Source organism: Plectropomus leopardus, chromosome 7, assembly GCF_026936395.1.
Source record: "Plectropomus leopardus strain MGB_pleo_1.0 chromosome 7, ASM2693639v1, whole genome shotgun sequence".
NCBI lineage: Eukaryota > Metazoa > Chordata > Actinopteri > Perciformes > Serranidae > Plectropomus > Plectropomus leopardus.
In genome coordinates, this window is record NC_142182.1 from 5,278,339 (window position 1) to 5,422,517 (window position 144,179).

The 144,179-nt window shown below is 38.9% G+C and overlaps 1 protein-coding gene and 1 long non-coding RNA gene across 2 annotated transcripts; one reads left to right on the plus strand and one right to left on the minus strand.

Moving 5' to 3' along the window:
* The first annotated feature begins 36,358 nt into the window (after nt 1-36,358).
* Nucleotides 36,359-114,252, plus strand: LOC148189090 (uncharacterized). Its single transcript, XR_015776874.1, has 3 exons — nt 36,359-36,789; nt 95,291-95,343; nt 113,201-114,252. It is a non-coding gene; the product is annotated as an uncharacterized LOC148189090 (long non-coding RNA).
* cbln1 (cerebellin 1 precursor) lies at nt 44,884-76,191 on the minus strand. Its single transcript, XM_042496545.2, has 3 exons — nt 75,399-76,191; nt 73,834-73,953; nt 44,884-48,572 (listed from the first exon to the last, which is right to left on the minus strand). The coding sequence occupies exons 1-3, from the start codon at nt 75,654-75,656 to the stop codon at nt 48,375-48,377; spliced, it is 576 nt and encodes a 191-aa protein (XP_042352479.1). The 5' UTR covers nt 75,657-76,191; the 3' UTR covers nt 44,884-48,374.
* Nucleotides 114,253-144,179: the final 29,927 nt, after the last annotated feature.

A 144,179-nucleotide genomic window follows, 5' to 3' on the forward strand; every position in this document is an offset into this window, starting at 1 on the left:
TGCCTCAGCACAGACAGGCTGGAGGGCTCCAGCATCTCTCTGCATGTATGTGTGTGTGTATTTTTTCTCCAGTTTTTGTTCACATTGTTTTTGTAGATCTCTAGGAAACAAAGTGTTTTTGACACACACAAAAAGAAGCCCAGAGTCAGTTCTTTCAATTGGTCAGCAATGTTTGCCAACAGCCAAAAATCTCACCATGAAACCAGTGCTGACCTGAACCTTAACACTGCGGCCAGTACTCAAGTCAAGCAGGTTTAGAGGCTGAGTTTATAACATATCATCTTTCACTACAACTCCAGTGACTCTTCATGTTTTCTATGACTTTCCTTAAGACTTCTACTGTCAGACGTAACCCATTACTCTAATAATTTCACCTTAAGGTCACTCTTCAGGAAAAATTTGAATTACAATCAACTTTTGGAGTAACGCAACCCAACGTCATGCTGCCTAATCACTACAACGCCTGATTTAGTGTGAATGCAGCCTAGTGAATTCTTCCCTATATTGTTTGCTGTTTTTTGTTTTTTTGTTTTGTTTTGATTTATGTCTGATTATTTTGTGACTCCATTGCTACTCTGCCATTTAACATTTGTATTGCACTTTGTTGCACAAAAATGTCGAGCAAAACTTGAGCTAACACGATAACTAGGCAAAACTCTATCTGCTACTAAAAAAATGATTATGTGTCATTCTGAAAGGCTCCAGTACAGCTTCTAAAATATCCCAGCTGACCCAAAAAATATACTAAAGGCTGCCTTTAGTGTCAATATCAACTATACGTTTGGTTTTTTTTTTTTGTCCTCATGGGCAGCAGAAACATGGTGGAAAGACAACACTCGTCTTTAAAATAAAACTGATGACCTTCTTATCAAACAGTTGCTTATGTAATTCAATTTAATTTAACAATATGACACAAAACAAATAACAATTTTGTATGTTTATGAATCATCATTTATTTGGAGTCGTCTTTTTAGCCACCTGAGGATTCTAGGTCCAATATTCAGTCTTCTTTTAGCTCTATTTTTGGTCTCCACTGACCTCTGATAGGAATATCTGTCATTTTAGCTGCTAAGCGCTTCACTATGTGCATCAGCTAGCCACTAATGTTTTCAGTTGACTATTTGGTGCTAGCCAAATATGGTGAGGTAGATTCATCAGAGCTTTTTTGATGAAAACATCTGCTTGCTGTTGAAATTGTTGTACAAATAAAAGCCATGAGAGTTAACCAAATCAGTACAGTGGTGAACAGTTTAACCAAAACAATGAGCTAGAGACACAAAATGATAAAATAGACTAAATGTAAAAAGGCTTGCCAACAAATACACACTTAAAATGCATTGTTTGTGACAAAACCACATCCTAGGCAGACAATTAAAAATTAATGCACTTAAAATCTGTGCTCCAATCGCATGCCATTGCACCAGCAGGGCAGGCATTTTTGATCCCTAACCACATTCTGTAGCCTTCTTTTGTCCTGCAGCTCTTTCTCACGGGGACCAAAATCAGAACAGAGCAACAGAGTGACAACATCGTGTTATTTTAGCAATAATGCTACCAAGAGCTCTGTGCCTCTTTTAGCAACAGCCAAGGTAATCCAGTCTCATGTGAGGGGTCAGACTAATGACTCCTGTGATGGTTTCGAACAGATCTGAGGAAAACCAGGGCCACTCCCTCCAGCCAGGCCCAGGACGGCCGAGAGAATAATGGGCTGTTCACACACAAAAGGAGGACATATCATTTTGATGGCAAAAATAATTTGTCAAAGGTTACAAGAAAATTATCCAATATTTATAAGCAACTAAAAAAGGGTAAAAAGCAGAAACAAAACAAAAATAAACAAACAAACAAACTTTTTTACTTATAAAATGATGCCCCCACTGCTTATGTCCAGGTAATAACCTTGTCAACTTTTACTTATATTTTTCATTTTCTTTTTTTGTAATTTCATGCTGAGCTGCTCATTATCTTTTCTATCTTTTTGTTTGTTTGTTTGTTTGTTTGTTTTTTCAAAATGAAATTTGAAAAAAAAATCAGCAGCGTTTTTAAGATTCCAAAGTTTTAAATACTTATAAAATGTGTCTGAATGCAACACTGGAAAACTGATGTCAGTCCAGGTGTTAAAGGGTTAAAATAATTGAGATACATAATACTGATAACTGCTGTAATTTGGTTTGTGTCTTTCCTCATTTTATTTGCTTCTATGAGCCAAACAATAATAATGTAAAAATATGCGCAGAAAGGTTACAGAAGTTAACTGCATAAGGACACTGCATGTGTGTAAATCTTGGCAAATATATGGCATCTACACAGTAATAATGACAGTTTTAACCATTTTGTTATTTGCTCATTGCGTATGTGTTCACACATACGCACTTTTTCTTTGTGTGAGAGTGAGAGAGGCAACACAGGAATGAATAAGAATCCCTCACTCCTTCTATTAGGTGTCCCAGGGTGCAGCAAAGTGCCCAAGGAGAAAATGTGTGTGTGTGTGTGTGTGTGTGTGTGTGTGTGTGTGTGTCTGTGTAAGAGAGAGCGTGAGTGTGATAAGTAATATGGCAGTGTCATAGAGGAAGCCACTGTAACCTTTATACAGCTCTTTACTCTGTCACTTCCTATAAAAACACACCTCCATCACTTGGAGTGGAAGGAGGGAGAGAAACAAGGAGGGAAGCTAAGAGAGAGGAAGAAAGAGGGGAGGGAGGGAGGTGTGAGGGAGGAGAGTGATAGAGAGGAGCAGGCGAGGCATGGAAGAGACGAAAAAAGAGATGGGGAATATATAATATAATAAAGAGAAGATGGAGCAAAGACAGTACAGAGGTAAGGAGGAAGATGAAAAAGGGAAAGATGAACTGAGGACAAATGGCCGGACTTCTAGCACAAAAAGATGACAAAAGAAGAAACAATAGAAGGGAGAGGGAGGGAAGAGATGTAATGTGATAAAGGTGTCTCATGTTTTCACAAGGTCAAGTGTGGAAATGGGTCCGTGCGTCCTGTGCACTCTTCTGTCGCCACGTGCTGTCAGCTGGCCTGCTGCCCAAGAAAGATGAAATAAGGCGACAGTGGGTAGCACAGGGAGAAACAGGGACAGCAACAAGAAAGTAAAAATAAAATAAAATCAGCAATTAGCAAAGATAAAGTACACTGCAACCACGACTAGACGCCCCCTGCAGATTTTCAAATGCTTTTTCACCAGACCTTTGATTAAATCTTATATTTACCAGCATAACATTATACTGGAAAATATGTGCAAATAAAAAACACTAATAGATTTTGAAATTTAAATGTAATAAATTATGTCCAACAAAAATCTACTCCATGGAGGAAGGTAAGCTCTAGCATCACTGAATTACCAAAGAGGCTTACAAGGCAGTTTCCATGTACAGGTGTGAGACCAATTAAAAAATCACAGGAAAAACGAAAAAATAATGAATAATAATAACTGATAGGACTTATACACTTACACAAGTACTCAAAGATATTTAACATGAAATGCAACAACAACTACAAATACGAAATAAAGAATACAAAAAACTACCCTGTTCTCACCCCGAACTTGTCAAATATGTCCCCTCTGTCAGTGCTTGCGGCATACAAGCGTACAGAACGCGGCTGGAAAAAAAGACCTCATATTATGTTTGTCCAGCTGCTTCTCATCTCCAACTCCTAAAATACCTTCAGTATGACAGTGCTTTTGCCGTAAGATCGCAACGAGATGGACGATGAACACGCACTAGTTAATAATCTGTACTTCAAAATAGCTCTTGTGAAGTGTGAATGTGCACTACACTGTACTTAAACACGTGATACAGAAGATTAGAACCATATCCGCATGCAAAATATCTTTTACCATAATAATTACCATAATAGTTCTGGGACATGGAAGTGACAAGGCCAACATGTAAGAAGCATGACCTCTGCTGTGTGATGGCTTCATCTGTAATCAATCTTAATTTCCTTTCAGACAGACAGAGGATTGGATTTGAATTGACCTTTACCCCGCTGCACACGCTGACATTCACCATAATCAAACACATCAAAATTGGAGATCTGGGATATAGAAACGCTTCACATGGCTTTGTTATGGTATATAACTATAGGACTAATAATGATATGGACTACAGTTTGTTTTTGTGTTTGGAAGACAAGGAATGGAGAAGTGGTAAGCAAAAGGTCAAACAAGGCAATTCTAATGGACAAAATCCATAATCGTCTTTCTGTTGAAAACAAAAATCCTCATCAGAGCATGCCTCCACATACCGTTTTTCTATTTGTTTGTCCTTTGTTACATAAACTTGATAAAAAGTCATCCCATTTTTTAAGAGCATGCTCCTTCTGAACAATGTACAACTGCGGGAGCTGTTACAAGACACAGTTCTTAGGAATTTTGCTATTGAAAATCCCATTTTATGGCTGGATTTTTTTAGCCTCTGAATTGTGTTCCTTCTGCCCAGGCTCGGAGGACCAATAAGGCAATTCTGGCCATACAAGCCACCACCACCTGGAAAATACTAGAAATAAAATCATTGCGATAAAAGGACCAACCAACTGCGGTCGACTTGATACTGGGACAGCCCATCTGATTAGGATTTACATGGTCCCAAATCTGTCAATAGCCTACCAAAAATGTAAGGCAGGTGCAGTGGTACTGGCCATTACCCACTCCCCCAACTCCTTCAAGTGGATCGGTCCATCATGTGATGTCAGACAACAAGCAGGAAATAAAAATCAAGACAGAAAGAGCGGAGTAATTGGCATTTTAATAAAAATTAGATGGCTAAAGGAGCTAAAAATTAAAAGGTGGAGCAGAGACCGTGAGAAACAAAAAGAAAAAATTACTCGAGGCTGATGCTGCAACGTGTCAGCACCACATGAAAGGGAGGAGAGAGTAACATGGACAGATGATTCAGGAGAATATGTGTCATTAGTTCATGTACTGTGTTGGCGTTAATAGAGAATACCTGCATCATGCATTGTAAAAATCTTTGTCGATGCATTGTAAAACTTTTGTTGATGAGATACAAGTGGATTTTTCTTCTGTTTGTTGTGCTGTAGGCTTTGAGTTGTGGGCTGGTTCAGAGGAAAAATGCCCGGGCCAAATTTAGTTCTCGGTACCCGGTTCTGCCTTTCAATATATTACTGCTTTTATCCAAAACAATTGACAGTAAGCACACTTAAACTCAATAGAAACTGAAAGGGTGCTCAGAGAGTCCAGACCTCCTCTGAGGACAAATGCCCTATCTAGCATTGTTAAAAAAAAGTGAAAGATAATTCATGTATCTGGGTTCATTCTTTGATACGTGCTTCATCCTTCTATTAAAATTGGAAAGTAGTTTTTCCATAATTCTGCTGACAAACGGACAACCAATACAGAAAACATCTCCTTTGTACTTCTGTTCTATTGGAGTCTCTTTGCTACTAGACAGAAGAAAGAAACCTTTTACTTGGCTGCACTCTAAACAGATACACAAGCTACTTGCACATTTTTGAGAAAGTAGCATCTTAACCAACATGTTCTCATCCCAAGTCATTGTGGACTTCCCTGTCTTCATATTAAGCTAAATGTATCCCTCTGCATCTGCTATTGATGTTTTGGGACGCATGGTGGGATTACTCTTCATGTGTTTATGTTTAGGCAACAAAAGCAAGTCAAGTCAAGTCAATTCTATTTCTAAAGCCCATTATCACAAAACACAGTTTGCCTCAGAGGGCTTTACAGCATACGACATCCCTCTGCCCTTAGACACTCACATCGACTAAAGAAGAAAAACCTGTAACGGGGAAAAAAATGGAAGAAACCTCAGGAAGAGCGGCTGAGGATGGATCCCTCTTCCAGGGCGGACAGACGTGCAATAGATGTTGTAAATAAATTAAAAAACAATTAAACAAACAATTAAAGAATTAAATTACAATAATGACAAAAAAGAAAGAGAAAGAGAGAGGGGAAGAGAGAGGGAGAGAGGGGAGAGAGATACACAGCAGTAACGGTAACAATAGCGTGTCATATTATAATAGTGATAGGTGTAAAATTACTACACACTGCACACTATGATAGCATGTGATCTTACATGCAAATACTGTGTGTGTTGATAAAAGTCCTATGCGTATATTGATAGTGGAGGCATGATGCATAATAATGGCAGTAGAAGGTCGCGTCAAGCAAGATCATGGCATCAGCGCAACCAGGAACCACAACACAGGCGCAGCTTCAAACAGGACCACAGCGACAGAAAAACCAAGACCATGAGATCAGGACAGCCACAGCACAAGCACAACCAAAGGCAGGATCACAGCACCAGCACAGCCATCACCACAGTCAGGCGCAGCCAAGATTGCAGCCAAGATTGCAGCCAAGATCCGGGAAAACTAGGAAACAAAAGAGCACAAATGGTCCAGAGAGGCACCAGAGTTAGCCCATGAAAAGCACATGCTGGCTCAGATGGTTAAGTTTAGGTAAAAGAATGGTAAGATGTTGAAAAAAACATCATGTTCAGATGGCATGCAACCACCAGAGTCCAGCATGAAATTCCTAGGTTTGTTGGACCCATTCCTCCCAACTGTCCAATAGTGACCTTCATGCTCCTTATGTTTCTTTGCAGCGTTTCAACCTCACGCTGTCCAGCAGCGTATCTTACAGATGCAACAGGCTCCGTCCAGGTACCATCTGACACTGACCATCCAAGTATGACATTGCCACAGCATGTGCTGTCCAGCTGTCCGGGAACGTATAATAACACTGCGAACAATTTTGGCCAGCCACATTCTCAGCTAACAACGTCCAGCAAAATATAATGCAGATGGGGAAGGTAACTTTGTGGGGTCGGGATTTTACGCCAAAAGCAGTACAAAAACAGTGATATTTGACAACTTCAAAATGATGCATCTTAACATTAACCAGGCAGGATCCTTTCAAAATAAAACATGCAAAGGTGGAAGGGCACTGATGCTTCTCAGGTCAACAACATGTCAGTGTTCAAATAAGACTTTTTTAAAAAAGAGAAACAGAATCAAACATTTCTTTATGATCAAACAAATCCTTCGTAAGGTGCATGATTGGAACAATGCAGAGAGATACATTTTTGATCCAATAAAGTCACTGTTTCTCTCTTTCATTTTGCTTATAAGAAACTACAAATTTTGTTTTGACATTTCCCATACTTTAGGAACTTTTTTGATTCTCAGCCAAAGAGCCCTGACATGTTCCCACCAACAGCGCTGTAGAGCCTGTCTGGCTGTCGCTCTACCTGTCGTCAGGATGGAGAGACAGAGCAACATGAAATAACATCAGACGGAGCTCGGCTGTGTGATCATCGCTACAGCTGAATGATCAAAGCCCTGCCAGTACAGGAACACAGAAACGCTGTATGTACAAGGAATCTGTGAAATTCAGCACGTAATAAACTGGCACCCTCTGCACCCTGCTAATGCAATTTCCTCTCATGATCTATTAAAAGCCTAGCCAATTAAGAGCATTACAATAGCAGATACACTGACATTTTACATTAAAGCAATGTTGTCATTAAAACTGTAGTTGGTCACTTTTAGAAAAATAACTTTCTGTCATATTTACTGAAACTTTCACTTTGTTATCATTTTATTTAAGAGAGAGATATTTCTTAATTCATGTCAAGTAATGCCATTAAAAGCAATTCAAGAGGGCTAAGGAACTGAAAAAAAAAAAAAAAAACAGCAGACAGGACATTTTTTGCTTGACCACACTCCAAATAGACATTCAAGATACTTTTGCATTTTTGAAGGAGTAGCAGCTTAACCAACACGTTATCATTCATAGTCGACACATATTGCCACTTTGCAGTGGATTTCTGTGTCTGCTGTTGACATTTCGGGATGCCGCTACTGTGATGTCAACATAAACACATAGTGGGATGACACTTCACATGATTATATTTAGGCAATAAAAGCACATGGCAACCAATGGGGAGACGTCGAAAAAAGCACATGCATATCAAACGGACACAAAATGTGGCTTTTGGTTTCGTGATCATTAGCTGAAAACACTGCAAAAGTTTTGTTATTTGACCACTTTGGAATGAGAACAGGCATGACTATCTGTCTTATGCTTTGTGTATGTGTGACAGTTTCAGTAAATATGTCAAAATGTTAATTATGCAACCGCTTTTTGTGCCTTTATCCTCACTGGAAAAAGAGCCATGGGTCAATGATGAACACATTTGGGGTTTGAAAAACTGCTTGAACACAACAAAGATTGCTAAAAAGCATGCAGTTTTGTTATTCTTTTGTTAGTCTGGAACAGTGGTCTACAGTTTGGCAGGAATCTCGCTTACATGACACACCATCCACCATCCCCTCCAGCTGTTTATAACAAAGTCAGCTCAAACTACGTCACTTTAGAAATGTTGATATAATATGTAGTAAATGTGCAATGTATTTGTGGTTCAAGAAAGCATCACTTCACTGCACTTCAGCTTCAACTCTGTATGAGAAAGATCAGACATACCTCCATTCATTAACATTTGCTGACGTTAGGAAAATATCTTCTGCAAGCTTGTACACAGATTGTCGCTTTGTCCATTGTCTTTTCACTCTTATTTTCCTTCAGTTGACAAGTGTACAATAATGTTTCAAGAAGCCTCTCTCCACAGCATGACAGTAAATTTCCTTTCATCAATATTTGAGACAGAAAGAAAGGATTGGCTCTGAGGTGACCTTTACCCTGCCAGACAGTTTGACATTCTTCATGATCAACCACATGACAGCACATTTAGGATGGTGGGCTTTGAAAAGATTTAGCCTTTTTCCTATGATAACAAATTACTACACAAGTGGACATAAAAGGGCCGCCATTGACATATTGCCTTTCTCTATGAAGTGTTTACCCCAGAAAAATTTCCTCTCATGCTACTGTAAAATATCTCACAAATTAAAAGGGTTAATTAATGTTTTCCTTTTCTCTTGGGTATTTTAGAGCAGGAATACTTAACTTGCTTTGCTTGGGGGGCACTTTTGCAAAATGACAGTAACAACAGCCACATCAATACATGTTTCAAAGACTTCAGGACATTTCTAGGGTTTTAGGACATTATGGGCTTTAAGGACATTTCTTGGATTTCAGGACATTTCTGAGATTTCAGGACATTTTTAGGGTTTTGAGATGTTTCTACAGTTTTAGGATTTTTTTATGATTTTACAACATTTTAAGGATTTTCAGATGTTTCTAGGGTTTGAAGTCATTTCAAGGATTGTAAGGCACCTGTAGGATTTTAGGACATTTCTAGGATTTTAGGACATGGGGGGCTTAACTAGGTTCCCTGTCATCCACTGGAACTTTTTTTGAGAAACAAGCTCACTCAATCGGGGTCCAGATTTGGCCTGCAGGCCATAGGTTGAATATCAGTGTTTTAGATGTTAGATGCAATTTTGACCTGCTTGTGTTGCTCATGATATTAGGATTTGTCATCTGGGATCCATGAATTATATAAAGTTTCATTGCAATCTATTCAAGTTTTTGGGGCTTAGTAACTACAAACTGTGCAAACCTGTGAACATGCAAACACACACAGTTCCTGCTTTGATCAAGAAAAGCAGTGATTGCAAATGTTTTACTTTGGGATTTTTGTGTCCTGAGTTGTCTTAATGATTTTGTTTTTTGGACTGTCATCCTGACCAAATTACTTTTGAAAGTGACTACAAACAACAAAGAACGAATAAACTGTTGTTTTCATCTCTTATTGACAATACAGCTGCAGAGTGGGGCAGAGAAGTTAACAGGACAATCTAATAATAAAAGCTGAAGATTTATCCACATGGGATGTTGAGGAAAGTCGGCACCCGAATTGTTTCACCAAAATGAAATATTTCACCTGAGCTTCTGGTGAGGGAACCAACTGAATTTTGTGTCCGGCTTCTGTCACATGTATCTGTTAACACTGCCAATGGCTAATGTAGAATCATGTTTCCTAAAAATATGAAAATATATTGTTATTCCTTTTACATTTACATTTTGGATGGAGTGGTAGATTTGTGATACAAATGACCATTGATAATGGTCAGGGAAAAAAAGATCAGATTTAGCTAAAATCACACGAGTAATTGTCATACACATGCATTCATATATTCTATTGCAGTGAGACTCAATTAACGACCCCTGACAAGATGCTGGGTGGCCCACCAACCATTTTCTAATACACAATAAAAATAAAGTCATTCACACTGCAAATTGTTTTTGTACTTTTAGTATACATGAGGTGCCAGAGTGCATAAAACAGCATCAAAATAGAGCTTGTTTATCAAAAAAGTGCCAGTTGAGGATCCCCTACAACCACCAATGGAGGTTCTAGCTAAGCCCCTAATGTTCTAAAAACTAATAAATGTCCTAAAATCTGTGAAATGCCTTAAAATCCAAGATTTTTTTTAAAATCCTAAACATGTCCTGAAATCCCAGAAAGGTTCTAAAATCCTAGAAATGTCCTAAAAACCTCCAAACATCATAAAATCAGAGAAACATCCTAAAATCCCAGCAATGTCCAAGAAATGCTCTCAAATGTCCTGAAATCCTAGAAACATGTAAAGAGCTGCTGAGACTCGACCCTATTCTACTTCCATTTATCAAAAGTGGCCCCAAAGCAAAACAAGATAAGTGTCCCCGTTCTATTTGCCTTAAGCTGTAACCATGCATGCCACCAGCTCACATGAAATAGAAGCATATGTTTCATCTATCTAGCTAAGGGAACCATGGGTAACAGCAGATCCACTGTGTTAATCAACTTTATCATATTTATTGAATGAGCCTTTGAAAAGGAGGAGGTGTTCTGTCGCCTCCTCCCTGTTTAATATTGTACTGTATACTCTTACAAGGTGCAGTGTTTGCTGCAATGCAGGTGCAATGGAGGAAGAGGAGCGGGAACACTGTGATGCACACATATCTGCGCACACACATATGTACACACATGCACACATACACACACATGCACATGAAACTATAGCTACCTGTCAGTCTCTGCCCACAGGTGCCTCCCAAGTGTGCCAAGACTGCTGAGGGACTAAGTAGAGAGAGGAGGTGAAGGAGGGAGGGCAGCTTTGTCCTACTGAGTACTGAGATAAATCTCATACACACACACGCGCACACACACACACACATAGCATATGTGGATGTTTGTGCACGTGTGTTATACATGGTTTAAAGGAGCGATGAGAGACGGACAAATATGAACAGAAAAAAGTTATCTCTTTATTTTACATGCCTGTAATTTCCCTGAAAAGAGTCCTAAGAAGACATGCTCAATTCTGCTCCATTCAAGCCTAAATTAAGGTGCAGAAATAGCCAACACAAGTTACAGAGCAAGATGTGTCCACTGCTTTGCTTTAAGCCACTGCAATGACCCCTCCATTCCACCAGGGGTCCCTGCATCCTGGTACTGCTCTCTGACTGTGTGTTGCAGGTGTTGGATGGACAGTCATCATCAGGATGAGCTACACCTGGACCCATGTGCTCTGCTCATAATTGCGTCTCTTCTTTTGACCTCTCTTCCCTCTCTGGCGCAGCTGCTGTTGTTTTTGGTTTCAACAGACATTTTCACACACCCACACATGCATATACGACTGATTATTGACTTGCATGTTTATTCTTTTCTTTACCATTAATTTTGTATATAAATATAGTTCTAACTTTAGTGCGCTTTTCTGGTCTCATGACTTTGTTGCAGCCTTTGAGGCAGGATGTAAAAGCCACCAAAATTCAGCTACAGATTCAAAACATGTGGCACATAAGACTTACATTTCAAAAATCCATTCTCTGATATTTCAGATGGAATTTAAACATCACAAGAAACCAGCAAAAGAAAGAAAGAAAGGACACCTAGAGCGTAATATCTAGACGAGGAAGTCGACTGCAAAGCAGCAATATGTGACAACTGGGAATGAGAATGTGTCGGAAACTCTTTTGCATTACAATAGCGAATATAAAGTGTGAAAAAAATAAAGATGACATGAATTTATTTACTCTTCTGTTGCAATGTTCTTTCATCAATAACAAATGCATAATTCACTACATTTGTAGAATAATTATTTGCTGCAGGGGCACATATGATAAATCACTATCAGCATAAAAAGGTCAACTATGTTACCTGTATGAATAAACTACAAATCAGATAAAACTGAAATCTTTTTCTCCCAGGTTGGCAACCTCTTCAAACCACTGACTTAAACACAGCTGAAGGAAAAAATGTCTCCGAATCATGTCACTCAGAAATGAGTCACTGAGGTAGTTCACTGTGGCTGTTTTCTAATGTTACCTGCTTGTAATTAGAGAGAGCTTTATATTTTATTGGAAATTGTAAGATAACATAAAGCTTAAAGCCATAGTTTGACATTTTGGGAAAATGCCTCTTCTTCTGGTGGAGAGTTAGATAAGAAGATTGATAGAACTGACTTATTTGGTATGAGAGTGTTATCGATCTTCTCATCTAACTTTTGGCAAGAAAGCGAATACACATATATCCTAAAATGTTGAGTAATTACTTGAAATAACTCTCTTCCTTGAGAATATCCTCGGTAAAACCTGTTTCTGTGTAAAACTAATAATCCAGTATTACTCAAAAACTCATCTCATGAGTGAGTTTTTGATATCTTTTATTGGTCATTGCTTTGTGCTAATTTTATTAGACTTAAGCAAAATATTGCATATTAACGAGAGTAACATGGTAAAGCATGTTCAAGTTCAAGAAAAATTATAACCAACCTTTTAACCAACCAATGTAAAAATGAGTATAGGGCTAAAGATCAAACTGTCCAGCGTGTTTCCCTGATGATGAACGCAGCAATCACATAGAAGCTGTGCAGAAGACAGAGTTATAGCAGTTTAATAGATTCCCAGACAGAAGTCTTGTATTCCTGTTTTGCAAACACGAGCAAGATGCACAAGATCTAATTAAGGTACACACATGGAGTGAGGCATGCGGGATCACACTGCGCTTTGGAAATGTTCCTCAGCCTGCAGATACACCCTGTTGCTGTCCTGCTACATTCTGAAGTTTGAGACTGTGAATACCAGATACAATATGTACGCATTTCGTAAGGTCATCCTGAAATCAAACCCATTGCTGTAAACTGCAGAGTATTTAGTACATCCAGCTATTAAACCAATGACATACACAATTTGACAGAGACAGAATAGGACTTTTAGAAATATTCTATTTAACCTCTGCCTACAGTGATCCATTCAGGTTGTTAAGTTTTTCTGTGCCTTATCAGCAGGCACATGCTTGATTGCACCTGCTGATTATGTGATTGGGTTCAGCTGTGTGCTGGTTTTGGCAGTGTGCTCTACTGTGTTCTCTGCCTTTGCTCTGTGTCTTGTTTGCTGGGAGAGATAGATGCGTTTGGTAAGTTTACCATTTTGGGTTAATGTAAGAAACTGTTATAAAGCAAGTCTCTGTATAGCTCTGAGTGTTTGTGTCAGCGAGCTGTTTGCTGTAGATTTGTTTGTGGCACGGAGTTCTACTGGTCCAGTAGTCACCATTGCTTTGTCCCTTCTAGGTTGTGTGGCGTTTCCCCTTTGGGTTGCATCATTCTGTTTTCTGTAACATAATTATTATTATGATTATTATAAATGCAGTTTTTCACCACACTGTTTTTTTTCTTTTTTCCCCAGACATTTTTGCCCTAACTTTTTGAAATAATTTTCTGAATCTACTTATTTCTTGCAATTTGTGAAAAATTTCTGACTAAGTTGCTTATTGCCCTTCTTCCCCCATTTTTGCATTTCCATTGGTGGCTTGTTTATAAAAGTCAGAGGTCAGAGAAGACATATTATTGCTTCTGTGTGTCCAATGGGTGATTTACCAGTAAATTTGTATATCAACCTGTGACAGTGACAGAGCTTGTGACAACATGATGAGGGGGTTTCCAGCTGTGATGACAACAAGACTAATATGCGCATCAAAACTAACACTGAGGTTGTGTTTGGGAAGAAAAAAAAAAACTCCTGCATGAAAAGGTTAAGATAATTTTTTAAATTACTTACACGTGACAGGTGAGCAAAAGGCATAATGTGTAGACACACACACAAATGTGAAGACACATGGGTGCCAATGCAAAGTTACAAGAAATTAATTTTTAACCAGCATAATACGATACAATAATTCAGTGTGCGTGTGCGTGTGCGTGTGCGTGTGCGTGTGCATGTGCGTGTATGTGTGATGGGGTGGAGACCCAGGGGGACCGTGAGTACAGCAGATATGAAACGGGGCATTAATTGAGCTTCAAACTAAAGGGAATAGATGGAGCAGGGGGGAGATAGTCTCTCAGTGTGTGTGTGTGTGTGTGTGTGTGTGTGTGTGTGAGAGAGAGAGAGAGAGAGAGAGAGTGAGAGAGAGAGAGAGAGAGAGAGAGAGATGATGTGAGTAAGAAAAAGGGGTTAAGAGAGAGAGAAATGCAGACAGACAGATGCAGAGAGAGAGAGCATCATGCTGAAGGGAATAACAACGAGTGATGCTCATTAAAACTGATTATTAAAGCAGTAACACTGAAGAGCTGCATTCAGGCATAGCCACAACATCCCAAACGTGTTTGTGTGTTTATGTGTGTGTGTTGCATCTGTTGTTACTATAAACAGATAGCCACTGAAGTATTACATTGGTGGAGTGCACACAGTGAAAACATACAGCTGACTTTCATAAATTAAACATTTATGCTGTTCTCAGATTGTTTCGGCGCAATCACACTTCTTCCTGTTCCACTTCTTCTTCCTATCATGCATGAGTGAGTGATGCTGTTGTGTCCTCCCAACAAGTGCAGCCGAAGTGCCCTCGAGCAAGGCACTTCACGACAGGCACCCCCAATGCCTCACGGCTAAACATGGGAAAATCCAGCTGGGAATGTGTAACAGAATTTTGCTGTAAAAAAACCCAAAAAAACAAAAAAACAGTCATGTCTAATTAAGTCCATTTTAAATTAAGGTGAAACCTTTGAGGGAGCTTTAATACTATTTAATACATTTTAAGGGGTTATTAGACTTTAAAATGCCCCTTCAAACCATTGAAACTCTTGATAAGAAAGATAGGATCAAAGTTCAGTGAAAGACAGAGAAAAAGGCCTCTGAGAACTATTATAAACTACAAAGACAGTGTACCACATATTAGGTATGGTGGATGAGTGGTTTAAGTGTAAGACTTTTATGCTTTTATGCTATTTTAATTTTGTTGGCACTTCATACTTGCTAATCACTGCAAAGTTAGTAATTAAAAGTAGGTATGTGTAGTGGAGACAAAAAAGGTAAATTAAATCTATGCCAACACGTGTGCCTGCAGCAGCACTTGTACTTCATGCTACCCCTGCATAAGTCAATGCCCCACTTAGGCCACCCTGGTACATGCCACTGCTCCAGAGCTCAGATAAAGCAGATCAAACAGCTCAGATGTGAAAGCACCTTTGGTACTGGTGAGGTGTTAAAAAAAAGTCCTGTATAAGTATCAGATTAATGCATTTGAGTCCTTATCAGACAACAAAACTATCCACAATTGGTTGTAAATACCAGAGTTCGTTTCCTGTGTGGATGAGTTTAGTTTTTTTTTCTACATCTTGTGCCTCTTTTACCTAACCATTTGTGACTTTGTTGTCTAATCCTCATCATCCTGATAGTCGCAATGGTTGCCATGTGCTTATGTTGTGTAAACATAAGGTCCATGACATCATTCAGCCATGTGCATTTGTTAACATTGTTGTTAACAGCATCCTGGAGCATAAACAGCTGATGCAGAAGGATACAAAAAAAAGGCATAAGTAGACGCAGAAGCTCACTGACAGAGCAGCTCTTTGTGACGAGTTAGGATGAGAACATGTTGAATGTGCACATGTATGTGACGGACCAGTGCAGCACCTTGCTGGATGATGTTAATTTGCATTATGGCAAAAGTTGAGCCAGTAGAACTTGATTTACCAGAGCGCTCTGTGTCGGCATCCCTGCTGTGCCAAAGGATTGGCTCCATTGAAATGAAAGAGAGGGCTGTGTTTGATCATGCAGATTTTAAGTCGATCTGAAGGCAGCCTTAGGTCAACACTGGGGAAAATTTGATCATTTGTTCGCCCATAGTTAGCTTTAGACGATTACCACCACTCTTTTGTCTCTGCTAGAAAAATCAAGAGCTGGAGCTTTGAGGTACTTAGCCTAACTTAGAATGAGAAATGGAAGCAAATAGAGTACTGAAAGGATGATTTTTAGATTTTGTAATATCAGCTCATTATATTTCACATGCTCTTGTGATTTTTTTTTTTGTAAACTTTTATACCTTCCGTATACCGTTTATAAGTTTGTGTAACTTTACCACCGGTCCTTACACAATATGGATACATAACAGCTGAGTCTAACAGGAGCCACGTGTGGTATTACTTAAGCTTGTTTTTCACAGCTAAAACACTCTGTCTCTCTCTATATGTATATATTTATCTATATTTGCGGTGCAGTCTCTTGGTGAACTTATGTTGTGTCTAACCAATGTGTGGAAAAAAGCCTTAACTGAGATTGCCTTGTGGCTTGATTGACTGATTTCTTCTTCATTTGATCTAATGATGTCAAGCAATCTGTCAACAACACCATATCTCCAGCCGCTGTCATCACAAAAGTAGTCACCTCACAAAGCTTTACACTTAACCACAGAATAAGAGAGTTCAGCTCACTCTCATCCAAAGTCTTTGCTTTTGCACTGATTTCAGTGTAAGATCCTGACAGCTAAAGCCACATTTTGCGTCCACATGATACGCCGCTGGATGTCATCAGCTTAGAATGCAGCCATACAGAACCGTTTAGGGTGTTATGATATGCCGCTGGCTGGTCAGAAGCCGCCTGCTGTGGCAGCATGATATGCCGACAGTCAGCATCACTTGAGAAGGCAGATGGATGAAAACCTGTCGCGTTGGTTTGATATGCCACTAGACAGCGTGTGGTTGAAATGGCACCTGTAACAACATAGTCTAAGGAGTGTGAGGGCGTCTAGGGCAGGAGGAACTGTGGATGGACCCAACAAACCTTAGACTTTCATGAGTCTGGTGCTTTCTTCCCGTGTGAATGGGATGGTTTTTTCCACATGTTATCACATGCTTCTTTTGTCTAAACCTAACCCTCGTGCCCTTGTTGCATAATCCAAAGCATGTGCATTTGTTGACGTCCCAGCATTGGTTGCCATGTGCTTTTGTTGCCTAAAGATAACCATGTGCAGCGTCACACCACCATGTACTTTAGCTGATGTCCCAGAATATCAACAGCAGATACAGAAGGATACCTAGAGCGTAATATGTAGACGTGGATGTCCACTGCAAAGCAGCGGTATGTAACAATGTGGGACATGAACATGTTGAAGCTTCACACTTTTCCAGGGGATTAGACACTATCTCCATCTTTTCTCATTGCTGTGTTAGACAGTACAGTCAAATAAAAGGAATACACACCACTAATTCCAAACATCAAATCAGCATCTATGTTTTGGCAAATCCAACTTATAGGTGCTATATGTTACCCTGGAGAAAGATACCTGATTGTTAAGTTCACTTGGATGACATCACTTTTCCCTGTGCTGAATTCAGGTGCTTTTCACAAGCATTTAAACCTTTAAACCATGAGCAGATTGGTTTGATTTCTTTCTGAAACATGAACAAAAGGCAACAAGCAAGAGAATGACATGAAAAATTGTATTCAGAAAGAGAGGAGAGAGAAAAAAAATATATATGAGAAAACTATTTTTATAAAAAACAAACAGGAAAAAAATGTACAGAAACCTATATTTGTTGTTATTTGTAATTAGATATTTTTAAAACTTCAAACTGTTGTTTTTTTTTATGAAAGTGTATGGATTAAAATTAAAACATACAACTCATTCCCCAGTAAGTTTTGTGTATTTTTCTACATGGGAGAGAGCTCAACTAGTTATTTTGCCCTGCTTCCAGTCTTCATTCTGAGCTTGATTTATCCTCTTTTAGGCCTTTGGCTTTAAATTTAATGTACAAATATAAGAGTGGTATAAGTCTTTTCATATCACTTGAAAAGTTTTTTTTTGTGTGTGTGTGTGTGTGTGTGTTGGGGGGGGGATTAATATTTCAAATCTTGTGTAGAGGTGAATATATCAGACTGTACTGAGAACACATCAACTATTTTTACGATTTTTACTGTTGGTTTCAAAATTAGTTTATTGAAAAGCACTTTGCTTTTCTCATTTAAGTTCGAGGTTTTTCCTTTCCAAGTTGTGGACTAGCATTGCCGGTATGAGTCTGTTGTTTTACTGTGGAGGTACACAGGTGATGGCAGTACTCTACTTCAATCCCTGCAGTCCTCGATCATCAACCACACCATCCACCAAATTCACCAAAATGAGGCTCTCTGTCAGGCACTCTCAGTCAGACAACAAAATATTACTCTCACTGAACAGGAAAAAATAAAAGATGTTTCTCCAAGGAATCAGGCTATATTCAGTGCCCAGAATTTATTACTTTTATCAAATAAGGCTTTTTTTATTCTATTTTATTTTTTACTCCAGTTAATAAGACAGAATGTACCTTTTTGGCACTATAGCTCACACACAGAAATTAATTACTGTAGTTCAACATTGCAAACCCTCTTTTTTCATAATCTTTTTGCACACTGGGATAGAAAGGTGATGGTCTGAACCTGGTGTTAAACTCGAGGTTTTAAGAATCAACGGTAGCACCACCTGTATGTAGGGGGGACTTTGGGTCAGTACAGTATGTGCTCTATGTGTAAACAACGGACTCATGACAATTAGAAAACACAGTTTCAGGGGCAATGATATTCTGAAGGCTTTACAAATGGCTCTTGGTATTGTATGAGGATCTTTTCAAATAGATAAGTATCCTTGAGCTCAGAACGAACAACAAATAAGTTCATTGATGACGTGAAATGCTTTAAGTATATCGTAGAAATGTTAGAAATCCACACAAGCAGTTTGTGTGACAGAGTTAAACAGATTAATTTTTCAATGGCTGCCCTTGGGAAAGTTATTTCAACTTTATAACAGGCCTGTTCCTCAGTATCATACAGTTCTTGTGTTTGTGTGAGTGTTGAAGGTTGTTGTGTGAATGCAGAGAGCACTGAAAGGCTACTGTCATGTACTTTTTCAAGTTAAGTTGTTGAGACTATTCAACTTTACTTGACTTTTTAATTCTTTGCCTCAACAACTAACCTTTTATTACCCATCATCCTGAAAACCAGAGCACCCCAGGGCTGCGTTTTTAGCCCCCCTGTTTTGCAACATCCCGTTCTCATTCAGAAGTTATCAAATACCACTGCTTAAAACAGGGTTTTTGGTGTACGATCCTGACGCTAAAAGTCACCTTTCTGTCCACAATATTCGCCATACAATATAGCATCAGTTTACGATGCTGTCAGAGAAAACCATTCGTGGTGTTCTTATATGTCGGTGGATGGCGAGACAACATATGCCTAGCAGCATGATATGCAAATGGTAGGCATCAGTTTAGAAAGCGCCGGACTGAAACTATCGCTTCAACATGATTGGCCATAGAATGGCATCAGGTTGAAACGCTGCCGATAACAACGTAATGTAAGGAAGAGATCACATATAGGGAGGGTGAGAGGGAGGTGTGGCTGCTGCTCCGGAAATCACAGACTGTCATGAGTGTATCTATTGTTGGCTTTCCATCTGACTGTGAGATTTTCTTTTTTTTTTCCTTAAATTTAGATATGTGCACTTACTTGATAATATAGTTTAAGGATTTTTTCAAAAACAGTAAGACAAAATAGCAACAACACTCAAGTGACAAGATGGCTCGGACATGTGCAGAAAATATAAAAGTTTAAGTAAAAAACAAATAACAAGAACAGTAGTGATGAAAGGCTGCCAGTTGTATGGAGTACTTATTTAGAGTGCTGTACATTAGATCTCCAGCTAGGGACTTCAGAAATCAGCTTTGTGGGTGACTCATCCTCCCTCAACCTTGTCCAGACAAGCAAGAAATGGGTCCCAGATAGCAGAGATTTTTTTGATTGAGTTGGTTCCCATGAACCTGAGTCTTTCTATCTGTGTGATTGAAACCATGTCAGCCATCCATCTCTGTAAGGAAGGAGGAGAGGTAGATTTCTGTTCCTTTGGAATCAGTCTTTTGGTTAGAGCCATCCCTCAGCATAAAAGCCTGTTGCGTGGCTGTAGGAAAGTGCACAGTATCATGGTCTCTTTTTGCCTAAACCTAACCATTCGTGCCTTTGTTGCATAATTTTACAGTGCTAGTTGCCATGTGCTTTTGTTTCCTAAACCGCATACTTTTGTAGTAATTCCACCATATGCTTTTGTTGACATCCCAGGTTTGGTCATGCCATCCTGGAGCATCAACAGCAGACACAGTAGGACACATAGAGTGTAATATATAGACAAGGAAGACCACTGGTAAAGCTGGAAAAGGTGATGAATTGTAATGAGAACATTTTGGGATAATTGCCCTTCTCCCTGTTCAGAAAGAGCTTCTACTCTCAGCCCACTAGGATCATAAATTACACTCACACACATACATTATATTAATTATAACACCACTTATGCACAAATTAAAGGAACTAGCCGGACTAGGGCCAAGTTTAGATGAGAACGACCCTACTAAAAACGAAAAAGTATTTTCTTTGCATTTTAAAAAAATTCCACATTAATATGGTAACATTGTGAGAATGATCCTCGTGTACATGGATATGCATTAACAACCAGAAATGCTGTAGTATGCATGCCAGGCCAGTAGTTGGCAGTGTAAGTTTGTAATGACACCATAGAAGAGCACCACATGCATGCACAAAGTGCAGCCATGACCTCGTTTTCTCACAGGATCCACGCATTGCCAGTTTACACATCGACAGAAGGGCTGGCGTTTTCTATAGATAACACTCTGGAACCCGCTTTCAAAAGTTTGCATTTTCAGGCCCTCGCAATCACTGTTGTGTGAATGAAAGGCCAAACTGCAACAAAAGTTGAATGTTTCTTGCAAGCACGATTGTCATGTAAACAGACCCTAAATTTCACTGAAATTGTATCTGATATGATTTCATGTGACTGTAGCAGACTGTTGCAGACTGTAGCATAACCTCCTGACATTGTCATCAATCCATGTGACTAAAACTAGCAGGTGAAACATGGAATCACTTCTTTCTTAAGAGCATGTTGTATTCCCCATTCACTCTGTGTAAGCACATGTCCCCATTGGCTGTTTCCTGGCTCAGAGCTGGAGTGTGCTGGAATTCTCTGAATCACTGCGAATATGAGGCTGATTATTTGTGGCTTGCCATTGTTGGGGAGAATGAATAAAATGTGTTTTCTGTGGCCAACACAGGTGTGTGTTGGTATGTGTGTGTTTGTCAGCGACATGTTTCAGAAGAAAGCCAATATCGTCAGTACACACTGCTGCCACGAGCATCGCCTGGAGCGGAAAAACTGGATTACAGGTGTCTAACTGTCATGATGTTACTGTTGTACACCTGGGAAGTGTAATATTATTCCTAGACCTATTGCATAAACCATGCTCTTTGCAATGTCATTTCTATGTTTATGTAAGAAAGCTGTTGTATTAATGATGTTAATGACTGAATTAATGTGTTTACCAATGATGAATCCGTAAACAGTGTTCAGTAGCATGAAAGTATGAGATAAATCCAAATGACTGAGATGAGAGAGAGAAAGCCTTTCTTTTTCTGATACTACTTCTAGAGTACTGTAAGTTTATACTAAAATAACATTAGTTTATGGTTTGTCAGTATTGTTATGACATGGAGAGAACCAGAGACAGTTTCAGCAACATATTTACTACTTGTAACTTTCAGATACAAGGTTATGCAAAAGAAATAGAATGAAATTAATTTGAATAAAAGTTTAAATTTATCTCTGTAGCATTTGAAATTGTTGATGAAGCAGTTTGCATTAACATGTGGGGTCCTCTTTTCTTTTGACAGTCATTAAAAAAATAATCACATCACATCCTCCCAGGTTGGGAATCACTTAACTTTAACATGTATGATCTTCACATTATTTTGATTTTTGAACTCGAGACACAAGATACAATTTGACTTTGTTATTCCATTAAATAAGTAAAAGCAAGCAACGTGTGATAAACTTAGTAGATTTAAGGACATTTCTAGGATTTTACGGTGTTTCTAGGATATTTGGACATTTTAAGAATTGCAGGACATTTTTAGGTTTTCAGAACACTTCTAGGATTTGGGGAGGTTTTATAGGATTTCAGGACATTTCTTAGATTTTAGGACATTTCTTGAATTTTTGGGCATTTTAAAGTTTTAAGGATGTTTCTCGGATTTCAGAATGTTTTTAGGATTTTAGGACATTTCTCAGATTTTAGAGCATTTCTGGGATTTTAGGACGCTTTTTGGATTTCTGGACCTTTCTAGTATTTCAGCACATTGCTAAGATTTTAGGAAATTTTAAGATTTTCAGGAGGTTAGGCATTAATCTAGGACCTCTGTCAGCGGGTGTGGAGGATCCTTCACTGGAACTTTTTTTGATAGACAAGCTCTATTTGATGCTGTTTTATGCACTCTGGCATCTACAGTAATGTATACTAAAAGTACAAAAACAGTTCCCAGTGTGAATCACTTTATTTTTATCCTGAATTAGAAAGTGGTTTGGGGCCACTCGACACCCTATCAGGGGCCAGATTTGGCCCTGGAGCTGTATGTTGAGAGTCACTTGTGCACACTGAACTGTCTGTGTGTGCTTTCCTGTGTATTCCACAGGCTAGGTCACCTACAATAGCTTTTGATTGGTATGTGCTGTGTGCACTCCAGCATGCTCTGCTCATTTATTAACCACCCAAGATATCAGCACCATATCGTTATTCATCACCAAATCATATTAATCATCTTCCCTCGTGTGTACATAGACTCATCCCTCTGATGTCCTTTACTCTTCATCATCTATTTGCTCCCCTTCTCCTCTTATCTGCTCTCCACTCCAATTGACCCTTTGTTCATGTTTAAATCCCCAGTGATGATTGTTAACTTGGACAAGCCATTACAGCACCTGAGGAATTGATAGGAAGCTTATGGTATTTGCTGTTACGTTATTAGCTCAAACGGAGGAATGGCTGGTGTACAGTACTGTTTAGAAATAAATCCACTTGGAGAACCATCAGAGAATGAGGTGTATAACTTCCAGATGGCAGGGAAATAGAAATCACTCATATGCAGCTGAATTGAGTGATGCATCAAAGACTTTTCGTATCAAATGTTATGTATTCAACAACACTAGCAGCATTGGTCTGTGAATGGCAATATTGCTTCTCCACTTTAGGCAGGACTGAACTACACTGGCAACTGCTGAATGGAATGACATTGATTTTGTACAGACATCCATGATTTTCAAAAGATTAATCCTAATACCTTTTGTGATCTCTTGACTTTTCTTCCAGCACAACCATGAGATTCACATTTGTGGTTTTAGACAGTTTTTTTTTTTTTTTGTCAGCTGGATGGATTGCATTGTAATTTGGTGCAGACATTTTTGTCCTCAGGAAGATTTTTTATTACCTGTGGTGTTCCCGTAACTTTTCATTTACTGCCATCATCAGGCCAAAATAACAGACCCAAAGAGTGAAAAAAAAATGTGTGCAATGTGTTCATCTCCTGAACTTTTAGGATTTATTTGGTTCTTATTGGAGTTAGAAAGCCGTACAGAATGAAGAACTTAGAAAGGGCATCAAAACTTGACAAATTCAGCATAAACGAAATATTTTAGCTTCTCAGTAAACTAACTATAAATGTTCACCGTAAAACATAATGAAGCTGTTAAGAAGCAACTGCAGGGTATTTTATTCACATAAGAATCGCAACATCTAGTGTCTCCACACGTGCAGATTCAAAGTCAATTCAGCGAGCAAGTGATCAAGCAAGAGGAAGAGAGACTGAATCACGGTCATTTTTTGACATTAAAGATACATACAACCATAAAACTCTGATTGGCCTACTGCACACATATACAATACACTCTAAAAACAAAAGATGTGGATCAAAAAATTAATAAATAACACAATGGTTTGCATTAATCTTGTCTGAGTTATGACAATCATCTGCAATGAATGCACTACATTGAGTTAGGGTAATTGATAGCATGAATGCAAGTTTTAATGTTAGAAAATGTCCTTTATGTCACAGCTATTTGGCCCGCAGATCCCTAACACAATGTCTGAATTTGTCCAGACATGTTAAGTGATCAGACTTAAAATCCTGAATTGCAGGTGGAGAAAAGTAAAATTATCAAGCCAACTTCATAAGGTTACTATAAGCTTGAATTTTGTTTTAAATCATTTAAGGCAGAAATTTCACTTTAAATTATACACAGCATTAAGTTGATGCAATTATCAACGTTTTTATGTCAGCACAACTCATCAAAATAATGTTTGCAACTTAAAAGGTTTATCCAAACCAATAAATTAGAAATTTTTTCCTGCTTCAACACATTTCATTAGGTGGCGGTGATAGGTCCCCTGAATACACTTTAGTGTGTGACAGCCAACAGGCCAGGTTTTGCTTAGCTGTTGTTTCAGCACCATGGACAGAGTCACTGTTCATAGCAGGAGAGGAGGAGGAGAGATAATGAGAGAGGGAGAGGTAGAGAGAGACAGAGAGAGAGATATAGAAATAGCAAACACGAACAGCTGTTTCTGGCACAACAAGACAGTCCTGAAAATACTGAAAAGTTTTGAAATCCTTCAATAACAATGAATGTAAATTCAGCCAATTCCCGTGTATCCTGCGTAACCCTGCAATTTTCTGCAACTTTATGGCAAATTTAACTAAACGTATGAAATCTAATTTCATTCCTGGGCTGCTTGCAGCATATTGATTCACTCAGCCCCTCCTCGGTTCTCACAAACCCCAACCTTTTGTCAGCCTGCAAGGTTTGGACACCCAATGGAAATTAAATGAACTGCGTCACACTATGAGACTGTGAAAGCATCTTATGTGTGATCATTCTGCTGCACTGTAACAATTTTCTTGTTGCCAAATATCTTAGTGTTCTTATCACTTTGTTTCTTACAGTATACCATTATATTATTGGGCAGGAGATGGGAGCACATCTCTATGGAGATCGACAACAAAAATGTTCCTTGCACGATCTAATGTCTAATGTCTAATAATCTAATCTCTGCTTAATAAAACTCTTAAAGATTTTTTTTCACCTTAGGGGTCTCTTAGGGCTAAGACAATTTGTGAAGAAATTTTGTCTGTACCAGGATGTATTCTTAACTTTTAGTAGCTTTAGCTAGTTTTAGCAACTTTTAGTAATATATATATATGTATATATATACATTTGACAGAATCTCCTCCTTTTAGTGTTTTAGTGTTAAGTGACAAATACTGTGCATGTGCAAACATTAGCCAAATTTTTTTTCTTCCAATTATCAGCCAAAAATTGGGGGTCCCTCACACAAAGTGCAGAGATATTTTCCATCATTACTAATCAGTCATGACTAAACACCTCACACACACACACACACACACACACACACATAGAGTCTACCAAGAAAAAAGAAAAAAAATGAGGGCTTTGTGAGTATAAAAAAATCTGTATACTTTAAGCCTGAAAAAAGGCGCAGACGGCAACAAAAGCTCTTTGTGGAGAGCTGAACACAATATGATGGTGAAAGAAATAGAAAACAGGAATGCCATGTACACACCACCCCACCCCACCCCCACCCCGACTGCGTCCCTCTCTCTCATCTGTCCATCCCCTCTCCTCCTTTTCTCTTTCCCTCTTCCATCCCCATCTCTCTGCTCAAAAGGTTAGTAAATGTCAGATGGGAGTTGTCATCATCTTCAATGGCATCATCTTTCTTCATAGAAACACTGTCTATCCCAGTGTGTGTGTGTGTGTGTGTGTGTGTGTGTGTGTGTATGAAGAAGTTGAAGGGAATACAATTGAACAGAATGAAATAGAACAGGATATTGAAAATGGGAAATTACTGCTTGCATCAAAGGGCGGACACACACACACTCATACAGAAAGTCTTGAAATAGAGCCGAGGATGTACAGTATATACCTGATACTGCACAGCCCTGTCTCTGTCTTCCCCTTGCCTTTTGCCTTTTAGTTTCCCTCTCTGCGTTCATCATAAAGAAACCACAAAACTTCAGTGAACAACTTAGCATCAATGTTGCTGCCTGTTACTTATCCAATTCCCCCACACACACATTTTATCTCTTGCTGTCTTGCTGCTGCGTCTTCATCAAAGCCTGCATTTGCCTCTCTATATATTTTATGACTAATAGAAGAGCAGGCCTTTGTGGTGATGACAAATCCCCACACTCAGACAGTTTTACAGCCCCTAAAGAGCCCTTTGACAAATGACTGGGCTGTAAACCTAATATTCTAACGCTTCATGTTATTGTAATGGTGTATGTGTGCATGAACGAATATTTAGGAGATGTTAAGTATTGCTTATCCCCGCCAATTAGAAAAGTGCTCCACCACAAAAAATAACAAACGTCAGCACGGACACATACATACAAGCACACTCACAGGGCGGTTTAAAGGATATGTCTGTGCTAATATGCATACATGTTTAATACTACACATATGCTGACTGACATGTTACACATTTTGTGTATTTTTATTTATTCAGATACTGTTCCGCACTTTACACATGTATACATGTATGTATATACAGTCTCTTAGTTTTTTAGTTTTATTAAGCGTATTCCTTTATATTTTATTAATAATGTGTGCTCTTTATTCTCTTGTTGTTACTGCATGGCGCTGCTACACCCCAATTTCTCACTTTTGAGATCAATAAAGTATATCTATCTATCTATCTATCTATCTATCTATCTAATATGTGTGTTTACATTTATATATTTGTCTGAAACTGTCAGCTAGCATCTCCTGCATAAGGAGTTGTTTTGGATGTCTAAATTTCAAATGTTTGTATACCCGTGAGCCAAATCTGTGTGTTGCACAAAGTTTTGTGTATTGAACTCATTAAAAAGGCTGCATTCATGTATACTTTATGTGCACAATATTACCAATACTATAAATTAAGTTTAAGTTCACTGACCAACATGAGAGTTATTTGATGAGACATTAAGTACACTCTTTGACATGATTGCCTAAAAAAGGTGTCTACCGATGATTTGCTCATCAGTCGTGGAGGCATATTTTCTGCGTGGGGTGAGATGTGAATTGGCCCTGTCATGTTAAAGCTTGATAAATCATGAAGTCCGCCCGTATGTCGATAAGGCCTCGAGGCCCACGCACTCAATCCTCCGCTCAAACAGTCTTACACTGCATACGTCTCAACACCTTTTCTTCCTTTACTCGTCCACAATCCCCTAATGGCTACGCTCTGTTATTTCCCCTGAGGGCCAGTGAGCCGTGCGCCGCTGCGGGAATGCATTAAATTCAAGAGTTGTTGACGCACGCTCAACGGAAAGCAATAACCTGTGCAGGGTCATTTTTTTCCCCTCCTTTCCTTTCATTTTCTGAGGTCGAACAGAATTGCCTTTCAGTGCTAGTGTGATTATGTTCCGTTTAACATGGGAATTATGAGAATTACACACATAAGTGTAGTGCAGCATGCCTCGACAAGATTAAAAACAGCTGCACTGGGAGGGAAAAAGACACAAAGGACAAGGAGGAGGGAGGGAGGGAGACAGAGATACACAGAGCGAAGATAGACATGCAGCTTTACAGTTTTAATAATATCTAGCCTAAAACTTTTTGATCTTGAGTTTTTTTTTTTGATTGCAATCATCAATCCTGTTCGGATTTTCTGACTGTAGCCACAAACGCAATACAATGACCACTAGCTATTTAAAAAAGCAGAAAAAGTCCTAAAACCTCACCAGGAATGATGTTCTGATTTATTCTGAGAACATTTTGCCTCCAGTCTGTTGTTGGGAGCATATATTTTGTACTAACAAGATGCTAACCTCCTTTCCCCGGCCACCTGCTGCCACCTGCTAAACACTCCTGGCGTGTCACACATTGCATTAAGGGAAATAAGCTGTATTGTTTGTGTGTTACACGCTCAAAGGCCCACACAGGAATTTGGCAATTTGCAGCACCAATCTGCAACTTGCACTTTGTACCGGATCATCAATAAACATGGAAAAAAGATGGAAATTGCCCGCTTGTTACCATATTGTGAAGCCATGCCTGGAGGAAACCACTCAGTGAAAGACTGGAGGGCCAAACAGGCATCAGTGAGGGGGGGTTCCCGGTAACATCACCCTGAAAGGCATAAGCCATGTCCCCTCCGGGCCTCGACGGGGAGCAGCTAAATTAAATGGCTGGTTAAAAATGGCTGTAAAAACCTCACTCCCCTCGATCTGATTTGGACTAACTTAATTATCAGAATCAGAAGAGGAGCATTTTCCAGCCGCTGGCACAAGGCAGTTCATTAAAGACCCGCCAATGCTTCGTTACCCCAGCAACTCCCGGGGATCGATGCGTAATGCGCTTTTTGTTTATGGAGACAGAGGGAAAAGGGGAGGAGAGAGGACAAACTAATTGAGCTCTTCCAATTATTACCCAATAGCCTCGTGGCCTGCTTGATGGTGAGACGGCGCAGCAGTGAGATGCTACCTGTGAGCAATAATAGGTGCATTTTAAAATCGTCACATGGATAGTATCACATGTAATTGTTCCCAGTGGAAACACACAACTTTGTGACAGAGTGGTGTCACAAACCCCTCCGCTTTCTTGTCAGCAGAAAAATTGAAATGTCTTTCATTTGCCTCCCTTCACGTTCCCGCTAAAGACAGCCAATAGATTCTAAAGGCAGGTATAATTGAATTTCACAGTCTTCATACGCACACACACACACTCACAAATAGCCCTCTCGGCTGTTAGCGTCTGAGTCAAAATAAACAGCGCTAATATGATGTCTCACACACAGTAATTACAACCCAATCTGTTGTGTTTCTCCCGTTTTCCCTTTTAATTGCTCCCCTCTCTTTCTATCAATCCCTTCCTTATTCTCCTTCTTACTCCTCCTCCTCCTCCTCTGCCCTCCCTCCATCCCAGCCTGTCGCTCCTCACCATACTGCATTTGAAGAATTAGCCGCACTAACGCAGGCCCTAATTGGCTGTCACTGTGTGCTCGAAAATGTGAAGCCACTTCCTCGATATAATCATGTTTACACGCGAGCGCCGGGTGCCAGACTGCTGGGCTTGTCTCTATCGAGCTTGTTTAGGGAGTAATTTACTGTAAAATTGGCTATGATAGTCAGTCACAGAAAAAGAGAGAGAGAGAGAGAGAGAGAGGAACCAGCTCAGCGTAAAATAGCTGTTGTTGAGACACAATGACTTCCTCAGTGTGCAGGTTATTATTATTTTTTTCTGCTGTTGATTTGGAGGAGGGGTTCACACTCCGGTATCAACCTAGGTGAGCCTCATTATCACTGTGTTATCTTAATCAGTTTAATAAAAGTAAAACAGGTTTAACAGTGTAGTACAACTAACAAATCACATAAGATGGATTACAGGCCGTCCAGTTCTGGAAACAGGCAACATAATCATTTTGCCGGCACATTTGTTTACACGCGTTTTCTCTCCGCTGCTTCAATTTATCACACTAATTGGAGAAGATAAAACACAGTCATTTTGGAAAATAACAAATCAAGATGAGACTCTGAAAAAAGAAAAACACACAGGCCCATAATTCATCCGTCACTGCACTTCATTCGGCATGAAAGACCTCGATGGCAAAGCGATAAGATGAGTTACTTCAAACAGAACAGCCGCACCTTTTCTTTCAGCTCTAACAGTAAAGGCGCAGTTTTCCATGAGTGTCAAGAGTATTTCAGATTAAAAGCATCTTCATTTGGAAGCGCAGTGACCGGAGGGCAACTCTCCCAGGAACACATTCCTTATTTACCGGCCCTGTTAATTCCCATTCCCAGCACAGTGAGGGTTGGGGGGCCACTTGAGAAGTCTGCACACTGTGAAGTAGACCTGACATTTTTCTCCTCTAATTGCGTTTTCTTCTCCCTTTGCTGGATTGCAGTGTGTGTGTTTATTTGTTTCACTTTGTGTGCATGGCTGTGCAACAAAAACTGTATTTACAATATGTGTGTCTGGGCGTGCACGCGTGTGTGCGTGCACTCAGGCATACTTATTCATCTCTGTGTGTGTACAGCAACAGTGTGTATGTTTTTTGCCAATTAGGCACTCAATGACAGGACATGTGGTGAAGCAGCTAGCTGGGCTATTCATGGATCAGCAGTTATGGGAGGAAATTTCAAAATACCAACTGGATACACACACACACACACACACACACACACACACACACACACACACACACACACACACACACAGCCACAGAGCTCCAGTATTTTTGAATGCTCCGTGTATGAAGCTGATCTTAGTGGCTCAAACAGCGGGATGCTGTCTGTCAATGTATCATGTGTTGACACAGTTATCCTCCTCTTGTGTCAAATTCACCTGTTTCATGGGATTCACAGATTTTTAAAGTTTTGACAGTGGTGCCAAACAGAGTTTATATTTGTTATACATTGAATTAACATTTGAGGTTAAAGGGAAGGGCTGTCCTGTTCCTGCTGCTGATCACTGCTATAGACCAAATCACAGTGTTTATTTGAATGAATCACGGGTAGCATGTTACACGTATATATTATCAAATGGCGCTGAGCAAACTCTGCCTTAACTGCTTAGTTTCAAGCCACCTAAAAAAGGTCTACCTAAAAAAAATCAATATCAGTTTAAGTATTCGTATATTTAAAATATTTTCACTGCTTTACCTTGCTGTAAAACAGCCCTTACCAACGGAGATTTGAAGCCGTAATATTGAAAACAACACATTTCACTCCACCAAACGGCCAAATGGTTGCTTGTCTACCACTACCTTGCTCAGCTTTAATGTAAGGTAAAGAGGAGCTAATATTTACATATAATGTACACTTAATCTGATATAAATTTTTCATATGGCTAAAATATGTTTGGCTGCAGCCCTGTCCACAGCAGTCCATTGTTAGGAATCTGTGTCTGTAAAATTCTTATTTTTTTTAATCAAAGACAATAGTATAGCAACACATTTCATAAATAACAGAAATATCACATAAGTCGGACCACAGTGTTTAAATCTATATCTTCACATGTTACACTTATGACTGAAAATTACAAAAGAAATAGAAAAGTTTGCTGAATTTTCCTTTTATTTCTTTCTGCAATTTAAAACAGTAGCCTGTGACTTTTGTTGTTTGAGCAACATCTAAAAAACTGAAAAACTACCTTCAGTGTTGTAAATTAATTGTAAATGAAAGTTTTGCGTCCCTTATCTATATAAGTTACAGGCTGATATTATGTAGCCATAGCATTGATTTAGAGGGCTCAAATGTTTGAACTATGAGCAGGTGTCCATTATCAGTTTTTAATCTCTCCAACTGCTCATGCAGTGTACAATAAAGAGGTTATTCAAGAGTCTGCATGCAGTGTACAATAAAGAGGTTACTCAAGAGTCTGCATGCAGTGTACAATAAAGAGGTTACTCAAGAGTCTGCATGCAGTGTACAATAAAGAGGTTACTCAAGTGTCCGTGTGGCTAAGAAGAGTCTTGTAACTCGAGTGTGAAGACGATAAATGAAACACAAAAACTGCAATTCAAAACTGGGCTTTAGACCAAAGACACCATGATATAGGTGTAATTGCAGCCTCTGGGCAGTACATAAATAACTGTTCAGTGTCTGAGCTGGATCTAAGCTCCATTAATCATAACTAGGTCTTTTTATTGGAATTTTGTGACTGGACTTACCCTCTCTCATAGCGCTGACAGGCCTAATGTGATACACTGGTCAGCAAACCTACACAACTCACATTGTTAAAATATTTTCTCTGACTAGATCATGCTGGACATCATCATTCCTTGGATATTTGATGTACTTTAAAAAAATCTCGTGTAACCGCTTGGCCAAGGGATTACAGATGAAAAGAAGCCTTCCTGGATAATTCTGGCATTATTTTTATACCTTGTGTATTCATTAATTTGCACTGTTACATCTTAAATAAGTTAAATCTAAACCAGATACAGCCACATTAGTGTTCCTTGTTTGTGTAATACCAACACATTCTCAGTCCCAACTTCTCACATGGTGCAGCTCTGTCAGGACCTTCCACGTCAATCTATGACATTTTAGGTATCCTTGTGTGTCAGCTGTTTATGGGATGCCGTTATGATGATGTCAATAATTGTGGGATCACGTTTTGGTGGGATGACGCTGCCCAATAATCGTGATGTCAACAAATGCATGTGAGATGGAATGAAACCTCATGGTCCCGATGTTTACACAACAGTAGAGACTGTCATGATGGTTAGGATTAGGAACCAAAGTCACGGATGATGAGGTTAAGGCAAAAGGGGCACATGGTAAAGTGTAGAAATAAAAACACACACAGAAAACCACACCGAATGCGAATTCCAAACCCCTGCACAAAAGTTAGTTGTTTGTGTGGCCCATCCAAGTGCCACCGCTGGTGTGCGTTGCATGTGGACGCGTCTGCTGCCATATGATAACAACACCACTGGTTATGTCCAACTGCGTCGTCATGTGACATGTCTGTCTGTGTACATTGCGTGTGGATGTGGAAGGTGACTTTTTAAGTCACACTCGTACGCCAACAGCACTGACAGCGACGCTTTTGACAAGTTCGAGAGAGAACAGGTTAGTGACACTCGCAACTACGTCGCAACTAAGTCGCAACTAAGTCCTGTTCTAAATGATAAAGACAGGTTGATTTATGGCGATGGAATCCCAAGTTATGATTTTGTATTAAGGAGGCTGTAAACAGACTCCCTGCTGTGTCTGCCCAAAAATACAACAGAAAGTGAGAAAAGGTTGCAGCTCTTCTCTGCAATAAATGGTAAACTGATCAAAGCGCCTACTGGCCAGGGGACTGGTGAACGGCTTTAAATGTAGAAAAGAGAAAATAATGTGCAAAGAAATGAGAGAGTGGATACAGCAATTTAAGGATAATGTGATGAGCAGGAAACACAGAATGCAGACACACGTCGAGAGGGACGAAACAAGGAAAGGATGGAGTGGGTTGAGTAGAATAATGATCATTCCTCTTAAGTGTCAGCTCCTCGGGATTAAACAGAAGCCAATTTTGTTTCATGCTCAGCATTTTTCTCTTATTTATTTTGGATATGAAACAATCCATCCAGTCCTGAGTGGATACTGTGTTGTAATGGTCACCCAGTGGACTGAATGCTCACGAAGTCACCTCTTCCTCAATCAATCATCTCAGTCCTCATCTCCTGAAGCGATGCCATATGGCGTCTCTGCCTCTCTTCTCTCACTCTGTTTTTCTGTCCTGTGAAGTTTCTCACCTCCTTGTCTTCTCTCTCCCTTTTCCACTCTCCTCTCGCCTCTACCTCCTTTCTGCGTCTGCTTACTCCATCTCAATCCCTTTGTTTCAACTCTGGTCTTTTCTCTTTCCCCTCACTTGATCGAACAAACAGCTGTACTCACGCACAGCTTGCCCCCCTACCACCGATCTTTCAGTGCCAGATCTGTGCATGAGCGAGAGCATTACCAGTGGCCACGACATCTCTCCTTCTTTCACTCTCCCTCCTCTTCCCGCTCCCATGTCTCCCTCTGCCTCTCATTTCTTGTTCTCACCTGTCTCAGCTGTGATCTCTCTGCCTTATTGGGTCTTAGATCAATATAGAGGCAACAGAACCAGAGACTAGAAAAGAAAACCTCTTGGATGTGATTGTGTCTGTGTGGACTGTACTGGTCAATGAAGGACATGCATTACAAAGTTGACATATTATTGCACAGTGGTTGTATCTACATGCAGAGTAAAAGCAATATGGTTGAGAGGTTGAAGGATTTTTCTAAATGATACTCACAGTGTGTCTTATCATAGTACGACAGGAGTCTCCCAGAACAGTAATCCTAGGACTTACATCCATATTGGACGATTCTGTACCTGAAATTTTTTGTCTGGTGCCAACATTCAGAGCAGAAAGTACTGAGTCCATTGTGTTGTGAGGCAGAAGCAGCACAGATGTAGCTACCCATTCATTTCAATGAACATTCGTCACTGGGCGCATATGCCAAACCGGGCTTTCGGGCTTCTGTATTCTTTTGGGCCCATAGAGCATGTGCTCAAACTGCAATCAGAAAAAAAAACAAACAAAAAAACCTTGTTTTGTAATTATTCTGTATGGGGTAAAAATCGATTTTAGGCCAATTGGCGTCACATGATCAATAATTATACAATGCCAACGCAAAACCTTGTTGCATCAAGGTCCAGCACTGTTCCCAGGGGCTTGAGGAAGTAAGGATGTGGAGGTCAGGATAGTGGATGAGTGTGATTAAAGTTGTCAAATAACGGCACTCTCGAAGTGCTTTTGGCGTAACATCGCCAAAAGCCACCTTCTGCATCTGTGTAATACGCCGCTGGATGTAAGCAGCTGAGAATACGGCCTGAAAGACAATTTTGCAGTGTTATTATACGGCAGACGGCCGGATACCACATGTTGCAGCAACATGAATCACAAACAATCGGCATCAGTTGAGAATGCAGACAGACAGAACCTGTCATGTCCTCATGATTTGTCACTGGACGGCGTCAGGTCTCCAGTAACAACATAAGCAGCAGAAAGGTCCCTATAGGGTGGGTGAAGGAGTAGCGGATGGGTCCAACAAACCCCAGACTTTCATATGGGAGTCTGATGTACACTTATCATATAAAAGTGTTAGGGTTTAATTCTACACCTAACTGTGTGCTTCTTTTGCTTAATCCTACCCATCCATGCCAGCATGTGGGTTTTGGACATCCTGGAACATTAATAGCAGACGCAGAAGGATACCTAGGGTGTAATATGTAGAAGTCCATTGCAAAGTGGTGATATGTGATGACCTGGGATGAGAGTGTTGGTTTTTCACATGCAACAAAAGCACCTGGTTACACGTGGTTAGGTTAATAAAAAAACATGTTTTTTTCGCAGAATTCATACAGAAAGTAAACAGTGGGCTGCCAGGTGAGATCTATCATCCACAGCCCCTCCTGCTCGCCCTACCAAGACTTTCCAGCTCCTTATTTTAAGTCATTTCTGGCAGTGTTTTTAAACCCATACTGCCTGATGGCACATCCACAGTAAAGGAGCATCCAGCTGTCCGGCAGTGTATCATACCTCAGCCAAATGTGCTTTTCTGTATCGATGTCTGACACTGTTTTCACTGACCATACAGCGGTATTTGAAGAATTGGGAATGAGAACGGGCTAAATTTTGGTCACCTGACACCACAACCTAAATAAAAGTCTAACAACAAAGTGTCCAGCTGGGTTGTAAACAGCTTTCACATGAACATGCAGGTCATAATTATGATTTTTCTGAAGCTCTGATATTTACAACCTGGCACTTGAAAAAACTCTCATTCAAGTTGTGGATTGTTCCACAGTCACTTCACATTGTCTATGCAGACAATAAGCTCAAGTTGCTGCGAGTATTAAAAAGGGAAATACACAACATGACATGTATGAAAGCTCTCCTGTCATTAAATACACTTTATCACAAATAAAAATGGATGTAAACACAGACTCTGACTATCCATGTTTCTGTGTGCATGGAGCTGGTGTTTCTCTCTCTCTCTTTCTCTCTCTTCCAGAGTTGGCTGACCAGACCTGGAGTCTGTCCAAGCAACACACCTGCTGGATGCCACAAAACCCATTAGTCTGATGTGAGAGCCTCTCACTGCAGCCCTCTTCTCCACACTCCACTCTCCCCTCTCATTTCCTCTTTACTCCTCTCATCGTGTAACCTCTCCTGCTGTAGTTTTTCTCTGTTTTTTCTTGTACCCCTTCCTCGCTCCTGTTTTCCCCATGACTTTTGCACTTCAGTTCCGTCTCAATCTCAAGAGATTTTAGTCTATTATCCTCGACTCGTCTTGTTGATGTTTTGACTTGGACCTGTATTGTTCATTGGCTTTGTCCAGTGCAGTCTTTGGTTCTGATCGTATTGAGATGCCTTCTTGTTTTGCCATGGAGGAGCAAGAGTTTCTTATGTTTTAATTTAACTTCAAACCTTACAAATATTTATTTAGATTCATATTAGTGGACAGCTGGTCTTTGAGCTAGTGGACATGACTGGGGTTGTTCCTCTGTCTTGCAATGATCTCCACCACCTTATGAGCTTCAGATGACCTCGATAACAGCGTTTGCCATAATGTGTCAGAAGCAGCCCTATCTGATGTTTAAAACCCAGTATACAATACAAAAATAACCACAAGAATTAGAAACCACACCCATATATTTGAAGAAATTAGGGGAAAATTGATGATATAACAAGCAATATATCCCATGACTCTCTCTGTGTCTTTCTGTACGCTCATGGACACACACTTAGATGTCTTGACAGGCGTCAATCACCTGCACCTGCCCCGCCCCCAGCCCTCGCGCGGCAATGGCGGCCTGGCAGTCTGACAGCAAGTTTGTTCGTCTTCCGATAACAAACAAAAGCAAAACAATTAATATAAATGCGAGGACAAGAAAGTAGTTAACGTTATGACCTAAAGTTTGCGTGTCATTATCGTCGGATATTAGGAAACGGAGACAGTCTGGCTCGTTTATTCAGGAAGTAATGATGCTGCGTTTTGCTTTTGCTGTAAACTTTTTCTTTTGGAAGGAACAGAGAGGCAGTTCTTGTTAGAGACGGTTTTGAAGACTGGAAAATATCTCAAGCGTCTTCGTCGCCCCATGAAAAATCAGCTGAGTTTTCATGAATGGAGAGAGTTGGACATCAGTTTGGCCTCGCTGTGAACGCTCCGGAAAGGTAAGCTTTTTTTGTTTGCTGTCAGGTCGCTCTGTTGCAGGATACCTGTTTGATGCACAGTTGCAGTGGTATTAGTAGTTTGAAAAGCTGAAATTGTATTGTTTTTAAACATGTAACTGCGCTGTCATCACTCTGCTCAAAATATTATGAGGTTCTGTTTGGTGTGTATGCATGATGAGTCATGCATACTTTGATATTGTTGACACTTGGAGCACATGATCGTTGCATTGACTGTTGGCATAATGTGAAAGTCGTATTCGCGTTTTTGTTACTGTTGTGTGCTTTGTGTGTGGAGCATGTTGGCCTTTGTGATTGCTGGCATGGTAGGGGAGACTGGGGATGGTTGCGACACTTTTGCATTTCTCTTAGTAATTCAGAGACTATTTGGACCACACCAACCAAAGTTTTATATATTTAACCTACATCTATTTGCTAACATATTATTTAAACATGATTAAATATGACACACCGTCCACAACATGTATTTAAATGAAAGAAGTTGCAACTGACTCCAACCATGGGGATGGTTGCAACACGTTAAAAATACATGAAATTTCATTAACTTTTGTATTTTTTCTCAGAAAGCATAGTGTGCTGAAATTATGCATTGTTGTACAATATCATTGCAAATTTGAATGCAATAAAATTACCAGCAAAGGCACTACTGCAAAGATACTGTATTCACTGAAGGCCTACAGTAAGTCGCATTTATGAAGGCTGTCTTTTCTCTTAAAGCCTCCACCACAGAAAAACAAATTACGTATGAGAAAAATGTAGACTCTGGCAATAATAGATATACAGCAGAGTAAAGACTCCCATGTTAATTGCTAAAAGAAAGTGACAAATGCCAGTCCCTCTCATGGTGTGTCTTAAAAAAACTCTTTGTAAAAATGTGTTTCAAAAGCAGTTTGAGGCAAGAGATTGCATTATTTTTCTTCTTTTCAAACAAAGACGCTGACGGATGATAATGTTGATATCTTTCCCACTTTAAGGGTTTGTAAAAGATATTATGCCTTTTTCTGAGGTTCAGGGGTTTTGTTTGTTTGTTTTTGTGTATTCATTATTGTGTGAGACTTAAGAAATGGAAAAGTTTGAAGAGGACAGAAATTGAGGTATGGCACAGAATGATGATTTTTATTATTATTATTATAATTTTTGAAATTTCACACTGTTTCACTGGAGCGATTATTGTTACACAGCCCGAGGCTACAAAAGCAAGCAGAAGGACTGTCAACTTTCAACCTGGAAATATTACACTGAATACTTACCCAGAATTTACAGGCTTTGTATGATTTTATTCTGCTGTTGATTCTATAAGAAGTGACGAATACTTTAATTTGCTTAATCATGCTTTCTCACCTGCTGCTGGTGTTCATAGACTTTTTACTTTTTTTATTGTTGGTCATTTTTTTCTCTTTTCTGTTTAATTCTAATGAGGCTAAATTGATGGCAGGATCAGCTTTATTTACCAGGGGTGTGCCATATTGTATAATCTATGATAATACAGGGAGAGTTTTTAATATGATGAGAAAATTAATATCGTAATAATAGCAATATTTCGACTTGTTGACAATAATGACGTCATACCATTACACGTGGCAACAACAAACATGGCTGAAAGTGAAACTGCGACCAGCCAGGAGCATCTTCAGTGGTATGGAATCAGTGCCAACCGTTTCTGATCATCTTTATTTTGCTGTAATATTTATATTTTATACAGATTATGAATCTCACTCTGATTTACTGCTTTACAAACTAAAGTGCTGAGAGATAATTTTAGTTCAGATTTTACTGAATCTTTGAGGGTGAACTACAATTATGGTGACATACACAACTATACACTTATTGTGTTGCAACTGTTGTTGAAATAGATACTAAAATATTCTTAGTATTTTTGTCATATCATGATAATATTCATGATCACCGTGATATTATTTCATGGCCATATGGGTTTGGGCATAAAGGCTCATTTTGCTTCTTTAAAAAACTGACCTATGTTTTACTTTTACTAAAGTCAATTTTTACACAAGTACTTCCACTTGTATTTGAATAAAAGTTCTTAAAAGTAACAATGTAGTACTTGAGTACAATATCCTAGTAGCCTTTGCATCTCTGTTTCTCCCTCACTCATTTTGGTTCTCTCTATCTGTAAATTCCTCACGTCTGGTTGGCTCTTCATTTGAGGTTTCTGCCAGCTCTTCAGTCAGAGGGGTGACAGCTGGTTATTGGTAATGTTGCCTCCAGACTACAAAAAACCCAGCGCACTGTTAAAGGGATGAATCGCTGATTTTCAACCAGCTTTGTATCAAAAACAATGTGAGTAGTAAACTTCCCTCCATCTAACCCGTGCCGAAATATCCCTCCTTGACCACGGCTGAACACTGTGTTTAGCAGACTCTTGGGGCTCGAACTACAGGCTGTACTTCCGCATTTTTGTATTTCCCACCAACCGGAGTACCAAAGATAATACAGCTGGATCAAGAGACTTACTCTATCTGTCTCTATCAGTCACTCAAACTCGGATCAAAATTCAATCCAACAGAAAAAAATCAAGATTACGTTACATGCTGCCTATTTCTATTTAAAAATAATTTCATAAACACATTTTAATGCCACGTTTAGTAGCTGGAGAATAACTGGTTCAAATTAATTAAACAAATTACTAAATAAGGCCCTTTTTCCCTTTTAGTGTGATTTTTGTCTTGAAACTATGCTTTTATATAAAATAACTATTTGCAACTGAAGCCAGTAACAATGATGAGTCATAGAGATGATGTGTATCTCACAAATCCATCATGGTTGCACTTTTCAGATACACACACACACACTGACAGTTGTCACAGCTGTCTTGGTTTCATTTGCACGGTGCTAATTTCAGTTCATCTTGTGGTTCCCAGTAAACAGAACATCGTTTGCAGATTTTTGGCTTTCAGTGTTGCTGCAGGAGATGTTAATTGTTTATTGTTAGCCTGTGTGTCAGGAATACACACATAGAAGAATAATGTGTGATCACATGTTTGGGTTATTCTTATAGCGATGTGTGGCCGAATCTGACAGACCGAAGGCAGGGAGTCGTTCAGCACGTGGCTCAGTCAGGGAACTTTTGTATAAAAAACAAACACAAAGCCTTTTAAGGTTTGGAAAGTTGTCGCTACATGCAGCATGTGCTCCTCTCCGAACATCACAACTGAAAGCTGTCAGTGTTCATTACAGTCTCCTCTTTGCTCTGTGTTATGTCGATCTGTAACTCTGTGTTCTGCACTCTCACCTGAACTCCCTCATCGCCTCAGCTCATAACACAAAATCAACACAGTCAGGCTCCGCTCGCCACGCTACAGCCACACAGTCCTCACCGAAGAGTCCGACATGTCACATTCGTCCGATCTCTCCCCTTAATTATGTACTACCAGCCAGTGTATTCAATTTGAACTCAGTGTAGTCTTTTTTGATTGAACATGGATATAAAATGTCTTGAAATATGTAAAGAATGTTGCTGCACATGCCATGCTGTCAGGTTGTAACACTGCTGGTAATGATGTTAAATATTGAGCATGAAGGTCTCCATAGAGCGGGAGGGAGGGGCGATGAATAGATCCAGGATTCAGGTGTTTTCTTCCTGTTTTGCCTAAACATGACTATCATCTCCAGCATGTGCTTTTGTGGATGTCGCGGCACTGGTTGCCATGTACTTTTGTTGCCTAAACATAACCATGTGCAGCGTAATCCCACCATATGCTTCTGTTGACATCACTTTAGCGGCACCCTGAAACATTAATAGCAGACGCATAAATGTACCTACAGCATAGAGGTGGAAGTCCACTGCAAAGCGGCAATATGTGATGACTTAAGATGGGAACCGGTGGACTATACAGGCATGATGTTTTTACTTTGCGTATTTGCTAAAAACACACATGCAAAAACTCATATTTAAACATTTTCACATACTAGATGTAGTGATAAGAATATGTCCTTCGCCATATATTATTTTTGACATTCTTGGATTTTCATAACTTTCACTCTGAAGACTTTTGTCTCTCTGTCTTTGTGTGTGAAAGTGCTGTTTGAGTGACTCGGGGTGAGACGAAGGGGAGAGCCTTAGGGACGCGGTGTCAGATGATCTAAAAATGCTAGAGATCAAGCTACCACGGATGCGTCTGCATTCGTGTGGGTGGATGTGACCCGATGACGGGGTTGAGCTGGTTAGAGGTCAAAGGTTATCTGGGGACAAAAAAAAATGCTGCTCTGTTTTTTTTTCTTTTTTTCCAGTCTAGATGTCAGTCTGAGTCGCGCTGCACTGGTCTGTCTTGTTGACTGTTTATCTGCCCTCATACCCATCTGGCTGGAGTGAGAGGGCACTGGGGCCAAAGTGTGTGTGGCAGCAGGAAGTGTGTGTGTGTGTGTGTGTGTGTGTGTGTATGTGTGTTCTTGGCAACTGTAAATAAGTGTGAGCACATTTCCATAGAGCTGAAAATATAATGCTGCATCAGACCCAACTGTCAGCTTTCTCTTGACATTGAGAGGAGAGACAAAGGGAGGAGTGAAAAGAAAGAGAAAAAGAGATGTGAAGAAAGGAGAGAATGGAGGAGAGGAGAGGAGAGGAGTGGAGAAAGGAGCACACACTCTCACACACACTTTGTTTGCGATGCAGTGACCTGCTGCAGACAATTATGTCTCCCTCGCTCTGCCACAATCAAATTACTGCTGGAGGACAAGGCCTCTGGACCTGCTGCTGTGAGGGAAATGAACACACACAAAAACACACACACACACACACACACACACACACTCACACACACACACACACACTCACACACACATTCCACCGTACACACACACACACACACTCACACACACATTCCACCGTACACACACACACACACACACACACACACAGACCCACAGTCGTAAATTCTTATCAGGTTATGCTGCAAGTGAGTTAAGAGATTTCTAAAAAAGAATTTAAAGAAACAAGCCAATATTATAATTAAAACACGTCAGTGATAAAATCTGTATTGGCGTGAATCTAAGGCTATGTTTAGATGAGAAAGCCCTACCAAAAACTAAAAAGTGTTTCCTTTGCGTATTTTAAAAAACCTCGCTCATGATAACTTTGTGAGAAAGATCATCGCGCACACAGATCAGCAAAAACAACCAAAAACGCTGTAGTATGCATTCCAGGCCAGGGGTTGGCGGTGTAGCTTTGTTATGACTAACCATAGAGGAACAACATGTGCATGCACACAAAGGTGTTCTTCTACAGAACTATTGATTTTTCATTGTTATAACTTAAGTTTTATCTTTATTGCGAACATGCCAAATAAAATAAAAATAATTGACAATAATGACACACACAGCAACAACAAGCGTGGCTGAAAGTGAAATTGCTCCTCGCCAGGAGCAATTTTAGTTGTGCGGAATCAGCAGCCTTTGCATCCTTTTCAGACTTTTTTTGTTTTTGTTTTTTTCTTACTGCTCAGAGTAAACTGTCAGCGGCTCCGTGCAGCAGCAGCAGCATCTTCCTCTCCCTCTCCTCTCTCGCTATGAGCACACAGGAATCTGTGTCATTTGGTAATTTTGTCATGAGCCTGTCACGATGTAAACATGACATGACAAACTCTCTCTCCCTCTCTCTCTCTCTCTATACATATATATATATATTCGCTATAGCATAACAGCCTGTCAAAATAAATGCAGATGTGAGTAGTTCGGGGGGTCTGATCATCAGCTCTGTGTGACGCAAGTTACAACAAGTGACAAGAGTGGACGAGACAGAAGACAGTATTTTTTGTATTTAGCTACCATTTAAAAATGTCATTTCTGAACATTATTTTGTTGTAATCTTTATATTCCATGCAGAACATAAATCTCACTGAGTTACTCTTGTTGTCAAGAATATTATCACAAAAGTACTCTGATCACCCCCCCATAAATAATAAACAATCTCTAAGTAATATTTAAGTCCTATACTAATCCTGCTCTGAATCCATTTTTTAATTTTTTTTAAGATATTTACAAAAAGCTGTTATATAGTTGTGGAAAAGAATCAATAAGAAGATGTATTGATGGACATTTGAGAGAAGGTATGGTCTTTAAAAATTGCCTCAAATTAATGGGAAAAAAGTCATGGAAATTTTTTTGTGAAAATGTGTATGAAGCCTTTCTGACGTAAATGTCCTCAGCATAAATGAACAAGTCTTTCATTTGATAACACGTATGAGAACAGTTGGACATTTCAGGATGTATGGGTTTTCAGTTTCTTGCCAAAATATAAATGAGCAGATTAACACGACTCTGTACTGTTTCCGCCAACCCCCAATAAAAACCATGGAAAACCATGCAATACCATTAAAAGAAATCATAAGCATGTAATCATAAATACTTTTATTTTTTTAAAAATGTAACAAATTTCCACTATTATTATTATTATTATCATCATCTGGTGTACTGCAGCTCTGCATGTGGTTTGTGCAAATAGCGTTGCTGTATTTTAGCAGAAAGGGGGCGGGTAGGGACAAACACTGTACTTTCTCTTTATGTCATTACTTTAAATGTATTAAAATGTGTGAAACTTGAATGTAATATAGTGTTAAAAAGGCTTCATCAGTGTCAGTTGTTGTAGTTGTGTTATTCCTAAAAAAATCATGAAAAAGTCAGTGTGTGCCCCTTTTCAGTGCGTCTGTAATCAAAATTTTGAGAATGACTGAGATTTTTAGATCATCAGTTTAGCTGTTTAGTTTATAATAATTTGTCCTGGGGGGATTTGCCTGCCCCCCTGGAGGGTTGGCTTCATAGATTGTATGAATAATGGACGTCGTTGTCATAATGTCAACCACTGGTTTGTGTGCTCCTAAGTTTGTGTAAAATATATAATTAACAGAATTACATATTTAAAATGATTTGATCATGCTTTTTTTAGGCCATAACCTTTTTGTTTGTTTGATTTTACAGGTTTCCTTTTTTTTGCTACTTTATGGGTTATTTCTTCTTCAGTTCCTCATTGAATGTTTCACATTTTTGAGGGAAGTCAGGCCAATTTGCTCAGGTTTCAAAGGGTTAAGAAGTTGAAGACTCTATGTAAACACCCTATTTTGTTATTTAGTTTATAGAACTTGTGGCATTTGTACCAAAACAGAGATGGTCAGGGAGACAGACGGGGACAGAGACTTCAAGTTACAAAATTACAAAGAGACACAGAGCGTTGAAAGCTACTCCTGGGAAGCAAGATGACTCCAGTTTTTTTCCCACTGTAATCAAGAGTAAAATTGTTGTCTTATAGTTATGCCAATACAGTATCTGGCAGTTAAGAGGGAAATCGAAGTAAAAAACATAAAAATAAAAAAAGTGTGACAACAGAGAGCTAAGAGAAAAAGGGAATGCAGACGAGAATAAGTGCCATTGAGACAGGTTTGGACAGAGAGGGAGAGGACAGCAAGTCAGACACAGGCTACAGAGGGATGTTTCAGGGAAGAAGATGTGCAAAAGAGGAAGGACAGGAAAGAGAATCAAACGGCGGGAAAGCAAAACATAAAGCGCAGAAATGTCAGATGAAGGGGGAAAGGAAGAAGAGGAGACGGGAAGAGAGAGAGAGAGAGCAGGAGGAAGGAGGGATCTGGAGGAAGAGGGGAGATGATGTTGATGTTTGCTTGTTATTCCAGCTCTAATTTTCCCCCTGGAGCTCATTAGAGTCTGGAGAGAAACGAACCACAAAACCTTAAAAACCAACAGAGTGGAGAGAGAAAGAGAGAAAGAGAGAGGGATTGATGAGAATCCAAAGCAAATAAAATGAAAAGGCGGAATAAGAGAAAAGGGACAGAGGAAACCGAGAAACCCTAATCGATTGGATTTAAGCACAGAAAGATAAATACAGCGCAGAAGTGATTGAGTAAAGGTCCGCGGAGATGTAGAGAAAAGAGGAGACAATAACGAGAAGGAGACGCATATTGCGAACACCACCCACCATTACACACACACCAACACACCAACACACCTGGGGCTGTGTGTGTGTGTGTGTGTGTGTGTGTGTGTGTGTGTGTGTGTGTTTGCTGTCAGAAGTGATGCCAGCGTCAACAAAATAAACTGCCAGGCCAGGCTTAAAGGAGGTTTAAGAAAAATAAAAGTACCATTTAAATTTTATTGATTTCATCAGAGCAAATAAATAAGAAAACAGTAGATAAATTGATTTGATTGATAATAATAATAATAATAATAATAATAATAATAATAATAATAATAAATAAAAGTCCTTTTTAGCTGTAGGTTTTTTATATAAGTAGTAGTCTCAGCTTTTTCGCCACAACTTGGTTTGACCCAAAACAAAAACAAGAAGCATGTTTTTAATCAGAAGAGCAGAACGGCAGCCTCAGATTTCCACACACAATCACTAGTAAGTTTCTCTTAGAATATTTTTTCTTTTATATAACACTGAAGTACGGTAATACAGATATAGTCATCAACCAGATTCAGTTTTCAGTATTAGTATTATCATTATTATCATCATAATACCAGTAGAATAGAAATGGTGGCTTAGATTTTGATATATTTATATATCCATTTGTATATATACTGTGTAAATTTATATATGTATATATGTATATACATATACATATATATGTATATATATATATTATAGAGTTTGTGGTTGTAAGTTGGTTTCAGTGTCCAAAGTCCAACATTGAAGAAAAGCAAGGAGGATCCGTGCTGGGAGGCAAACGAATACAGCAGCAGATTAAGTACAGACATGAAGGAGGAGAGGGAGGAGGAGAGAGAGGTGAGTGAGGGGAGAACAGAAGTATACAAAAAAGGGAAGAGAGAGAAATCTGCACTTGTGGGTAAAACAGCATAGTCGAAGAGAGAAGAGGATCCTGGAGAGGGAGGGCTACAGATCTGAGAAACAGCAGCGGTGATGGAGTGGGAGACAGTCTCAGGGAGCGGGAGATGAAGGTGTGGACAGAGGACGGTGAGACAGGATGGAGGTGGATTTGAATGTTTGTGTGGCTGCCAGAGAGATGATAAAAAACACTGAAGGAGTAAGATATAGCAATACTTTCTGTGTGACTTGTTTCAGTACCAATCTTAGATTTATTTTATGCAGTCACAAGAGAGTCACGGTTGCGTACAAAGCTGGAGATTTTTTTTTTATTACGTCTACATTTAACAGTTTACCTGAAATTCCTGCTGTTGTAACCTGTACATATAATTCATACTTTTGCTTTTTAAGTATAGTGGAAATGTAAAATTGCATTTTTCTGTAGTGCTTATTGAAAGTTTGTGCCTGCAGCATATACATGTTAAATCTAGATCAGGGATACTCAACTTCCTTGTCTCGGGGGCCACTTTTTAAAAATCATAGAAGGCCAGGGGCCAATTAATAAAAAAAAATATAATATATATTAATATACATTTAATAAATTAATAATCCCCAAATTTAAATGTTTGCCAAAAGGGAAATCCGGTCAAAGCAGCCCTATGCAGGTCAGGTGTATGCAAGGGCGCCTCTAGGTTTTGAGGATATTCAGACCTCTGTCAGGGGTTCCAGGCGAACCACCTCCGTCACTTTTTCATAAACAAGTCCTACTTCGATGACCAAGTGCAATGTGGAAATTGCAGGAAATGCAGTTTTTCAGTTAAGGTAAAATATGTCAAAACATACCATTGTAAATGAAGCATTGTGGTGCCCAGTGTTTCTCACAGAATCAGAGTGTGTGTGTGGCTTTCGTTTATTTATTTTAAAACGTGCGTGTCCCTTTGTATCATTGTGTGTCCCCTCTCTAAATTCTGAGGTTTTTGCAAGTCTGTGAATGCAGCTCAGGTGGAGCTCTCCTTTAGTTCTTATTTTCCTCAGCAGCACTTTGTGACTCATGGTGTAGATAGTTGATCTGTTGATCCATTCAGAGCTGATCAGATCAATGGATAAGAGGAGCAGCTGTTTCGAGTGAAAGCAAACTTTTAGACCCGGCGGAATGAATAGTTAAGTTTCACTTTCAATGCACCTGACATTCTGCTGCTCCATCTGTGCCCAGAATGCGCTCTGCACTCCTAGAGTGTGGTGCAGTGAATGACCAAACTATACATATATATATATATATATATATATATATATATATATATATCAGCAGCACTCCTAATAAAAGGTCCAGCTCTAATAATCCATAATGTGTATGTGGTGGCAGATGTTTTTAATTATGATGGACCACCAAAACTAAATGAATGTGTGGGAAACTCTGGGTGCCACAGAGATGCCCCGGCCTGCAAATTATATTCCAGACATGAAGAAACAAGCATGTTTGGTACAGACCCTGGCAAAAATTGCATCATTATCATTTTTCCATTTTTTTAGTGAGAAAAAATGCAAAAATCATCATTCCCACTTAAATAATAACGCTATTGCAATTGCAACATTTGTCAAAATAATGACATTTTTTTGGCATATCATGCAGCATTATTTACATTTAAAGAAGAGGAACAACAATAAAAATCCCATTGTGAATCTTTTTTTTTTTTTTTTGTGGGTCATTGTGAATAACAAATTGGTTGGGGGCACCCGGCATCCTATCGTGGGCCAGATTTGGCCCAGGAGCCAAAGTTGAGTATCAGTGTTCTAGACAGTAAACTTGTCTCATGCTGTCTTCTTACATTTCTATACTACTCATTTGTTTTCCCAATTTCATTGTGTACAGAAACTTAATTGCTGCCTGGAGTAAAGTAGGAAGCGCTACATTTATGTACCGCACATGAGTTGTGTGGCGAAGGACTCTGACACCGGACAAGAACAAACTTTCTTAGTATCAGAGCTTCTTAAAAGCCAATAACTACTATGATAACTACAAAAACACAGCTGTACAGGGAATGCAGATGTGTCCCTAGCACCTGATTTTGTGATCAGAGTTGAGTGTTTCCCCTATAAAAATTCTAGTTTGGCTTTGGGATAGAGGCTGATCCAAAATCAGTGCAGTTGATGTCAAGCATGGGAAAAAAAAGACTACAAATATGGCCACAGTAAAAGGGAGATGTGTGGAGCAGTTCTTCAAGAAACATTCTTCAAAGCTTATGTTGATAGAGATCGATGAATGAATGAATGCAGAGGAAGGGAAAGGGGAGTTTACACTCGGGCTTTAGAACACTCTGGAACATATAAATGATCAATTGCGTCTTTCAGCGGAGAATAAAAAAGTTTTGGCTGTCCAAAGCTGCAGTCAAGCCACAGAAAAAACAGAGGGAGGAAAGGGTGGATGAAAGGATGGATGAAAGGAGGAAGAGAAGTGAGGAAGTTGGCCATACACTTTCATGTACCGGCTTCGTAATTCTTCTCTCATTTTAACCACCGTATAATCGCTCTGTGTCATGCTCGTACACCTCTCTGACATCCCTCATCCTTCCTCTTCCCTCCTCCCTCTGCAGCGTCCCAAACAGAGTCTGTTGTCAAGTTCCCTCGCCTTTTTTTCCTTCTTTTTCACCATCTTTTTCACGTCCTTTTTTTCCTCACGCCCCTCCTCTTCCTCTGTCTCCCTTTTCACACTTTCCATCTTCCACCAGCTCCTCCTCCTTCGTTTCCACCCCCTGCTCCTCCTCTTCCTCTCCCTCTTCCTCTACATGGGGAACACCAGGAAGCCAGAGAAGGTGGAGTATTTCCATCCTCCCATTAGGTTTCCTCTCTCCAGTTTGAGGTAGGCCCGGTCTCCCTTCTCCATCTGGATCAGAACACCATTACTGGCCGCCTCGCGCGTCACGTCCTGGTCGCCGGCAAACGCTGAAATCACTGGCCAGCCGTTGTGCATCAGGCTCACCTGGATGAACAGAAGAGAGCAGAGTTTAGAGAATGAATGAAAAGAGAGACATCACATGCAGAGATATGTAGAGAGTAGGGCTGCTCTTTAAAGTTGGAGATTCAAATCATCAGTCAGAAATCCTCAGTCGACTGAGACTGCTTTAAGTCGAGCAGTCGTTTTTGTTGTTGTTTTTTGCCAGTCAGTGTGCTGTGCAGTGTGCTTCTAGGGACGTTTTGGTCCCAAGATTTTGCTGTGGAGTGAGCGCTCTGACTTTCATGTTACTCTTTGATTCAAGCAGCTGCAGACATGATGCACCAACACGTTCTTACTCCTAACTCGTCACATGGTGCCGCTCTGTCACTGACCTATCGCGTCTACCTGTGACGTTTTAGGTATCCTTTTGCGTCAGCTGTTTAAGCTCCCGGATGCCATTAAGGTGATGTAAACAAATGCACATTGTGGGATGATATCATGGTGGGATGACGTAGACCGACGCCGTGATGTCACAGCCTGCAGAATACAGTGGTCCTACAGTGCGGACTGTCACAACGGGATTAGGCAACAAAATCACAGATGGTTAGGTTTAGGCAAAAGAGACACATAGTAAAGTGTAGAAAAAACACATACACACAAGTGAACTCCAGACTCCTGCACGAATGAACGTCTCCACCCCTCCCACCCTGTAAGCGCCAGCTCCTTATATTACGTTGTGACTGGCAGCATTATTACCTGGCGTTGTCCTTCAGTTTTTAATGCGCATGCGACCAGTTCCGCATGGCCCCGTTCTCACGTAATGCTGCCTGTGCGCGTTGCATGTGGATGTGCCTGGTGTCTCCCAGCCATCTGCCAGCATACAGTAACAACGCCACCGGTTCTCATCTGACGTCATCGAACTGCTTTCTGGGTGGACGCGGATGGTGGCTTTGGCTTTGGCTCATACGCCGAAAGCACTGACAGAGCGGCACTATTTGACGAGTCCAGAGTGAAAACGGGCTGGTTGCACAGAAGAGATACTAATCTCCTCTACTGACAGCAAGTGATCTGTTTTGTTAGCGCCGTTAGCTTGTTGACTATATAACGTGAATGCCACTGTCACACTGAATGTCTTGCTGAGCCCTGTTATAACTTTATATGGAAAACAAAATGAATTGTCAAATACTTGTATTGAGCAGACAAATCAAGCTCGACAAACATAATTCTAAGCTGGGTACAGCCCCAGAAGGGACATATCTTTCTTCTTTGTAGTTAAGCTGCAAGATTTCCGAAATATGTAATGTCATTACCTCATATGTGCTGCAATGCATATGGTTATAATAATAGAAGAGAATATTCTGTGTGTGTAGCAGCTGTGTGCTGTGCAGCCATTATCAATAGATATATCATGTGTAATTAGTTTTTTTTTTTCAATTACTACTTGGAGGAGATTTAACAATAACTTAGAGAGATGTCAGACACACAAAGACACAACAGACCCACACTGTGTCTGACTCAACAAATGTTTCAATGGGGAACAACATCTTCTTCTTACAAAGAGAAGTAGCTGTCAGCGCCGCGTCCCCTCCCTCTCCCCGGCCAGCCGACATACACACCAGACGGCGGCTTTCATCACTTCTCTTCTGAGCAACAGCAGAAATACAAGCGCTCCCTGGATTCGCTTCCTCCGTATGCTTCACTAAGAAATAGTTTTATGCTACACCTGGCAGCCATGCAGGGCTAAAACAATCTGAAATGAACTTGGGAGAAATGTCTGTTTATGCAGGATCACACTTTATAAACCCTGTGAGATTATTCGGCTTCCCGTGAGCAAACTGACTGTACCTTGATAAGGAAAGAGAGACAACACACGGGTTTATGTTCTACTGCGTTATGGTTGATGCTACAAGACTGTGACTACGTGACGGCTGATTTAGCATCAGGAAGACGAAAATACCAAAACCGTTTGTTAGTCAGATATGTCATCCCGCTTTGTAAGTTGAGGCTTCTATTATAAGTCCTTTTAAAATGGGATAAATGGCATAAGCCGGTTTAAAGAATGCCAAAAAGCATAAAGTGTTTATGAGGGATCACTGATGGGACAAATATGTTAAGTCTGCAAAAGAACACAGCTAAAAAATCAAATGTGTCCCAAATCCCCTCAGATTTAACAGTATATACACATACCCACCATACAAAGGAAGATGAAAATTGTAAAACTATAAACCGATATATGGTTATTTATCCACGCCTTCTAGAACAACACATAGAAGCAGAATTTGTCTTTGCCCTCCAAAATTAATCCAAATCACATTTGAAAAATATGATATAATATGATATTTGTGTCAAATTTGAAGAAATTCCCTGAAGGCATTCTTGAGATTTCCCGTTCATGAGAAATGGACAGATGGATGGAAGAACGGATGTATGGACAACCCAAAATGATAATGCCAACGCAGAGGCATAATAACAATATTAACTTGCAGCTTGAAACAAACAGAGGTCTCCTGTGTTAAAGTATTTTGTTATGTTGACACACTGACCACCTTCCCTATGCTCCATGGCAACGTCGCATGACTTCCTCCTTTGCTCCCGTCACAATTACACGGCCTCTAGAGCCTTTGTCACTTGAATGTAAACATGTCGTCTTGGGACAAAAAACGAATGCATTTGTTCCTCCTGCGAGTTCAGTCTCTCAAAGTTATCCACAGACCTTGTTTTAAGGAACTAAATCCACCAACAATATCACTGATCTTAGAGTAATTTTGAATGCTTTTAAAGTTTTAGATTAGAGTTGCAGGATGAAATTTATATTTGTAAACCTTTATGTCTTTTAATATTTGGGCTTCTATTTATAAGCTTTGGATAGCTTATCAGGGTGTCGCATTTCACACATGATTTGACTGATTTTACTTAAAATCATGTTTGTATATACATTTTTATCGACTCTACCACTACCTAAACAATGTAAAATAAATAAATAAATAAAAGTTAGGCTATACAAAACTCATCATACATAAAATAATATGACTGGATGGCACATACAAAAAAAGAAAAAAAAGAAGTCATTAAACTGTAAATTTCTGTAATTAAACCTGGTAAAATGTGCATTTTGCTGTAATCTGATTTCTTTAAAAGATATCCTAACACAATAAGTGCTTTACTTTTATCTATTGGGTGTTTATTATGAGAGATGACAGAGTTTTTAAAAAAAGTAACCACTGACGGCCTTTCTAGTAGGTATGAAATTCTGTCCCTTCAGGTGTTTACAGCGTCCTCCTTGGCTGAGCTGGAACAGCTCAGTGGTGTTAGGTGATCTGGCAGTAGGTGCATGCTTCCCTCTGCACGGTTATTAGGTTAGTGGGTGTCGTTTGATAAATAAAATAATTGAAATCACAACAAGGTGATTATTTCTGGAAAGAGACATTGCTGTTGGGTTTTTAAAATGTATTTTTTTTAGCACTTTGAGCACCACAACTTGAGTGTCGTTTAGTTCCATTATATTGGAGAGAAGGCATCTTTACAGATGATATCTCCAACACTCAGCAGCTCACACCAAAACAATCTACATTTAGAAATAGCACTAAAAGTTAGAGGAAAATATGTGTATTTTTCTGTCCCTGTTACTCAGAGATCTGCCTAAAGGATATGTTAGCAATGCATTTGTTTTGTTTACATTATTGAAGTACGAAATGCAGAGTTTTCAAGTTTCAGTCGTTCAATTGAGACAGAAACTCACATCTGATCTTCAAATACGTCAAGATATTTCTGTACACCGTGTAGGTAAGTAATTGTAAAACTGTTGCTAAGTGATGGAACACAGTCATAAACATCCCATAATTATGCACTTATCCACCACATTCTACCTGATGGTCAGGAGTGTGTGTGTGTGTGTGTGTGTGTGTGTGTGTGTGTGTGTGTGTGTGTGTGTGTGTGTGTGTGTGTGTGTGTGTGTGTGTGCGTGCGTGCGCGCGCGCGCGCGCGCAGTAGATGGAGAGCCTGTCAGAGTCAAGAGCTCTCTTGGCCCAGCACTCCTCTTGGTAGCAAACTGAACATAGCGATTCAGACTGTATGTGTGTGAGTGTTTGTGTGTGTCGCTCTGTGAATTTGATGAAAACACTCAGACTGTACTTAAACAATTTTTTTAAATCATCAGGGTAGAAACACAGCACAGGTCGTGGCAAAATTCACATTCCACTATGGTGAAAATGTAGTTAGTTCAGGCCGTAACAAATTTAATTAAAAAAAAGGGTTGTGCTGTATTATATACTGCCTATTCATGTACAGTTTGCAGTTTATGTACAGTAGCCATCTGAGACTAACATGAGGCCAGGGAGGCATCAGTCAGTATGAGACGAGAGAACGTTGTTTTTGCTGTCTGACTTGAACTCAGCTCCTGCTGAACACATCTTTTACTGTGGGGAAAATAACTCCCCTCCTCGTACATGTTTATTTAACTTCCACTTTTCAGCTTGACAGTTTTTTACTCCCCCTTCTGATCCACATTGGGCTCTGTCTGCAGTCTGGAGTTTGCAGCTAGTCGCAGTCTTTAAAACAGTGACATAAAACACTACTCTTGGGCGAGGACAGGCCGCCAAAGTCAGCAAGTTTAAAGCTGTACTTGTAGCAGCTTTATTGTGAATTTAAAGGGATAGTTTGGATCTTTTTAAGTGTGGTTGTATGAGGTATTAATACAAAGTCAGTGCATTACATATAGCAGATCCACAGAAACTGTGCTATGTACTGCTGTGGAGGGGTCAGCAGCAAAAACATATTTTAGCCACCTAAAAAAATCTCCCACTTAAAAGAAAAAAACAATATCAGTCTAACCCTGTGAAACCTGGATCAACATCACTTTTCTTCTGCTGCTTTCGGACGCCTTTCATAAGTATTTAAACCTTTAAACCCTTCGCAAAAAGTCATTGAGCAACTTGAGCAAAAAAACCTAAACATTATCTAAAATTATGACAGCTTGGATTGGCTCCTGCCCCCTGCGACCCTTGCGAGGACAAGACGTTACGGAGAATGAATGAATAATCTAAAATTATGTTACAGAATTATATATATATATACACATACACACACACACACACATATATATGTATATGTATATATGTGTATATATATATATATATATATATATATGTGTGTATATTTAAAACTTGTTATGCATGCTTTTATTTTATTGTATTGTATTCTACTTTACCTTATTTTATTTCATTTATTTATTCTTTTTTAAAACTAATTTCAGGTTATTTTTATTTTTTCCAGGTAATTTCCTCTTTTGTTGGTCATTGCTTTCTTCCAATGTTTTTAAAAGAAATCAAGTGAATTTGCTCAGATTCCAAAGGGTTAAGTGAATGCTATATTCAGAATATTTTCTGATGGGGAACTGAAGCTGTTTTGTTTCTCTCTTCTGTGCCAGACTCCAGTCAGAAAAACAGTGTTTTAACAAGGCTGAACAAAGGAGCTGCTGGTCTGCCGCTACCTCATAGCTTTTATGTTTATGTTAGTGTGTGACTTTTGCGTTTAAAAGGGTTAGTTAAGTTTCACCAAAGTCACACGATAACACAAACCAACCAACCGACCGACCGACTGACCAGCTCTTGTGGTCAGCGAGCCAACATGACAGTTTTTGTTAATTGTGTCTGATGTCTTTGATGAGAGCAGAGATGGAGAACTGAGGCCATTAGACTGGCTCTCTGGCAGAAAGGTAAAGACGTGAAAATACTCCCAATAAAGCGTGAACTTTTAGAGATAATTTTAAGTGGGACTGTTTTTAGGTAGCTAGAATATATTTTGTGCTGCCCCCGTCGACAGCAGTACATTACTTTGCTTCTGTATCTCCAAACTAGGGGCGTGCCCACCTACATCAATGTAATACACTGACTATGTATAAGTACTTCATTTAACTCCACTTAAATAAAGTCAGAGTCTCTCTTTAAGCAACTACACCAAAGGGCTATCTTCTCTAAACTGGCTAATGCGTGGACAATCTCACTGATGAAGCAGCTGCTGTGTTTGGAACTGGTTTAGATAAACTGGTTTATCACTTGCTATTGCAGGGAAGCACAATATTGACATCTTTTAGGATGAACAATAATTTCCCTGGACAATTCAGCTGATAATGATAGCACTTAAACCCGCAATACCACCACGTGTCAGGTCTACAGCAGCACAGAGCACCAGTTTTAACAGCAATAATTAGTCAAGGCGTCTTACAGTGGAAGCACTACTCAATTAGGGTCTATCTTGATTGAGTACAAATATTACACAGTTTATGAGAACCCTCAGTCAGTGAACGAGATGAGCACAAATCACTTCAACAAATTCAAAACACAAGATTTGGATTTGGTCGAGTTGTGCAGCAATTATTAATAACCGACATGGCTCCGGGTAACATTTAAGACTGACAGAAACATGTCAACATTTAAATCAAATCATTTGTGGAGGCTAGCAAGTGTAGAGAGATGGAGAATAGGTTTGTAATGTTGCAATCTGTCTTATTTCCTCAAAATCTGAAGTGATGCTGGATGACTGCTGAATTATAGTTACGGCAAGTAAAAGATTCATGCATAGATGTACAGACAAAGCTCTGTTTTTATTTACCATCCGCCTCTGTCTTGCAACAAATCAAGCGGAAAGACTCAAAGGAGGCCAGTCTAAAAATATCAAGTACTTCCTCCCCCACCCAAATGTCAAGCTCACAATATTCTTACAATACAGATGACAGACACTAAAAAGAACATTGTATGTGGATAGGTGCAACTACGTTAGCCTCATTAACCTCCAGATCATAATATCAAATAGACATATAAGGAAGGGAGACGAGGGTAGATAGACAGACAGATGGTTAGTTGGTGTGCACAGACTGAAATTCTGGGCCGACATCGATGTTTAAAATAGCAATTTGGCTAAAAGCATATGCCAATGTTTTTATATTGTTTATTCATTTGTCCCTTTGTATCCGTGAAATAAATCTTTATGAAAAAAAAGTTTTAAAAACCATCCATTCGTTCATTGCATTTGTAAATAATCAAAAATCACATTTATGAAACCTTTAATGTAACCTTCTTTTACATGAAAAACTTACTTATATCAAGTATCAACTTATATCATAACCCTCTCTAATATCTGTCTTACACTGATGTGAAAAAACACCAACGATAAATAACTGTATTTCTTGCCAAAACTACATTTTACAGGTTATATTTTGACAAATCATGATAACGTTATGATTAACCTTCTCCCTATATATATATATATATATATATATGTATATATATATTTCTTTTTAATAGAGCTTGAACTCATCAAAGTGTTAGTTGATACAACCTCCTTTATTTGCAAGTTGTAGCCGCCCTCTGCTAACTATGGAATCAGTGAAAATCATTGAAAGTTTAGAAGTCATGGAATTTTGTTTTTGTCTCATGAAATCAATTATAGTGGTGATGTAACATAATGGCAACTTTATTTTCTGCAAGTTAGCCATTGATACAACGTTTCTCTAATATCAGCGACTTACGTCGAGGGACGTGCGGCGTATGGCACATAATGCAACAACTTATTTGCTGCTTAATACAAAAGGAGAGATCAGACTGTTCTCATTTTCCATCACTCATACCGACTACGCCTTCTCGCTATCAGACAGGTTTCGTGTACATGACGTGGAGTGGGAAGCGAAGCAGCGACACGCATGCTTCTCCAAAATTAAAATGTTGTTATGGGTTCTTGAAAAGTTATGGAAAGGTTTTGGAATTTTGTCCATGAAAATGTGTGGGGATAGACAGACAGACAGACAGACAGATAGATCGCGTGAGGAATTATTTCAACATTAGGGAGAAAAAGGCAAACAGAAGAGGGAGGGGGAGACGTGGTTCCTGTCCAGTGTGCATGTAATGCTTCCAAACAGAGACAGAGATGGCAGACAAAGAAAAGCCAGCATCACTACATCACTCTGTTACCCTCAGATACACACACGAGCGCACAAACACAAACCCTGTCACCTACCACAGCGTTCACCCAAGTCAGTCATGTGGAACTCAGACCTACACAAACCTTCACCCCTTCCTCAACCCACATATTGTTCCCTTCATAAAAACACAATCCCGCTTTCTTTCGGTCAATTATTTAAACGCACTCCCTTGTTGTTGTGCTTACATAAGCACCAGTCAGGCCTGGGATCTCTATCATTGCTGAGCCCATTAACCAGTTAAAATAATGGCTGTTTGCCATGTTGGCTTTGTTGAAACGCGGTGGGACTGTTAACAGACAGAGCCTCAGCAGTGCTCAGGTGAATTTTGGCTTTGCTGCAAGAGGCGAGTCAGGACTTTATGTATCATATTAAAGACAAAAGGTCGTTTATTGCAACATCCCGCTAAGCCTCCCTGATATATGTGGTCGCAGAGCAGGTAGATCACTTTCTTTAATAAAGACATCACACCAAAGTGTAGTCATTTTTTACACAAAAGTAGCTCACAAGTTATTCCTTAGAGTCGACGCTGCTACATCAAATACGGCATTTATAATATGCATCTCCTCATTAGATGCCATAATCTTATGTGTGATTTTACTGGCAGTGTGACAGCTCTTATTTATATCTGATCAAGAAATTACCAGAATTAATTAAATGTCAACATGTAAAAATTAGCGGAGCATTTATAGAAAACAGTGTCAGAAAAGAAATCAAGTCTCTCTCTCTCTCTCTCTCTCTTTCTCTCTCACACACACACACACACACACACACACACACACACACACACACACACACACTGGGTCAGTGTGTGGTGTCTGCCAGTGATGTATAGCTCTAATAAAGCTGTGACAGTGGGGTTTGGAAGGATGAGACTGTGGTCACCACACAAACTCTCTTTCTCACACACCTACCCGCACACACGCACACACACACACACACGCACACACACACACACACACACACACACACCTGTGTGAATAGAGAGCATGTGTTGGTTGTGCCGTGTGTGGCTTTCTGCCACCTCCTCCCTCAATCACTCGCGAACACTGTCAACTACACCCTCACAATTACCAACTATAAATATAAAAGCATGATAATAGGGCTGCGCATCGTGTCCGGCCTCGATCGATCTGCATTCATTAATGCATAAGCACCAATTAACTGGCTGAGTAACGGAGAGAGAGGCAGAATAACAGAGAAAGAGAGGATGGGCGGAAAGACGACACATAAAAAGGGGATGAAATTGTAGGAGAAGGTTGGAGGAGACAGAGAAGATAGACAGAAAATTTGGCTCTTGATATGTAAATAGAAGTTGCCTGACGTCTCACTGCAGCACTTATTGCCAACGACATGATGACATCCTGTTATTGCATCATCAATTCCTGTCCAGTCGACTGTCTTGACATGACAATGATGCTTTTTTTGTCCTATTTTTTGTCTCTCTTTCTCCACATCCTTTTTCCTTTTTGATGTCTCTCCATGTTTTTCTTTCATCTCTGGATCTTTTCATTTGCTTCTTTTTATCACCTCTTTTTTCCTTTTTCTCCCTCTCTCTTTGCATTTTTCTCTTCCATCTTTCTTTGTATCAGCTGATGCAGATAGACATAGTGACGGATAAATACATAATGGCACATCTGTCTGGAAAACTGTGACAACCTCTGTCTTTAAAATGTCCGAACTTCCTGTGACGGAACTTTTTTAAAAGTTGGTAGCAAAGTCACTCAGGGTCATTTAGGAGACGGGTACGCAGTACAAAAGCAAAACTCTAACAGGAATGTGTTCAAAGACTGGTATCAATGGATGTAAGATACATACTGTAGATAGGATCTATATTGTCTTACTTGGTGCAGAAGCAAAGTCAAAAGTGACAAACTCACTACGTATATACAGATGCTAAACTTCTAGAAACAAACCTTACTGGCATTGTCATCACTCCATATTTTAAAAAGATCTTTCCTCTTCTGCTACTGCAGCAAATGAACAGAGCAACAACTAAAGTAAACTTCCTGTTTGAGTGACAGGACTGCTGGCAAATATTGATCAATAAAGCACTATTATGCACATGGGATAGATACATGGGATAGATACAGTGTGTATTCATGGCAACATGGGATTTTTGAGACGTCCCTGGGATTTTAAGACATTTCTAGGATTTAAGGACGTTCTAGGATTTTAGGACATTCCTAGGATAGTTGAACATTTCTAGGATTTTAAGGACATTTCTAGGATTTCAGGGCATTTCTGGGACTTTGGACGTTTCTCAGATTTTAGGACATTGGGGGCTTAGTTAGGACCTCTGTCAGTGGTGCGGGGGATCATCCACTGGCACTTTTAAAAAAAAAATAAAATATACAAGCTCTATCTTGATGTTGTTTTATGCGCTGTATACTGAAGGTACAAACATTTTCCCAGTGTGAATCACTTTATTTTTATTGTGAATTAGAAAATGGCCACCTAGTTTCCTACTTCCTATCCACAACTAGTCACCTGCAGCATTTACAGGCTGAAGCAAAGGACAGTTCTCACCTTCGCCGACCACGCCCCCTAAATATGACTAGACACTGACTGTATTGTAGTGGTGTTAGTTTTAATGAATGTGGCAATGCTTGCTAAAACCATCTTACCCACAAATACTTGCTGCTGCCAACATGTCAAGGTGGAAACTCATAATTTCTAGTAATATGCTTTGCATTTTGGGGGAAAAAAAGCTTTTCCTGCTGCACATGCTCACTCATATTTAGAATCTGGAACATCTGAGCCGGCCAGGAGACTTTATTTAGGTCAACTCTGTGTGTCTATTCAGTGGTTTCTACAAGCTTTTTGATTTTTTGATGCCTGTTCTTCGTGGAGGCACCTTTTGAGCAGATATTGTGGAATCCACAGTAGGTGCTTTTTAGAAGTACATTCCAAAAAATGCAATTACCACCCTGCAACTCTCAGTCGGCCATTGCTGTGTTTTGTAGCCGTTTTTAATGAGCGTTTTCTGTTTAGGATGGAATTTGTACATAAAAAGTCAAGTTAACATGTTATATTGCCTGAATAACCTAAATATATTAATAGAAGGTTTGTGTGCAGTCTGCCTGTCTGTTAAAAAGAAACCCTCAGGGGTACTTTCACACCTAGTATAACTATTACATAACAGCACTGCTAAGTACATACTGTAAGTGATAATAAGTTATTGTTATTGTTCTCTAGATCCACTACTTATTTATGTTCTATACAGTGAAAGTCATTGTTCCCCCAGCTAGCATCATTCCAGATAAGTGTTGTATATGGCATTGGCATTACAACAGATGCCCTGCAAGCACTATATCTTACAATCCCACTGTAGGGAGTGCTACTGCAAACAAAGACAGTCGGTGTTTCTTCAGTCTTAAAGTATCTTCATCCTCCATCAGTGCCGCAGTGATCGCTGCAGCCTCTTTACCTCTGCCAGCAGAGTGTGGCAAGCATTAATTTCTATTTTTACCTCAATTTATGTAGTCTAATTGATTAGTTAAAGCATACCAGCACCTGCTACTCCTACTACAGTGAAAAAACAGAATTGTCAACCAGTTTTCTCGAACTGATTTCCAAGCAGTTGTATTAATTGGACTTGACAACTTGATTTAAAAAAAAAAAACTTAATTCATTTATGTGTTACTGACTGAAGTAATAATTTAAGTTGGTTAACAATTCTCTTTTTTTAGTGTATGTTAAGTCAAAATTTCTACTGTTGGACGGTTTTTTGTAAATCTAATTTAAAAGTTCTGTATATGACATTCAGCACAATAATATAGCAACAAACCACTATTTGCTCTGTGAAGACACAGCAGTGTTGAGGGGGGATAATTAATCTGTCAATCCATTCACAGCTAATTGGATAAATTGATGGATGAGAGAAGCTGCGAGTGAATGCAAACTTTCAGATTCAGCAGAATCAATGGTTAAATTTCACTTTTATTACGCCTGACGTTTTGCTGCTTCGTCTGTGCCCAGAGTTTCCTCTGTGCTCCGAACAATGAATAACAGGACAGTATATATATTTCAACCGAGTTCCTAATAATTAATTTTTTAATCATGCCGGGCCACCATCAATAAATGAATGTGTGGGAACCCATAGATGTATTAAGATACATTTATGAGAGCTGTCCATTGGCACATAAAGCAAAAAAAAAGCAAAAAAAGATACCTGGATCTACGGGCCCATGAGGCATGCGCACCAGCGACTAATGGCAGCTGAGTGTGCTGCAGCGGGTAACTTGCACCAATGGAGTGACTGACTATCGGGTAAGCATTTGGCAAGCTTGAATGGTGGTCAAAAGAAAATTTAATCTTGCGGCTCCTTTAGACTTTCCAAAGGTATGGCTTAAAACTAGATAGTGAAATGAGTCTTTTCACGGGGGTTTTGACTCTCACTTAAAAATTATCCACTGATTTACAGACATCTCTCTCCCAGCGTAAGTCAATGGGGAAAAGTCTTTCTGGGCCTGTGGGCTTCACGTGACCAACCCAGATGGTGTAATTTCACTTTTGGCCACTATATAAAATTTGCATCGTAGCCTGGCGCACTCCCTGGGGGCTTGTGGGAAAACCTGTATAAGAGAGTAATGGCATCCTGAGCAGTGAATGAAGTCATGCTCCCTCTGTGTGTTTTGTAATTCGAGCTTCTCTGTGGTTTGTTGTGGGCCACCTGTGCGTGCATGTAAGTGCATGTGTGTATCCCAGTGGCAAGCTAATCATTGATGCTTTGCACTGTGCACTCATATGGTAGTTACCTTTGATATTGGGATGGTATCATCGCAGACGAATACTGTTTCCCACCACTGTTACGTCTGTAAGCATTGTTGCTGTTGTGCAGCGCTGTTTATGGAGTTAGCACCATTTGCTGTTCAGTGCCAGCTCAGCCAACTTCATGTTACGAATTGTGTTCAGACAACTCATACACTCTGAATTTCACACGGAGCCTCTTAAATGAGGAACTGCATTTAGACCAATTAAATTGTTCTCTGTTTTAATGTCTATAAAAAGAGTGCATCTGGAGCACAAAGTGAAAAAGAACGTTTGCTTCGTTCCAGTGTAAACCCAGCATTAAATGTTACTCTGCAGGATATGTATTGGTATAAACTGTAGTAATTTTGGAGAGTTTCAAGGGGAGAGGTCTGTGAGTTAAAAAAAAGAGCAAAAATGATGCAAAGGGATGGAAGCAACCACAGCAGAGGTATAACTATTTGCATTATAGACCAGAGTAAAAAACAGATCTTACAAATGTCAACAAATCTTCAGCAGTCTTTATCAATACCGCCTCAGGGAACAACATCATTAATCTGAGGAAACCACTGGGCAAGGTTTTCGGCCATCATATTTTTCCTCTAGTGAAAAGCAAAACATGCAACTCTGAAGCAGCTGCCAAATGTCAAAACACACCAAAAGAGGAAAATTAATTAAGATAAGCCAGTTGAGAACTTCAACGAGAGCAGATGGCCCTTAACAGCATTTACATCGAACGCACCAAAAACCTAGAGGAATTAATAATTCGATGCTGAAAGCAGGCCCTGACCTCTTATCGTGAGGTAGACTACACAGCACAAAGACTAATAAAAAAATACTGTGCTTTATATTACACTCTGTCAACTGAGAATAACAGGAATCACATAATGAAATAAATTTGTAATATAATGCTGAATATAATATTGTAATATTGCCTTTGTTTTATCATTGCTTTATAAAAGCAGGCACCCACCTTGGAATAAGCATAAATATATATATATATATATATATATATATATATATATATATATATATATATATATATATATATCACAAACTGCTCTCTGCCCCTCTGCAGCATTGACACAGCCTGCCATGCAAGTTTAACTGGGGTCAAATTTTTCTGTCAGAACCCAACCCCTGTCCAACACAGTAACTGTGAGGGAAACATTTGCCCTGTTGCTGCTGCTTAGAAATGCAGGTGACCCTCTTTGCCCTGTTGCATCCATTTTCTTATGTCACAACAAACCAAACGGTGACAAGAGAGGAAGTGGATATTGAACAGGGAGCAAAGCATGCAGCACCATTTCAAGTAGGCTGAACCCATCCCGTAATATTTGTAGAAACTGGCCAGGCCTGTCAGGTCCCAGCAGGTCATTTCGGGCTCAGGTCGGTTTGCGTATATACACTCCACTGTAGATACATACACACAGTTTGCACTCACACATACTGCAGTCATGTGTTCTAGGTGACAGATTGTGGCCTTGAATTGCATTGGTGATCTTAACCAATCCCTCATGTTTGTAAGTTTTTGCATACATTAAGTATTTGTTTGTCTTTTACTAAATTTAGCCTTTGATGCAGGTTTTGCTTTTAGCTGCTAGCCGGAGACGCTGAGATTTTTCCAGCAGAGCCACAGACATAGCGACACCTAATGGTGGAGGGATTAGTTACAGGACTGTAAACGGTCAGCAACAGCAGATAGAGACCATTGGAATAACAGCATGTTTTTTTTTCCATCTAACTTCATGAATTAAGGATTTCAGCAAAACTGGTGCTGGCAATTGTTGGTACATGGGACCCACTAATTACATTACTAGTAAGAGTAACCAGTTAGAGTAACCAGTAACAGTTTGGGCTTCTTTAGTTTTATTTTGTTTCCGTTGGGTTTTAATGAAGTGTGTTTTATGAGTTAGTGAGGCAAGTTAGCCTTGCCATTCTTCCATTACTGAGAGAAAGGTTAATTCAAAAGGTGTGCAGTTGTATTTCTCTGTTTAATAAGGAAAATAGGTGTAAGAATATTACTTTTCTTAACATTTTGCGGCCCTTTGTTGTGTATGTATTAGTCTGAGAAGCTGAAGTAAGTATCTCCCTCTTAGATGAGGTGGGGGATTAATGCAGCAGACTAATACTATCATATACCATTGCTGATGGTACTGTCTGCACATAAGTCTTGAGTAAAGTAAACAAAACATACAGTATGTCTTCTATGAAAGGCTCCATCCAACAGCTTTATCTAAACCAACCACCCTGACCATAAAGACAGATGATGAATGCACTGCCGTTACATTATATCACTGCCATTCTCTTTGAATTAGGAGAACCTAATGATGAATGATGAACAATGCATGCATATACACTGTGCATACACTGCTGTGGCAATTCTGGGCAAACTGAATGAGGTCAAACTGTCTCTACGAACTCCTGCCATTGTTGAAAAGGCTTCTTTGACTGCCATTGCTTTACTTCAGCAGGCTGAACTACTGAAATCTTCCCTAGTTCCCAAAATACACACTTTTTTTCTTAGGTGCAATACACCAGATGCAGCAAGCCTAATACCCTATCCAACTCTACTGGTGGAAATATAAATATCAATACTTTTACCATCAGCTATTAGCAAGGTTTTGTCAACTTTCACCAACTTTGCATGATAGAAGATCTCAATTGTTCCTTTAACACAGTCTTTGCCCTCTGAAAAATCAAACACATTCTCTTCACTAGTCGTCACATATTGCCGATTTGCTGTGGACTCCCACGTCAACATATTAAACTTCAGGCATTCTCCTGCATCTGCTATTTGCGTTCTAGGATGCCGCAACCGTGATGTCAACACAAGCCCATGGTGGGATTACGGTGTACATGGTTATGTTTAGGCAACAAAAGCACATGGCAACCAACGCCAGGACGTCAAGAAATGCAGATGCTGGCATGGATGGCTAGGATTAGGCAAAAGAGGCACATGGTGAGGTGTAGAAAATAAACATCACATTCACACAGGAAGCAAACACTGGATTCCTACATGAAAGTCTGGGGTTTGCTGGATCCATCCACCACCCTGCCTGCCAGCCCTATGTGGACCTTTTTGCCACTTATTTTACGTCGTTACCGGCAGCATTTCAACCTGATGATGTTCAGCAGCATATCATGTTGCCGCGACAGGTGCTGTCTGGCTGCGTAAGATAGCACCATTATTAACAGTTCTTTCTGGCCATGTTCTCAGATGACAAGATACAATAGCATATTATGCGGACTTAAGGGGTGGCTTTTGGCATTAGGATTTTACACCGAAAGCAGTGCAAAAGTGGTGGTATTTAAATACCTAAATACCATATCGAGGAATCACAACATGTAGATCCGTGAACTGGGCCTAACTGCGTCTTACTTGTTGAATACAGCTGAGATCAGAGTTAGACTCATGACAGATTACTGAAAAATTGAATTTTTTAAAAAATTGTCTCCTCTGGATTTTGGCTGTCTCATTAACACAGCTGTAGACTGAAAGTGATGTTCATACAGTCTTTCGGGTTAAAAACAGATATGGAGAGATGATTTTTCTCACAAAGTAAAGGACTTCTCAATGCTTTATACACTTAATACACATCCTTTAGGGCACATGCCTGTTAAAACATCGTTAGGCTCTCTGACAACTTGATGTCAGAACCATGCTTTTACTTTTATTACAAAAGATGACTCAAATGAGGCTTCCTTGAACTTTTACAAGCAATTAAATATTCACCCTAGAGACTTATGAGAGAATTATTGCATTGTCTTCCTGGAGTGTCTGGGATGTAACTTTTAACAATTATTTTTGTAATTATTGGTCTAAGAATGCAGAAAAACTAAGTGATTAAGTAAAACATTGCTTTAGGCCAAAAGAGCAGTTTGCAAGAAATGCAAATGTACTTTCTCTGGACTACAGACTGTCTGCAGTTGTAATGGCTCACTTTCATTTGGTCTTTGTAATAATATTGTTCAATTAAAACACACTCAGTTTTCAAAGAATACTTCTCTCACACCTCCTCTCTTTCACAAACGAGCACAAACCATTGCATTTTTTTATAATGTTCTGCCAAACTGAAGGAGACTGAACACAGATTGATTGGATGAAAATGAAACCAAGCATCTGGCTTGTGGACGTTGTGTCACCATGCACATGCGTGTGCAGACAATGACATAAACTGTAAAAACAGAAGATGAGAGTAATCAGTGAGTAATTGGGTTAGTAGCCCCATAATTTTATTAAAAATCACTTTTTATTCCTGGATTCTTAATGATGTTGAATGACCATCAGTGAATATCACATAATTAAAAAATGTACTTTATATATATGATTACCATAAAGTGCTCTCCTTGGGTTGAATTGGTGAATTTACAGTAATGTGTGATGTCACACTGATTTTGAGCTCTTAAAGTATTACTTTGATCAGGTTTCAATGAGGAAATGGGTCTTAATGTTTGAAGTATCTTCTTACATGCATCCTCATGGCAAACATAACTACCCGAAATATCCTTTGTCAACAAGGCCAAAAAAAGACGATGCAGTGCTTCTATGGATCTCAAAATCTTTTTTTTATTTTTCTTAAAGATTATTGTGCATTTTCATCTGGGTACTAGGAGAGAGGGAGCAGACTATACCACAGGTTCCCAGCCAAGTAAACGGAAAACTTTGACCTGCTGGTGGTACTAGAGAAAGAGTCAGGTGATCACCAGAGTCAGTCGGCTCCTCCTCTGGGGACCATAAATGTCTCTACTAAATCAACACATCCAGTAGCTGCTGAGACATTTTAGTGGCGGACCGACCAACCAGCAAACATTATCATCCCTAAAGTCATGTTTCTACAATGCCGCTAAAAATGAGTCCACCTCTCTACAGCAGAATTGTCTTCACCCGCCCTTGAAAGAGGCTCACAAACAAGCAGCCAAAACACAAAGTCTGTGTGTGAGGCCTGCCAACTCCCAGAATATACCGACTCTCTGGCCAGTTGCAGACAAACCAACTTAATTACCCTGTCGCTTTCTCCTGCTTTCTCTTCTCACCATTTCAAAGGCAGGAGAACACAGGAACAGATAAGGTGTTTATTTATGATGCTTTGAGTTGTGTCTCATTCCCCAGCCTCCCCACTGTATACGATGAACACTGTCTGAGCCAGTAACAGAAGACTGGTGTATTTCTTTTTTTTTCTCATAGAACAAATCATGCTTCTCATTCTGTTCACACGTCTTCCTGTGCAACACATCAATGCACTGCTGGACACTCACTTTCTCACAGCTGTAGTGCGATGGAGTGTAGTGGCACATCCCAGTATTTCTCACATCCTCTATTTGTGCTATTTCAAGATGCTGCTGGTCCTAAAAACCATACGAGTTTTACTGAGGTGGCCACAGATAATGCTTAAAGACTCATAGACACCAACTTTTTCTACACGAATGACGGGGATCCTGTGTTTCTATCACTGTTGTGGAGCTCAATAGAAAAGATAGAAAATAAGATAAATTTGAAGTCAATAGTTTACAGACCACAACCTTTGGCTGATTTCCTGGTTCCTCGTTCATAAAGAATAACGTAACTCTAAAAGCCAAACCACACTGCTGCCAAACAGCATGTGTCAGAACAGCGGCACGTTATTTCCTATGTGCAGCCTGGCGTGTGCCAGTACTTATTGCTGCACCGCACCACAACACGTTCTAATCCCAAATTGTCGCATATTGCCACTTTGCGGTGGACTTCTGCGTCTACATATGTCGCTCTAGGTATCCTTCTACATCCAAGAGCACATGTTGGCGCAAATGGTTAGGTTAAAGCAAAAGGCGACATGGTAAGGTATAGAAAAAACATCACATTCAGATGGGTATCAAACGTCGTACTCCTGCATGAAAGTCTGCGGTTTGTTGGATCCATCCACTGCCCCTTCTGCCTGCCCAAAGGCACCTTTGTGCTTCTTATATTGCGCCATTACCGGCAGCATTTTTAACCTGACGCCATCTGGCGGCGTATCATGTTGACACAACAGGTTCCATCCGACCACGTTGTCAATGGAGGCTGACTGTCCACAGATCATGCTGCCATGGCAGGTGCCCTTTGGTGGCATATAATAACACCGTGAACACTTCTGTCCAGTTGCCTTCTTGGCTGACGATATCTAGCAGCGTATCATGCAAGTGCTAAAGGTGGCTTATGGCGTTGGGATCTTACGCCAAAAGCACTGCAAAAACAGCAGTATTTTAGGACTTCAGAATGTGAATGGGCTGCACTGTCCTATTTCCAGCCTCACACATTTTTCCCCACCCACTTCCTGCGTTTACGTCCTTGCTCCTGTAGCAGCTCTTCTTCTCTGCTCCCGTGGCAGCTCAGCCTCCTCTCTCCTCACCTCTTGCTGGCTCTTTAGGTGAGAAATCAAGTTTAATTAGCGGGCCCACACATGGCTACATACTATTGAAGAGGTGGAAGAAGTACTGGTCTTTTAGTAGAAGTAGTAAGAAGTGTGTTTGGTGGTCTGTTGAGGCACTGAAGTGTGATGCTTGTTTTTGGCTCTAGGGGCGGCACTTGACACGTGTTATATGACACAAAATGTTTTCAGTTTAAATCAGTGTTCTAGTAAATATATGCACAATCACTTAGTCATATTTATTACACTTACACCATTTAATCCTAGTCCCCACATGTCCTGGGGCTGGGTGCTATTACGATAACCAAAGACGATATCTAGTCTCGTTTTAAGATATTGATATAATGTCAATGTATTGCCCATTATTTATCATTGTAATTACAAGTTGTTTAATATGGCCTGTTTAATCACATCCTATGTTACTTTTAACACAGTTAATAACACTTTAACACATTAACTTGATACAGATTGTCTTAAAAAATAAGATAAAGAGTATACATTTGACAGTGATATTAATGTTAATATATGAATTCCCTGAGTTCCTACATAAAGGCTGCCCATTTGTGCGTTCATGGTGTTTATCAGTCTGCTGGCTGTAGTTGTGAGCTGCGCAGGGAATTAGACTATATTAAATAAACTGTTTGATGATATTTAGGGATGTCTAGAAGGGATGTGGCTTTTGCTAAGTTTTGTCTCAGTGGTTCTACGCACGTATCAATCTTTAACAAGCGTGTGTGTTTTTAAAACAGAATCCAGCAACACTTTAATGAAGTGGTGCTTAAACTGCATAAGCGATTTGTGACACCATGTAACCATTTCAATCAGAGAGCGGCCTCATATAACACTGCCACACAACATTCATTATAGATTTTATAAAATACATAATTACCTAGCTTGTCAGTGGCATTAATTACCAGAAAAATATATAACTAAAACAATAATCTAAGCTCCACTTAGCACCTATAGTTCTGCCCTCAGAATGATTACTGTTAACAAAACTGTGGTAAACACTAATCACTCTGCTGCTGATAAAAGAAAGCTGTAGATGTCTTTACTTTGCACCTTAACACCTTTGACTATAATGTCTTGCTGTCCCTGTTAAATATATCCTACCAACCGCATGCTGGAATGGAAAGTTTTACTTCTTTCTTCTTTCCTTCTTTTCACTTTACAAAAAATGTAACATTAGGGAAAAATGATTCAAAGATCTCATGCTAACAGTCGGCCTTTAGTAAGATTAACACCTCTAGTCCTGACATCATAACAGTCACGACATACTGGAGCAGGATTGGTTATGATGGGGTCGGGTGTGTGTGGAGAGGGTCAGAGTGAGAGAAAAGAGAAAAAAAAAAGGCAAAATCTGTCCAGGTGCAATACCAAAAAAAAAAAAAAAAAAAAATCAGAATAAAATAAATAAATAAATTGGTAAATAAATAAATAAATACATTTTTAAAAAGTTGATGAAATTTGCATATTTACTATATTCTTTTGCCATTTATTATTTAATAATATTATTTGTTAGCTGTGTTATTTATTTGTCTTGATTTCTAATTCGCTTTCTAAGCTACAATTTTAAATTTTGATAAATGCAATTTGTGTGGGGGGGGGGCACCAAACGTGCTAGTTCCGGCACTGTTTACTTTGTTTGTTTGTTAAAATGCTGTGATGATTTATTTCTGCTTTTCAAACACTGCAGGCCTAGAGTATAAAATGACCTGCATGATAATGACTTAAACTAGTAAGTAATAACACAGTCCACAGCCATGCAAACTACACATTTAGATTTCAGCTTAGTGTAATTGTAATAAATTTATATAATTTTAGACAGTTTTGGTGTTAACAATCCTCTTGCTTAATGCACCACAATTAACAGGGGGAGCATTTACTGTTCTAAAAGCATTGTAAAGCATTTGAAAATGGAGCATGTTTGCTTTTTCTCAGGAGCAAAATATCTCATTACAACATGGGTTGACCCCGGTGACCCAAGTTAGCGAATAAAAATGTGTGTATTGGAAACCAAAGCACAAACCTGAGCTGGCACTGGAAGAGTTGAGAGGATTGTGCTTTGTTGCAGACAGGTGCAGCTGCCCCGGGTCAAAATGTAAAATAAGTTCTCATAACCCAAAGAGCAGAGCGTGAAAGGTAAAATCTCTTATTGTCAGAGCAGCGGGCTATCAACAGCTTGAAGCAGCGCCTCCGGGGTTTCATCTCTCAATGGGAAAATTATAGTAAAAGAACAGCTTAATACACGCACAGCATGGGGCGTTTCAGATGTGCTCCTAGTGTCGCTTTCACCCCTACGCAGCTACTGTGACCCCCGAGGCATTATGAACGCCATTTCTGATGCTAAAGTGCTTAAAAAACTGTTGTAAGATACCACTTATTCACACTGCAAAACCACAGTAACCTATAATATGCAATTCCACTCTTTACATATCATGGCCATTTTTTTTCCAATTATCTTTTCTGAAATTTAGTGCCCTATGGAAGGCAATTTTATAAACAAGCAGCAACAAGCAGTTTTGATTCTGTTCAAATAGCCACACAGTATTCTAACAAAAGGCACATTAACATATGTCCAATACTTCAATTTCAGGGTTTCCCACACATTCATTTATTTGTGGCAGCCTCCCACAATTAAAACATCTACCACCACAAATACATTTTCAATTTTCAGAGCTGGACCCTTCATTTGGAGCGCTGTTGATATCTATATCTATATCTATCCATCTATATATATCTATAGCTATATCTATGTATGTATGTATCTATCTATCTATCTATCTATCTATCTATCTATATATGTACATACTGTTCAGTTATGCATTTCAACACACTCTCGGAGCGCAAAGTGCAATCTGGGCACAGATGGAGCAGCAGAACGTTAGCCACATCAAAAGTGACACGTACTCCTTTGAAAACTGAGCAAATTGGCTTGATTTCTTTCAGAAATATAGGAGGAAGGCAATGAGCAATGAAAGAAATGAAATGACCCAAAAATTAACAAGAAATTAATTTTTAAAAAGTACAAGAAAGTGTTGAAAAAGTTATTAAAACACACACACACACAGACACACAAAAACAACAGAAAAGAAAATAATGTTAAAAAACAGCAACAAAGCAAATCTTTAAAAGAATGTGCTATATTTACAAATTTGTTTTGAAAAAATAACTGGGTAGGTAATTTTCTTGTCACCTTTTACTTTTTTAAAAATTTTGTTGTCGGATATTTCTTTCCAAGTTGGGCATTGCCTTCCTCCCATATTTTAGAGAGAAATTAAACTAATGTGTTCATGTTTCAAATGGTTAAAAAATAAAAATTAAAAGTCATTGTCTCCCGCCCCGCCCTTATGCTATCACCACACATACACTAATTTTGGGGGAAACACTGAATGTAAGTCTAATACACAGCATTATGGTCTTCAAAAAAAAAAAAAAAAAGATTTAAAAGTGTATCCTTCCATAAAGAGAGCACCTCGCATTGTTGAGTATTGATATCCTACCAGAGCCTCATCTGTTTGTCTTTCTGATCTGCGAGCTCTCTGTTCCAGGCCGTATGTGTGACACGTTCACTAAGGGATATAGAATTCATTTGTTTCAATTTAATTTCAAATAGAGAGCAGTGGCACATGAAGGAAATGCAAATAGCTGCACCTAAAATGAGACCCCGCAACAAAAGGAAGTGTTTGGTATGTATATTGTAAGTGATTTTCCCAAACAATGCGAGTCAGCTATCCATTAGTGGAGGTAAAGGCATAGCTGATGGGTGGCATTATGGGGAGTGTGACGGAGCTCCCTTTAGATCAGAGAATATACTGTATTTAATTTGCAATATTTGTATTTAATTGCCAGGCAAAAAGCAAAGTGAGATAGATTTGTAGCTGCTTTTTGACAAGCACATCACTACGCTCACCCCTCACAGTTCGATAGACATAGGAATGCACTGATGAGAGATGGAACAAACTGTTTCTCCTTCCCTTTGTACATCTACCCAGCATCCACTGATCAATAGTAACTCATGATGGCTGGCTTTCTTGCTATCTCTCTCTCTTTGCCCCATCTGAACCTTTGCTTTCTCTTTCCTTCCCATCCATCCTTTGTTCTTCTCTGATGTGCCCCCTCTTTCCTCCCCTATTTCTCCTGCCCCTCCCTTAAATCCTCCCACCTTTTCAGCTCTCCATTTGCCTTTTTTACCCATTCCCAGCTTTCTATTCACTTTGTTTTTTTCTTTCATCAATCCCTTATTCCATTTTTCTTCTCCCCTGCCACTGTTTTACATTTACTCTCATCCTTTCCTCTCCCTCCCATCCCCTTCAATCCCTACCGCTCTCCTTTCCCTGCTGTCTCTCATCTCTCGCATGCACCGCAGTAGCTGCCTCTAAGGCAATCAAACAGTGGGAGTTTTCAACACAGCAGATGCGCTGGATGGATGGGAGGATGAGTGGAAGAGGTTGAGGGTGAGCAGCGCACAGGCTGGATGCTCGTAGGAGATAGGACAACCTACACCTGTTACATGTCAGGAACGTGACGGAGCATGGTGTTTTCTGACTGAAATCTGAAGTTTAAGAATCGGTTTTGGAATGATATGATTGAAAAATGTTAGAGCAGTGTTTCCCAACTGGTGGGTCTCGGTCCAAAAGTGGGTTGCTGGTCTATTCTGAATGGATTGCAAGTGACTCCTGAACATATTTTGAAGCACAGTTTCCTCTTGTTTAGCTACTATTTTTATGCACTGTTCTTGTTCTTATCTGGCTTACAAACATGCTGTTTCTTTTTTTTTTTTGATCTTGTCGCGATAATATGAACTTTCTGGTTGCAGTGCAATTTAGTTACTAAGTTTTAAGTAATTGCACTTCATTCTTGCATTTTTTTAAAATGATTTCATTGTCTTTTGAGCTGAGGTGTTGTATACATTTTGTGAAATAAAATGGAATATTTGGTCATTTATCTTATGTGCAGACCATGAACTAATGACTAGGGACAAAATCTGGTTCCCGTGGCTAGACCAGTTGGGAACCAAGGATTTAAACTAAAAGTGAGCACTCTACTTCAATGATTGTGGTTGTAAAATCACTGTTTTTGTCATGAGAATGCAGCAAATTGCCACAAATAATAGCACTTATGGTAATGTGACAGGAATTATCCCCATTGTGTTCTGCATGGTATGACAGACTTAATTACCTCAGTGCCATGAGTCAAGTGTTAGCCATCCACGATCTGTTTGCGTTCAGTCACACAAAGATGACTGGGAGTACGCGCCAGGCAAGACACAGCTTCCCCCCTCCCTCACATATTGCCCGCCCTCCTTGTTGTTGTTATTGTTGCTGCCATGCTAATTAATTCAAGACGCCAATAATAAAGTATAAGTAGCAAAACATAATGCCAAAGCCCCGGAGAGCCAAAGGCATAATTACACAACAGTTTAATTTGCGAGAGATACATTGTAATTAACGCTGTGTGCCTTGTAAAGCGTCATCACGCGCATGTTAAATGCTGGGAATGGGCTTAAGACTGCTCAAGTGCTTCATCACTTGACACATCAAAAGAATATGGAGACTGCATCTAAGGCGGAGTGAGAGCGAGTTGTTAGTAGGATGAAAGGAGAGTTGTGATGGGGCATACTGCAGGCGGTGTGTGCGAGAGAAACAAATAAGCGGAAAACATTATTATTTCTGCATAAAACCCATGTGAGTGTTGTTGTGCGTGAAGGCGAGAAAATTAAAATGCCTGTCTCTGTTTGCTCTGTTCAAAATGTACTTAATGTTTTAATCTTCTAAATAATCAAAAATCTTAGTCAGCCTGCTGCCGCTGCCTCTTTTTCTGGAGGAGAGACTGAGAGAAGGAGACATCGCTGTCCATGGTGCTGAAAGTGAGGCCGCCTTGCCTCCTCGAGCTCACCACAGCACCCCGTCCTCCTGCCGGCTGCACGCGCTTCGCTTGGCTCTGTCCTCTCTGCATGTATTGATTAATTATGATTGGGCCGGCGGGTGGCGGACGACTGGCTTTCATCTGTTAACGCCCGCCTCCGTTGTTGTCTCCCGGGAAAGACATCTCAAACATCTACAAAATGACTTCCAGTGCAGCTGAACTTTAATGATAGGAAAAACCAGCACGGGGGCGCGTGGTGTGGGTCACACACACAGACACACAAGCAAACACACATCCAAATAAAAGACAAGACACAAAAAGGCACTACCTGTATAGTTTGGCGGTTGTAGACTTTCACTACGTGGAAGTTAAAACTGTAAATCCCTTTGCGTGGCGCGATGAAATTACTTCTTTCCTCGTCAAAATTCCTCCCAACGTTTACTAGAACCTGAAAAGAAAGAAAGAAAGATAGAAAGACAGAAAGAAAGCATTTCATTGATAAAACTGCTTTATCTGGCTTATGTATTTCACAGTATTTGCACTCAGAAATCACTGTGGGATCACAAGGGTGCATTAAGAATTTATTACAAAGATGCCAAACAAACATTATTAACCAAAGGCATAGCCCGCATCTTAAAAAGCAGATAATCCCAAATGTTTTCTTGTAACAAACAAAAATTAGACACACATTAAGCCATGTAGCCCTTTTGACTAAATTCTCATGATTTATATGCCTAATTTGAAATAGAACCCATTTAGTCCAAACGTCATTATTGTGCATTTCCTTTTAGGAATAAAGCCAATAATTGCCTTTTGAAATCAATATCACTTGTTTTTGGATTAAGAACTCTAAAGGGCCACTCTGGTCCGCACATTCAGATTCACTCATGTAGTGGGATAACTCAGCTTTTATCTGGTCTTTTTCCCCCTCCTGTCAGAACTTTCAAACTTTATGGGGAATGAAAGGGAACTTAATCAATCATTCAAATAGAATTTTCAATTATGCATTTCCATGGCCAAATGTCTGGTTTTATGGATGGAGGCGAACTATGGCGTGTAATTGAACGGCAGTTTGAGAGAGAATTAACCTTTAACGGCAGGCGGGTAGGACCTCGCCCTCGCGACCTGCCGTTACTAAATTATTTGGCGAGATGTCAGTTCCCATATCCCGTATTGTCAGCTCAGAAAAGTTGAAATATTCAAAAGGCTTGCCTACCTGGCTATACTTTCCCCAACCACTTTGGAAATGTATTACCTATAAAAAGAATCGTTACCTAGACAGATTCGTTTCTTGCTGCACTTTTAGTTATCTGGTATGAAGATGCTCGCTGCTATCCACGAGACTATTACAGGAGGCGCACGCATGCAGCTGCGCGTATATCCAGCCACTGAAGCCTATATCCAGCACCAAATTTAACCTGGATTCCTGTTTTGTTTTTACTTTTTAACATTTATACACAACATGCTTCTAGCCCGAGATCAACATTTATGGCACACTGCTTTTATTTATTTTATTTTTTTGAGGTGCGTAAAAGTCCAGATGGAACAGTCTCAGGGAGGTCATTTAATGGTCAATAGCGCGGAAAAAAAATGGGGTTTTTTGCTTAGGGTGTTTCTCCAAAAAAAAGTGACATTTCATCTTTTTTGATCTTCCCTCCATAGCCTATTTTACAACCGCCACACCAGGCAATACGCACGCCACATGAAACACACGCCCACACACACCATCTGAAACTTCATATGTGCGCAACATCATTCCTTCATCAGGTAGTATTCATCTGAAATGACTTAAAACTGACATGGTTGACAGAAAACAGTAATAAACTTACTTTGCTTAATTGATTTTTACTTGCTATTATTATTTTATAAAAATGGATGGGTTTTTTCTCCTACCCGGTCGAAGTAGATGACCATGGTCCGGTTGCTCATCTCGGAGGGCTCATGGTTGGTGTTCCGGACTGCGGAGAACGCCACCTTGGCGCTGCCGGAGCGCACCGAGATCCCGAGCGCCGTGCCTGTGGGGTCCGCGGTCGGGTTAGAGTCGCACACCACGAGGCACTTTCCCTCCAGGACGATTGGTTCCGTCTCGTTCTGAGCGCGGGCCGGGCTCGCCGCGAGCCACACGGCACTGAGCAGGCAAAACGCCAACATACCGGACCGGAGCGATGAAGTTCTTCGGTCGTCTTCACACCTCAACCCGCGGGTCTATTCCCCCAAAAAGTAAGGTAGTAAGAGTTTCCCGCTGTTCCCCAGATGAGGCTTTGTTTTACAACTCTGCTACTCCGTTTTCTTGGATTTAATTAGCCTACTGCAAACAGTTTCTCCCTCGCGGAGGGGAAACCGGACGGTTTATTTTTAGGCTTCTCTCCTTTTTTTTCTCCGAAAATCACTTATTGCCCCCGTATCTCCGATCGAGTCGTCAGTTTTCACCTGTTCTTTTCCTCTTTTCTCACTTCTCGGCAGCTTTTCTGTCACTTGGAAACACAATAAACGGGAGTCGCGCGCGGTGCGGAGGGGCCCTGGACGAGTGACGAGGCAGCAGAACTCATAGCGCGCGGGGGGGAGCTCCGTCTGCTCTCTCTCGCGCGCGCTTGAATTATTGATATGTTGAGATATGAGAGTTTCAAACACAAAAGGCTCGGGAGGAAGGGACGCGGCGCGCGAGCGCAAGATGCTCCCGCCCTGGTCCTACTCCCTTTTTTTTTTTTTTTTTTTTTTGAACAGACCCCTCCCTCCCCCCGGTAACTGAGACCCATCATCGGATTAGCGCGTGCGCGTCTTCGATATTTTCCAATCACTGCGTGCCGACCGCCCCCCTCCCCGCCCCACTACTTTATCTCTAGCATCTCTCTCTCTCTCTCTCTTTCTCCCTCCCTCCCTGCAATCCCCTCCCCTTGTACACATATACACATATCCTATCTATCTATCTATCTGTCTGTCTATCTATCTATCTATCTATCTATCTATCTATCTATCTTTTCTCACATAAAAAGTCAAAAATCACACACATTCTGTTCTCTCTTTCTTTTCCTCTCTTTTCCTCCTCTGTCTCTTTTTCCTTCCCTCTCTTTTTCACCAGCCCAAACACACACACTCTCCTCGGCATCTCACAGGTGAGCCACAGAAAGCCTCAGTGTTTACGAAGGAGGAGGCATGTAAGATGAGCACACACACTCCAAACACATGATGTGTTGCTCTACACATCATCATCATCATCATCATCATCACCATCATTATTATCGCCATCATTGAAGCAGAAGACTGCCTGAACACAGAGTTGTTAAACCGCTCCGCAATCCAGCAAGAGGAGACGAAACCTCTCCAGGGTGTGTAAATACCTCCCGAAGCTATGTAAAATCTAAAAGTTTGCAGAGGGATTTAATTAAAGCTGCAAACCAGCGCAGGCAGACACGGTGTAAGGCATAATGATTTTTAAAAATACCCAAATATCAGGAAGCATTAGGCATCTTTGGTATCGTGGCAGGCGTAAAAGACACCGCAGGGAGGTGCAGCAATGCAGAAAGTGTGCCAAATGAGCACCGCTGGGAGCCAAACCAACAGGGACACACAAACATGACAGGTGGTTTTAAAGGAGTATTCCCCTGAATCAGTGTTATACTAAAACAAGGGTCAAATCTGAAGCAGCGGAGGGCGAGATATCCTGACTTTTAGTCCCTTGGGAGTAGCTACAAAAGTGTTTTCATCCTACGCTTCCCATAATGCAAAAGAACAGAATCTTTTATTAGCTTCACACCGTTGTCATTTAAACTCCACACTTGCATTTTGTTGAACAGGCTTTCAATTGATAATCTGAAGAATCAAAGCTTGAACAGAGTCTATTCAAGTGATGTAACTTGAGTTGTTTTCTCAGACTTAAGAGAGCTCCCCACAGAGCTACAATGAATGTTATGCAACTGTTTTCACAGGCTCTCTGGTACTCTCCATTAATAGTAGATTCTGTTTGACATCTTAAGTCAGCAGAGTTGCACACCACAGATTGCTTCATATGAGTCAAGTGATCACTTTTTTTAAAAACATTAAGATCAGTCAAAACTGCATTGTTAACCAAATCTAGGCCCCAGGAATCACACTGCTGTTGCACACAGCTCGATCCAGGGGTGGATTATGAGACATTGGGCCCCTTGTTGTTGTTTTGCATATCTCTTTATGGCCATTCTGAGTCTTTTTGTGGTTGTTTCGCCTCTCTCTGTAGTTAAATGTCTCCTGCTGATCAGATTGAGTCTCTTTGTATTTTCTTTGTGTCTCTTTGTAGTGAGCATTTGAAGCAATTTTTGAGTGTCTTTTAGCTTCTTTTGCCCCTTTTTTGTGTCTGTTTTGCATTTCTTTGTAGTTGTTAAGTGCCTCTTGGTAATCATTTTGAGTCTCTTTGTAGTTGCTCTGTGTCTGTGGTCATTGCGTGTGTCTTTCGAGTTTTTTGAGTCTCTTTATGATCATTTTGTGTCTCTTTGTGGTCATTTTCTTTTTCTTCATGGTTTATTCTTTTTGTCGTCTTTTTGAGTCTCTTGTTTGTTTTTAACCATTTCTAGTGATTGTGGGTCTTTTTTTTGTTTTTCAGCTTGTAGTTGTGAATTTATTTGTTTCTTTATAGTTTTTGTGTGTGTGTCTGTGTGTGTGTGTGGTCATTTTGCCTCTTAAGTGGTGTCTCTGTAGTCTTTAAATCTCCCTGTAGTCATTTTTGTGTCTTTTTGTAGTCCTTTTTTGTCTTTTTGCTGCTGTTGCACATCTTTTTTTTATAGTAATTTTGGGTGCCTTTGTAACCCTTTTTGTGTCTTTGTAGTCGTTTTACATTTCTTTGTGGCCATTTTCGATCTCTTCTTGGTCGGTATGTGGTAATTGGATTGACGTTTTGGGCCCCTGGGCCTGTGCCAGTAGGCCCATTCATTAATCCACACAGTTTTTAATGGTTTAGAGTTTGGTAATACAAAAAGTAAAAGCATAGAAAAACCTGAATTCCTATTATCTTATTGACCTAACAGAAGTAGGCAAATAACTGCAACAAATTTTCTTCATTTTTCAGGTGTCACTACCGTAATTTACTTTAACAATATGTCACCGTTAACTTAATTACATTTCTCTATAGTAGAACGTGAGGTTTACAGGGATTTAAGCTAACGTGCCAGAGTTCTGCTATTTTAGGATATTTCTTGACTTTTAGGAGGACTTTTAGGAGATTTCTCAGATTATAGGAGGTTTCAAAGATATCAGGACCACATTTGGCCTGTGGTCTGAAAGTTGAGTGTCACTGCAGTACACTATCAAAGTTGAAGGATAAACAGAAAAAACGATTAAATGCATACTGTACGAAACACAATGCCACACACCAACTTAGGCGACACTTTTTAAAGCACGTTCATCGCTTTTTACTTCGTTTTTCCTTCCTCTATGCTCGTCCCGTGCACCTCCTCTCTGTTTCACACCCCTCCCTCTGTCTTTACAGGATCTCTCTCTCATGGCTTCTTTCTCCTCCTTACCTTCTCCTGTCTCTTCTCCCCTTGTCTTTGTCATCCTCCCTCCCCTCTGTCGTTTCTGCAGTTTTCCTTCCCGTCTCTCCGCTGCTGTTTCTCTCTCCCAGGGGTTTCCTACAGCCTCTAATACAAGCTGATGGTGAATGACAGGCCAAAAGGACTTCTCTCAGATGCAGGATGCAGGGGACAAGCCATGACTCTCCCTCTCTTTGTCATACACTCAAATATAGATGTTGTCACACGTTCAAATCTGCATTTCCTCTCTGCTTCTGGCGACCACATTGCTCTTTAGCTTACTACAATTTGTGTGTGTGTGTGTGTGTGTGTGTGTGTGTGTGTGTGTGTGTGTGTGTGTGTGTGTTTCAGCTGTCTGAGGTTGTCACAGGCACACAGGGGAAACAGAGCTCATTGTTTCTCAGGGTGACACGAGCCTGACTGCAGTTTAACTGGACTGACAGACAGGAGCAAGCTGCCACTACACACCTACTTTGTCCGTGTGTCTCGGTGTGTGTGTTTCCATCAGTATCTCTCATTGTGTGTGTGTGTGTGTGTTTGTGTGTGTGTGTGTGTGTGTGTGTGTGTGTGTGTGTTTGTGCTTGGCAGAGATTAAAGAACAATCGTGGATATCATATTCATCGCCTCTGTACCACAAGTTCTGTCTTCTCTCCCGACTGCCTGTCTGTCCACCTGTCAGCCTAATTACCTGTCTGTCTCTCACGCTCCGCTGTCTGTCTGTCCATCTGCCTGCTGGCCGATGATGCTCTGTAGCCTCAGACTCTGAGGCTGCGCAGTGCTGCCATGACATTTAGGAAGTGAGATCACCAAAGTTCATCTTTTGGGGGGGGTTATGGGATGAAGAGGGACAGAAAGAAATTAATCAAATCAAAGCTAATGTGAAAAAGACACATTCCTCTAATCATAATTATGGAGACAGCATTAGGGATTAGAGAATAGTCAAACAGCCAGTGTAATATGAAGAAAAATATGGCTTTAGTTAGTTGGCATATTGTCTGGAAAGAGTCCTATTGTCGTCACTGCACTAAAATGTGCTGTTTGGAAGCTAATTAGGTGTGAATGCTGAAAGGAACAAGTATCACTTTTTGTATTTGCAGACCTATTTTAGTCTTACTGTACATAAAAGGGATAGAGATACATGATATGGTATATATATATATATATATATATATATATATATATATATATATATATATATATATATATATATATATATATATATATATATATATATATATATATATATATGTATATATATATATACATTCTTGTTGTTTGGGGCTATTTGTCTATAGAAAAGTATGGCGCATGTACTAAAGTCATTTCCTTAGTGTAATTGTCAAATTACTTGTGATTTCATAGCACAATGTCTAAGCTCATGGGCAAGAAAATTGGCTAATTCCATGTGTTGCATTCAGTATTTATTATTGTCCCTGGGTGTCATTTCCTATTAACGCCTCAGACACTTACTTATAGCACAAAGAAGGTCCCTTAACTAAGTCACAGGGAGGGCTGCCTCACTTTATAATGAACAGTGTGAACAGTCTCAAAATTGTAGATGTTGAAGTGTTAAGGAAGCACATTTCCCAACAGCTGTGCTCTGTTCATTTAAAAAAGGATTTGACAGAGGAGGAGGCAGGCATAAGAAAAGAGGCAGAGGCTGTGGGAAGACCAGAAATTAACCTCTTCTGCTAAAGACAGCTGAAGGGACTCAACACCAAAGCTGGAAATAAGCAAATTTCTGTCAAAACTTTAGTTCACAAAACTTAAAAAAAAACCCCAACTTTTTGTCTTTTCTCAGGCTGACAATTTAAAAACTAGATTGAACATTTTTTCTCAATATACAGTTTGTTTTCATACAAACAGATACAATTATATCACACCACCCACTGCGATTTTCCAATTAAATATTTCAAACAGGTCTGGCTGCGGCGCTTCCAACGTCTGGCCACGGTAGTCACATCGTCACCACCTACTCACCAACAAGAGCTGAACAAGTCGAGCCTTCTGTACCGAGGAAAAGCGTCTGCGAGCCATCAGACCTCTCTCAGAGATTACAACATGTTTTTTTGGAGAGCTTGAAAATGCCTGAGATCTCACTGCCTGATGGCTGTAGATTTATTTATTTTTTTTATAGTTTGGACGGAAAGTTAACATTTCTCTCGGGGAACAGCCCCTTTAATGAATAAATAATACTCTTCCATTATCTATTGATAATATCTATTTATAAATGATCTATTTAAACATTTACTAGATACACAAAACCCTTTGAGTCTCACCATGCACACTGACTGGATATAGGCTTTGTTAGATTATTAGTACAGCACCCTTTAGGGTCTCTATGTGACACAGCTGAAACACATGCCCACTTATTTGACATTTTTGGTCAACAGACTTTACTATGTCAGTTGCTCTCAGTGTAAATTACACCTGTGGATGAGTTTGCATTGGATTTAGTTGAAAGCCTGGTGCATATCATAAAGAAACTAAAGCAGTGATATCAAACATATGGCCCATGGGCCAAATCTGGACCCCAATAGGGTGCCAGGTGCACTCATCAATGGACCACCGTTTGTGTTTGTTGACAAAGCAGCAACATGAGCTGACAATCTTGAATGCATGAATATTCATTGCTAGAAATCCAATAGCTTTTAAATGTCAAAATCAGATTGAACAGATTCACTTCCACATGATGGTTGCTTGATCAGTGTATGAATGTATATATGATTGGATAAAAACTGAGATGCAGGTCAGACTTTGTGCGGTAGCCTCGGCCATCACTGTATGAATGGGTGTGTGACTGGGTGAATGTGACTCATGTAAAAACGCTCTGAGTGGTCCAATGACTATAAAAGCACTATGCAAGTGCAGGTCCATTTATCATTTACCATCAGTAGTGTTTAGAGCTTGAGTTGCACTGTTTCATATAGCGGTGGATGTATTCCTAATGCTATTTCTATACTGTGTGTCTCTACATCTAAACTGCTGTTGTATGAAGAGTTGGCATGCCAAAGACAGTAAACAGTGATGCCACTTGCTGGAAAATATGTTGATGGATGATGTAGGATCTTGTGTTAGAGTTTAACAGTAAGCTAAAACATGTTTCTGAAATCATCTGAGGAGCAGAATATGTAGCGCAATAACCGAATCTTGGTTTATATTTGATCAGTGCTGCTTAGTTTTACCGTTACAAAAGTCTCTTTGAGACTTAATTGACGTAAAATGCGTCATCTGCCAGAATTTTATCGCAGAGGGAAGAAGGATATCGAAGCACTGGTTAGATGAAAGGAAGTTTACCACAGTTCATCTGTACATACGACCCACATTGTTTTTGATACAAAGCTAGTCAAAAATCACCAAAGTATCCCTTTAAATGTCAGAAAAGGATGAAAAATAAAATCTGACTACAGAAAATGTTGGAACAATTGCCAAACAAAAAGAAAAAAAACTTTTTAGGTTGATCTTTTAGTGAAAATATTTGAACACCTTGAACAGTATATTTGTAAAACAATTAGAAGTTTTGTCCATGTTTCTTCAGCCAAAATTTGATGTTTGATCTGCCTTGTATGGATTGTGTTGGCCACCGTTATTGCAGATAACAATGCTTTTTTATGCATCACCATTATGTCTAAAGTGCTACATACTTTCCCACAAAGTGTAAAAATCTCGACCCAAAATATTCATAGTGTTAAGATGGACTGAAATTTGTTACTTAAAGATATCAAGCGAATCACAAACAAGGTGTCGAGAGAATGTGTGAAGAGCTTTATGCAGCACACATTCACACCGAACATGCATACACATACATAAACAGTTTAGTACACACACAAACAGTGATTTTTCATCAGCTAAAAAGAACATCTCAGAGGAGAAATCTTAGGTCCCACAGTTTGCAGCAAAACAACACACCCACACACACTAAGCGTGCGCAAAGACAGAGGCAGTCTTCCAGAACAAAACGTGCACACACACACACGTGCACACACTACAAGCCAGGTAAGCACAGAGGGATCAGGGTTAACCAGGCATCAGTGGGATGTGCTGTCTGGTGAACGTTCACTTCCCCCTGAGACCTTTACTGTGTGTGTGTGTGTGTGTGTGTGAGTGTGTAGGTAGGTGGGTTCATGTTAGCATGCATTCTCATTGAGTCATACCGTTGCCTAAGGTACAGTACATTTTCCCCACTATCTCAAAGAGATGGAAGCAGGAGGGGAAAAAAAGCTAATGCCCTCTGCTGCTTTCTGTCTGGCCTCTCTTTTATTCATCGGGGAGCTTGATCGCTGCTTTCCGCTTGCTTGTACATGTCATACATCTCTGAGAAACCGGGGTGACTGAACACAAAGAGAAAAGCAAAGAGGCAGAGGATGCAGTGGACCAGCGGGACATTACACAGCCAGCTTTTAGGAGCCATTGACAGAGCAGGCATGGAAGCAGTCGGCAAAATGGTGTCTGGTCCCAATTATTCCACGAGCCGAAGCCCACTCTCCTGTTTGCATGCACCGAACTGGCTCTCAATCTCAGCGTGCTCCGCCTAATCAAAGGGGAGACTGAGATAGTTGTGCGAGGCAACGAGGGCAAAATCACAAATGTTACATTCTTAAATCTTTAATGGAGCCAGTAGCAGCTAGATTATTTCATGCCTTGAACTCAGGTAAGCTTAACTTCCATGTGGATCGAGACAGGCACAGAACAAGCTATAAACTACAGAATAAAGCTACAGTATATTTAGGGTAGGAGGTGTTCAGGATTTCAAAGCCTATGTCTGAGTAGCTCTGAACAGTCCTTAGATTTAATATCTAAGTTGCTATAAAATGTGAATTTGTACTGTGTGCGACATATAATTTTGAACATTGACCATTCACAAGGTTCACTCATTCACATGTTCGGAAGCTTTCCAATGTATCGCACAATCATGTCATGTCAATTTAAGAATAGTTTCCAATAATCCTATGCACCCAAGCTAATGACTAGAATAAATAATGGTATTGTACATTACCGCGAATCTTGGATTTGTTACATTTGCATTTTAGCGGATATGTTTAAAATTCATGTTTCAACAATGCTGTGGTTAACGTCTGAAAAGTGCTAGAAGAACAGCAACGACTCACTAAAGCACAACTGTTTTTGTTATTTGTTGGTCTTGAGCAGTGGTCCGCAGCTTGGCAGGCATTTCACATTGCATCCACCATCCCTACAAACACCCATTTTTGGGGGCTGAAAAGCTGGAAAAACAGCGATGGGTCCCTAAATAACATTGATGTTTGAGAGCTAAAAAGCAAATGGAAAAAAAGCCAGTAATCATTTACAAAGCAACCATGTTTGGGGGCTAAAAAGCTGCAGGAAAAACAGTGACAGGTCTCTAAAAACCAGACACATTTTGTGTCCGAAAAGCAGCCAGAGAAACAGCAGTGATGCTGAGGTACAACTGTTTTTTTTGTGTGTTGGTCTCCAACAGTGGACTACAGCTTGGCAGGCATCTTGCCTAGGTGACCTGCCATCCATCATCCCTCAAAACGCCCAAGTTTGGGGCTTAAAATCTTCCAGTCCTCACTCCTTTTGTGCCTAAAAAGCCGCTGGAAACACAGCAATGACTTAACTGGAAAACAAGTCTTTTTTTTTTTTGTTAGCTGATCTCGAATGGTGGTCTGCAGCTTAGCAGCTGGTTCAGCATCTCGCCTATAGATTTCAGTCCACCTACCATCATTGCCAGCTTCAGATGGCAAAACAGCTCATATACGTCACGTCATGTTTCATAAAGACATTGATGTGATACATGTGAAATGTACGTTTGCAACAATAAAAAGAAATGAACAATGCCAACATTATATTTAGTGACTGGGCTTTTCATCCACGTTGATTAAAAATATGAGTGTTGAACACAGCAGTTTGTAAAGCAATTTTTAACTCAAGGCTCGCTTACTTGCTTATTCTGGAGCTTTCGGCTGTATCACATGGAAATTTTCATGTGCTCAGAATTATGAAAAATGCATAAATTCAATCTGCAGATGTAGGAGGCTGTGTGATAGTCTAGACTGATTTGTCAGTGACAGCATGTCATACATACATGTTATCTCTCTGTTCTAATACATTTTTGTCAAAGCGGCTGTTTAACCCATCAGTCTATTTGCTGATAAATGGAGGAGGAGATGGAAATGCAGATAAATGTAGAACCACAAATCTGTAACATGCATTACAGTAAATGGGTCCAGCATTTGTCAAGCCTATTCATGCACAGCACACAAGATGAATCTGTTGGTTTAAACTAAGTTTAAGTCTAAACCTGTTGATTCATGTGTTATAAATTGACATGTGCTATATGTAAATGCATACAATTTATGTGTAATAGGTGTATCTTTTTTTTTTGCAATTAGTTCCTAATCTTTGCAAGTAATCTTTTTCTTTAAGTAAATCTTTGCAAGTATATTTATAGGTTGAAACAGTTAAGTTGAATCTACATTGTGAACATAGGTCGAACAACTGTATTACATCATGCTGTAAATGCTTGCAGCATTTCAACCTGACGGCGATCAGCTGTGTACCATGCTGCCACGGCAGTCGCTGTTTGGCAGTGTATAATAACACTGTTCTGTCCTTTGACGTTATCAGCTGATGCTGTCCAGCATATCATGCTGACACGAAAGGTGTTGGGATCTTACACCAGAATTACTGCAGAAGCAGTAATATTTGACAAATTCAAAATGAAAATGGGTTGGTGAATCTAGATTATTTTAGTACAAATTGCAGTGTGTTTGAGATATCAGACTGAAAATACTGTAGTTCCTACATGAAACTGCTCACAACAAGGTCTGTGGATTACCTTGAATAAGCGGGTTATCATTTCTGAAAAAAAACATTGCTGTTGAGTGTGTTTTTGGCTCTTTGAGTGCCAAAAGCTGAGTCTCATCGGTGAGAAGTCAGACATCTCTAGGGGCGATATCTCCCACACACACCAAAATAATCTAGATTGAGAAGTAACTCTACAACTACGTATGAGGAATTATAGTTATTTTTGATTCTGGGTTAAACTGTCCCTTTAAGTAAAAGTATTACTGCAATATAAAATACCCCATTGTACAATAACTAGAAAGGTCTCAAGGCTTTGCTTGAGTAAAAGTATTTTTGGCACAACATTTATTCTCTGTGTAGAAAATTCAGCATGTACATAGATAAATTCTTGCCTGTCTCACAATAACATGTTTTCTTCACAGTAATGCACTGCAATTCTTAAAGCATTAGTTGTCTAAAGTGATATTTACAACAGATGTTAGGCCACTCTGTGTCCTCACACCTGGTGCTGACCTCTTTGCAAAACACTGTGCAGTATCATTGCTTTTTCCTCTTTTTATTGATGTATCAGCAGTGTGATGTTCTGATGCAGCAGGCTGGCACAAATTTAATAGGTTATTTAATATACAGTTGTCCTGACATAAGATTAATTAACAAACGCTCTATACCCTCTATTTATAGGCATATTTTTGAAGTGGGGCTGCCATTAAGTGAATTATCGTCTGTCACCGTATCCTGCAGTTCTGTTGAAATAATCAAATCAGATATGTAAAGTGCAGCCTATAATCTCATTTTTTAAACCTGATTACATTTTGTTGACAGGACATTGGTGGGCCTGACGGTTGCTGGGCGTGACAGTCTAGTGCACTGCAAGGTTGTCACGTCCTATAAAATAGTCCTCTCTGTGCTGAGTAATTTTCAGGACCATTGGACCAACAAAACAACATGAAACAGTCCCTTACGTGTATAACCAAGGGCCTATGTCTATTTTCAAAATAAAAGTATTGTGTTGGGTAGTGACTTTAATGACAGCTATAAGGAATGACAGCTCAGACAATATGAACAGGAGGGACGGGCAGGAGTACTTCAATGCTCAATTTGGACATCAGTATTTTTTCAATGTCCAACCATGACATTTATTTATTTTTAACTATGAAAATGGTTTTAATCATTTTTTTATTGTTGAGCATTGCAGCATGTTGCTTCACTCAGCATCTCCATGTCCCACTGTTGCTCCGTCTATTTTCTTACCGTGAGACAGTAGGGGAGTATATTTAGCAACTTAGGCAAGAGGGCAGCATAAAATAGCATAGCAACATTTAGTACAAGCAGACAAATAAAGCAGTCACGCAGTACAAATAAGCAAGTGTAAAATCCAGCCGAAATTAAACACAAAAGCTAGTTAAAAGCATGATCATTTGGAACTGTCTAAAACTATTTTAGTGATTATCTGAATAGCATAAGGGGCTTGTAGAGGTGATTGAGGCCAAAACTATAATGGCAATTTGGTAAGTGCCCAAGTTCATAGTACATAACATAGTCGGTCAGTTATCTATTCTAATTATTTTCATTTTGGTGACAGGGCCCAGGAAATGTATGTATATGTTTTTGAAAATGATTTTCTTTTTTTTTGCCACGCTGTAGCTGTGCTCCTTTTTTTACCATTGAGAAAGCACTCAGCAGAACAAGCAGCATACTGCTTAGGGAATCTGCCATCAATATTATATGATATCCATCTACTATCAAAGACAAAGTAAAACCACTCAGAGTAGGCATACTTAATATCTGAAACCCTGCCTTAAGTGCATGTTTTCTCTCTATGTTTAGATAGTAAATGAAAAGTCTAGCCCCAGTTACAAAGTCTGATTTGATCTGTGAAGAAAAATCTGATAATAGAAGCATGTTTTTAACTTGTAGATTTAGGAGCCTAGTAGCCAATGAATATATTCCCACCACAACCTTGATCAGTCCGTTCAAGACTAATGGTTACAAGGGCATCCATTATATAGAGCAAACCCCCCAATCTTTACATTGTAAGCAGAGATGAAAGTAAGTCACACATGAGCAGGTCATATGCAGATCAAAAGTCCTAACCTTCAAATCTCAAGCAAGTACTAAATTACTGTAACAAGAACCAAGGAAGTCCAGTCGGGTCCCTGCTGTAGTTCAAGCAATACAAATCAATTCGTTGCCTGGGTCAAACAAGTCACAGGTTTACGACGTTTTCTTGATTACCAGCTAATGACTTAAAAGTAGCGAAAAAGTTGAATTCACGTACCTTCCTTTGTGGGTTTTGTAATAACATATGGAGTTAGATGTTTTGGTGGTAGTGTCACTGATTCTCTTCTTGCTACCTTCATTGACAACATAATCCTTGAATCCAGCCCCTTTATGATAGCTGCCTCTTGTGATTGTCTCTGCTACTTTGCCACATCCTATAGTTTGCCAGGTTTTTGCACATTGCACAAAAAATCACGCAATCATGTTTCAAAAACAAATTTAACCTCTCAATATCTAGAAAATGCAAATATTTACTTTGTCAAGCCCTTTTTAGAAATCTCTCTAAAGTCTAAGTCAATCTTGCATCATGGATCATGCTGTTATCTATACCTCTGGAAAGTATTGCACCCCAATTCATATGTAACCTATGTAATCATTAGCCAGTAATTTGTGTAGAACACAAATAATTGGATGTGGAGGTAGAGCTGGTTATCTTCTAGTCTGAAGGTTGGTGGTTTTATCGTTGGCTCCTCCAGTCTACATGTCGAAGTATCCTTGAGCAAGATACTGAATCTCAAATTGCTCCTGACTGAATACAATGGAGTGCATCTCTGTGGAAGGTTATAAAACTGAGAAGCAGATGGCACCTTGTACAGTATCCTCAGCCATCAGTGTATGAATGTATGTGTGATCGGGTGAATGTGGCTCGTAGTGTAAAAGTGCTTTGAGTTGTCAAAACGACTAGAAAAGCGGCATACAAGTACAGGTCCATTTAACATTTACCATAATCAGGAAGGCTGGGATCATGTGTATAATGTGCTGGTGGGAGTAAAGATGGAAGCAGTATGCATAAGACGGCAAACTGAGGTGGTGGATGGGTCAGTCAACACAGGACTCTCCCCCAGGAGACCTGTGAACCAAGTGAACTTTGAGTTATTTTAAGGTACATTGTCATCATGTTTCTTTTTGTAAACCACTCCAAGTAAAACATGGCTCAACATCTTTCACACTGTGTTCATCAGTGGCAGACAGAGGAAAAATAAGCAATGTCTAGGGAATTAGTCAGCCTCTTACAGTTTCACAGTGAAAGTATTATAGTAAATAATCCTCTTATTTTTAATGGGTTCTTCATTTAAAAAAATAAGTCTTCCGTCTCTTTAGCTTTCTGTTTCTCATACGAATTATAGAAAATGTTTAATATCTTACATATACTATACGATACAAACCATAAATTCATCAACCTGAATTGTCAACAGGTAATGTGTCAACTTAGGTTTCGGCTATCTTTTGTGAGGCAGTTCACTGAAGGGCATAAACATTATTTTTACATATACATAGATTTAATGACATCCCAGCAATCCCAACCAGTTGACTCTTTCTCAACTTTCCAAGTTTTTTGTTGGCTTTGCGATGTTCAGAGCTAATTTTAAAAAGCATATGTCATGGAGAGCGATTTTAGCCAATGAAATGTGTATTTGCATAAATTCTGAAAGAGATGTCAATATTAACATCAGCATTGATGTGTTTCATCTATAATACCATTTAGTTTACAGCTCAGTGTGTGTGTGTGCAGTACTTCTTTAAAATCCCCAATGACTCAGGAAAGTGTGGCACACTGATACCATCATACACCATATACCCCAGTTAAATTCCAGGAAGGTATGAAAAAATAGATACTGCCCAAGCCTACTATCATGTGTTTGTGTTGACGTTACAGTAGTGACATCGGGGAACATCAACAGCAGACGCAGAAGGAGACCGAGAGAATAATATGCAAATGCAGAAGTCCACTACAAAGCAGCGATGTGTGATAACTTTGGTTTGAAATGCATGGGTACAGGCCAGGTTGTGTACTGGTTTTAGGTCCATACTGATCTCTAATACAAAGAACGTATCTATTTTCTACTGTCTTGATTCTGATAAACATATTAGAACATTATTTTTTTAAACATAGAATTTAATTACATTCATGTAGTAAACTGAAGCCTGCCTCAGAGCTGGTGGTTGGTACTGGTCCTCAGCTGGTTGGCAGACAGCTTCTTCACCTTATGTGCCTCTTCCTTCGAATGAGCCTGTATAGCTTCATTTTACATAATGCTCCAGAAGTCCTCCGACGATATGTTTAGCAGACTTCAGGTTGGTCTTGGCAGTATTTGTTGATAGATTATCCTATTCACTAGCTATCCAGTCTGCCACTTTCTGGGCTTCCTGCCTCAAGCGAACGCACATGTCCTCATCCTACGTGATAAAACAAAAAGTGTTCACATCAACATTTTGAGGATCCATATAGTCCTGTTTGGTGATAGACACCCTTTGATGCACAAAGTCTGTGGAGATGAGATTAGCCACTTCAAAGGATTTCTCTTTCAGGTGAGTCTGACTTGCCTTGTTCTCTGTTATAGACCATAAGTTGACCTCATCAGTGTTTTTTGGGAATCTTCTTGTCTTTCTTGGACTAAGACATCTTTTGACTACACAGTCTTTGGAAATAATTTCACCCACCATAAAGGCTTCTGCTGTCAGGTGAGCATGGATGGTTTATTTTCCATTATAGACCAAAAGCCAACTATCCCAAAGCTTTCTGGAACCCTCTGGTCGATTTTGGTGCTAGACATACCTTGACTCCCAGAGTTTCTGGAAATTAGTTCAGCCACCTTAAAGGCTTCCATGCACACTTGAGACTAGTGTCTGATTTTCCATTAGACACCACAAGTTGTCCTAATAAATGTTTTTAGTGATTTTGTGGTCTTTTAGGTTTTTATCTTCTTTCTGGAACTCAACTGATGTTAAATGGGCATTTTGGTATCAGTTGTTGCTGGGCCACTTTATGGACTTTTTCTCTAATGTTATCGTGGACTGATTTGTCTTCCATTACAGCCACATAATAATTTTCATCAAGTCTTTCAGATTTGTCATCTTTTACAAATCATGCTGTTTAGTCTGTCTTTAAAAAGCAATTTGAAGTACGAAGAGTAGTTTGGCATTTGCCAAGATGGTCGCCATTGCTGAGCAGACTGTCTTACTGCTTGTCATACTCAATAATTTAATAAATCAGCACTGCAGACAATAAAAAATGTATTTTTAACTTATTCTTACCTATGTATAAATTATGTGGAGATTTAAGGCATACAGCAGAGGCAGCAGTGCGATCATTGGATCTGATTTGCAGTGCAGAAGAAATGTCAGAGGAGGGAGTTTGATTTTGACCTTTCCCTTTTTCTCTCATTCACACTCATATCCCCAGTGCATACAAAAACTCAATTTCCCACAATTCGACCCCTCTGTGTGCCACGTTAATAGACTGAGGTAACTTGATAGTGGTAGTGGCGCATTAAGAGAAACGCTCACCTTGACTCTCCTCTCTCACACCTATCTGAATAGCTGTCATCACCTCTTCCTCTCTGTCTTATCTCTTTCTCTGCGTCTCTTTCTTTGAGACTTTGAGTTTCTCCGTTTTTCTCTTTTTGACCCTTGTTCTCTACAATGAGCCCCCTCCTGCTCTGAATCTCGCTCACCCTGTCTTTTACATTTCACAAAATCTCTTTGTAGGTCTCCTACTTTGTGTGAATCTCTTCAAAAGTCCTAATCTTATTGGAAGAACTGGAATAAATACAGTGTTACCACAGTCTGGAGCTTATACATACATGAGATGTGAGGGAGGTTATAGAGGGGAAGAGGCAGAAGAAAATGAATAAAAAACCAAGTGGGGAGGGAGGTAGGAAGAGGCAGAATAATAATTTACCAATACTCACAGTAGAGATCTTCTGTGGGGCTTTTATTTTTATAGCCTGACGCATATGGCTCTCTAGTGTTGTGCTCGTGTGTATGTGTGTGTGTGATTTTGTGCATCTACTGTATATGTCTCCTGTGTACACACTCAGCCTTGTGAACAAGAATAAACCTCTGTAAAATAACAGCCAGAAAATTAAACCTTCACCTGATATGGTCCCCCATGGCCTTTACTATTAACACACACACACATATACGTGTGCACACACGCGCGCACGCATACACACAGGAACAAATATGCCAAATCAGGCAGGGTCCACGGAGCTAGCCATCCACACAAAAAGTGTTCGACCATGCATGCATGCATTTGCACATACATTCATACTGTGACTTCTGCAGCCCTTTGAGGTCCATAAGTCTTATAATTTTTGCATTGCATTTACAAACATTTGTGAAGTACACTTCATTACACCCAGTGCAGCAGCATATGAGCGTGTAACAGTGTGACTGTGATATTTCTTCTTTCATTTTGAGTTGTGTAGGTACGGCTTACATCTTGTGCAGAATCTGTGTTTTTCTTTGTGTGTGTGTGTGTGTGTGGGTGGGTGGGTGTGTGGTCTGTGTAAGGTGTATGTAATAAAGGTTTTCATTTGGTTATGGGGCTTCAGAAGGGCCGTCCAGAGAAGCCTTAGATTGGATCTGCTGTGTGTCCGAGGAGAATGGGAAATAACATCAGCCGTCAGGAGAGGAAAGGTGAAAAATAACCTGTCATCACTTCTCTCCCTTTCTCTCTCATTCCCCTCTTCCTAGCTAACCTCCCTCTCACCTTTGTAGCGTTCCCTCTCTCACTCTTGTACTCGCACATCTGAAACTCACTGGCTCATAGCTTTTCTCGCTTTTTTTTTAACCTCTATATTTCCCTTATTGCTTGTTGCAACGTGATATGCCTTTCTGTCTCATTTATGCGGAGGCTTATTAAGGGAAAAACTAAAAAGCAAATTCAAGCTGTAATCATTTAACCACAACCTGTTCTTACACTGACACACAAGGCACCCTTTAGTGTCCGTATAAGATACACAGGGATATCCTGGGTAAAACACATTGCAACTATTAACATTGTGAATCGGTCTTGATCAGGTTGGGTAGGCAATAAAACTATTAGGTTAAGTTTAGGGGAAAAAAGATCATGGTTTGGGTTAAGACAAGTTAATTTGTGACCGGTTTAAGGTTCCACGTAATGTAATGTGAAATGATGTAAATACGTAGCTTGATGTACATATGTGACGTAAATATGCAACTTGACATTAGTATGAGATGTGCAGTACATTGTAGGACTGACCCTTGTAAGGCAATGCTCGAATTATCAGTCAGAGACACCCCAGTCAACTGAGATTGCATCAAACCAAGCCGTCTTTTTTTTTCTGTGCAGTGTACTTCTGGGGATGTTTTGTTCGCCATATTATATGAGTTAGCGCTCTTGACTTTGACCACTCTTTGCAGCTGCAGACACACTGCAGTCTTCATTTTTGTTGATTTCTAGTTTCAGCAAAAATGTTGTTGCACATTTGAGATCTGTTGTTAGTGCTGTTAGCTTGTTTACAATATTATATGAGCAGCGCTGTCACTCTGAGCCCTGTTCAAACTTTAAAGCGCTATATTAAAAAACAAAGGAATCATTGAATATTTGGCTTGAACAGCCAAATTCAATTAAACTGGCATAATTTTGAGTTCGGTGCAGCCCTAGTACATACAAAGTTAACTTATGGAAAATTTTATTAAAATATTTGTAAGTCAACGTTGACTTTTGGTTCCATGCCAGATCCAAACAGTGGTCTCCTGGATCAAAATCCTTTGTTTGTCTGACCCATCCATCCACCCGCACCTCCTCCCTTTGCAGACTTTCTTGCTCTTTATACTACATCAGTTACTCTCAGCATTAAGAATTTTCGCTGATGGGTTTACATTAGAGTTAGTCGAATGCCACACCTCATCTCATCTTATAAAGATGTTAAAGGAGCCTTGTGCTTCACTATCAGGCACTGAAAGGCTTGAAAAATGATTTGACGATCTGGGAGTGAGACCATGTTAAAATTTTTGTGGGTGCAGAGACAGACTGAAATTTGCTCCTTTGGGTTGCAAATAATTAGACTCATGGCTAAAAACCAAAAGATTGTAATCACGATTAAGATAAACAATGTTGACCGCCTGTCGGATATGATATGACAACAGCCATCTGACAAGTTCATTACTCCACCTTTGTCCTTATCAGACAAAAGTTATTATTCACATGGTAGCTGCAGGTCTTTGCCAGGTAGACATAAAGATAGGATTTGAACAAGTAACAAATACCAAAACTGAGCTCCAAAAAGTAATCGATCACTTGCTTTCAGCCTATCGCCGGAGCTCATTTTTACCCCGGGGCCTCCGAACCTGGCGGCTATGCTATTAAAAGATAGCAAGCAAAAGAAGCTGAACTCCAGGGACAAAATACATATTGCTCAGAATCTGTCTCAACACACTCTAAAACCTTACTTTTAGACTGACCGAACTTAATAATTTAGTCACTAATGAACTTCTATGGATTTTCTCTCTCTTGCTCTCCGCCTAAATCTGTTTTCCTTCCCCTTGAATTTCTCCTCTCTCACTTTATTTCACACTATGTCAAAGCCTGTTTTTGGAGAGAGTAGTGTGTAGCAAATCCGTGCATGTGTATAAGAAAAGAACGAGAGCACACACACACACACACACACACACACACACACACACACACACACCACAAGACTATTGCAAAGGACGAAAGATAATGATTAAAGGTGAGAGAGTTAAAGCATAGAGGATCGGGCTTCTGTTAGCATGACAGTTGGAAGGTAGGAAAAAGATGGGACTTGTGAGACGAGTGTGAGAGTGGGAGCGAGGGTGGTAAATTGAAAGAAAAAATGTGGGAGAGGTGAGAAACACAAAGATATATTTAGCCACAAGGCAGGTGCAGCTTTGATAAAGAGTGATCATGGTAAAGAATTTTTCTTATATTCCAAATGTGTAAAGAAAGCCGAATGTGCATGTGAAGAGTGTGAAATGAAGAGCTGTGACTCATAAATTGATGGATTGGACTGACTGATTGACTGTCCACTGAACAAACACACAACTCAGTCTTACAAGAAAAGCCACAAAACTTCAATTTAACACTTTTAACATACTCGGTGTGCTCATTTGTTGTCACAAAAAGCTCTTGTTCGCTCTCATCAAGTGTTCGGAGCACTTTTGTACATGTTGTGAATTTTCTAGAAGTCCTAGAAGACATGTGAAGTGGGCAGGCACCGAGATAACGGCTAAAACAAAAATAGACCGACTCCTTTGCCATAAGCTGCCGAGGAGAGCGATTTAAATAGATTTGAATGGGAGGTGTAAAGTGGGCAGTCAGTGAAAACACTGTTGTGTTCACCAGAGGAAGCCAGACATGTTGGAGAACATTTGGTATGCAGCACACCCAGACGAAAAAAACATGTCACTGTGGCCAACAAGTAGTGGATGCTCTTTTTTTTTTCTCAGATGACTGTGAATCTGCCCCGAAGACAGCAGGTGATGTCTTCAATTCTAACAAGGTGAGTAGGACACAAGACTGTTTTGCATCTCTGTTTATCTAAATGAAAATCTTCTCAGGTCACAGTGTCATTTCTACGTGTGTGTCTGCGTGAACAGGATGGTGGTGGGCTTTCTTACATTCGTTTTTTGATTGCATGTGTGTGTGCCTGTTTTAAAGTTTGCTTGCAGCTTTGTGCAAATATCAGGGAGGCGTGAGGTGTTGTGTTGACTCTGAAGATCGATGGTTGATCTCTCAGGAAGAGGAAAAGGCCAATCTTCTACTGTAATAACACTGGCACACTACACTCTGTGTGTGTGCATGTGTGTGTGTGTGTGTGCGTGTGTGTGTGTTTAAGAGAAAAAAAGGTCATATAAAACATGGTTTACACTTACAAGACATGCTTAGCTAACCATTCATCTCACAGGGACAATATACAGATGAGATCAGTCTTGATTTGTGATTACATCTTTTCTTGACATCTTTTCAGGTTAAGTTTTGTTTTCCACTCAGTGTGTCCCTAGTACATTATGCAACTGTCAAGGACAAAAAAAAAATCCAAAAGCAAATTAAGGCAAGGTGTGGAGGCTCTCTTTCTTACTGATGTGGTTGGAAATTTATCATTAAATTATTCAGGCCTGTTTAACAGATTTTATGGACCCAGGGGTTACAAATTTCTCTCAAAACATTATGTAGAGATGCTACTGAAATAAGAAAGTCAGACAAGCAGAAACACTGGATGCAGCATCAATGAGTAATGAGTTCAAGACAACTGTAGCTTTCCAAGAGCCTTGCATTTGGCTTGATAAATAAATGTGTACTTGCATGGTATAGTGCCAGAAAGTTCAAGTGTTATGTTGCCTTGGTATATACTGGGTTCAGACCTAAAGATACTGAACTTTTGAGGTTTCAGGGTCTTCTATTGGCAGTAGTATAGACTGAATCAACCTGATGTCACATTATGCTAACAACAACAATCGTTTCTGGGTACGGCAGACTTGTTTCTTTCTGTTGTCATCTTCAGACGAAACTATAATGTTTAATACAATGATCCAAGAGATCCGATGTTCCCGCTTTGCTTTTTTTAACAATTGTAGGCAACTTGATTTGCTTGCGTCTCTTGAAGACGTTTCACCGCTCATCCAAGAGGCTTCTTTAGTTCTGGACTGAACTGCTACTACTACTACTTTAGCATCAAGAGTAAAAGGGTCTTAAAAGATGCCAAGTCTCAGGAGAAAGTTGCAAAGTTGGCAACACTGTGGGAAATATGTCTTTGTGTTGATAAACTCACAAAAAATTATCATCCAGTGGTGCATTTTCCCTTAACTCTTTGTAGCTTTAAAGCACCTTTGGCTGACTGGTTTTGGTTCTACTGCCCACAATTCTACTGTTTTGGCTTCAGTAGGCAGCTGTTTGTGTGGGGATATACACCACCTTTTTCAGCACCAAAGAACAGAGAGAGAAAGTGACAGCAGTGAGTCCCACCAAATTCTGAAGGCAGCCAGGAATAGTTCAAATCTCTCCTGCTGAGAAGGCCCAAAATAGTATTCCTTGGTATGTATGTATGGCAGAAAATACAAGTTTGTAAGCACACACAGCTACAGCAAACTCCCAGGGAATTGGGTTTTTTTTGGGTATTTTTTTGGTAGGTCTTAAAATCCTGCAACTGAAAAGAAACCACAAAGTCAATCAAAACTGGCGGGGTTACATGGTATTTATTTCAAAATTGTATGTTATTAAACAGAAAAAAAATACCATATGCACACCTGTTGATGGGAAAGTGAAGTATTTTCTCTTTTTAGTATTTTAAACAAGTCTGCTCAGTCGCTAATGAAATTGGTGACGGTAAAAACATTTTCAAAACAGTCTACAGCCATAAATGAGGTAAAAAGATATTCCATCTTAAACTCTTCCGCAGCAGCTACCTTTACCTAGAAGGCAAAGCAGTGCGCAGAGTGGCTCAGCACACTAATTAACACTCCCAGCTTGTGTGTGTGTGTGTGTATTTTAGTCCGTTAGTGTGTTAAATGCACCTGATTGGATTGTGAAGATGAAAACTTGAGTTTGCTTCTCATGCCCCCAATTAAATTAAATATATGCAGAGAGGAGAGCCTGACTGGTCCGTTCACTTCATCCGCATATTAAGGGAGAGATGGAAGATGAGGGAGGGAGAGGGGATAAGATGCTGGGGGGTAAAGAAAGAGTGGGAGAAACTGATGCAGGTGTGATGAGGGGGAAAGGAAAGGATGAGTGTGGGGAAGGACACAAAGAAAGGGAGAGACAGAAAGAGAAGAGGCAAAAAGGCTGAACTGGCATTGACACTAAAGGTTAGAAAAAAATACGACACCAAAGTCATCTGAAATCTAACTCTTAATACCATGTTTATAGTTCAGTATACCATTCATTTTTATCTGCTTATCCAGGGCTGGGTCACAAGGGCAAAAGGCTGAGCAGAGTACTCCAGACATCCCTCTCCTCAGAAACGCCATACCATACTATCAGTAAACCTTACAAGTTGGAATTTGCATATTTTACAGACCAACTTTTAATAATGAGGGGCTCTGTTTTAACCGTGCAGTTGCAAAGGCCAGTCTTAAGCACGAGGCAATGTGTGAAGGCATAATACAGTCTGTTCTCATTACAAGGTCTTCAAATTCTCTGCTTATGCAGTGCTTTTGGTGTAAGGTAGAACACCAAAAGCCACGTTTTTCTTACCCCTGATACGCTGCTGAATGTTGTCAGCTGAGAACGTGGCGGGATGGAACCATTTGCGATGTTATTATAAGCTGAATGGCACCTGCCCTGGCAGCATGATACACAGATGGTAGGCGTCAGTTGAGAACTTACTCTGCAGCATGATATGACGCTGTAAGGTGTCAGGTTGAAACGCTGCCGGTAACGACATGATATAAGGAGTACACAGGTCCCATATGGCGGGCGGAAGGGGCAGTGCATTGATCCAAAACAGCCTAGACTTTCATTTGGGAGTTTTATGGTTTTTTTACACATTACCATGTGCCTCTTTTGCCTAAACCCAACGTCAGTGCCAGCATTTGCATATGTTGCTGTCCTGGCGTTGGTTGTCATGTGCTTGTGTTTACTAAACATAAGCAGCGTAATCCCACCATTTGCTTGTGTTAACATAATGGTAGAAAAATGCCAAAACATACGAACAAGAACAGCCTGATTAAGGATAACCAAAAAAGTCTTCATATTTACTAATTAATTATTTATTTTAAAGCTATTGGCGAAGTTTAATAACTCTGAGTAACTCCCCTGGTGACCCCCTGATCCCAACTGTAATGACCTCATTCTGATTGGTTGTGGTACAGGTGAAGTACCACATGTGAATTAAAATAGGTTTACACAGAGTTAGTACTGGAATAGGTTTAATAATCAGTCTGTCCACCAATGAAGATGGTTAAAATATAATTTTATGATGAACTATTCATGACAACTATTGCTATCATCACAGCACTTCTTTTTTTTCCTTAAGCTCATTACCCAAGTCTCAAAAACATGTTTCACAGCTCATATTTTGATTAACCATAGCAGGAAAGCACAGGTGGAACTAATACCATTAGCAACAGCTCAGTTCCAGCAATTATTGCAGTACAGCAATCAGTAATGTAATTAGCTACACCTGTGTTTGAAAAGTCAAAGTTCCCAAACAGGGAACACTGCTTTTAATCACTGTGTATAATTTTCAAATTAGAGGCTGCAGATTAGTATTTGTCTTGTGGCTGTAGGTGCAGCTTATATGTAAAACAGCACAAAAACCCAACCGTTGTTAGAATTTGAAGCTTTATAAGAAACCAAAAGGCAAGAAAACAAATGGAGGGATTGGAGGGCACTGTTTGAGGGGGTTTCTTTTGCTTGCAGGTAATTTACCCTCCAACAGCGAGGAGAAGACAAGTTAAAATAAAAAACATCTAAAAATGGAACACAGAAAGAAATGGAGAGATACTGTTTTTAAAGGTCACAGGGAGGCTGGATCTATCCAAGTATAAAGTGGGTGGAAAGCAGAAAAATGAGCCAGACAGGTCACACAGACATCGCAGTGATAACACAGAATAAATAGAGACAAACACATTGACATCTGCAGGCATTTCAGTGCTTTCAGTCCAAAACACTCATATGTGAGTAAAATTTGAAGTGAGCTCACGCAAAGATGTCTAAGACATGTAGAATACACACAGGCAAACCTAAGGCTGAAGATAAAATCAGTACCAGCAGTAGTAGCCACTTAGCTGCTGTAACAAATACTCAGTTTGAGGGGAAGGGAGAGATGGGAGGAGCAGGGATGGGGATGCCGTCAGAGAGAACATGGGGAAGGGGCGAGGAGGGTAGCTAAGAGCTCAGAAGAAGACAGAGGCCAGTGAAAAGCAGAGCTATTTAAAACACACTGAAGAGAGCAGAGGACCAATTCAACTAGCACTTACCTACAGGTCACATGCAGTTAATGGAAAAGATGGAGTGATGGATAGAGGGAAGGAAAGATTGTGAGTGAAGGAGGAAATGGGTCAGGGGTCGAGAGAATGTAGAGATGCCTCCCAAAAACACCAGAGCTTGGGAAAAAGAAGGAATTACCTGGCAGGAGGTACGCATAGACAGGACGCTCTCATACTGTGATCATGTCTGCATTAGTAGATTAATTCAATTAAGGCATAAAAACGTGTAAACTCTTTAACAAAGGTATCTTACTGACATTATGATCATAGTGTTATCATGTAGTTGCAGACATATCCAGTTGTCTCTCTGTTAGATCTACTAAATTTGTGACAAATGTGTGTTTTTATGTCTAATGTGCGAGAGTCAGTGGTGCTTTTTGTGTTGGCTTTGGATGGTGGTGGTGTGTGGCTGAGAGTTACTTATCAGGATGAGGATATCAACTCACCAGGTCACTGCAAGGTTTTCAAATGTAAACATCCATAAACATTGAGCAAACAATGGAAAAGATGGCCTCCAGCTGAACTAGCATCATGCTTGCCATTGAACAGGCACTGGCAAGTAAAACTGGACAACCTCCATGCTGCAACAATGAAGTAGTCAAGTACCGCCGCTTTTGCAGCACTTTTGGCACAAGATCCAAACGTCATAAGCCACCTTTCGTGTCCGCATGATACGCTACTTGACAGCATAAGAATGTGGCCGGACAGAACCATTTATTGTTAGATTATATGCCACCGGACAAAACCTGTCACATCCGCATGATACACCGCTCAAAATTTCAGGTTGAAAAGCTTCTAGTAGTTACATAATTTAAGGCGTAGGGAAGTCCTTATTACACGGGTGGGAGTGGCGGTGGGTGGATTGAACAAACCCCCAGTCTTACATGTGGTAGTGTGATGTTTGCTTCCTATGTGAATTTGATATTTGAGGGGGGGTATCTACACCATTTCAATGTGCCCCTTTTGCCCTTATCCTATTCTACCTCATTCTCACCAGCATTGTGCGTTTGTTGACATCCCAGCATTGGTTGCCATGTGCTTTTGTTGCCTAAATATAACCACTTTGTTGACATCAGAACGTCAACAGCAGACACAATATGTGATGACTTGGGACAAGAACGTGTCGGCCGTGCTGTGGATCAGTGCTGTACGCGGTTCATAGGTGGCTGCAGAGTGGAATCCCTACCTGTGTTCAGGAACAGCGACCATACGGCCATCTTGTTTGGTCGGGATGTGTTGACAGTTAAATCATTCCACAACTAGAAACAACGGGTTACTAGAGCTCTCTAGAAACATGGACGATATGGAAGACAAAATAAAGTGAATCAGTTATAGGATATACCTAGTAGACATACAAAATATTAGAACCTGGAAATGGCTTAACCACACAACGCGCGGATAGAAGATGTTGATAAATGTGACAAATAAATTGACTTCTCTGCAGCCTGACCTTACACATAATGACATCCAATTAGTAGCAAAAGAAAGACACGCACTGATGTCGCAAGATTTAATCAAAATGTTGCGACTGGATTGCCATTAGGATTGTGCTTTACAACCAAAAAAAGGTTGAAAAGCAGTCCATTAGCAGGGTGAGTCACTGCAGCGTCCCGGTCACAGTCTCCTCTCTGTCTTCACTGTGAAAAATCACCGATGTGATGCGCTGGGAAGGCTGACAGCTGTGTAAAACAGCACACACTTACACCTGTCCAGTCACATTACAAGTCCGATTATTCCCAGAAAATAAACAGCAGTGTTCACTGTAAAAGTCCAGCACTCTGCATCCACCCTGCGTTTGTAATATAGCCATAGTCCTTCTAGACGTCCCCTATGCCGCAGTTCCACTTTTTACTCTGTCATGCCTGTCTATTTTTAACAAATGGTAAAAACTGCAGCATTTATTTCGAATTACTTCAACATCTGCTTCCCTCTTAGACCACATAAACTTTTGAAATAAAAGACTTGAAAGTCTTAACTGTAGCTGTTCAGTGACTTGAACTGATTTTTCCTCTCATAATAACTCAAAGGTCATTTATTGGTGTGACAGACAGGAATCAATATGAGTTGTCTGCCTGGTTCAACCCTTAACTTTTATCCTCCCAGATTTTTTTTTTTTTGGCACCTCTCTCTCCAAACTTTATCCTCTTTTGTTTCTTTCTTTCTTTCAGTTTCTCTTAGTTTTCCCTTATGTGCTCTTTCCCTCCGTCTTTTTTAGTTCTTTTGTTCTTGACTGTATACAGTGAGGAGGTGAACACATCTGTGTGTGTGTGTGTGTGTGTGTGTGTGTGTGTGTGTGTGTGTGTGTGTTGTGAAGGGTTTTGGGGGTGGGGAGGGGTGTGCAGGTAAAGGTCAAAGCTGACAGCCTTTTAGCAATGCTGCCAGCAGCGCACAGAGGAAAACACATAGATAGACAGGCGGATGGAGGAAGAAATGTGTGCAGAAACAGACATAAAGAATGAGGGAGATGGATGGCTGATGGGAGGAGGGAGGGAGGTGGGATGGCGGGGCAGAGTGGGGGGGGTTAGCTAAATAGCTGGCCAGATGGATGATGAATGGATGGAAGACGAGAATAAAGAGCAGGCAGGCAGAGGGATGGATGGATGTATGAATGGATGGACAGACTATTAAAAAGACTGACATTTTAATCTTTATCCATCCAGGTTAGTCTCATCGAGGCATCTGGAAACTCTGTTAACAAAGAGAAGTAATAAGAAAAGAAAAGTAATGCAATAGTTATAGATTTAATACTGTCACTGTCAGGTGATCACATTTAATTTAAAGTTACATTAATTAGGATTTCTTTTGGCAGCAAACACGCTGTAAACTGACATATTATCACCTCAAATAGTTGACTCAACAAATGTGTTAGTTACCTATTTACACATTCAGAAGATATGGAGCAATATTTGGATTTATTTGGAATCATGCAGGACTTTAGGTTCTCAGCATTGTGCCGAAATTACGTTGCAGGGCCGTTTTAGTTTTAGTTTTTTTTTATTTGAAGATAGATGTTGCTTTGTTGTTATTTTGTCTCCAACTTCTGAGGTCAATATCTGGCTCTTAAGTTACCAAATGCTGTTTCGCCAGCTACTCACTAACTTTGTCTATCCACTATTTGGTGTTGTACAGTGGAAACGTCTTCACTGAAAACAACTGCTTGCTTTCGTTGTAAATGACTTTGAAGAGAGCTATGAGACTGAACCTAAATAACGTGCAGGCAGTTTCATAGAGCCAAGACTGTAGCAGGGCACATTTTTAATATTTTGACATCTTCGCTACCTCTTGCTCGTCGCTTTTGGGGTGTCAATGATGGTCAACAGGGACAAATAGATATTTACATCATGACTTCAACAAGAAAGACAGAGCCACTGTGTATAATTTTTGTTTTTTAGGTCAGGACTGAGGAGTGGACTATTTGGCTGCTGTTCTTATTTAATAGTCAACATTGTATTTGTCCTTGAATATCTGTAGCAGTGTAGTTAGTATGTATTTATTTTTTCCACTCTGGATTGAGGGTTGAAATGTTTCCTATTAAAAAATATAACCTTCAGCATGTACTTATTCAGAATATTGCAGCTGTTGTGGGAATACAAGCATAAATGTAATGTTTGGTATTCTAACTGAAATCCAGTATTGGTGGTTAACATGTTGTCACACTTTATTCAGTAAAAGAATTCAGACAAACACCGATGCTGTAATTAATGTGCTCCTGTCAGCATACTGGTCACGTCATTTTAAAATACGTTGGTGATTCCAGCCCATTCTCATTCTGTAGCTGTCAAATACCGCCATTTTTGCAGTGCTTTCCTCGTAAGATCCCGACCCCAGAATCATTCGCAATATTATATGCTGCTAGACGGCACCTGCCACGGCAGCATGATATGCAGACTATTAGCATCAGTTGAGAACAGAGCTGGGCAAAACCTTGTAGTATCCGCATGTTATGCCAGATGATGTCAGGTTGAAGGGGCGGTGGATGGATCCAACAAAACTAAGACTTTCATGCAGGAGTTGAGTGTTTTGGGTTTTTTTTCATCTTGCCATGTTCCTCTTTTGCTTAAACCTAATGTCGGTGCCAGCATATGAATTTGTTGATGCCCTGGCATCGTTTGCCATGTACTTGTGTTGCCTAAACATGACCATGTGCAGCGTAATCCCACCAAGTGCTTGTTTAGACATGACAGCATCCCAGAATGTCAACAGCAAAACTTGAAGGATTTCTAGAGCGTAATATGGAGACACAGAAGTCCACTGTGAAGCGAAAATGGGTGACGACTCTGGATGAGAACATGTTAGAATGTTACATGTTAAAATAAACTCAATCCATGCTTCAGTGTCTCCATTTATTCAATTGACCAATGTTACTGCTCTCCTTATAACATAAATGGCATGTAATAGTGTAGGTTTACTGATTAGGATTGCAGGTTTTCAGGCTGCTCCCCACAGAGCCCTCCCCTCCTCTCCCTGCTTCCATTTAAGTTCATTTGTTTTGCTATCAGGGATGTTGTAGCAGGGACACAGGCGAGCCGCATCCCACAAATGGCTCCCCGGGGAAACACAGGAGCAGGAGAGCAGAGAACAAGGTGACATGTCTAAAACCAGGAAATATGGACAAAAAAGTCTAAATCAGGATGTATGAACGGAGAGGAGCAGCAATAAGGAAATATGAGGGGAGGAGTGATGCAGAAAGGAAGAAAAGATTGTATGTGGAGGGCATGAGAAAGATGAAAGAAAGTACGAAAGAGAAATAGAAAGGCCAGAGAGCTCAGGAGAGGCAAAAAGAAGAGAGAGAACGATTACGCTGAAAAAAAAAAAAAGATCTCGAAGGTCTTGCTTGCCCAGGTGTGTGTCGTTTTGTTTGTGCACATGTGTATGTGTGTTAAGGATGAGTGCACTTGCAAGAGGGGGGAGACAGATGAGAGGCACTGACTGAAGTGACACTGCATCCCTCCTCTCATCATCCGTAAGACTCAGGAGGCCACACACACAAACACACACACACACACACATATATTAACTACAAAACGTAGTGTAGAAAGAGAATAAGAAAGCTAAAGAAAAGACGTGACAAAGAACAGAACAAGGGGGAGCAATGTGTCAGTCCACGGGGAATAATGAAGACAAAAGCAAGTGACATGAACATCATCAGGCTGAAACACTCAGTTCCACCACATCAAACCATGCTTAAGTTTCAAAGGGGGAATTCAGTCAGCTTTGCCCCTTATATTTTAACACATTCTCATCCCAGGTCGTCACATATTGCCAATTCGCAGTTGACCTCAGCCTTTGCATATTTCACAATCCTACTGCATCTGCTATTGAAGCTCCAGGAAGCCCCTACCTTTATGTCAACACAAACACGTGGTGAGGTTACGTAGGATGTGGTTATGTTTCTGCAACAGATGCACATGCTGGCACAGACGGTTAGGTTTAGGCAAAAGAGGCACATGGTAAGGTGTAGAAAAAAAAACTTCATCACAAACAGCCTCTGTCCAACCACATTTTCAACTGACACTGCCCGCCCACGTATCATGCTGCCATGATAGGTGCCATCTAGGAATGGTCAGACTCAGTATTTTAGGTTATGTGATGATCTCATAAATCGCTTTACATTCTGACAGCTATCACGGATCTTTTTTTTCACCGAATCTGCAAACTGCCAACTAATTTATCTAAATGTGTTATATTTCTACATGTTTAATTTACGTTTCAAAGGCCTCTTTGTATATCATATACATATACTTGACAGAGCAATACACAAATTAAAATTGTAATTTCTTATGATAACAAGCAATTATTATCTGTATTCTTTATTTACACAGGCTCTACAAGTGGTCAGAGGCAGGTGTAGATTTTGTTGGTAGCAATAAACAGATCAGAGCTACAAAAATATTGATGAATGCTAGAATACATGTAAATTTCCTTTGGCTAACACTTTACACACAAATTCGTTCTGCTCACATTTCATGAATGAGACCCATTGAGTTGAGACTAAGATGAATAGAGCAATGCACACGATATTAGAGCATTTTCTCTCAGAATATACAAAAATACGATCCCAAGAGACAAGACAATCTTTCTTCATTTGAGTACATCTTGAAGTTTTCAAAAATCTCCTTAAACACGCTCATCGAGAAGTTCTCCTTCACTAAAACAAAGCTTTTAGTCTATCGTCGGGTTCACAAATTTCAATTACATAACAGGTTACAGCATCTCTGGAGCTGAATTTTGGAGGAGTCTTATCCCCGGTTGATTAGATGCTGTTACCTCGGTGCCGTTAAACTGCAAAATATATGTCACTCTGAGAGTTTTGGGACATATGGGATTGGTTTTCTACACGATTGTGTTTTTGAAAATACAGTTTGGACTCAGATTATGACGTAAAACTGGAACATTTTTGACATTCAGAGAGAGAGTGGTCAGAATGGCGCAGCACAGAGCCGACATACATAGCACCTACAGCTCAAAATGCATTTTTTTCCTTAATTTACTCTTTTATTTCTCCTTAATTTTTTCCCTTTTTTGATTACGTAGCAGTGCCTTTAGCATTGTGGTTTATCAGCTGCCACATAGGAATATACAGACAATGTTAAACACATGTACCCCGTCATTTACTCACCACCTCTCATCCAACTGAATACACTCGTGCAGTTTGTAGTCAAAAACTCAGAGTCTAAGGTTTTTTGTAAGTTGTGCTTTGTGTGTGTGTGTGTGTGTGTGTGTGTGTGTGTGTGTGTGTGTGTGTGCAAACCCCATAACTCGGCCAAAAAACACGCATCCCCCTAAAGACAGGAAAACGTGTGTGTGTGTGTGTGTGTGTGTGTGTGTGTGTGGACCCCACAATGTGGCAAAACATATGTAGCCCCCTCAAGGGAGGAAAACAAGCAAGTGTTTGGTACACACACACACACACACACACACACACCTGTGGTTCTTTCTCTGATCACGTGACTGATAGTTGTTCTTCTGTGTATTCAAAAGCATATAAATCCTGTATCAGTCATATTCCGCACATTTATTAAAAATGTTTCCATCAGTTGGGATATTTCAATTATACGTTGCATTTAATTTAAGTTTTTTAATTCCAAAAATGTCTAAGCTTTACACCACCAGTCTAGTTTTGGCACTTTTGATTTGGTTATTCCCCTTGTTACTTAAATCTGTGCCCCTGCAGCCTTTCAGTTACGTACAGTAATGTAATCAGAGTGTTAATGTGTATGTAATACCAACTGTGAAACAGAAAAATCAGCCATTTCCTTATAATTGGGTTGTTATATTACAATTGCTTACAAGCCTAGAATATGAATACAATTAAGCAGGCATAAAAGATGCTATAAAAAATGTAATATCTCAACAACCCTGCCATTGAAGGTGTTAGTTTTATTTTTGTATTTATTTGTTGTTGTTTTTTTTGTATATTTGCAGTACAGTTACATCTATTATTCAAGGATGACAGACAGCTATAAACATTTTTCTGCCTCATCATTCCTCCCACTTACTGTAGCAGGTTAGTTTGTTTTACTAATCCACGAAATGAACATGAATTATAATGATGTTGACTGAATGTTTTTCGAGAGTAAGAAGGGCATTTTAAGTGTGCACTTGCCTCATTTGTTGAGTAAATAAAACTCTGCCGTGTAGTTTGCAGTAATGATGTGGTTAAAATGAAAGAGCTCTTTTACAATTACTTGTTGTGAAGTTCCCATCATCTGTTTCGAAATTTTTATCAGACAGCTTTTGATTAGCTCTAATGCTACTGTGGTACACAACATATTTTCTTTTTTATGCTGTGTAGAAAAATACTAAAAACACCCAAAATACAGTGGACGTTGACTGTGTGCTCAATACATCAGTAAATTGTGCATGTTTTGACAACAGTGAAAGCCTTTTTCCACTTCCTCTCCAGACTCTTGTCCTAAATTAACAGACTATGCAGTATTTTCCCAGAGTAAAGATTTTTGTTACTGTTGATTTATTCTTAAATTACTTACTTATAAATGAGGAGTTATAGGAGCATTCTCATACAGAGACAAATATTTTACCAAATCTGTTGTGAAAGTGGGCACATGGAGAATTTGGTCTTTTATGCTGAAACATAATGTTTCTCTTTTAGTCTGCTGAAGTGCTGGTCGATGTTGATATTATGGTCTATCCATCCAACCATCCATCCTCTTTCATCCACTTATCCTGAGCTGAGTTGCATGGGCAGCAGGCTGAGCAAAGTACAGATGTCCCTCTCCCCAGCAGCACTCCACGGCTCCTCCTGGAGGATCCTGAGGCGTTCCCAGGCCAGACGAGATGTATCATCCCTCCAGCATGTCCTGGGTTTGCCCCAGGGCATATTACCAGTTGGGCGTGGCCTGAACACCTAACAGTAGGTGCCCAGGAGGCATCCTGATTAGATGCCAGAACCACCCTAACTTGCCCCTATAGACGTGAAGGAGCAACAACTCTACTCTGAGCTCCCCCCACGAGTCTGAACTCCTCACCCTAAGGCTGAGCCCAGACACCCTCCAGAAGAAACCCATTTCAGCCACTTATATCTGCGATTTCTCTTCAGCATGACAGTCCAGTGCAAGGCCTGCATTACTGCGGATGCCGTGCAAAACCGACTATCCATCTCATGCTTCATTTTACGATCACTCCTGAACAAGACCCCAAAATGTTTGAACTCCTTCACTTGGGGCAGTAACTCTCTCCTAACCCAGAGGGCGCAATCCAGAGTTTTTCGGCAGAGACCCATGGCGTCAGATTTGGAGGTGCTGACTCTCATGTTGTGATGTCAAAAAAAAAAAGAAAGAGAGTAAGATTTTTAGTCCAGCAGCTGTTCCTCTCATGGAAAAGTTAAGTATAGGGCATGGCGATATGTTTATAGCTTTTCTGGCAGACTTGTTGAAACATATGATGACTGTTACCATGGAAACACACACAATCTAATCATGCTGCTCGGCGGCCTTTGTTATTGCCTTCAAGATTGCAGAATTGCACTAGTACACAGCAATTATGACAGTTCTGCTCTGTGACACTGTTAACTGTTGACAAGACACGACTCTTTGTGGAGCCACGAACCATACGTTAAGCTTTAGATGCTTTAGAAGCAAACAAGAAAAGTGATAATACATAGTCTCACTGGCTACTGATGCTCACAGGCTACTGTAGTGTCAGTGTTGTGCACATTCACACTTAACAAGAGCTTCCTCAATGATTAGTGCATACAGATTAGAATGAGCTATTTCATGTTCATAGTTTATGATTGTAATTTTGAAAAGTTTTAGAAAGTTTACAGAACAAGAAAAAGAAATTACATTCATGTCTTACATTTTTTTGTCTGTTTTTTTTTTTAATGAAATTTTGTGATCATCATTGACTCGCAGATATTTCCCATGAATGGCCAAATGCTTCAACTTGATGTGTTGTTTAACATTCATGCTAATGTAACTGACATTTGGAAATGTGTTTTTCAGACCTGGCGAGCCCAATTTGCATAAAAGTGTAGACTGTTTCGTTGGAATCTGTACTGATTTGTTCTTAAAAGTCCTTTAAATATCCATATGAGCTGGCTTCAGCAGCCCTAGTAGCATTTTTCCCTTGGTTTGCAAAGATATAACCCCTCCTTCTCTGCCTTAGGGCTTATTTATGCTCAATGTCAGATATGTGATCGCACACAGATGGAGCCTGCTGTCTGTAATCCCCATTAATTTTGTATGTATATGTGCACATTTTCTAAAACCTTAGGGATACAGAGGAAACTGAGCACTATCACTGGGTATCATGGGGGCAGTATGGCATAGTTCAAGGTAGACATAACCATATAAAGACATTTTTAAAAGGGCAGAACGAACCAATAATATTGTGAAAATAATTCTCTGCCCATATGTCACAATGTATTTGAGAGCCTCACAGACTACCGTCCTCTGTATTGTGCTTCTGTTTAAAGGTATATTATTATGGCTTCCTCCTCTGTTGCCTCATTTGTTTCTGTGTGAAACTTTAAACTCTGCTGTCTAGTGCCATTTGTTGGCTGTATCTTTGTCAACATAAAGGATGTATGGAAGTATGGGGGCAGTGACGTTTAAAACATTCAAAACAGACGTGAAAGGGGTATAAATGAGCTCTTACTCTGCCTCTAAATGGCTGACATTCCTACCCTAACCCAACCAGTGAAGGCAACAAGTACTAGCCAATCAGAGAGAGTAAAACAGGTCTTGTCCTTACCATTCTAGGATAAAACCTTGGTTGCGTCAGCATGGCTTGTGTTGTAAATTCTCAGGGGGCCGTAAAATAAGCGTCAGTAACAACACTCGCATTCAAGTTCATAGGTTGCAAATTGATTACCGCAACACTGCATTTAGATCCATCCAGCATGCACAAAAAAGTTGATATAGCTGAAACTGATGGCCATACATTTTTAGAATTGTTGCAGTATTGTATGTGGAGAAGCACTAAGGATACTGTCTAAAGAGAAATTTGAATGGGCGTACAGATTTGGGGAAAACTCCCTGCAAACCCAGTAACAACTGTAACTGTCTGATATGTTTACTGTATTTTGTAAGTAAGCTTGATGGGAATGTCAGGTGTCAGAATAATTAATAAAAAAATCAGTACAACATCTAGAAGATGCTGAGATATTTCAAAGGATAATTGAAAACTTTAACCTGCTGGCAATACTAAAAGAAAAGTCTGGGATCACCAAAGTCATTATGGAGTCATCCTTTTGAGACTTTGAATATCTCTACCAAATGTCATGGCAGTCCATTCTGAGGTTGTTAGAAAATTTCAGTTTGGGCAAAAGTGGTGGACCAACTGACCCAAAGACTGACAGAAGGACATTGCTATCCCTAGAGGCACACTGCTAGCGTGACTAAAAACTAACAGGGATATCTACTGTGTATCTGCTGAGGATAAAAAGGTAACATAATTAAATTGTTTTTCTTATTTTCTTAGCTACCATCCTGTCATCCTCTGTGTGCGTTTGTGTGAGAGCACGAGATAGACAGAGGGATAGTATGTTTGTTCTGCCCCCTCCTGTCACACAACTCTTTGATCAATCACTGTGCTTGGTGACAGTTACCATGACAGCTAGTCACATGATCAGAAAGCGCACCACAGGTGCGTGTGTGTCAGCACAGAAACCCTGAGGTGTGACCTTGTACCATACACACACACACAAACACAGTGCTGCCACTGTTATTCTCCTTCAAAGCTGAACACACAAACACACTGTACATACACAAATCTCTCTCTCTCACACACACACACACACACACACTAGGTGCATGCCCACAGACTCATATATAAACCTACAGAGATCACAAGGATCCATACTAATTGTATTAGTAATGATTGGCCAGCCAATTAAAAAATCACTGGATGGATATAATGATTGTCTGGTGGGTCACAACATAAACATACACTCTCTCAATTTCAGTTCACTCATACCCACACACACACACACACACACACACACAGAGTGATGGACCAACATAGTCAAAAAAATAGTCAACCCAATCTCCAGAATGCATTGTGGCATCGTATGCTCTTATTTTGTAGGGGAAATACATTGAAACTGTACATTTTAACAATGCTGTGCTTAACAGGTGGTTAGGTTGGGTACATTGGTTATGGTTAGGAAAAGATCATATTTTGGCTTAAAATAGTCAGTATGGGGGGCACAAACCCTGGTGGAAAATCAGCAAAGTCATAGTAAGAAACAACCACATTTTAACCTTACTTTATTTTGGCAGGAAGCCTGGTGTTCAGTTGGTTGGTCACTGTCCGACTGAGACTCAACTGTGGTTATTAGCTTGCAATCAATCAAGCTCTCCTCTCAACTGATTCACACAAACACACACACACACACACACACACACACATTTAATATCAGCACAGAGAGAAGGGATTGGTCAGAGGCTGAAGGAAGGAAGGAGGGCTAAAGAGAGACGGTGGAGTGAGCGGCAGAGATGGTGGTGAGTTTTGTCTCAACCTTTCTGTTTGCCGCGGCATTGATCTCTGCCTCACCTCAACACTAAGGTCAGCCCACACACACACACACACACATATTTGCTGAAGCCCTGGCTTCGACCGCCTGACTGGTCAAATTAAACCCAGATCACTGCAAGTCTCCAGGGACACACACATATTCACACACACACACACAGACACACACAAGTCATCACTGTCAATAGAAGATTTTAAGTCCAGATTTTTAGATGACTTTAACATATTAATTCGTACCAACTGAGGACGTGTATACAGAGGACACACATGTATATCAGCACTACTGTTGTCTACTTGCAGAGATGGAAACAGTCATGCAAGTTTTTGTGTAAAGCACACTTTTGTTTGTTGAGTATGTGTGTGTGTGTGTGTGTGTGGATGCATGTGTGTTTACTTGTTTGTGTGTGTGTGTGTGTGTGTGTGTGTGTGTGTGTGTGTGTGTGTGTGTGTGTGTGTGAAATGTCTCCTCGTACTTCTGCTGTGTCAGCACCTCAGACAGACAGCGCTGTTGTTGTGTACCCACAGAGGAAATAAAATAACAGCCCACGTCTTTTCAACCCACAGACAGCTCTCTCTCTCTCTCTCTCTCTCTCTCTCTCTCTCTCTCTCTTTCCACCTTTCCCTCTTTTTTTCCCTTTGTTTATTACTGCTCATTTCGCCCTTTTTGCATTCATTTCTGCAGCTCTTTTATTTATCTCTGCTCCATCCTGCACATTTTTCTGTCTTTACCAGTTGTTTTCCTACTTTTTCCAATTTTCTACGTTTAAATAATATTTCAAAAAACACAATTTGTTTTTGTTAAAAGGTAATGAGCAAATTTTAAAAAAAGTGTATTTGTCTCATAGTATTTAAAACACACATAATTTACATCTCAGTATACCTGTAAATGTACAGGTATGTCAAAATATTATGTGTATACATGGAAACATCAAATCTTGTTTGAGAGTGTTGGAAAACAACAACAACACACACACAGGATACAATCAGCTAAACATCTGTTATCCAGGCCACTGCATTTCACATCTGAATAGAATTAAATTAAGTTTGGTTTAGTTATAGCTTGTCCAAAATTGCTTGTAGTGTTGTAGTGTTACCATATAACATAAATGCAACAAAATTTCTTTGAAAATATAATGGATTTGTTTACTTATTAAGTCTTATTTGTCTAAATTTCTAGCATCAAACACCTAATTTCCTGCACTATAGTGAATTAGTAACACTTAATACTTTTTCCGCATCAATTTATTGTGAAAATGTCTTAAATTTTGACAAAATAGTCTTCTGCTACATTATTGCGCATGCTCTAAATATTGAGGAGGGTGCATGCTGTGCACACACACACCATTGCACTGTCCTTGTCTGATAAAAGTTACTTTTTTGCCATGAGTCTTGCCTTGATTATTTTCCTTACTTTTTTGCATCTTTTTTCAGGATCATGTGTATTGAATGAGGAAACACAGTAGAAAGAAAGACGGACCAGTGGATGATACCGACGTGAAATTACCAGGAGAGATGGATAGATGGTAGAGGGAGAGGAAGCTGAATATCTGGCCATGTGAATGATAAATGGACAAAGATAAGCAACAGCAGATGGGCCAAGGCAAGAAGGATGACAGACAGGGCCAATAACGGTGCCAACCAGATTGAGTTAAAACAAGTGAAACTGGGCTCAGATTAAGCTGCACACTGTTGGTTTTTCTTTAAAGTGGACAGTCGGCATCTGGGAGAACAGACTCAATCAAACGGCGCTCATTTCCATGTTCCAGCATCTGAGCCAAGCTCGACTGCCCACTGTGTTTGAAGTCGACTCGCCGCAGTTTGAGGTGCAATGCTGCCATCTGCTGGATTTATAGTAAAATGTTTCCACCCGGCAGTGGTAAACGGTGAACAGGTGGAGTTCAGCTGCCCAGTCTAACTTTCACACTGAAACTGTTTTTTGGCGCTGTTCTCACACCAAGAAATTCTAGAGGGACATTTGCAGGTTCATTGTGGACCTTTTCTTAAATTAATTTGGTAGTGATTTAAGGTACTTTATACATAAATGTAAGTTTAGCAAAAAAATAAATAATAATAATAACACTACTAACTGATAAAATAAAAATGCTCTCAAGACCCCTGACATTTGTATATCTTATATTTTAAATTTAATGTAATATCCCCCTGGCTTTTTGTTATTATTTTGTTTGTATATGTTAAATTGGATACTGGATTTTGTAACACTATGTTTTGTAAATAACGAATAATAATAATAAAGCCAATCCTAACTTTCTTCAGTAACATACTCAAACTTTATCTACCGGCGAGAGGAAATGAGATTGCATGAGGAACATCCTTGCATTTTTTACTTTATTATCACTGTCAGAGAAGCTTTTTGTCATAGCAAATCCAGTGCTCACATCACATTTTCTGTATGCTATTGTTGTGTGTTTGTGCCTACAAAAATGTAAGCTCAGTCGTCAGAAGAAAATATTAGCATTGTACGTTTCTGCAAATAATAAATACATTATATTTGCACATTTCACACGTATCATAACAACATTTATAAAGTGACAGTTTTTGAGCAGACTTGGACATCAGGAGGTGGAGGGGATGTTGGATGGTGTAACAGTTAGGTGAGATGCCTGCTAAGCTGCAAACCACTGCAGAAAAAAACGTTTGAGACCAACAAACAAACAAAACAGGTCACTTTTTAATGGGTCTTCACTGTTGTTCCTGCAGCTTTCTAAATCCCAATTCTGAGACAGCCCGCAAGCTGTTGGCAGACCAGGCGGGCTGAGCAGTTCAGGGCGGGGCTTTGGCCCAGCCGGAAGGCATGGAGCTGGAATGGGGGTTGGCTCAGGCTCCGATGGAAGTCATGGAGCAGGGGCAGAGGGTGTGGCATTTTTCGACAGACTATACTATCGCCTTTTCGGTTGTTTTTTTCAACATTCTAAAATATGAAGTTTTGGGACTTTTTTGGCCTTTAGTCCCGCTTTGTATACTATGGCACATTTCTACAAGCTATAATATGTTGTTTTCAACCTTTTTTATGACATGACAATATGACATTTGTCGACATACTATGCTATAAACTTTTTTGGCCATTTTTTTAACATTCCAAAATATGAAGTTTTTTTAAAGTTATTTATTGCAGTTTCTAAGTATTTTCATCTATTTTTGGGACATGTAAATTTTGACGTTTTTGCGAAACTATAGCTTTGCTTTCTGGGTCATTTTTTTGACATGCCATTTCATGGTGTTTTAGCCATTTTTTCAACTTTCTATGCTATGTTGTGTCTCAGCAAGCTATTTAACGCTGTTTTCAACTGTTTCTTGGAACTGCTTTTTGAGTCATTTTGTCACATTATGCTGTTTTTGACCATTTTTGCCACTTCTATGGTCATTTAATGCTGTTTTAAACTATTTTCAACTGTTTTTGGGACATGTCAATTTTTGACGTTTTTGCCATACTATAGCCTTGCTTTTTTGTTCATTTTTTCACCATGCCATTTTATGCTGTTTTTGGCCTTTTTTTCAACTTTCTATGCTATGGCTTGTCTTGGCACGATATTTAATGCTGTTTTCATCTATTTTTAATTGTTTTTGGAAAATGTCATTTTTTGACATTTTTGCCATACTATAGCCTTGCTTTTTGTGTCATTTGTTCAATTTGCCTTTTCATGCTGGTTTTGGCCATTTTTGCAACTTTCTATGCTATGGCTTGTCTCGGCACGCTATTTAACGCTGTTTTTATCTATTTTTAACTGTTTTTGGAACATGTCATTTTTTGACGTTTTTGCCATACTATAGCCTTGCTTTTTCTGTCATTTTGTCAACATGCTATTTATGCTGTTTTTCACAGTTTTTGCAACTTTCTATGCTATGGCTTGTTTCAGCACGCTATTTAATGCTGTTTTCAAGTATTTTCAGCTGTTTTTGGAACATGTCATTTTTTGACGTTTTTGCCATACTATAGCCTTGCTTTTTTGTTCATTTTTTCGACTTGCCATTTTGTGCTGTTTTTGGCGTTTTTTGCAACTTTCTATGCTATGGCTCGTCTCGGCACGCTATTTAAAGCTGTTTTCATCTATTTTTAATTGTTTTTGGAATATGTCATTTTTTGACATATTTGCCATACTATAGCCTTGCTTTTTGTGTCATTTGTTCAATTTGCCATTTCATGCTGGTTTTGGCCATTTTTGCAACTTTCTATGCTATGGCTTGTCTCAGCACGCTATTTAACGCTGTTTTTATCTATTTTTAACTGTTTTTGGAACATGTCATTTTTTGACATTTTTGCCATACTATAGCCTTGCTTTTTTGTTCATTTTTTCGACTTGCCATTTTGTGCTGTTTTTGGCTTTTTTTGCAACTTTCTATGCTATGGCTTGTCTCGGCACGCTATTTAACGCTGTTTTCATCTATTTTTAATTGTTTTTGGAATATGTCATTTTTTGACATTTTTGCCATACTATAGCCTTGCTTTTTTGTTCATTTTTTCGACTTGCCATATTATAGCGTTTTTGGCAGATTTTGCAACTTTCTATGCCATGGCATGTCTTGGCACGCTATTTAATGCTTTTTTCAACTGTTTTTAGCTGTTTTTGGAACATGTCATTTTTTGACGTTTTTGCCATACTATAGCCTTGCTTTTTGAGTCATTTTTTTCACCATGCCATTTTGTGCTGTTTTTTTGCCTTTTTTGCAATTTTCTATGCCATGGCATGTCTCGCCAAAGTATTTAAAGCTGTTTTCAACTGTTTTTAACTGTTTTTGGAACATGTCATTTTTTGACGTTTTTGCCATACTATAGCCTTGCTTTTTGGGTCATTTTTTCGACTTGCCATATTATAGCGTTTTTGGCCGTTTTTGCAACTTTCTATGCTATGGCATGTCTTGGCACGCTATTTAACGCCGTTTTCAAGTATTTTCAGCTCTTTTTGGGACATGTCATTTTTTGACATTTTTGTCATACTACAGCCTTGCTTTTTTGTTCATTTTTTCGACTTGCCATTTTGTGCTGTTTTTGGCGTTTTTTGCAACTTTCTATGCTATGGCTTGTCTCGGCACGCTATTTAACGCTGTTTTCATCTATTTTTAATTGTTTTTGGAATATGTCATTTTTTGACGTTTTTGCCATACTATAGCCTTGCTTTTTGGGTCATTTTTTCGACTTGCCATATTATAGCGTTTTTGGACGTTTTTGCAACTTTCTATGCTATGGCATGTCTTGGCACGCTATTTAACACCGTTTTCAAGTATTTTCAGCTCTTTTTGGGACATGTCATTTTTTGACATTTTTGCCATACTATAGCCTTGCTTTTTGTGTCATTTGTTCAATTTGCCATTTCATGCTGGTTTTGGCCATTTTTGCAACTTTCTATGCTATGGCTTGTCTCAGCACGCTATTTAACGCTGTTTTTATCTATTTTTAACTGTTTTTGGAACATGTCATTTTTTGACATTTTTGCCATACTATAGCCTTGCTTTTTGCGTCATTTTTTCGACTTGCCATATTATAGCGTTTTTGGCCGTTATTGCAACTTTCGATGCTATGGCATGTCTCTGCACGCTATTTAACGCTGTTTTTATCTATTTTTAACTGTTTTTGGAACATGTCATTTTTTGACATTTTTGCCATACTATAGCCTTGCTTTTTCTGTCATTTTGTCAACATGCTATTTATGCTGTTTTTCACAGTTTTTGCAACTTTCTATGCTATGGCTTCTTTCAGCACGCTATTTAATGCTGTTTTCAAGTATTTTCAGCTGTTTTTGGAGCATGTCATTTTTTGACGTTTTTGCCATACTATAGCCTTGCTTTTTCTGTCATTTTTTCGACTTGCAGTTTTGTGCTGTTTTTGGCTTTTTTCGCAACTTTCTATGCTATGGCTTGTCTCGGCACGCTATTTAACGCTGTTTTCATCTATTTTTAACTGTTTTTGGAACATGTCATTTTTTGACATTTTTGCCATAGTATAGCCTTGCTTTTTTGTTCATTTTTTCGACTTGCTATTTTGTGCTGTTTTTGGCGTTTTTTGCAACTTTCTATGCTATGGCTTGTCTCGGCACGCTATTTAACGCTGTTTTCATCTATTTTTAACTGTTTTTGGAACATGTCATTTTTTGACGTTTTTGCCATACTATAGCCTTGCTTTTTTGTTCATTTTTTCGACTTGCCATATTATAGCGTTTTTGGCAGATTTTGCAACTTTCTATGCCATGGCATGTCTTTGCACGCTATTTAATGCTTTTTCAACTGTTTTAGCTGTTTTGGAACATGTCATTTTTGACGTTTTGCCATACTATAGCCTTGCTTTTTTGTTCATTTTTTCGACTTGCCATATTATAGCGTTTTTGGAGTTTTTTGCAACTATCTATGCCATGGCATGTCTTGGCATGCTATTTAATGCTTTTTTCAACTGTTTTTAACTGTTTTTGGAACATGTCATTTTTTGACGTTTTTGCCATACTATAGCCTTGCTTTTTGAGTCATTTTTTTCACCATGCCATTTTGTGCTGTTTTTTGCCTTTTTTGCAATTTTCTATGCCATGGCATGTCTCGCCAAAGTATTTAAAGCTGTTTTCAACTGTTTTTAACTGTTTTTGGAACATGTCATTTTTTGACGTTTTTGCCATACTATAGCCTTGCTTTTTGGGTCATTTTTTCGACTTGCCATATTATAGCGTTTTTGGCCGTTATTGCAACTTTCGATGCTATGGCATGTCTCTGCACGCAATTTAACACTGTTTTCAGCTATTTTTGACTGTTTTTGGAACACGTCACTTTTTGACATTTTTGCCATACTATAGCCTTGCTTTTTGCGTCATTTTTTTCGACTTGCCATATTATAGCGTTTTTGGCCTTTTTTACAACTTTCTATGCCATGGCATGTCTCGACAGAGTAATTAATGCTGTTTTCAACTATTTTTAACTGTTTTTGGAACATGTCATTTTTTGACGTTTTTGCCATACTATAGCCTTGCTTTTTCTGTCATTTTTTCAACTTGCCATATTATAGTGTTTTTGGCCGTTTTTGCAGCTTTCTATGCTATGGCATGTCTCTGCACGCTATTTAATGCTGTTTTCAACTGTTTTTCACTGTTTTTGGGGCATGTCATTTTTTGACATTTTTGCCATACTATAGCCTTGCTTTTTGTGTCATTTTTTCAATTTGCCATTTCATGCTGGTTTTGGCCATTTTTGCAACTTTCAATGCTATGGCTTGTCTCAACACGCTATTTAACACTGTTTTCATCTATTTTCAGCTGTTTTTGGAACATGTCATTTTTTGATGTTTTTGCCATACTATAGCCTTGCTTTTTCTGTCATTTTGTCAACATGCTATTTATGCTGTTTTTCACAGTTTTTGCAACTTTCTATGCTATGGCTTGTTTCAGCACGCTATTTAATGCTGTTTTCAAGTATTTTCAGCTGTTTTTGGAACATGTCATTTTTTGACGTTTTTGCCATACTACAGCCTTGCTTTTTTGTTCCTTTTTTTCGACTTGCCATTTTGTGCTGTTTTTGGCGTTTTTTGCAACTTTCTATGCTATGGCTTGTCTCGGCACGCTATTTAACGCTGTTTTTATCTATTTTTAATTGTTTTTGGAATATGTCATTTTTTGACATTTTTGCCATACTATAGCCTTGCTTTTTTGTTCATTTTTTCGACTTGCCATTTTGTGCTGTTTTTGGCGTTTTTTGCAACTTTCTATGCTATGGCTTGTCTCGGCACGCTATTTAACGCTGTTTTCATCTATTTTTAACTGTTTTTGGAACATGTCATTTTTTGACATTTTTGCCATAGTATAGCCTTGCTTTTTTGTTCATTTTTTCGACTTGCCATATTATAGCGTTTTTGGCAGATTTTGCAACTTTCTATGCCATGGCATGTCTTGGCACGCTATTTAATGCTTTTTTCAACTGTTTTTAGCTGTTTTTGGAACATGTCATTTTTTGACGTTTTTGCCATACTATAGCCTTGCTTTTTTGTTCATTTTTTCGACTTGCCATATTATAGCGTTTTTGGAGTTTTTTGCAACTATCTATGCCATGGCATGTCTTGGCATGCTATTTAATGCTTTTTTCAACTGTTTTTAGCTGTTTTTGGAACATGTCATTTTTTGACGTTTTTGCCATACTATAGCCTTGCTTTTTGAGTCATTTTTTTCACCATGCCATTTTGTGCTGTTTTTTGCCTTTTTTGCAATTTTCTATGCCATGGCATGTCTCGCCAAAGTATTTAACGCTGTTTTCATCTATTTTTAACTGTTTTTGGAACATGTCATTTTTTGACGTTTTTGCCATACTATAGCCTTGCTTTTTGCGTCATTTTTTCGACTTGCCATATTATAGCGTTTTTGGCCGTTATTGCAACTTTCGATGCTATGGCATGTCTCTGCACGCTATTTAACGCTGTTTTTATCTATTTTTAACTGTTTTTGGAACATGTCATTTTTTGACATTTTTGCCATACTATAGCCTTGCTTTTTCTGTCATTTTGTCAACATGCTATTTATGCTGTTTTTCACAGTTTTTGCAACTTTCTATGCTATGGCATGTCTCTGCACGCAATTTAATGCTGTTTTCAGCTATTTTTGACTGTTTTTGGAACACGTCACTTTTTGACATTTTTGCCATACTATAGCCTTGCTTTTTGTGTCATTTTTTCAATTTGCCATTTCATGCTGGTTTTGGCCATTTTTGCAACTTTCAATGCTATGGCTTGTCTCAACACGCTATTTAACACTGTTTTCATCTATTTTCAGCTGTTTTTGGAACATGTCATTTTTTGACGTTTTTGCCATACTATAGCCTTGCTTTTTGGGTCATTTTTTCGACTTGCCATATTATAGCGTTTTTGGCCGTTTTTGCAACTTTCTATGCTATGGCATGTCTTGGCACGCTATTTAACACCGTTTTCAAGTATTTTCAGCTCTTTTTGGGACATGTCATTTTTTGACATTTTTGCCATACTATAGCCTTGCTTTTTCTGTCATTTTGTCAACATGCTATTTATGCTGTTTTTCACAGTTTTTTGCAACTTTCTATGCTATGGCTTGTTTCAGCCAGCTATTTAATGCTGTTTTCAAGTATTTTCAGCTGTTTTTGGAACATGTCATTTTTTGACGTTTTTGCCATACTACAGCCTTGCTTTTTTGTTCCTTTTTTTCGACTTGCCATTTTGTGCTGTTTTTGGCGTTTTTTGCAACTTTCTATGCTATGGCTTGTCTCGGCACGCTATTTAACGCTGTTTTTATCTATTTTTAATTGTTTTTGGAATATGTCATTTTTTGACGTTTGTGCCATACTATAGCCTTGCTTTTTCTGTCATTTTTTCGACTTGCCATTTTGTGCTGTTTTTGGCGTTTTTTGCAACTTTCTATGCTATGGCTTGTCTCGGCACGCTATTTAACGCTGTTTTCATCTATTTTTAACTGTTTTTGGAACATGTCATTTTTTGACGTTTTTGCCATACTATAGCCTTGCTTTTTGGGTCATTTTTTCGACTTGCCATATTATAGCGTTTTTGGCCGTTTTTGCAACTTTCTATGCTATGGCATGTCTTGGCACGCTATTTAACACCGTTTTCAAGTATTTTCAGCTCTTTTTGGGACATGTCATTTTTTGACATTTTTGCCATACTATAGCCTTGCTTTTTCTGTCATTTTGTCAACATGCTATTTATGCTGTTTTTCACAGTTTTTGCAACTTTCTATGCTATGGCTTGTTTCAGCACGCTATTTAATGCTGTTTTCAAGTATTTTCAGCTGTTTTTGGAACATGTCATTTTTTGACGTTTTTGCCATACTATAGCCTTGCTTTTTTGTTCCTTTTTTTCGACTTGCCATTTTGTGCTGTTTTTGGCGTTTTTTGCAACTTTCTATGCTATGGCTTGTCTCGGCACGCTATTTAACGCTGTTTTTATCTATTTTTAATTGTTTTTGGAATATGTCATTTTTTGACATTTTTGCCATACTATAGCCTTGCTTTTTTGTTCATTTTTTCGACTTGCCATTTTGTGCTGTTTTTGGCTTTTTTTGCAACTTTCTATGCTATGGCTTGTCTCGGCACGCTATTTAACGCTGTTTTCATCTATTTTTAACTGTTTTTGGAACATGTCATTTTTTGACGTTTTTGCCATACTATAGCCTTGCTTTTTGGGTCATTTTTTCGACTTGCCATATTCTAGCGTTTTTGGCATTTTTTGCAACTTTCGATGCTATGGCATGTCTCTGCACACAATTTAATGCTGTTTTCAGCTATTTTTGACTGTTTTTGGAACACGTCACTTTTTGACATTTTTGCCATACTATAGCCTTGCTTTTTGTGTCATTTTTTCAATTTGCCATTTCATGCTGGTTTTGGCCATTTTTGCAACTTTCAATGCTATGGCTTGTCTCAACACGCTATTTAACACTGTTTTCATCTATTTTCAGCTGTTTTTGGAACATGTCATTTTTTGATGTTTTTGCCATACTATAGCCTTGCTTTTTCTGTCATTTTGTCAACATGCTATTTATGCTTTTTTTCACAGTTTTTGCAACTTTCTATGCTATGGCTTGTTTCAGCACGCTATTTAATGCTGTTTTCAAGTATTTTCAGCTGTTTTTGGAACATGTCATTTTTTGACGTTTGTGCCATACTATAGCCTTGCTTTTTTGTTCATTTTTTCGACTTGCCATTTTGTGCTGTTTTTGGCGTTTTTTGCAACTTTCTATGCTATGGCTTGTCTCGGCACGGTATTTAACGCTGTTTTTATCTATTTTTAATTGTTTTTGGAATATGTCATTTTTTGACATTTTTGCCATACTATAGCCTTGCTTTTTTGTTCATTTTGTCAACATGCTATTTATGCTGTTTTTCACAGTTTTTGCAACTTTCTCTGCTATGGCTTGTTTCAGCACGCTATTTAATGCTGTTTTCAAGTATTTTCAGCTGTTTTTGGAACATGTCATTTTTTGACGTTTGTGCCATACTATAGCCTTGCTTTTTGTGTCATTTTTTCAATTTGCCATTTCATGCTGGTTTTGGCCATTTTTGCAACTTTCAATGCTATGGCTTTTCTCAACACGCTATTTAACACTGTTTTCATCTATTTTCAGCTGTTTTTGGAACATGTCATTTTTTGATGTTTTTGCCATACTATAGCCTTGCTATTTGTGTCATTTTGTCAACATGCTATTTATGCTGTTTTTCACAGTTTTTGCAACTTTCTATGCTATGGCTTGTCTCGGCACGCTATTTAACGCTGTTTTCGTCTATTTTTAATTGTTTTTGGAACATGCCATTTTTTGACATTTTTGCCATACTATAGCCTTGCTTTTTTGTTCATTTTTTCGACTTGCCATATTATAGCGTTTTTGGCAGTTTTTGCAACTTTCTATGCCATGGCATGTCTTGGCATGCTATTTAATGCTTTTTTCAACTGTTTTTAGCTGTTTTTGGAACATGTCATTTTTTGACATTTTTGCCATACTATAGCCTTGCTTTTTCTGTCATTTTGTCAACATGCTATTTATGCTGTTTTTCACAGTTTTTGCAACTTTCTCTGCTATGGCTTGTTTCAGCACGCTATTTAATGCTGTTTTCAAGTATTTTCAGCTGTTTTTGGAGCATGTCATTTTTTGACGTTTTTGCCATACTATAGCCTTGCTTTTTGTGTCATTTTGTCAACATGCTATTTATGCTGTTTTTCACAGTTTTTGCAACTTTCTATGCTATGGCTTGTTTCAGCACGCTATTTAATGCTGTTTTCAAGTATTTTCAGCTGTTTTTGGAACATGTCATTTTTTGACGTTTTTGCCATACTATAGCCTTGCTTTTTGTGTTATTTTTTCAATTTGCCATTTCATGCTGGTTTTGGCCTTTTTTGCAACTTTCTATGCTATGGCTTGTCTCGGCACGCTATTTAACGCTGTTTTCGTCTATTTTTAACTGTTTTTGGAGCATGTCATATTTTGACGTTTTTGCCATACTATAGCCTTGCTTTTTTGTTCATTTTTTCGACTTGCCATTTTGTGCTGTTTTTGGCGTTTTTTGCAACTTTCTATGCTATGGCTTGTCTCGGCACGCTATTTAACACTGTTTTCATCTATTTTTAACTGTTTTTGGAACATGTCATTTTTTGACGTTTTTGCCATACTATAGCCTTGCTTTTTGGGTCATTTTTTCGACTTGCCATATTATAGCGTTTTTGGCCGTTATTGCAACTTTCGATGCTATGGCATGTCTCTGCACGCAATTTAATGCTGTTTTCAGCTATTTTTGACTGTTTTTGGAACATGTCATTTTTTGACATTTTTGCCATACTATAGCCTTGCTTTTTCTGTCATTTTGTCAACATGCTATTTATGCTGTTTTTCACAGTTTTTTGCAACTTTCTATGCTATGGCTTGTTTCAGCACGCTATTTAATGCTGTTTTCAAGTATTTTCAGCTGTTTTTGGAACATGTCATTTTTTGACATTTTTGCCATACTATAGCCTTGCTTTTTTTCATTTTTTCGACTTGCCATTTTGTGCTGTTTTTGGCCTTTTTTGCAACTTTCTATGCTATGGCTTGTCTCGGCACGCTATTTAATGCTGTTTTCGTCTATTTTTAACTCTTTTTGGAACATGTCATTTTTTGACATTTTTGCCATACTATAGCCTTGCTTTTTGTGTCATTTTTTCGACTTGCCATATTATAGCGTTTTTGGTCTTTTTTGCAACTTTCTATGCCATGGCATGTCTCGACACAGTAATTAATGCTGTTTTCAACTATTTTTAACTGTTTTTGGAACATGTCATTTTTTGACGTTTTTGTCATGTTATTTGGCTCATTTTTTTCAAGATGCAATATTATGGTGTTTTTTGCCATTTTTGCAGCTTTTTACGCTGAATAGTATGAATTTTCTGTCATGACTGCGGAAGGATGAAGACACCTGTTGAAGTTTCAATCAGCACACATTTAATAGGAGTAAAAGTATGAGTATACAATTAAAATTACAATTTCAACAATCATGAGTACAATAAACAAGTACAACATAAATGAAGATGAGTACAAAGATGAACTAAAATGAAGACTACAAATAAGGGATAAATACAACAAAGACGAATGCTTGTGTCAGCCCAGACAGAGACAAGACTAAACGCAGACTAATTGACACAAAACATAGAAAGCTGGCTGACATCGATCACATAGAAAGGCAGTAGTATTTATACAATGCTGTGACATAGATTGTAGCTATCAATTAATAACATGTCAGGTAAGAGACTTCTTTTAAAGGAATGAGGCAGGTATTTGTATTGCTAAATTTACTGGCACTGGTCCAGCGCAGGTATCCATGGTCAAGCATAATTTACAGGCACTAAAACTTCACCATATATAGAAGGCGCTTTACATGAGGTAAACATAGCGTCTCGAACTAACTATGGAGGAAGCACTATCCTAAAAATACATATTAACAATGCTATGGCGTGTCTTGGCATGCTATTTAATGCAGTATAAAGGTGTTTTCAGTTGTTTTTGGGACATGTCATTTTTTGACGTTTTTGCCATAGTATAGCCTTGCTTTTTGGGTCGTTTATTCGACATGCCATTTAATACTGTTTTTGGCCTTTTTTTGCAACTTTCTATGCTATGGCTTGTCTCGCCACGCTATTTAACGCTGTTTTCAAGTATTTTCAGCTGCTTTTGGTGTGTGTCATTTTTTGACGTTTTTACCATACTATAGCCTTGCTTTTTGTGTCATTTTTTCAACATGCCCTTTTATGCTATTTTTGGCAGTTTTGCAACTTTCTATGCCATGGCGTGTCTCGGCACGCTATTTAATGCTTTTTTCAACTGTTTTTAGCTCTTTTTGGGGCATGTCATTTTTTGACATTTTTGCCATACTATAGCCTTGCTTTTTGAGTCATTTTTTTCACCATGCCATTTTATGCTGTTTTTGGCCTTTTTTGCAACTTTCTATGCTATGGCTTGTCTCGGCACGCTATTTAACGCTGTTCTCATCTATATTTAACTGTTTTTGGAACATGTCATTTTTTGACATTTTTGCCATACTATAGCCTTGCTTTTTGCGTCATTTTTTTCGACTTGCCATATTATAGCGTTTTTGGCCTTTTTTTACAACTTTCTATGCCATGGCATGTCTCGACACAGTAATTAATGCTGTTTTCAACTATTTTTAACTGTTTTTGGAACATGTCATTTTTTGACATTTTTGCCATACTATAGCCTTGCTTTTTGTGTTATTTTTTTTACTTGCCATATTATAGCGTTGTTGGCCATTTTTGCAACTTTCTATGCCATGGCATGTCTTGGCACGCTATTTAATGCTTTTTTCAACTGTTTTTAGCTCTTTTTGGGGCATGTCATTTTTTGACATTTTTGCCATACTATAGCCTTGCTTTTTCTGTCATTTTTTCAACTTGCCATATTATAGCGTTTTTGGCTGTTTTTGGAGCTTTCTATGCTATGGCATGTCTCTGCACGCTATTTAATGCTGTTTTCAACTATTTTTCACTGTTTTTGGGGCATGTCATTTTTTGACGTTTTTGCCATACTATAGCCTTGCTTTTTCTGTCATTTTTTCGGCATGCCATTTTATGCTGTTTTTGGCCTTTTTTGCAACTTTCTATGCTATGGCTTGTCTCGGCACGCTATTTAACGCTGTTTTCATCTATATTTAACTGTTTTTGGAACATGTCATTTTTTGACATTTTTGCCATACTATAGCCTTGCTTTTTGCGTCATTTTTTTCGACTTGCCATATTATAGCGTTTTCGGCCTTTTTTACAACTTTCTATGCCATGGCATGTCTCGACACAGTAATTAATGCTGTTTTCAACTATTTTTAACTGTTTTTGGAACATGTCATTTTTTGACGTTTTTGCCATACTATAGCCTTGCTTTTTGGGTCATTTTTTTGACTTGCCATATTATAGCGTTTTTGGCCGTTATTGCAACTTTCTATGCTATGGCATGTCTCTGCACGCTATTTAATGCTGTTTTCATCTATTTTTGACTGTTTTTGGAACATGTCATTTTTTGACATTTTTGCCATACTATAGCCTTGCTTTTTGGGTCATTTTTTTTACTTGCCATATTATAGCGTTGTTGGCCATTTTTGCAACTTTCTATGCCATGGCATGTCTTGGCACGCTATATAATGCTTTTTTCAACTGTTTTTAGCTCTTTTTGGGGCATGTCATTTTTTGACGTTTTTGCCATACTATAGCCTTGCTTTTTGAGTCATTTTTTTCACCATGCCATTTTGTGCTGTTTTTTGCCTTTTCAATGCTATGGCTTGTCTCAACACGCTATTTAACACTGTTTTCATCTATTTTCAGCTGTTTTTGGAACATGTCATTTTTTGCCATTTTTGCCATACTATAGCCTTGCTTTTTGTGTCATTTTTTTCGACTTGCCATATTATAGCGTTTTTGGCCTTTTTTACAACTTTCTATGCCATGGCATGTCTCGACACAGTAATTAATGCTGTTTTCAACTATTTTTAACTGTTTTTGGAACATGTCATTTTTTGACGTTTTTGCCATACTATAGCCTTGCTTTTTGGGTCATTTTTTCGACTTGCCATATTATAGCGTTTTTGGCCGTTATTGCAACTTTCGATGCTATGGCATGTCTCTGCACGCAATTTAATGCTGTTTTCAGCTATTTTTGACTGTTTTTGGAACATGTCATTTTTTGACATTTTTGCCATACTATAGCCTTGCTTTTTCTGTCATTTTGTCAACATGCTATTTATGCTGTTTTTCACAGTTTTTGCAACTTTCTATGCTATGGCTTGTTTCAGCACGCTATTTAATGCTGTTTTCAAGTATTTTCAGCTGTTTTTGGAACATGTCATTTTTTGACGTTTGTGCCATACTATAGCCTTGCTTTTTCTGTCATTTTTTCGACTTGCCATTTTGTGCTGTTTTTGGCGTTTTTTGCAACTTTCTATGCTATGGCTTGTCTCGGCACGCTATTTAATGCTGTTTTCGTCTATTTTTAACTCTTTTTGGAACATGTCATTTTTTGACATTTTTGCCATACTATAGCCTTGCTTTTTGTGTCATTTTTTCGACTTGCCATATTATAGCGTTTTTGGTCTTTTTTGCAACTTTCTATGCCATGGCATGTCTCGACACAGTAATTAATGCTGTTTTCAACTATTTTTAACTGTTTTTGGAACATGTCATTTTTTGACGTTTTTGTCATGTTATTTGGCTCATTTTTTTCAAGATGCAATATTATGGTGTTTTTTGCCGTTTTTGCAGCTTTTTACGCTGAATAGTATGAATTTTCTTTCATGACTGTGGAAGGATGAAGACACCTGTTGAAGTTTCAATCAGCACACATTTAATAGGAGTAAAAGTATGAGTATACAATTAAAATTACAATTTCAACAATCATGAGTACAATAAACAAGTACAACATAAATGAAGATGAGTACAAAGATGAACTAAAATGAAGACTACAAATAAGGGATAAATACAACAAAGACGAATGCTTGTGTCAGCCCAGACAGAGACAAGACTAAACGCAGACTAATTGACACAAAACATAGAAAGCTGGCTGACATCGATCACATAGAAAGGCAGTAGTATTTATACAATGCTGTGACATAGATTGTAGCTATCAATTAATAACATGTCAGGTAAGAGACTTCTTTTAAAGGAATGAGGCAGGTATTTGTATTGCTAAATTTACTGGCACTGGTCCAGCGCAGGTATCCATGGTCAAGCATAATTTACAGGCACTAAAACTTCACCATATATAGAAGGCGCTTTACATGAGGTAAACATAGCGTCTCGAACTAACTATGGAGGAAGCACTATCCTAAAAATACATATTAACAATGCTATGGCGTGTCTTGGCATGCTATTTAATGCAGTATGAAGGTGTTTTCAGTTGTTTTTGGGACATGTCATTTTTTGACGTTTTTGCCATACTATAGCCTTGCTTTTTGGGTCGTTTATTCGACATGCCATTTAATACTGTTTTTGGCCTTTTTTTGCAACTTTCTATGCTATGGCTTGTCTCGCCATGCTATTTAACGCTGTTTTCAAGTATTTTCAGCTGCTTTTTGTGTGTGTCATTTTTTGACGTTTTTGCCATACTATAGCCTTGCTTTTTGTGTCATTTTTTCAACATGCCCTTTTATGCTATTTTTTGGCAGTTTTGCAACTTTCTATGCTATGGCGTGTCTCGGCACGCTATTTAATGCTGTTTTCAACTATTTTCAGCTATTTTTGGGACATGTCAATTTTTGACGTTTTTGCCATACTATAGCCTTGCTTTTTGGGTCATTTTTTCGACTTGCCATATTATAGCGTTTTTGGCCTTTTTTACAACTTTCTATGCCATGGCATGTCTCGACACAGTAATTAATGCTGTTTTCAACTGTTTTTAGCTGTTTTTGGAACATGTCATTTTTTGACGTTTTTGCCATACTATAGCCTTGCTTTTTCTGTCATTTTGTCAACATTCTATTTATGCTGTTTTTCACAGTTTTTGCAACTTTCTATGCTATGGCTTGATTCAGCACGCTATTTAATACTGTTTTCAAGTATTTTCAGCTGTTTTTGGAGCATGTCATTTTTTGACGTTTTTGCCATACTATAGCCTTGGTTTTTTGTTCATTTTTTCGACTTGCCATTTTGTGCTGGTTTTGGCGTTTTTTGCAACTTTCTATGCTATGGCTTGTCTCGGCACGCTATTTAACGCTGTTTTCATCTATTTTTAACTGTTTTTGGAACATGTCATTTTTTGACGTTTTTGCCATACTATAGCCTTGCTTTTTGGTTCATTTTTTCGACTTGCCATATTATAGCGTTTTTGGCCGTTATTGCAACTTTCGATGCTATGGCATGTCTCTGCACGCAATTTAATGCTGTTTTCAGCTATTTTTGACTGTTTTTGGAACACGTCACTTTTTGACATTTTTGCCATACTATAGCCTTGCTTTTTGGGTCATTTTTTTGACTTGCCATATTATAGCGTTTTTGGCCGTTATTGCAACTTTCTATGCTATGGCATGTCTCTGCACGCTATTTAATGCTGTTTTCAACTATTTTTGACTGTTTTTGGAACATGTCATTTTTTGACGTTTTTGCCATACTATAGCCTTGCTTTTTCTGTCATTTTGTCAACATTCTATTTATGCTGTTTTTCACAGTTTTTGCAACTTTCTATGCTATGGCTTGATTCAGCACGCTATTTAATACTGTTTTCAAGTATTTTCAGCTGTTTTTGGAGCATGTCATTTTTTGACGTTTTTGCCATACTATAGCCTTGGTTTTTTGTTCATTTTTTCGACTTGCCATTTTGTGCTGGTTTTGGCGTTTTTTGCAACTTTCTATGCTATGGCTTGTCTCGGCACGCTATTTAACGCTGTTTTCATCTATTTTTAACTGTTTTTGGAACATGTCATTTTTTGACGTTTTTGCCATACTATAGCCTTGCTTTTTGGTTCATTTTTTCGACTTGCCATATTATAGCGTTTTTGGCCGTTATTGCAACTTTCGATGCTATGGCATGTCTCTGCACGCAATTTAATGCTGTTTTCAGCTATTTTTGACTGTTTTTGGAACATGTCATTTTTTGACATTTTTGCCATACTATAGCCTTGCTTTTTGGGTCATTTTTTTGACTTGCCATATTATAGCGTTTTTGGCCGTTATTGCAACTTTCTATGCTATGGCATGTCTCTGCACGCTATTTAATGCTGTTTTCAACTATTTTTGACTGTTTTTGGAACATGTCATTTTTTGACATTTTTGCCATACTATAGCCTTGCTTTTTGTGTAATTTTTTTTACTTGCCATTTTATAGCGTTGTTGGCCATTTTTGCAACTTTCTATGCCATGGCATGTCTTGGCACGCTATTTAATGCTTTTTTCAACAGTTTTTAGCTCTTTTTGGGGCATGTCATTTTTTGACGTTTTTGCCATACTATAGCCTTGCTTTTTGAGTCATTTTTTTCACCATGCCATTTTATGCTGTTTTTGGCCTTTTTTGCAACTTTCTATGCTATGGCTTGTCTCGGCACGCTATTTAACGCTGTTTTCATCTATATTTAACTGTTTTTGGAACATGTCATTTTTTTACATTTTTGCCATACTATAGCCTTGCTTTTTGCGTCATTTTTTTCGACTTGCCATATTATAGCGTTTTTGGCCTTTTTTACAACTTTCTATGCCATGGCATGTCTCGACACAGTAATTAATGCTGTTTTCAACTATTTTTAACTGTTTTTGGAACATGTCATTTTTTGACGTTTTTGCCATACTATAGCCTTGCTTTTTCTGTCATTTTTTCGACATGCTGTTTATGCTGTTTTTGGCCATTTTTGCAACTTTCTATGCTATGGCTTGTCTCGCCACGCTATTTAACGCTGTTTTCAAGTATTTTCAGCTGCTTTTGGTGTGTGTCATTCTTTGACGTTTTTACCATACTATAGCCTTGCTTTTTGGGTCATTTTTTCAACATGCCTTTTTATGCTATTTTTGGCAGTTTTGCAACTTTCTATGCCATGGCGTGTCTCGGCACGCTAGTTAATGCTTTTTTCAACTGTTTTTAGCTCTTTTTGGGGCATGTCATTTTTTGACATTTTTGCCATACTATAGCCTTGCTTTTTGAGTCATTTTTTTCACCATGCCATTTTATGCTGTTTTTGGCCTTTTTTGCAACTTTCTATGCTATGGCTTGTCTCGGCACGCTATTTAACGCTGTTTTCATCTATATTTAACTGTTTTTGGAACATGTCATTTTTTGACATTTTTGCCATACTATAGCCTTGCTTTTTGCGTCATTTTTTTCGACTTGCCATATTATAGCGTTTTTGGCCTTTTTTACAACTTTCTATGCCATGGCATGTCTCGACACAGTAATTAATGCTGTTTTCAACTATTTTTGACTGTTTTTGGAACATGTCATTTTTTGACATTTTTGCCATACTATAGCCTTGCTTTTTGTGTAATTTTTTTTACTTGCCATATTATAGCGTTGTTGGCCATTTTTGCAACTTTCTATGCCATGGCATGTCTTGGCACGCTATTTAATGCTTTTTTCAACTGTTTTTAGCTCTTTTTGGGGCATGTCATTTCGTGACATTTTTGCCATACTACAGCCTTGCTTTTTCTGTCATTTTTTCAACTTGCCATATTATAGCGTTTTTGGCCGTTTTTGCAGCTTTCTATGCTATGGCATGTCTCTGCACGCTATTTAATGCTGTTTTCAACTATTTTTAACTGTTTTTGGGGCATGTCATTTTTTGACGTTTCTGCCATACTATAGCCTTGCTTTGTCTGTCATTTTTTCGGCATGCCATTTTATGCTGTTTTTGGCCTTTTTTGCAACTTTCTATGCCATGGCATGTCTCAACACAGTAATTAATGCTGTTTTCAACTATTTTTAACTATTTTTGGAACATGTCATTTTTTGACGTTTTTGCCATACTATAGCCTTGCTTTTTGGGTCATTTTTTTGACTTGCCATATTATAGCGTTTTTGGCCGTTATTGCAACTTTCTATGCTATGGCATGTCTCTGCACGCTATTTAATGCTGTTTTCAACTATTTTTAACTGTTTTTGGAACATGTCATTTTTTGACATTTTTGCCATACTATAGCCTTGCTTTTTGTGTAATTTTTTTTACTTGCCATATTATAGCGTTGTTGGCCATTTTTGCAACTTTCTATGCCATGGCATGTCTTGGCACGCTATTTAATGCTTTTTTCAACTGTTTTTAGCTCTTTTTGGGGCATGTCATTTTTTGACGTTTTTGCCATACTATAGCCTTGCTTTTTGAGTCATTTTTTTCACCATGCCATTTTATGCTGTTTTTGGCCTTTTTTGCAACTTTCTATGCTATGGCTTGTTTTGGCACGCTATTTAACGCTGTTTTCATCTATATTTAACTGTTTTTGGAACATGTCATTTTTTGACATTTTTGCCATACTATAGCCTTGCTTTTTGTGTCATTTTTTTCGACTTGCCATATTATAGCGTTTTTGGCCGTTTTTGCAGCTTTCTATGCTATGGCATGTCTCTGCACGCTATTTAATGCTGTTTTCAACTATTTTTCACTGTTTTTGGGATACGTCATTTTTTGACGTTTTTGCCATACTATAGCCTTGCTTTTTCTGTCATTTTTTCGACATGCTGTTTATGCTGTTTTTGGCCATTTTTGCAACTTTCTATGCTATGGCTTGTCTCGGCACGCTATTTAACGCTGTTTTCATCTATATTTAACTGTTTTTGGAACATGTCATTTTTTTACATTTTTGCCATACTATAGCCTTGCTTTTTGCGTCATTTTTTTCGACTTGCCATATTATAGCGTTTTTGGCCTTTTTTACAACTTTCTATGCCATGGCATGTCTTGGCACACTATTTAATGCTTTTTTCAACTGTTTTTAGCTCTTTTTGGGGCATGTCATTTTTTGACGTTTTTGCCATACTATAGCCTTGCTTTTTGTGTCATTTTTTCGACTTGTCATATTATAGCGTTTTTGGCCGTTATTGCAACTTTCTATGCTATGGCATGTCTCTGCACGCTATTTAATGCTGTTTTCAACTATTTTTGACTGTTTTTGGAACATGTCATTTTTTGACGTTTTTGCCATACTATAGCCTTGCTTTTTGGGTCATTTTTTTGACTTGCCATATTATAGCGTTTTTGGCTGTTATTGCAACTTTCTATGCTATGGCATGTCTCTGCACGCTATTTAATGCTGTTTTCAACTATTTTTGACTGTTTTTGGAACATGTAATTTTTTGACATTTTTGCCATACTATAGCCTTGCTTTTTGTGTAATTTTTTTTACTTGCCATATTATAGCGTTGTTGGCCATTTTTGCAACTTTCTATGCCATGGCATGTCTTGGCACACTATTTAATGCTTTTTTCAACTGTTTTTAGCTCTTTTTGGGGCATGTCATTTTTTGATGTTTTTGCCATACTATAGCCTTGCTTTTTCTGTCATTTTTTCGACTTGTCATATTATCGCGTTTTTGGCCGTTATTGCAACTTTCTATGCTATGGCATGTCTCTGCACGCTATTTAATGCTGTTTTCAACTATTTTTGACTGCTTTTGGAACATGTCATTTTTTGACGTTTTTGCCATACTATAGCCTTGTTTTTTCTGTCATTTTTTCAACATGCTGTTTATGCTGTTTTTGGCCATTTTTACAACTTTCTATGCTATGGCTTGTCTCGCCACGCTATTTAACGCTGTTTTCAAGTATTTTCAGCTGCTTTTGGTGTGTGTCATTTTTTGACGTTTTTGCCATACTATAGCCTTGCTTTTTGGGTCATTTTTTCAACATGCCCTTTTATGCTATTTTTGGCAGTTTTGCAACTTTCTATGCCATGGCGTGTCTCGGCATGCTATTTAATGCTGTTTTCAACTATTTTAAGCTGTTTTTGGGACATGTCAATTTTTGACGTTTTTGCCATACTATAGCCTTGCTTTTTGGGTCATTTTTTCGACTTGCCATATTATAGCGTTTTTGGCCTTTTTTGCAACTTTCTATGCCATGGCATGTCTCAACACAGTAATTAATGCTGTTTTAATCTATTTTTAACTGTTTCTGGAACATGTCATTTTTTGACGTTTTTGCCATACTATATCCTTGCTTTTTGGGTCATTTTTTTGACTTGCCATATTATAGCATTTTTGGCCGTTATTGCAACTTTCTATGCTATGGCATGTCTCTGCACACTATTTAATGCTTTTTTCAACTGTTTTTAGCTCTTTTGGGGGCATGTCATTTTTGACAGTTTTGCCATACTATAGCCTTGCTTTTTGAGTCATTTTTTTGACTTGCCATATTATAGCGTTTTTGGCCGTTATTTCAACTTTCTATGCTATTGCATGTCTCTGCACGCTATTTAATGCTGTTTTCAACTATTTTTAACTGTTTTTGGAACATGTCATTTTTTGACGTTTTTGCCATACTATAGCCTTGCTTTTTGGGTCATTTTTTCAACATGCTGTTTATGCTGTTTTTGGCCATTTTTGCAACTTTCTATGCTATGGCTTGTCTCGGCACGCTATTTAACGCTGTTTTCATCTATTTTTAACTGTTTTTGGAACATGTCATTTTTTGACGTTTTTGCCATACTATAGCCTTGCTTTTTGGGTCATTTTTTCGACTTGCCATATTATAGCGTTTTTGGCCTTTTTTGCAACTTTCTATGCCATGGCATGTCTCGACACAGTAATTAATGCTGTTTTCAACTATTTTTAACTGTTTTTCGAACGTGTCATTTTTTGGCATTTTTGCCATACTATAGCCTTGCTTTTTTGTTCATTTTTTCAACATGCCATTTCATGCGGTTTTTGGCCATTTTTTCAACTTTCTATGCCTTGGCTTGTCTCAACGCTATTTAATGCTGTTTTCAAGTATTTTCAGCTGCTTTTTGTGTGTCATTTTTTGACGTTTTTGCCATACTATAGCCTTGCTTTTTGGGTCATTTTTTCAACATGCCCTTTTATGCTATTTTTGGCAGTTTTGCAACTTTCTATGCCATGGCGTGTCTCGGCATGCTATTTAATGCTGTTTTCAACTATTTTAAGCTGTTTTGGGACATGTCAATTTTGACGCTTTTTGCCATACTATAGCCTTGCTTTTTGGGTCATTTTTTCGACTTGCCATATTATAGCGTTTTTGGCCTTTTTTGCAACTTTCTATGCCATGGCATGTCTCAACACAGTAATTAATGCTGTTTTAATCTATTTTTAACTGTTTCTGGAACATGTCATTTTTTGACGTTTTTGCCATACTATATCCTTGCTTTTTGGGTCATTTTTTTGACTTGCCATATTATAGCATTTTTGGCCGTTATTGCAACTTTCTATGCTATGGCATGTCTCTGCACACTATTTAATGCTTTTTTCAACTGTTTTTAGCTCTTTTGGGGGCATGTCATTTTTTGAAGTTTTTGCCATACTATAGCCTTGCTTTTTGAGTCATTTTTTTGACTTGCCATATTATAGCGTTTTTGGCCGTTATTTCAACTTTCTATGCTATTGCATGTCTCTGCACGCTATTTAATGCTGTTTTCAACTATTTTTAACTGTTTTTGGAACATGTCATTTTTTGACGTTTTTGCCATACTATAGCCTTGCTTTTTGGGTCATTTTTTCAACATGCTGTTTATGCTGTTTTTGGCCATTTTTGCAACTTTCTATGCTATGGCTTGTCTCGGCACGCTTTTTAACGCTGTTTTCATCTATTTTTCACTGTTTTTGGAACATGTCATTTTTGACATTTTGCCATACTATAGCCTTGCTTTTTGGGTCATTTTTTCGACTTGCCATATTATAGCGTTTTTGGCCTTTTTTGCAACTTTCTATGCCATGGCATGTCTCGACACAGTAATTAATGCTGTTTTCAACTATTTTTAACTGTTTTTCGAACGTGTCATTTTTTGGCATTTTTGCCATACTATAGCCTTGCTTTTTTGTTCATTTTTTCAACATGCCATTTCATGCGGTTTTTGGCCATTTTTGCAACTTTCTATGCCATGGCTTGTCTCGCCACGCTATTTAACGCTGTTTTCAAGTATTTTCAGCTGCTTTTGGTGTGTGTCATTTTTTGACGTTTTTGCCATACTATAGCCTTGCTTTTTGGGTCATTTTTTCAACATGCCCTTTTATGCTATTTTTGGCAGTTTTGCAACTTTCTATGCCATGGCGTGTCTCGGCATGCTATTTAATGCTGTTTTCAACTATTTTAAGCTGTTTTTGGGACATGTCAATTTTTGACGTTTTTGCCATACTATAGCCTTGCTTTTTGGGTCATTTTTTCGACTTGCCATATTATAGCGTTTTTGGCCTTTTTTGCAACTTTCTATGCCATGGCATGTCTCAACACAGTAATTAATGCTGTTTTAATCTATTTTTAACTGTTTCTGGAACATGTCATTTTTTGACGTTTTTGCCATACTATATCCTTGCTTTTTGGGTCATTTTTTTGACTTGCCATATTATAGCATTTTTGGCCGTTATTGCAACTTTCTATGCTATGGCATGTCTCTGCACACTATTTAATGCTTTTTTCAACTGTTTTTAGCTCTTTGGGGCATGTCATTTTTGAAGTTTTGCCATACTATAGCCTTGCTTTTTGAGTCATTTTTGACTTGCCATATTATAGCGTTTTTGGCCGTTATTTCAACTTTCTATGCTATTGCATGTCTCTGCACGCTATTTAATGCTGTTTTCAACTATTTTTAACTGTTTTTGGAACATGTCATTTTTTGACGTTTTTGCCATACTATAGCCTTGCTTTTTGGGTCATTTTTTCAACATGCTGTTTATGCTGTTTTTTGCCATTTTTGCAACTTTCTATGCTATGGCTTGTCTCGGCACGCTATTTAACGCTGTTTTCATCTATTTTTAACTGTTTTGGAACATGTCATTTTTGATGTTTTTGCCATACTATAGCCTTGCTTTTTTGGGTCATTTTTCGACTTGCCATATTATAGCGTTTTTGGCCGTTTTTGCAACTTTCTATGCCATCGCATGTCTCGACACAGTAATTAATGCTGTTTTCAACTATTTTTAACTGTTTTTGGAACATGTCATTTTTTGGCATTTTTGCCATACTATAGCCTTGCTTTTTTGTTCATTTTTTCAACATGCCATTTCATGCGGTTTTTGGCCATTTTTGCAACTTTCTATGCCATGGCTTGTCTCGCCACGCTATTTAACGCTGTTTTCAAGTATTTTCAGCTGCTTTTGGTGTGTGTCATTTTTTGACGTTTTTGCCATACTATAGCCTTGCTTTTTGGGTCATTTTTTCAACATGCCCTTTTATGCTATTTTTGGCAGTTTTGCAACTTTCTATGCCATGGCGTGTCTCGGCATGCTATTTAATGCTGTTTTCAACTATTTTAAGCTGTTTTTGGGACATGTCAATTTTTGACGTTTTTGCCATACTATAGCCTTGCTTTTTGGGTCATTTTTTCGACTTGCCATATTATAGCGTTTTTGGCCTTTATTGCAACTTTCTATGCCATGGCATGTCTCAACACAGTAATTAATGCTGTTTTAATCTATTTTTAACTGTTTCTGGAACATGTCATTTTTTGATGTTTTTGCCATACTATATCCTTGCTTTTTGGGTCATTTTTTTGACTTGCCATATTATAGCATTTTTGGCCGTTATTGCAACTTTCTATGCTATGGCATGTCTCTGCACACTATTTAATGCTTTTTTCAACTGTTTTTAGCTCTTTTGGGGGCATGTCATTTTTTGAAGTTTTTGCCATACTATAGCCTTGCTTTTTGAGTCATTTTTTTGACTTGCCATATTATAGCGTTTTTGGCCGTTATTTCAACTTTCTATGCTATTGCATGTCTCTGCACGCTATTTAATGCTGTTTTCAACTATTTTTAACTGTTTTTGGAACATGTCATTTTTTGACGTTTTTGCCATACTATAGCCTTGCTTTTTGGGTCATTTTTTCAACATGCTGTTTATGCTGTTTTTGGCCATTTTTGCAACTTTCTATGCTATGGCTTGTCTCGGCACGCTATTTAACGCTGTTTTCATCTATTTTTAACTGTTTTTGGAACATGTCATTTTTTGACGTTTTTGCCATACTATAGCCTTGCTTTTTGGGTCATTTTTTCGACTTGCCATATTATAGCGTTTTTGGCCTTTTTTGCAACTTTCTATGCCATGGCATGTCTCGACACAGTAATTAATGCTGTTTTCAACTATTTTTAACTGTTTTTCGAACGTGTCATTTTTTGGCATTTTTGCCATACTATAGCCTTGCTTTTTTGTTCATTTTTTCAACATGCCATTTCATGCGGTTTTTGGCCATTTTTGCAACTTTCTATGCCATGGCTTGTCTCGCCACGCTATTTAACGCTGTTTTCAACAATTTTTAACTGTTTTTGGAACATGTCATTTTTACATTTTTGCCATACTATAGCCTTGTTTGTTGAGTCATTTTTTTCCAACATTGTCTCGACACAGTAATTAATGCTGTTTTCAACTATTTTTAACTGTTTTTGGAACGTGTCATTTTTTGACGTTTTTGCCATACTATAGCCTTGCTTTTTGTTTCATTTTTTCGACTTGCCATATTATTGTGTTTTTTGTCGTTTTTGTAACTTTCTATGCTATGGCGTGTCTTGCCACGCTATTTAATAATATTTTCAATTATTTTCAGCTGTTTTTGGGACATGTCATTTTTTGACGTTTTTGCCTTACTATAGCCTTGCTTTTTGGGTCATTTTTTCAACATGCCATTTTATGCGTTTTTGGGCATTGTTGCAACTTTCTATGCCACGGCTTGTCTTGCCACGCAATTTAATGCTGTTTTCAACTATTTTCAACTGTTTTTGGAACATGTCATTTTTTGACGTTTTTGCCATACTATAGCCTTGCTTTTTGGGTCATATTTTTCAACATGCCCTTTTATGCTGTTTTTGGCAGTTTTTCAATTTTCTATGCTATCGCATGTCTCGGCATTCTGTTTAATACTATTTTCAAGTATTTTCTGCTCTTTTTGGGACATGTCAGTTTTTGACGTTTTTGCCATACTATAGCCTTGCTTTTTCTGTCATTTTTTCATCATGCCATTTTATGCTGTTTTTGGCCTTTTTTGCAACTTTCTATACTATGGCATGTCTTGACACGATATTTAACACTGTCTTTAAATATTTTCAGCTCTTTTAGGGACATGTCTTTTTTTTGACATTTTTGCCATACTATAGCCTTGCTTTTTGGGTCATTTTTTTCAACATGCCCTTTTATGCTGTTTTTCACAGTTTTTGCAACTTTCTATGCCATGGCATGTCTTGGCACGCTATTTAATGCTTTTTTCAACTGTTTTTAGCTCTTTTTGGGGCATGTCATTTTTTGACATTTTTGCCATACTATAGCCTTGCTTTTTGGGTCATTTTTTTTCAACATGCCATTTTATGCTGTTTTTGGCTTTTTTTGCAACTTTCTATGCTATCGCATGTTTCGGCATGCTGTTTAATGCTATTTTCAAGTATTTTCTGCTCTTTTTGGGACATGTCATTTTTTGACATTTTTGCCATACTATAGCCTTGCTTTTTGGGTCATTTTTTTTCAACATGCCATTTTATGCTGTTTTTGGCTTTTTTTGCAACTTTCTATGCTATCGCATGTTTCGGCATGCTGTTTAATGCTATTTTCAAGTATTTTCTGCTCTTTTTGGGACATGTCAATTTTTGACGTTTTTGCCATACTATAGCCTTGCTTCTTTGGTCATTTTTTCAACATGCCCTTTTATGTTGTTTTTGGCAGTTTTGCAACTTTCTATACTATAGCATGTCTTGACACGATATTTAACACTGTTTTTAACTATTTTCAGCTCTTTTTGTGACATGTCTTTTTTTGACATTTTTGCCATACTATAGCCTTGCTTTTTGGGTCATTTTTTTTCAACATGCCATTTTATGCTGTTTTTTGCCTTTATTGCAACTTTCTATGCTATGACTTGTCTCGGCATGCTATTTAATAATATTTTCAATTATTTTCAGCTGTTTTTGGGACATGTCATTTTTTGATGTTTTTGCCATAGTATAGCCTTGCTTTTTTAGTCATTTTTCAACATGCCATTTTCTTGTGTTTTTGGCCGTTTTTGCAACTTTCTATGCTATGGCTTGTTTTGGCACGCAATTTAACACTGTCTTGAAGTATTTTCAGCTGTTTTGGGGTTTTTAATGCTGTTTTCAAGTATTTTCAACTGTTTTGGGGACATGTCATTGTTTGAAATGTCTGTCTCACTATAGCCTTGCCCTTTGTTTGTTTGACATTTTTCGACATACTGTAATGTTGCCTTTTTGGCAATTTTTTCAACATTCTAAAATATGAAGTTTTGGACTTTTTCAGACTTCATTCCCACTTTGTATACTATTATGCATCTCCACAAGGTATAATATGTCGTTTTGAGCCATTTTCATGACGTCAAAATTTGACATATTTTGACATACTATAATATTTCCTTTTCGGCCATTTTTCCAACATCCTAAAATACAAAGTTTTTGTACTTTTTAGGTCTTTATTCCCACTTTGTATACTATGACACGTCTCTACAAGCTATAATATGTCATTTTCAGCCATTTTTATGACATGTTAAAATTTTACATTTTTCAACATACTTTACTATTGCCTTTTTGGCAAGCTGAGGATTGCCTTTTGGTCAAGTAGGTCGGTCTTAAGTAGGTGTGTTTTAATGCAACATAAAATTGGGCTCAACTCCTCCTGTGAAAGAGGGGACTGAACTTGCCCCAAAACTGGAAGATGAAGTGAAAACCCAGCAGGGCCTAAAGGAGCATTCATCTTTCTTCAAGAGAGAAAACATTTATATACACATATAACACACACTTATGAGTTTGATTCTCCTCTGTCAAGTTGATTGTGGCTCAAGCACACTTCCAACTCATGAGTACATTGGTCAAACACAAAAACACACACACACACACACACACACACACACACACGTCTAATTGGCATTTCCAGTGTGTGTGAGTAGGAGTGCTATGACAGTTTGACAGTGTTCAGGTCCCTGTAGTCCTGTGTCAGCCATTCATCACAAGTCCCAAGATAGCGGCAACGCCCTCTTTCCCACCCTGCTCCCCACACCAACTCCCCACCCCTTTCACTTCCCTCACCCATCACCCTCCTTCTGCACTGCTGAGAACAGTAGTAAAACTGTTTACATACAGGAGAGGAGGTATGAAATTTGAATTAAATATTGCTTCAAATCTGCTACATTGTTTGTTTAAATTGACATATTTTTCTGTTTTCGCTGTCAGCAGCTAAGACAGTAATTTCTGGTCCCATAGAAATATCCTGCGTGGTTCCAAATGTAACCACAATGCAAAGAAGCTTACAGATGGCGGCCCGTTTCTTTTGATTTCTAATATCTTAAAAGAAGGTTCCAAAGATGGAGTAAAAACAGTATGTTAAAAGACCTAATAATTCATAAATGCAAGAAAAGGCTTGCGCAAAACATTTTTGGAAATGTCAATAAAACACAATTGCAACATTACTGTGTTTCCATTGAGTGATGTTTTATTTTTGGTTGAACTATCCATTTACAATTCAGGACAGCAACTCAGTATTTAGATTTTCAATCTCTCTGTCCTTAACATTTTGATAGGATTGTCCTTTGGTGCTTGACAAATTTTTTTTTTTTAGAAATGCAGCCAAAGATAGCTGAAAAATGAAAAAAAAAAAAATCTGGTGGACCACCTTTTTGTTTTCACTTGTTCACCATGTTTTAATCATGAGCCTGAGAGAGACAGTTATCATTTTTTGGACAAGACCAATATGTTAACATGAGTTATGTAATATTGAACATTTAACATAAACGTGAAAATAAGTTTAAATACAACAAAAACATTATAGTCTTACAGCAAAAATGCAAATAATCACAATCTGGCTTTTTATAAGTCCCATAAACATATCTGCACATACAATGCACGTGGAGAAATGTATGTGGGGAAAGTCACATAATTTTTGTCAGTGCAGAGATGAGCTTAAAAAAGAAGACAATGTGATGCCATCTGCTGGTTGCATTGAAATACTAACACTACAGTATGTGGCAAAATTATCTACACAAGGTTTAATTATCATCCAACTGTAGTTGTCACAAATAAGGATATAAATGTCTACTTTCGTGGACTTCTAATCAGTTCAAGTTATGAGTACACTGCCTATCCTCTCTGTTGTTTAAATTAAGTTTGAGGTTATACATACAATGTAAAACATGTATATTTGGCTGTGGGAATGTGATGAAAAATTCTGTCGGTCCCTGCTGCGAATTTTGTCTTGAAAAAACGTCTTAGGCTATGCTGGCATGTTTCCAGACAGTTTTACTTCACCTAAGAAAGAGAATGTAATTCTTGCTGCTGGCGAGGCACTAAATTACACCCTGCTGGGAAAATGTGAGTTGCACCTTTCCTGGTTATTGGTTGAAAGATTTGACAGTGAGCTCAGCTCTTGAAAAACTCACCAATATAGAAATAAAGCTTATTTATTTGGGAGATGTTTATGGAATTTGGGGCGGGGAAAATGGTGACATGAAGATCATCACAGCATTCATCACTTTGTTTAACGCCTCAGAAAACAGATTGAAGGTGAACCCTCATTTTCAGTGGTACCATGGTACATACAATATGGGTGCCTTGGAAATGTAAGGCTGAGATAAGTGATGTAAATATTATTGTGAGAAAAGTCTGCCATACCCAGTACAAAATGTGTTCATATTCTAGAAACATCCTTGAAAGTCCTTAAACTGTCCTAATTCCTAGAAATGTCTTGGAATCCTAAAATGTCTTAAAATCCTAGCAATGTCCCAAAATCCTAGAAACATTCTAAAATGCTAGAAATGCCCTAGAAACATTTATGGAGCAGCTTCGCCGGGCCCCTGGCCTCCTGTCATTTTGTAAAAGGGGCCCCCGAAGCAAAGCCAGTTGAGTATCCCTGATGTAGAGTTAATCCCATGCACAGTGTCCTTCTGCTGTAAATTCTCACTATGTAACCACTGAAAATAGTCACCAATAAATGTCCTAAATTTTGCACAAAGACACAACTGAAAATCAGTAAGCCTTCTTTAAAAATGTAAAATATATTTGTGGTCCTCTTTTATGTTTTACAATTTCAGAAGGAACAATTGGATTTGGAGCCAAATGCCACAGTGTAGGGAACGTTAGGAGGTGTGAGTCAGACTCACAGGTAGTTGGTTTTGATATCTTTTTTACAGTAAGAAAAATGTAGAAAATCACCTCATTTATCCACAGTTAAGTATGCATTAAAGTCTCAGAATGAACACTTATGTTCAAAAGATCTAAAAACAAAACTTTTTAAGATTCTGACTCAAGTCTTGTGGTGAAAGTGAAAAAAAAGTCTCTGGTGCCTCACTGCTTTTCTTTCAGGTCTCATAATTGGCTTTCTCACTTTTACAAGCACCTGCAGGTGAGGCGCACGCATGCACGCACACGCACACACACACGCACACACACACACACCATCTTCGTAGACACAGATGCATATTCTTTCATGTATCCACACCGTTTAAAAATTGCAACGGACAAACACTCATATGCATTCAGGTGCGCGCGCACGCACACACACACACACACACACACACACAGCAAGCTACCGTGAAATGTGTGAAAACACTTCGATCTCTGACGAGAGTCATTGTGGGATTGTCACACCCTGTTTGACAACAGTCACCTGCAGCCACACTTTCAGATGTCATTAAAGTGGAGTCGAGGAACTCTGTTATTTCCACTCGTTGATTTCACTTTTTTAAAGTTGTAAAACCCTGATGAACCCAATTAAACCTAACTGGGACAGGCTGGGCCGAAGAATCTCTCCTTCAATAGTTCAATTTTGGACTGAAAACCAGACATTTGTACTTTTTTCTTGTT

Excerpts from the sequence above, each read along its gene's own strand:
- cbln1 (XM_042496545.2), bottom strand. The coding sequence starts at position 75,656 with ATGTTGGCGTTTTGCCTGCTCAGTGCCGTGTGGCTCGCGGCGAGCCCG. Across the intron at positions 73,954-75,398 it reads TGGTCATCTACTTCGACCGG|GTTCTAGTAAACGTTGGGAG; the intron begins GTAGGAGAAAAA and ends CTTTCTTTTCAG. Across the intron at positions 48,573-73,833 it reads ACAACCGCCAAACTATACAG|GTGAGCCTGATGCACAACGG; the intron begins GTAGTGCCTTTT and ends CTGTTCATCCAG.